A 144179-nucleotide genomic window follows, 5' to 3' on the forward strand; every position below is an offset into this window, starting at 1 on the left:
CAAATCATGACCTGGGTGACGGGAGCCTTTAATGATGGACACCTTCTTTTAGAAGCATCACTCCTTGTCCTGGATACTATGGAGGCTATTGTCCCTGATGGAGCTAAGTTTACAACACTCTGCAACTTACTTCAGTCCTGTGCAGAAGCCACTCCACCCCCACACCAGATGGTACGCAGCCAGTTCGACTGCTCTTCACGACGGCACATCTGTGGAAATTTTCGAGTGTTTTTGGAAACATACCAAAACTTCTCAAACTCCCATTGAAATATAGCTGCTGTCGTGCCTTCTTTATAGCTGCATTGATATGTTGGGCCCAGGTTAGATCCTCAGAGAAATTGACACCCATAAATTTGGAATTGCTCACTCTTTCCATTTCTGATCCCTCAATGACCATATTGCAGCCAGCATATGGATTCTTCTTTGGTATCAGTCTGTCCTGCCCATTATTGTCATGGCCAATCCACTAACCCCCAATACACAATCCATGAGCAATATTGTTCATTGTGCACCCACTTAAACATTTACATTCTCTATGTTGTTACTTTACTGCTCTCTGTGTGCCTCTTTTCCTTGTAGCTTCACCATTTTGTCATCCAATCTCTCTCATTTCTATCCAATCACAGAACCTATCTTTTACTCATTCCACTCCTCCTCATTTCTCCTTTATTGCTGCTTACAAGAAATTTTATCCATCAACTTTGTCTGCTTTTATCTGGCTCAGTGGCAGAAGTTTGGTAATACTTTGATAACGTTTCTTGGAATCTCTCAGTAATACTAAGAGCAAACTGCTACATAAATGCAGGCTGTTCAAACAGCAAAAAAGCAATGTTTGTTTATTTCCAGTAATGATTGTCCTGCTCCTGAACTGATCTCAGCTCGACTGACATCCTCGGGTTCAAATGATACCAGCCAGTTGCGTTATGAAAGTATTGATTATGTTAAGCCACTCTCACCCTTTTAGGCATTGAAGCCCCAGTTATCAGCGTAAGATCCTGTGCCAGAGACAGCTTTGATTCATTCTGAAGGATCTTTCAGGAGAATGTGACACTCTACAGATGCCGTGATTTCTTCTGAATTATCCACAGAGAACTCCTGCGTGCTTAAGTGCAAATTGATGAACAAGGCAGTGTTTAAAACTTATTTTTTCTTGATCCAATTTCCTGGTTAATTTAAAATCTTCTACTTCTTTCAGTGAGGTGCTCTTTGAATTATTAGCCTTCCTGGGCATGGCTGGACAGTATTTCTCAGCTGATGATTCAACAGCTGAAACCACTATATTAATTAACTTCATGGGATGTGAGAGATGAAAAAGCAAAGAATTTCAGTAACTCTTATCCCACCTACAGCTGAAAAACAGGAATCTGTTTGACCAATGTTTTAGCTTGAGAAGCATCCAATTATCATAGTGCAGGATATCACTGAATAGGGATGCCTCAGAAAGACAGCATCCATCATTAAGGATCCCCATTGTCCAGGACATGTCCTCTTCATTGCTACCATCAGGGAGGAGATGGTGGAGGCTGAAGACACACACTCAATGTTTTAGGAACAGCTTCTTCCCCACCTTCATCCAATTTCTAAACCGACAATGAACCAACTTGTGAACACTACCTCACTGCATTTTTGTTCTCTTTTTCCATTACTTTTTTAATTTATGTATATATACAATACTGTGCAAAAGTATTGGGCACACATATATAGCTCGGGTGCCTAAGACTTTTGCACAGTACTGTATTTGTCAACATGGAGCGGAGAGCGAGTTTGTAAATCTGGCGGGAGCAAAGGATGCTGGGAATTGCGAGGGTGGAGCACCATGGGAGAGGTGTGGCACAAGTGGCAGAGAAGGAGTGTCAGGGCAGGGGATGTGTCAGATGCAGACACATCCAGCCCTGAGACACCAGGCAGATCATTTGATTCCAAACAATTGGTTTATCGATCATTACAGAATGTCTCTCTGGTGCTTCCTGGTCCCTCCCTTTTCACAACCATGATTCCCCTCTCCCTACCTTCTTCCCACTCTCGGTGCACAGTGGAGACCCAATTCTGAATCAGGTTTATCCTCATTCAAATATGTCATGAAATTTGGCCTCAGAAGGACTAAAACAGATTAGGAGTATAGGCAAAGAAATGGCAGTTGGAATACAGTTTCGGGAAGTGGAAAGCCATGCACTTTGTTTGAAGAAATAAAATTGTAGACTATTTTCTAAATGGAGAGAAAATTCAAAAATCTGTAGCACAAAGGGCTCAGAAATCCTTGTGCAGGATTCCCTAAAGGTTAATTTACAGGTTGAGTCAGTGGTGAAGAGAGCGAGTGTTGGCATTCAATTCAAGAGGACTAGTATATAAAAGTGAATATATAATGTTAAGGTTTTATAAAGCACAGGTGAGGCCTCACTTGGAATACTGTGAGAAGGTTTGGGCCCCTTGTCTTAGAAAGGATGTACCATTGACACTGGAGATGGTTCAAAGGAGGTTCACAAAAATGATTCAAGGATTGAATAGCTTGTCAGGTGAAGAGAGTCTGATGGCTCCGGGCCTCTATTCACTGGAATTCAAAAGAATGAGGGGTCAGCCAATTTAAAGCCATTGAATGCGGAAAGGCATCAATAGAGTGGATGTGGAGAAGATGTTTCCAATGGTGGGAGAGTCTAGGACCAGAGGACATAGCCTCAGAATAGAGGGCCATCCTTTTAGAACAGAGATGGGGAGGAATTTCTTCAGCCAGAGCGTGGAGTATCTGTGGAATTCATTTGCACAGATGGCTATGGAGGCCAAGTCTTTACGCATATTTAAGGCAGAGGTTGATAAATTCCTGATTTTCCGTAATGTGAAGGGAAAAGGGGGAAGGCAGGAAATTGGGGCTGAGCGGAAAAATAGATCAGCCATGATGAAATGGCAGAGCAGATGTGATAGTCCAAATAGCCTACTTCTGCTCCGATATCTTAGAGTCTTCTGGAAATTTGGTGTTTTTCTGCAGCAGCAGTACAGCAGAATACGTAAAATTACTACAGTACTATGCTAATATCTGAGGCATCCTAGCTATATATATGCGCATAAGACTTTTGCGCAGTACTGGACGTATATATATACATTCTGATTCTGAAGTGAGTGTCACTTTATATGACCCTTTGTATTCTTGTAGCTTGGACAAGCTCACCTGCAGCGGCTGCAATAGTTTCCCTAATATGTTGGCCGTTTCTATAATGCAGTCCTTATGGAGAGAAGGAAAAAATGCTGCCTTTCACCCATGATACAAAATCCAGCTCAAACGCCATATAAGGATCGATTACAGGCTCCGAAACTATTTCTGTTGAATGCGTGGCGAGGTAAGATGTCCGCAGCCTCCGATCCTATTCAATGTCAACACCTCCTCAACAAAGACTGCGTGAACAGTTTCCCGGTGCAAATGTGCAGCAACAGCTCTGCAATGTTGCTGTCTTCAAATTGTCAATCACATTGAGTGAAGCAGCCATCTGAGACCAACAAAGAACAGGAAAATACAACTCAAAAGCTTTTTTTCTCTTTGAGGTGTAACATGGAATAAACGGTCTGCATATCTTTATTTTGACAATGACAACTGCTTCAGATATTTGGCTCTAATTTTTCACACTGGCTTGAAGACTACGTTTTTCCACACTGACTCATCCCACATTCACAATAAATTGGTGTGAAATTCAGCTGCAGTGGGCATACAATAGAGGACACAGGCAGGTAGGAACAGATTAGATAGATAGATAGATAGATACTTTATTCATCCCCATGGGGAAATTCAACTTTTTTTCCAATGTCCCATACACTTGTTGTAGCAAAACTAATTACATACAATACTTAACTCAGTAAAAAATATGATATGCATCTAAATCACTATCTCAAAAAGCATTAATAATAGCTTTTAAAGAGTTCTTAAGTCCTGGCGGTAGAATTGTAAAGCCTAATGGCATTGGGGAGTATTGACCTCTTCATCCTGTCTGAGGAGCATTGCATCGATAGTAACCTGTCGCTGAAACTGCTTCTCTGTCTCTGGATGGTGCTATGTAGAGGATGTTCAGAGTTATCCATAATTGACCGTAGCCTACTCAGCGCCCTTCGCTCAGCTACCGATGTTAAACTCTCCAGTACTTTGCCCACGACAGAGCCCGCCTTCCTTACCAGCTTATTAAGACGTGAGGCATCCCTCTTCTTAATGCTTCCTCCCCAACACGCCACCACAAAGAAGAGGGCGCTCTCCACAACTGACCTATAGAACATCTTCAGCATCTCACTACAGACATTGAATGACGCCAACCTTCTAAGGAAGTACAGTCGACTCTGTGCCTTCCTGCACAAGGCATCTGTGTTGGCAGTCCAGTCTAGCTTCTCGTCTAACTGTACTCCCAGATACTTGTAGGTCTTAACCTGCTCCACACATTCTCCATTAATGATCACTGGCTCCATATGAGGCCTAGATCTCCTAAAGTCCACCACCATCTCCTTGGTCTTGGTGATATTGAGACGCAGGTAGTTTGAGTTGCACCATATCACAAAGTCCTGTATCAGTTTCCTATACCCCTCCTCCTGCTGTCCATTCCTGACACACCCCACTATGGCCGTGTCATCAGCGAACTTCTGCACATGGCAGGACTCCGAGTTATATTGGAAGTCTGATGTGTACAGGGTGAACAGGACCGGAGAGAGTACGGTTACTGTTAAGGTTAATGAACAGATTACTGTTCATTATTCACTCCATGTGATCCATACTTGTCGACAGCACCTTTCCCAGGCACTACATCCCAGTATTTAATCCCCTGTTACTCATATCTCTGCACCTAATCCATAATCAAACATAATAGGCAATTCCAATCCACTATCGCCCATAACACTAGGCATCACTGCCCTGCATACGCCCACCTGAAATACCTGTTAGAAACCTGCCCCATTCACTAAATCCTCACAGTAGGCCTCACAAGGCTGAGGTGACAACAGCCAATATAATGTCTGATCCTAATCCTGTAGGTCGTGCTGCCAAAGGTGTCGGTTGCAAACTCTGACCAGTCTGTCCCAATACGGTGGCAGTAATCCAGAGCAACACACAAGATGCTGGAGGAACTCAGCTTGTCAGGCAGCACCTATCGAAAAGAATACCCAGTCAACATTGTGAGCCAAGACCCCTCTTCAGGACTGGAAAGGAAGGGGGAAGACGCCAGGATAAAAAAGGTGAGGGGAGGGGAAGGAGGATAGCTGGAAGGAGATAGGTGAAGCCAGGTGGGTGGGAAAGGTGATGGGCTTGAGAAAAAGGAATCTGACAGGAGAGGGGAGAAAGGAAAGAGGCTAGGGCACTAGGGGGAGGTGATAGGTAGGTGAGGAGAAGAGGTAAGAGCCCAGAGTGAATATAAGAAGTGGGGGGGGGGGGGGGGAATTACCAGAAGAAGAAATCGATATTCATTAGGTTGGAGGCTAATTTAACAGAATATGAGGTGTTAATCCTCTACCCTAAGAGTGGCCTCATCATGGTAAAAGAGGTGGCCATAGACCAGGATGTCAGAATGGGAATGGGGATAGAGGTTAAAATGGTTGGCCACCAGGAAAGTCTGCTTTTGGTGGATAGAGGTTAGCGTGACGCTATTACAGCTTGGGGCACTGCAGTACGAAATTCAATCCCACTGTCCTCTGTAAGGAGTGTCTCCAAGGAACGTGTGTGTTTTCTCCAGTTACCTCCCACAGTTCAAAGACATCCCAAGTAGGCTAACTGACCATTATAAATTGTCCTGTGTTTGGGTTAGGGTTAAATCAGGGGCTGCTGGGTAGTATAACTTAAAGGGCCAGAGGGACTATTCCACACTATACTTCTAAATCAGGGTTCCCAATCTGGGATCCATGGACCTCTAGCTTGACGGTGCTGGTTCATGGCATGAAAAAGGTTGGGAAGCCGTGCTCTATATAAAATAAATCAAACGTAGAGGAGGCTATATCAGAAGCACCAGATACAATAGACGACCCCAGTAGATTCACAGGTGAACTGTTGCCTCACCTGAAGGACTGTTTGTGGCCTTGAATGGATGTGAGGGAGGAGGTGAACGGGCAGTGTAGCATTTCTGTCACCTGCAGAGATATTTGGCCAGCTCTCTGAAACAAGCTGGTGTTAAGTTGATCCTTTGTAGGAGAGGCAGGAATTTTCACAAATGCCTTTAAAGGGCAGTAAATCTATTTTGAAGTACTTTTCTTTATCTTAATTGATTAAAATCAACCCCAACCTGTTGAAAATGTTTCTTAGCAACACAGTACAATTTTATTGTCCAATTTATTCTTTAGGATAATTGGGTTAACATAAAATTTCCAGGATTGAGTTATGAAATAACATAGAAACTGTCAGAGACACACAATGCTGGGTTAACTCAACAGGTCGTCCAACATCTAAGGAAAGGAATAAAGTGTTGATATTTCCATCCGGCCCAAAACATCAGTTCTTTACTCCTTTCTATAGATGCTGCCTGATCTGCTGAATTCCTCCATCATTTTATGTGTATTACTCTGCATTTCTAGCATTCTGCAGAATCAACTTGTCTTTACTACATTGAAAGAGTCTCCATGTTTCAATTCACAAACTGATTAAGCACCATTTTGAAACGTGGGAGAGATCTACAGTCTCCAGCCACCACACAGCTCACCTGCCAATTGCACACAAGGTCATCAAAAACCCTGCAAGGACCTCCTTCAGCTTCCCGACTGCTGATGTTGAGATGCAGCATTTATTTATATGTGCACCCAGGACAGCTGAGAAGCAGAAGGGAGATAAAATCCACTGCATAGAAATCCTCTGAATTATGGCATACTCAGTGAGAAATGAGGAAACGGGTGAAGACAGTGTATTTACCTCCTCTAGGGACTGGATGCCCATTCGTTTTCCATGATGCTGACCAGGGAGGAAAGATATTAGACCTTAAGATATAGGAGCATAATTAGGCCATTCGGCACTTTGTGACCACTCTACCATTTCATCATGGCTGGTTTATTATCCCTCACAACCCCATTCTCCTGCCATCTCCCCAGCCCTTGACTCCCTACTAATCAATATCTGCTCTAAATATATCCAATTACTTGGCCTCCACAGCCACCTGCAGCAAGGAATTCCACAGATTCACCACCGTCTGGCTAAAGAAATTCCTTCTCACCTCTGTTCTAAAGGGGGATCCTTGTATTCTGAAGCTGTGCCTTCTGGTCTACTATCCCCCACTATAGATACATCCTCTCCACATCCACTCTGTCTAGGCCTTTCAATATTCAATAGGTTTGAGGCCTCAGTGCCATTGACCTGAACACCAAATTCAGAATCAAGCTTCAGTATGGTCCTAGGAGATCGCTACACTAACTTTCAGATAAAGCATATGAACAAACATTGATCCCACGGATCAATTTTAGAGAATTTGAAGGTAATTATGTTCAGACTCCAAGTCAATATTAATCCTTCAACCAACAATAAAGGAATCTCTGTTAACAATCACACTAGGGGGTTGCTTGCACAAACTGGCAGATACATTTCTTACGGTATATCATACCAGAGTACATCATTGACTGCAAACTATGTTAGCTGATCTGACATCATGAAATATCCTATATAAATGCAAGTCTTGCATTTTTTTAAAACTTTTTCATAGTTGGCTGTTCTGCTGACATCCTGATGGAAAATCTTACTCACTCCATCAGCTCTCAATCTAAAAAAATCAAAATATACCAAAATACCAATAGAGAAAATGATCTCAACCTCACTGAACTTTTCATCTGACTCCACAACAATGTCACCTCAAGCTTATTCAACTCTCTCCCAATTCTACATGTGAAACAAAGAGATCCTCAAATATTTGAATATTCAGTGTGCAGCCTGGAGGAAATGAAGAGGAGGAGGAGGAAGAGGAGGAGGAGGAGGAGGAGGATGTGGAGGAAGAGCAGGAGGACGAGGAGAAGGAGAAAGAGGAAGAGGAGGATAAGGAGGAAAATGAGGATGAGGAGAAAGAGGAGGAGGAAGCAGGTTGCCTGGAGACAATACTTGTGAAGATCTTAAGATGTAAAAATTCTTCCCCAATATTACACCATTTATGTGTGAAATGGTAAGCAGCTTTAAGCTCCTGTTTGTCAACATCTCAGAGGATACAAATACAAATACTTTATTGTCACCAAACAATTGATAGTAGAGCGTACAATCATCACAGTGATATTTGTTTCTGCGCTTCGCGCTCCCTGAAGTACAAATCGAAGTAAATATAATAAAAATTTAAATTATAAATCATAATTAGAAAATAAGAAAAGGGAAAGTACGGTAGTGCAAGTCAGGTCCCGATATTTGGAAGGTATGTCCCAGATCCGGGTCAGGATCTATCTCAGGCTAACACATTGATACCGTCATGAAGAAGGCACACCAGCAGATGTACTGCGCTTCATTAGGAGCTTGAGGAAATTTGGTATATCACCAAATACAGATTTCTACAAATGTATGGTGAAGAGCGTTGCGACCGGTTACGTCACAGAACAGCACAGAGGCTCCCATGGACAGGATCACAAGAAGCTGTATGCTGACAGATGTAGACTCAGCCATTTCCATCACAAGCACAACACTCTCTGCTATTGAGAACATCTTCAAGAGGTGGAAACCCAAGAAAGCAGCATCCATCATTAAAGACCTTCACCATGTGGGTCACACCTTCTTCACATAACTACCATCAGGGAAGAGTTACAGAAGCCTAATGATGCAAGTCATAACTTTGAGAATGTCCACCATCATATTTCTTAACAGTCCATGCACCCATGAACATTACCTCATTATTTGTCTTTTGAATTTATTTTGTAACTTATAGTAATTTTTATGTCTCGCACTATACTGCTGACACAAAACAAATTTTACAACATATGTCAGTGTAAGTAAACTTGATTCTTATTCTGATAAGTAATTTTATTGTAACAAATACAGTTAAGAATTTTTTAATAAGAAATTCATTCCAACGAGGCATTATCAGACCAATGCCAATTAAAGAAATGGCTGGGAGGCTTAGTTATGTGGTTCTGCCAGAAAAGTATCTTTCAGTACATGATGCATATTTATAAAGCTAAAAAAAAGTCAAAACAATAAGCATGTCAGAAACATGTACTAAAAAGCAAAAGGAAAATTATATGATAAACTTTTGTTAGCCTAATATGGATTGTTGTGTGACTTAGAGATTGAATGATCATATTACAATAGGTCTGAAAGGATTTAAAATTCCTTCTTCCCCAGATTTGCTGTCTGTGCATTGCTAAATGATACAATGCACCTGTGACAACTTCAACATAGTAATGATGTCTATTTTTCAGTATAAGCAAGGACGTACACGATGTTGAGTTGGACATAAATTATATTTAATAGCCCTTCTAAATACATTTGAAAATTTGATTTGGCAGGCTTGCTAGACATAAATCTATCAGATATTTTCCTGCAGAAAAAATATTTGGACTTTTTTGGCTGAAGTCTTAAGAGCCTTGGTACTTATCCCTGGCATGCTGAGAATGTACAGAGTTAGTACAAACAGCTCCTACCCCCAGCAGTAATGGGTGCATTCTACACAGAAAAGGAGTCAAGACAAACCCACACACTGTATCTTTCTGGATCTGTTGAACGCATCTTCTTGACAATGATCTGTGAAATTGTTTGTGATATGTGCTGAAATATTCCAGAACCTCTTTTCTAACCTTAACATGCAATTTATTTGCTTCGCTGCCAGAGTCTTAAACCTTGGATTTAACTTGGACAAAATCTTTGCCAGGCAGCTTGCCGAATTGAGACGATCAAAAAAATCTTTGCTCTCTACCCCCACCTCTGCTCGAGGCAGTTATCCACTTATCCGCCCTGGATTATCATCTGGAGGATGATGCCGAGAAGACATTGACAAGTGATTAAGTTTTTTGAAGGGAATAATCAAAAGGAGAAGAGAAACCAAAATGAAAAAGCAAAACATGATGAGGATGAAGAGAAAAATGAGCTATAAAAGGACCAAAGATGAAACAAAAATTTTGATGTTTCTCAGCCTTGATTTCTTACAGACATTGAGTGGACCAACACACATCCAATCTCATTAGCCCACTAGGTCCAGACCAATCAAAAAGCATTGATTCAGACCAGGCGTTCCAAACCTTTTTTGATGCCATAGACCCCTACCATTAACCGAAGGGTCCATGGACTTGAGGTTGGGAACTCCTGATGTAGACAAATCCTACGCTAACCCCATTTATTCTTCCAGTGTACACATCTCCTCCCACTAGATTTTACCACCCACTTTCAGACCAGGCTAAATTACCCCATCAACCCACACATCTTTGGGATGTGGAAGGAAGCTGGAACAGCCAGAGGGGTCCTGTGGATGCATAGGAAGAATGTGGAAGTTCTGTAAAGACAACACCAAAGATCAGAATTGGTCCTGAGTCACTACAACTGTGAGGCACTACCTCTGCACTATGACCTCTTTGCATTAAAAGGAACTTTTTTGTTTGATTGAATTGTGTCCTTTCTTGCAGAGAATGTGCATGATTTATGTTCATTTATGTTTTTGTCTTGTGAATGTCACTTATCTGATACAATGTACCTGCGATGTTGCTGCAGGTAATGTTTTTCCTTGCACCTGTGCATACATGTACTCATGCATATGAAAATAAACTCAACTTTGAATTTCAATTTGCCACTGGGCCACCCTTATAAAAGTGATACAGTATCATCAGTTTGCCGTGAGCATCTAAGGTAGAAACAGACAGCATTGCTGGAAAGCAAAGCTAATATCTTAACTTAATTACCTTTAATTACCTTAATTATCTTAATAAGCTGGTAAGGAAGGCGGGCTCTGTCGTGGGCAAAGTACTGGAGAGTTTAACATCGATAGCTGAGCGAAGGGCACTGAGTAGGCTACGGTCAATTATGGAAAACTCTGAACATCCTCTACATAGCACCATCCAGAGACAGAGAAGCAGTTTCAGCGACAGGTTACTATCGATGCAATGCTCCTCAGACAGGATGAAGAGGTCAATACTCCCCAATGCCATTAGGCTTTACAATTCAACCGCCAGGACTTAAGAACTTTTTAAAAGCTATTATTAATGCTTTTTGAGATAGTGATTTAGATGCATATCATATTTTTTTACTGAGTTAAGTATTGTATGTAATTAGTTTTGCTACAACAAGTGTATGGGACATTGGAAAAAAAAGTTGAATTTCCCCATGGGGATGAATAAAGTATCTATCTATCTATCTATCTATCTAATCTGTTCACTGGCTTTATTTCTCTCTTCGTTGGATATTTCCATCCTTAGAGTCATAGAGTCACAGAGCATGGCTGCACTGAAACAATCCCTTTGGCCCAGCCAGTCTGCGCTATTGTTTGATTTTCACATCTGTTGTATTTTTTTAATTTAGATGTACAGCATGGAACAGACCCTTCCAATCCAGTGAGCTGCACTGCCCCCAACCTAACTCTTTAACACTAGCTTATTTACAATGACTAACTAACCTACTAACCGGTATATCTTTGGACTGTTGGAAAAAACCAGGACACCTGGGGAAACCCTCCCATTCATGGGAAGGATATGGACATCAATATGAAAGTTTTCCCCAAACATTTCATCTGCACAGATGAATGGTTGGTCAATCTCTCTGACTTCAGAAATCCTAAAAGAAATCAAACAATAGGGCATAAACTGAAGGAGGCTAATTGGCACCACTTCTTTAACCTGGCCCCACCTTCCCACACAAACTCCCTATTCCTTCTTTCAATAAAAATGCAAAAATCAACGGATGTTTGAAATAATGAGAGGCTCCATTACCATTAACTGTTGCTTCCAAGTATTCTTCTTTGTTCTCATGTTATTGAATCAAAATAAACATTTGAACAGTATAATTTTCATAATCTATATAAACCTAAGGGGCAAGATGTGTGCATACTGGAACAGGGAGCCAACCTGAGATTAATAGAACACAGAATATTACAAACATGAGAAACTCTGCAGAATGCTGCAGGAACTCAGCAGGCCGGGCAGCATCTATGGAAAAGGATAAACAATGGGCATTTTGGGCTGTGACCTGCGGAAGGGTCTCGGCCCGAAATGTAGAATATTACAACACAGTACAGGCCCTTTAGACGATGATGCTGTGCTAACCTTATAACCTACTCCAAGATCAATCTAACCCTTTCCCCCCCACTTATCCCTCCATTTTTCTATCATCCATGTACTCATAAAAGAGTTTCTAACTGCCCCTAATGTATCTGCCTCTACCACCACCCCTGGCAGGGTGTTCCACACACCCACTACTCTCTGTGTAAAGGATATACCTCTGACATGTCTGCTATACTTTCCTCCAGTCACCTTGAAGTTATGCCCCATTGCTCCATTCTGGGAAAAAGTCTCTTGTATCCACTCTAAAATATTGGAATATAGCAAAACCAAATGTGATGAAGTAATTTATATAGAACAGTTATTCTTACTTTAGTATACTGCAGCCAATTGATCTATATCAGATGCAGGCTTGTACTATAAATTATCCCGAGAAGCAATGATTTGATTTATGCACAGCCCATAATGTATTAAAACATACCAAGACATTCCAGGTTCTCTGAGAAAATGTTGTCACTGAGCCACGCAGGAAGATATTACAACAGATGGCCATGGAGGCAGGCTTCACAGAAGGAAACAGTCGTAATAAGCTGGACGGCTTTTGAGAGGGAATTTCAAAGATTGTGGTCTTGGTGGCTGCAGGTACCAGCAGTAATCAAGCGATTGTTAATGAAGAGGAATAGCAGACCAAAGTTGAGAAACATGGAATTCAGACAATTGGAGCGCTAAATGAAAGTGCAAATATTTTCTTTACAACATAGAAGGAGAATAATCGACCCATTGAATCTATACCATATACCAGAGCAATCCTGTCATTCTAATTAAATCCCTGTAATCTATCATTTTTCATAGGCTCTTGAACTTCATCCCAATTTTACTACCAATTTGCTGTAACCAATTAGCCCACCAGCTAGCACACCGCCGGGATGTGGGAGGAAACTCTGTAGTCACGGGAAGGACCTACTAACTCCACAACACGCAGCATCAGCAATCACCAGGATATTGGACCTTTCAGACAACAATGGCCTCTGGACAACGTAGATAAGGGAAATTAATGCACTAAATGAAGGAAGGCATAATGGTGCAGCTAATAGCCCTTGCTTCACCATGCCAGCAAGCGGGGTTCAAACTGGACATCCAGTGCTTTCTATGTGGAGTTTGCATGTTCTCCCTGTGACCACATGGATCTTTCTCTGTGTGCTCTGGTTTCCTCCACATCCCAAAGATGTGTAATTTGGTAGGATAATTTGTACCACAAATATTTTCTCTTGAATGTAAGTAAAACCTGAGGCAGTTCATAAAAAGTCTGGAAAGAATTAAGAAATGGGATTAATGGAGGACCGGTGTGAAAGAGATGCCTGATGGTCAGTGTGGGTGAGCAGAACCAAAGCTTAGTATCAGGATTTTTTCACAATCTTAAAGACTTCTATCAGATTTATTCTCACACAGTATAATCTTTTCAAAAGGGTTCTATTTTAGTGGTGTCTGGCTCTTCATAGCTCACATACCTTCATACTTATAAAGGAATGTACAGAGAATGGAAGAATATGGACTATGTGTTGTCAGAAAGGATTGGGCACCATTAGCTAAATTAGTTCAGCAAAACATTATGGACCAAATGACCTGTTCTTGTGCTGTCCTATTCTGTGAAGCAATCACTGATGTATTAATGCTTGGGTCTGTAGATCCTGTGTCCATGAGATCTAGCTGATCTGTCAGGAATAGGTGCCATTACTGTTCGGTTACAACACTGTCTGATATGGAGGGTCAGCTACACAGGATTGGAAAAAGCTGCAGAAGATTGTAAACTCATCCAGCTCCATCACAGGCACTAGCCTTCGACCTTCGAGGACACCTTCAAAAGACAATGGCTGGAAAAGGAGGAGTCCGTCTTTCAGGGCCCCAACCATCCAGCCCTCTTCTCATTACTATCGTCAGGGAGGAAATGGAGGAGCCTGAAAACACACTCTCAGCACCTCAGGAACAGCTTCTTCACCTCCATCAAATTTCTGAATGGTCCATGAACTCATTAACCATATTTGCCCTCGTTTGACACTACATATTTATTATTTTCAATATATTTATTGTAATTTATAATATATTTTGTGTATTGCAATGTTCTCCTGCAGCAAAACAACAAATTTCGCGACATATGTCAATGAGCAACATATCGACATCTATTAGAGAAGATTTAGTTAAGGGGAGAGGAATAGGATGGTTTGGATGGGTACTCGAGCACAATAATTCATAGCTTAGCTCTAATGTAAGCATTTGTGCATGAAATGCCAGTGGAGGTACTTAGGGGGAAGAAACACTGAGGTAATACAAAGTGCATTTTTGAAGTCTACATTGTGAGTGTCCTGGGGGAAGTACACTTACCATTAAGTCAGGTAAGCAAGGGCTAACCAAGAAATTAGTAAGTAGAAAACAGCGTGTGAAAAATATTCAGAAATATGATTTTGTGATATGATACACAATGAAACCAGAATAGTTATTTAGAAGTATACAAAAGGTAAGAGATTAGTGAAAGTGAAAGAGACAAAGAAAGAGGAAATCATAAAATAATTGTTAGAGAGAATAGTAAATGATTCTTTCTGTGCATTATGTTACTCAACTCCCTAGCATCTAAAGAAATCTATTCTGGGCTATAATAGGAAGCAAGGGAGGAGACTGCTGAGGCTCTGACAGTTTTATGCATCTGCATTTTATTATCTGTCTTCAAAGTAGAAGACACATACAAGAGGTGGAGACAAATAATAAATATAGCAGTGACATGGAAATTAATAAGATCAACACTGACAGGTCTACTAATGCTGATAGCATACACGGTTTGGGTTTAAAAACTAGATGGCTGTAGAGCTAGTGGATGCTTTGATTTGCTCTCTGAGAACACATTGAATGGCACAGGAGTAAAAATCAGTGTGGTCTTCTGATGCTGTCGCCCAGTCAATTCAAGGTTCAACATGTTGTGCATTCAGAGACGCTCTGGGCACCAGAGTAGCATAGCGGTTACCAGAGTGATATTAGAACTCAGGGCACTCTGGAGTTCAGAGTTCAATTCTAGCACCATTCTGTAAGGAGTCTCTATACACCCTCCCCATGGAATGTGTGGGTGTATTCTTGGGTGGTCTGGCTTCCTCACATAATCCAAGGATGGGAGGTCCTACGCTATGCTGTATTGCCAAATAAATAGAATTAAAATTCTGCATGCTCCTGCTGTAATGCATGGTTATTTGAGTTAATGTAGCCTTCCTATCATCTTGAACCAGTCTGGCCATTCTCCTCTGACCTGTCTCATTAACAAGACAGAACTGCCAATCACTAGATGTTTTTTGTGTCTCACACCATTCTCTGTAAACTAGAGGCTGTTGTGCGAGTATAGCAGTTTCTGAGATACTCAAACCACTCCATCTGGCACCAACAATCATTCCACAAAGTCATGTAGATCCCATTTCTTCCCCATTCTGATGTTTGATCTGAACAACAACTGAACCTCTTGACCATGCCTGGATGCTTTTATGCATTGAGTTGCTGCCACATCATTAGCTGAATAGATGTTTGCATTCATGAGTATGGGTGTACCTGATAAAGTGGCCACTGAGGGTACGTGAAATTGTAAAATACTTTTCACAGACTGAAAGGTAAAAATTGCAAACCTGCTACTGAAGAAGGGTGACACACACAAAATGCTGGAGGAACTCAACAGGTCAGACAGCATCTACGGAAATTAATAAACAGTCAACATTTTGGGCTGAGACCCCTCTTCAGGACTGGAAAGGAAGGGGGGTGATGGCAGAATAAAAATGTGGCGGGAGGGGAAGGAGTATAGTTAGAAGGTGATTGGTAAGGCCAGGTGGGTGGGAAAATGTGGTGAGCTACATATACCTGTCTGGACATGCCCCCTGCTGACTGCTCCAGTGGCTCCTCCCACAGACCTCTGTATAAAGGCGATTGAGGTCTGAGCCTGGCCTCTCTGTCTCCAGGATGTAGTATGGTGGTCAACCACTGCTTGTTCCTTCTTCTAGTCAATAAAAGCCGATAACTCGCCTTTACGTCTCAGAGTGAGTTATTGATGGTGCATCAATTTTGCCGATAACTCGCCATTACGTCTCAGAGTGAGTTATTGATGGTGCATCAATTTTGCCGATAACTCGCCATTACGTCTCAGAGTGAGTTATTGATGGTGCATCAGAAACGTAAAGGACTAGAGAGGAAAGAATCTGATAGGAGAGAGCAGAACATAAGAGAAAGAGAAGGAGGAAGGAACCTAGAGAGAGTTGATAGGCAGGTAAGAAGAGGCAAGAGGCCAGAGTGGGAAAAAAAGAGGGGAAGGAGAGGGATTTCTTTTATCAGAAGGAGAAATTGATGTTCATGTCACCAAGTTCGAGGCTACCCAGACAGAATATAAAGTGTTGCTCCTCCACCCTGAGGGTGGCTTCATTGTGGCACAAGAAGGGTGCTAGTTATCCTGAAGTTTGTCTGTAATAGAATTTGCCTTGAATAGAAGAAAATTAATTTGCATGAAAACCATATTCTTGCAGGGTTTGAATTGGTTAGTCCGATTCCTTGTTTTTATGTTTTTGTTTACAGATCCAAGTATATTTGGATTAAAATGTTATTATTGATCTACCTGCAGGAATTGCACAATAAAATATGGTCAATCCAATACTTCAACAATGGATTTTGATGAGACAAAAAGACAATGCTGCCTGACCGCTGAGTGCCTCCAACATTTTGTGTGCATTGCATTAGATTTCTAGCATCTGCAGATTTTCTCGTGTTTATTAAATGAAAAGACATGTTTTTTATTAGCTCAAATCAATCTGGAAAATTATCCCATCAATTATATAAAGTCTTCATTGCAATTCACCTGGCAGATTACATTCTTTCCACTGTAATGTTCAGTCATTATCAATTCAGAATTTGGAATTAAAAGCACAATTCTAAATTTAAGGATGATACTAAATTGGGCTGAAAGGGTACTAATAATGGCTGCAACAAGTTACAGGAGGGTATTAATAAATTTGCAGAATAGGCAAACAATTCTGAAGCCTGAAACTGATAAATGCCCTATAGCACATTTCAGCAGGAAGCTGGAAGTATTGCAAAGCAAATATTTTTCAAAGACTTTTCAAAATCTTTTCAAAGATTTTTCAAAGTCACTAAGACTTGGGCGTACGTAGAAGCACAAAACTATTACATCGTTAGCAATCCGGATTCAATTCCTGCCGCTGTCTGTAAGGAGATTGGCCATTCTCCCCATGACTGCATGGATTTCTTCCGGGTGCTCAGGTTTCTTCCCACATTCCAAAGCCGTACGGGTTGGCGGGTTAATTGGTCACATGGGTGGAATTGGGCAGCACAGGGTCGCTGGGCTGGAAGGACCTGTTATCATCTTGTGCCCGAAACGTCGACAGTACTTCTCCTATAGATGCTGCCCGACCTTCTGCGTTCCACCAGCAGTTTGTGTGTGTTGTTGTTTGAATTTCCAGCACCTGCAGATTTCCTCGTGTTTGCTCTTTAAAAGCAGAATGGGTTAGCAAGGCCATAAAAAAGCCATTAGAGTCTATTTCTAAATGGTTTGAATTAAAAATGTATGGAAGCTGCACTAACTCTTAATTTCACCTTGATTAGTCCATGCCAAGTATTGCATACAAGTTTACAAAGTGGATCCAGTGGAACTGTCTAGGATGCATTTACAGTTTACAAGGATGATGCCAGAAATTGAAAAGTGCATATGCCACGAACTGATGAACAGACTGAGACCATTTTCCCACGAGAAGAGGCTGAGAGATGAACTAAAAGTTCTTTAAAAGGATAAAATACTTTGTTTACCTCAAAGTCTGTGTCTACCTCACTCGATATTTCACATGCACTGGTATTCACTTTGTAAAGCCAACAGCAGATCTACAATCAGTGGCCACTTTATTAGGTACACCTCTGCATCTGCTTGTTAATACAATTCTCTAATCAGCCAGCTCAGCACTGTTAAAGCATGCAGACATTGTCAATAAATTCTGTTCAGTTGGACTGCCAATCGTCATTGAAAAGAAGAAAAAGAGGAAAAGGAAGAGGAAGGAGAGGAGCAGGAGGAAGAAGATATTGTTCAGACCAAACATTAGAATAGGTAAGAAATGTGATCTACATGACTTTGGCCATGGAATGATTGTTTATGACAGATGGGATAGTTTCAGTATTTTAGAAACTGCTGATCTCCTGATATTTTCACACACAACAGTCTCCAGAGCTTACAGATAATGGAGCGAAAATGAAAAGAAAGTTCCAGTGAGCGGCAGGTCTGTGGGCTTCGTTGATGAGAGAAGTTAGAAGAGAATGGCCAGACTGGTCCAAGCTCACAAGAATAACTCAAAGAGCCTCGCGTTACAACAGTGGCATGCGGAAGAGCATCTCTAAGTGCACAATACTTTGAAACTTGAAGTGGATGGACTACAGCGGCAAAAGACCAAGAATATACAGTACACTCAAGAGGCCACTTAGTTAGGTACAAGAGGTACCTAATAAAGAGGCTACTCAATGTACAAATACACACTTACACCTCTATTCAGCGGCTCCCTCTTCCGTTGTCACGGCGGAAACAGGCAATAATAAGACCATACGAGCACAATTGAGCATTTCGTCCCTTCGTGTCTGCTCTGCCACAAGACACGGATTCATAAACAATACCGCAGCTCGGACAAAAACTAGCAGCAACTTTGGCTCACAATAAGGTTTAGCAGCTCACTTGTGCTGTTCCCAGGCAACCTCACTTCGTGCCTCGTGCCCGTGTACGTTTGCTGCCCCTCTCCAGCTCTGTCCCGGAGATATTTTACCCCAGCCACTGGGTGGTGACTTGGTGAAGGACAAGATCACATGTGGATTCCACAGTTTTTAACGCATGCTGGTTTAAACACTGAATATATTTTAACAAAAATTTGGGCTGGGATTTACAACTCTCCGGGTAAACCTACATGGTTCGGCCGTGCCTGAGTCACGGGATGGCAACAAGAAATCCCATCCTTTCCCTAGAGCACCTCCCCAGCTCCCATCCGCCTCCCTCTCTCTATACAGACGTTGCAAAGGTCTACAGTTAACAGAAAGTGCGATGTTACCGGCTTCGACCGTGTCCCAGTGTGCGAATGAACAAAATAAATCACACATATTGAGGATAGCTTTGCAGCTATTATAAACAGGCTAAACTGTTAGTCTTGCGACCTGCTCCGTCATTTTGTATTGGTATTTTCTGTGCAGTGGCCGATGGGCTTTTAGCCTGAAAACTCTCCCTGGAGCCGCGGTCTATGCATTCACTCTACACCCGTCTCTACTCCCTCATCCACTCACACCCTCTTCCCCACTCTCCTCCCTGCGGAGGATGTGACAACGGGCAGCAGTCAGCTGATACATTTCCTCGAGTATTTCCCACTTCTGATTCAGCACGCCCTCTTCCTTTAATCGGGTGAAACGTCCCTTCCGAAACATTTCAGCAAAATTCTAAATTAAGCAAGAAATTAAATTTAACGGGAGATCAGATAAACTTTTCGCGACTTGTCGCATTAGTCTGCGAGCGTGTAATTGTGCGTAGTGCGTGTAATTGACACTCACTAACTCCCCCGGGCGAACCGGAAAGCCGGAGGTATGAAAACTATGAACGCAGAGAAATTATCTTTCGATCAAAACATTTAGAGTGTTTATGCTGTTGGTTTTGAGTAGACAAGGCGAAATTATTGGCGATACAAATTGCATGGAGTTCAGTTTCATGTCCCATTCTGGTCAGTCTGTCCCAAGCCACAACATTGGTAACAACCCTGCCTCAAACCGCATCACTAGTACCAGACCTGTCTCAAACCATGACACTAGTGCCAACCTTGTCCCAAACCTCAATTCAATATCAAATCTGACCTAAGCTACAACACAATGCCAGCCTTGACCCAAATCACAACACAGCACAAGCAGTTGCCAGTCCTATCTCACACTAGGACACAATACCAACCCTGCCCCAATCAACAACGCAATGCCAACTTTGTCCTAATCCATAACCAAACCAGTAAGCGCTTGCTTTCCCAGGCTAAAATTCCTAGCATTGAAATTCCAGTTATGCTGACTCAGCTCCAAATGGTATCTTTGATTTCATTTGGTATGTTTGATTCCTGTCCTAAAACACATCATCGTCACCTACTCTATATCTTCCATGATCCATGATCACTCACACCAGAGAAGGAACAGGCATTATCACAAGGTAACCTCAAATCACAGAATCCCGGTGTAATCTCAGTTTAGAAGGAGGGGGAGATCTCATTGAAACCTATTGAACATTGAAAGACCTAAATTGTTTCCTAAAGCGGGGGAGTCTAGGATCAGATCCTTTAGAACAGAGGTGAGCAGGAATTTATTTAGCTGGAGGATGTTGAATCTGCAGAATTCATTGCCACAGATGGCTGTGAAGGCTGTCATTGGGCATATTTAAAGCAGAGGCCAATATGTGATCAGCAAGGATGTCAAAGGATTTCAGGAGAAGGCAGGGGAACGGGGTTGAGCAGGATAATAAATCAGCCATGATGGAATGGCTGAGCAGACTTGATGGGCCAAATGCCAACAGACAAGTCCTGCATAACTCTGGGAGGAATCATAATGGGTTATATTTGCATGAACAACCAACATAGTCTGAGGATTTTGCTGGGGGCAGCCTTCAACAGTCACCATGCTTCCAGTGCCAACATAGAATGCCCACAACTCACTGACCCTAACCGTACGTCTTTGGAATGCGGGAGGAAACCAGAGCACCCAAAGGTAACCCTTGCAGTCACAAAGAGAATGTATAAACTCTTTAAAGACAGCAGCAGCAATTGAACCCTGATCGGTAATTGTAACTCTCGCAGTCACAAGGAGAATGTATAAACTCTTTAAAGACAGCAGCAGCAATTGAACCCTGATCGGTAATTGTTGGTGAGGTAACAGTGTTACACTAACCACTACACTAGCATGATACTTTTTTTTAACAGGATAAGAATAAACTTTGATAGTAACAGTGAAATGGCAGTTACCACTTCATTTTTTTTTAAACAAAGGAAACAAGAAAGCAGATTTTTACTAAGAATAAACTTATAACAAATGTTATACTAATGTAGACAGAATGATTGGGAAAAGAGTGTGAGTTAGCTAGAGAGATTGCAGAAAAGATTCACAAGCACTTTGCTGAGGCTGGAGGCACCAGGTTATGAGGAGAAACTCGATAAGCTACCGTTGTTTTCCCTGCAGCTGACGGGTAAACTTAGAGAGCTTTATAAATCATGAGGGGCATGCTGCAGATAAAGGTAGATTCTTGCAGACTTTTGCCCAGATTAGGAATGTCTAAAATGAGATTAGCACAGTTTTAAAATGAGAGGGGAACAATTTTAAAATGATGTGAGGAGCAGGTTTTTCCTCACAGAGGGTAGATGTATATTGAACAAGCTGCCCCGGGGAAGTGGTACAGTCAATTACAATGAAAACAGCCTGTCATCTAAAACTTTGACATACTTCTATAGAAGCACAGTGGAGGGTATCCTGACTGGTTGCACCATGGCCTGGTATTAAAACACTAATGACATTGAATGGGAAAGCCCATTAAAAGTTGTGGATTCAGCCCAGTCCATCATGGGTTAAGCCCTCCCCACCATTGCACACATCTTCAAGGAGTGCTGCCGTGGGGAAGTTGCATTCATTATCAAAGGTCCCCACTATCCAGGACATGCTCCCTTCTTGTCGCTGCCATCAGGAAGATGATATGTGATCTCCAGGTACCACACTACCAGTTTCAGATACAGTTATTACCCTCCAACCATCAACCTCCTGAACTATAGTGGTCAGCTTCACAGGCTCTACAACTTGTGTTCTCTATATGTCTTACCTTTTTTTCAGTTTTTTTACTTTTTTTGTATTTGCACAATTTGCCGTTGGCCTTTGTGCACAGTATTTCATTGCTTCTGTTGTGTTTCTTTGTACTTAACTGTGAATGCCACAAGAAAATGAATCTCAAGGTAGTATGCACTGACGTATATGTACTTTGATAATAAAATTTACTTTGAACTTTGAATATTTAGAAAACTTTAGGATGGCTGCTTGGAAAGGAAATGTTCAGAGGAATATTGGTGAAATATTGGCAAATTGGACACCCTGACTGGCAAGGATAATTTTGGCTGAAGGGCATGTTTCTATGCTTTATGATTCTGTGACACTAATTGACAAGCTAGCAAACTCTGGCAATGCTAGTAACTTGTCCATCACCGGAATGAAAAACACTTTTTATTAAATTGTGCCTTTATTCAAATGAAAATGGGCTACAGACAAAATATGGAACTGACCATTCTCAATTCCAATATCCATATCAGAGATAAGGTACTGGAATTGGTACCCAAGAAAATGAAAATCAGAAAATATATTAAAAAGAAAAGATAAAAATAATTGCAAAGTATTAGGTCATGCTTAGCTACAGCATTCAATCATTATCATGCTAATGATAAAACACGTTGAACAAATAATTGAAAAATTAGATGAAGTTAATGCTATGGGTAGAACATATTTGGGTGCTTAAAAGGTGTTTGGTAGGATCTTCTGAAACAGACCCTTTAAACATGGAACATGGAACATAGAACAGTACAGCACAAGAACAGGCCATTCAGCCCACAATGTTGTGCTGAACCACCTAAAAGCAAATCAAAAACACCCAAACACTAATCCCTCCTACCTACACCATGTTCATATCCCTCCACCTTCCTTACATCCATATGTGTATCCAAACATCTCTTAAAAACCTCTAATGTATTTCCCTTTACCACTATACCAGACAGCACATTGCAGGCATCCACAAATCTCTAAGTAAAAAACATACCCCTTATGTGCCCCTTGAACCTACCCCCTCTCACCTTCAATGCATGCTGTCTGGTATTAGACATTCCAACTCTGAGAAACACTCTCTGTATACTCTATCTATGTCTCTCATAATCTACCAAACCTCTATCAGGTCACCCCTCAGCCTCCAGCACTCCAGAGAAAACAACCCAAGTTTATCCAGTCTCTTGTGATAGCACATGCCCTCTAAACAAGGCAGCATTCTGTTCAACCTATTCTGCACCCTCTCCAAAGCCTCAACATCCTTCCTATAAAGGGGCAAACAGAACTGTATGCAATACTCTAGATGTGGCCCAACCAGAGTTTTAAAAAGTTACAACATAACCTCCTAACTTTTGAACTCAATGCCCCAACTAATAAAATCAAGCATTCCATAAGCCTTCTTAACCATCTTATTGACCTGTCTAGCCACTTTAAGGAGCTTTGAACCTGGATCCCCAGATCTCTCTGCTCAGAAACTCTGTTAAGGGCCTTGCCCTTGACAGTGTACTGCCTCCTTGTATTTGCTCTACTGAGGTGCAACACCTTACATTCATCTAGGATAAACTCCATCAGCCATTTCTCAGCCCATGTACACAACTGATCTATACTGTGCTCTGATTCTTTGCCAGTCTTCTGCACTATCCACAACTCCACCAATCTTGGTACCAGCCATCTACATTTTTATCCAGATCATATGTATTCATTATAAACAGCAGAGATCCCTGTGGAATTCCACTAATTACTGACCTCCATCTCAAATAAGGCCCTTTAACCACTACCCTTTGTCTTCAATGCACAACCCAGTTCTTAATACAAACAGCCAATTCGCTGTGGATCCCATGCATCTTAATGTTCTGGATTAGCCTCGTGGATGACTTGCCTTCACTCTTGTTCTGCATGGTTCTGAAGTAACTCACAAGTCTGATATACAGGCTGCATTTTCTTCCAAACCTGGGCCAACAAAAGTCTTGTCATGTGGGCAGGTTCATAATTTGTGAGGCGGTGCAATTCACACAGGGGTGCTGTGTGTTCCCAACGCACAGACTCAAAGAAGCCAGTGATATGCTTCTCCACTTTGAATGGTGATGGTTCCCAGGTGAATGTGGGATTGTTGAAGTTTTTCAAGGAGTGTTTAAGTGCATCCTCCAGACTGCTCTTCTGTCTCACTGTTTTCATCCCTGTGACTGAGTTTGGAATAAAGTACCTGTTCCAGGAGTCCAATGTTGGGCATTTAAATAATGACACCCACCTTCCCCTCGCCTGGTTTCACCAAATGCCTGCCAGCTTGTACTCCTTCCTCTCCCCCTCCTTCTTATTCTGGCTTCTTCCCCATTTCCAGCCTTGAAGAAGACACTCAGCCCAAAATATCAACTCTTTATTCGTCTTCATAGCTGCTGCCTGACCTGCTGAGTTCTTCCAGCATTTTTGTGTGTTCTGCTCAAATAATATGGCCTGGTCAGTGGAGCTGACTATTGTAATCAAAGCCTCAGTACGGGGAGAGGATACCAACTTTGATTTACTTATGCTATCAGGATTTTCCAGAGGGAGCAATGATGGCATTTTTCAAGTTCCTTGAGGAGCTTGCGGTACATTGTTAACATCTTAGAAGAACAAGGATCGCTCGTGCCCAGTAGACCATGAGATATTTTTTGTGCTAGCTCTGAGTTCTTGATCTTCAGACACCCTTTCCCTCAACTGGCAGGGGCCATACTGTTGTGTTGAAAACAAGGGTGAATTTCATCATCTATTTCTGCCTTAGCAGAAAGATTTATACCCACGTGCAAGAAATGATCTATGTTTTATTTGGTTTCAAAATGAACTGTTATTGCCAAATAAATGTTTTGCATTGGGGTAGAGGTCTTTATCATTGAATCATAAAACACTACAGTGCAGAAACAGGCCATTTGGCCCATCTAGTCTATGTAAAACTGTTTTTCTGCCTAGTATCATTCTGTCCTGGACCATAGCCCTCCAAACCTCTCCTATCCATGCACTGATCCAAAAATATTTGTCCAGCCAATATTGAGCCTATCCTTTCAAATGTTTCAGTAGATATGCATGGTAACAATTAAAGGAAGAGTAGAAACAAGGTTTTGAAATTGTAAAAAGATAAGAAAGTGGAATTGGAATTGTCACGTGTACCAAGATACAATGAAAAGCTTTTCTTTGCATGCCATCCAGCAGATCATTCCACAGTCAAATCAGTGAATTTGGTAGTAAAAATAAAAACAGAATGCAGAATGCTGTGTTACAGGTAAAGTGCAGTGCAGCTAAACAAAGAAAGTGCAAGGGCCACCATAAGGTCCATTGCGAGATCAAGCATTCATCTTTTAGTGTATGAGAAGTCAATCCTTGAATGTTATAACTTCAAGACAGAAGCTGTCTTTGAGCATTGTGGAGCATGTTCTCAACATTAGTACCATCTGCCCAACAGGAGAGGGGAGAAGAAACAATGACTTCAGTAGGAAGAATCCTTGCCAGTTTTCCCAAGGCAGCGAAAATTGGGGACAATCAGTGCAGGTTGAGTTTGCGTGTTGTACTACTCTCTGTTCAGAACTCTCTGCAATTTCATGTTGTCTTTATTTAAGAGTCAATATTGTTTATTGTAATTTTTTCAGTACACAGTGTAAAGGAGAAGAAAATAATTGCTAGTCCAGATTTGATGCAGGCTAAAAAAAAACACAAAAAGAATAAAGAAACAATAAAAAAACAAAAGAAATGCAATAATTACAAATATGGTTTCAGAAAAATAATTTCAGGATTGAATGACTTGTAATATGAAGAGCGTTTGATGGCTCTGGGCCTGTATTCACCGGAATTCCAAAGAATGAGAGGTGACCTCATTGAAACCTATTGAATGGATCCTTAAGCGAATATGTTTTTTTCTAATTATCCATTATCATCCATCAGCTTTTTTCTTTGGTAGTTGGTAGGGGGTTGACTTTTTTTTATATAAAAAATTTCTTTTATGATGTATGACATATCTTTAAATTTTTGATTACAGAGTGGTATACCTTTATGTGCTATGCTATAACATTTTGATCAATTTTATTACAATATATGAATGTACACAAGCTATGTTGAGATGTATCTATGCGTTGCACTCTGTAAATCTTGTTTTTTTTCTTCTGAATAAAAATATTGTAAAAAGAAAAGAAAGGAATGGTGATAGACCTTGATAGAGTGGATGTGGAGAGGATGTTTCTTATGGTGGGAGAGTCTAAAACCAGGGGATGCAGCCTCAGAATAGAAGGGCATCCTTTTAGAATAGAGATGAGGAGGAATTTCCTTAGCCAGAGAGTGGTAAATCTGTGGAATTCTTTACCACAGGCTGCTGTGGAGGCCAAGTCTTTATGTATATTTAAAACAGACGTTGATAGATTCTTGACTGGTCAGGGCATGAAAGGATCCAGGGAGAAGACAAGAAATTGGTGCTGAGGGGGAAATTGGATCAGCAATGATGAAATGGCAGAGCAGACTCGATGGGCCAAATGACCTAATTCTGCTGCTATATCTTATATCTTATAGTCTGAAAACAATCCTATAAAATACGATATGTAACTAACTGTTATGTACAGTATGTAGACCAACTGTATATACATAAAGCAATACTTAGTGATGTGTATGTACTGGTAGTGGGGGTGGTGGGGTGGGTTAATGGTGGAGATGTTGAATAACCTACTGGCTTGGGGGAATAATTTTTTTGAATCTACTTGTTCGGCATGGGTGCTGAGAAGCCTCTTTCCTGATGGAAGTGGGGCAAACAGTTCATAAGCAGGGTGGCTGGGACCCTTCATGATATTGCTGTCCATTTTCCAGCACTTGTCTATACATACACTCTTTCTACTTTGTTATGTACACCTGTATACCTGCTTGTAAATGCAAATATCTATTCAGCCAATCATGTGGCAGCAACTCAATGCATAAAAGCATGCAGCGATGGTCAAGAGATTCAGTTGTTGTTAAAATCAAACGTCAGAAAGGAGAAGAAATGTGATCTTAGTGACTTTGACCAGACACACAGGGCCACTGGGTGTGCATGTCCTTGATGGTGGGTAGACTGGTGCTGCTGATGAGTTACCAAGCCTACATTCTAGTTGGATCATTGTTGGAATCTATTGATATTAATGCTTTACACTTAGGCACAAATAACTCAGCATCAGAATTTACAATTCTTACCAAATGGTGATGAAGTTGGTGAGGATGAGGAGGAGGAGGAAGTAACGATGGGGAAGAGAATTATGAAGCCTGGTTTGGGTATCTCAGAAATCGCTGGCTTCTTGGGATTTCCATGCACAACATTCTCTAGTGTTTACAGAGACTGGTACGAAAAACAAAAAAAAAAGTCCAATGAGGGACAGCTCTCTGGACGAAAATGCCTTGTTAATGAGAGAAGTCAGAGGAGAATGGCTAGACTGGTTCATGCTGATAAGAAGACGACGGTGTCTCAAATAAAAACATGTTACAACAGTTGTGTGCAGAAGAGCATCTCCGAACACGCAACATATCAAATCTTGAAGTGGATAGGCTACAGCAGTAGAAGACGATAGACATACGCGTGTGGCCACTGTATTAGTTACAGGAGGTACCTAATAAAGGGACCACTGTGTGTGCATGTCCTTGATGGCGGGTAGACTGGTGCTGCTGATGAGTTACCAAGCCCGCATTCTAGTTGGATCATTGTTGGAATCTATTGATATTAATGTTTTACACTTAGGCACAAATAACTCAGCATCAGAATTTACAATTTTTACCAAATGGTGATGAAGTTGGTGAGGATGAGGAGGAGGAGGAAGTAACGATGGGGAAGAGAATTATGAAGCCTGGCTGAGGGGAACGTTGGGTGGGATGGTGAGGAAAAATTCAACATAATGAACGGTGAATCTTAGCAGGTTTGCAAATTAGAAAATTGGGGATTATCATGGATAAATCACAACAAAAACGCTAGGAGAGTTTTCTACACCCCAGAAAATAAGTCAGAATGTAGCAAAGAGCAAAGGAAAATTCTGGAAGTAGAAGAAGTCTAAAAAAAAGATTAAAAACAGCTTCACAAGTTAGCAAGACAATTGCAGGTGATAACAAAATAATATTTATAGATTTCTGGGGATGTAGGATTTGAAATAGGATTTAAAGTTCAATCAAAACTTCATGACGCTTTGTGCAGAGTTTGTGTTTAAAAAGGACACGGAAACAAAAAACAATACGCAGAGCTAAGTTACGTTGTTACCTAAAACGGGGCAAGACTGAGGATTCATACACAGTGATGAATGAAACAGTCGCTCTATGTGTATGTGGACATAAAGGGAAATTCAGAATGAGGAGCCATACATACCAGTTGGAAAATGGAAGGACAGTTATTTTCTCTGAGTGAAATCCTGGTCTTCTTCCCGGAAGAGGCAGGTGACGTGAATAGCTAGTTAGCAAATATTTGGTGAGCGAATATTCCGAAACGGGAATTATAAACACTGAGTTGAAGTAAAGGAGGTGGAGTGCGAGGGAACTCCAGCACAGACGAATTGGTCGAAATGGTCTGTTTCTAAGATAAACCTGCATTCCATATGCTTTTCAGTTCGGGAGAAGGGAACTCGGTTGAGGTATCCCCACAAAGGGCAAATAAATTAGGACAGCACTGCAGCCGCAGATGGATTTTCCACACACATTAATCGATCAGTTTCCAAAACGTGAAATTAACAAGTGTGCAGTGCTGGCAAAATTATACCAACCCACAGAAGGGGGGGGGGGGGGGGGTTATTTTGAAGGAAAACATAGAAAATTAGATGTTTTAGGTCCTTTGCGATAATCAGCTTATAGAGTCTATGGTCTTGCGATTGACGGGTGTTATGTTCATTAAGTCACTACCTGACCTTGGGCTATCTCAGAACGAAGTCTTTTTGGGGTCAGAATATGGCTCGACCTTTCTCCGCACTACATTGCTAGACGGCTGTTGATTAATGTCGATCCAACAGCTACACTTAATAAATAAAATTAATGATATGTCGGGACAGACCTGCCTGAGCTCTGTAGTAATCGATTAGACGTGCTGTTCTCAAGTGTGTGCACAATCAAATTTCGATTAGCCGCGCACAGCGTTCGTGGTTCACTCACTGTTCAGTCCTCAGTGTTTGGCGCTGTATGGTGAGCGCCTTCTTACTTCATAAGCTAAAATAGAAACGCGAACTACTCTTATTCCACTTGTTGCTTATTGATGGGGATCAAGAACCCCTGTAACATGTAGAAATTACATTCACTTTTCCGACATGATGCATCCTCTCTCTTTCTCTCTGTCTCTCCTTCTCACTCTCTCCTTCTCCCTCTCCCTCTCTCTCTCTTTTCTCTCTCTCTTTCCTCTCTCTCTCTCTCTCTCTTCCCCTCTCTTTCCCTCTCTTTCAACCCTCAACTACAAGAATAAATACCAGAGAGATGAATAGGAAGAGAGCGGAAATAGATCCAGGGGTGATGGAGTGAGAGTTAGAAAGTGAGGGATGAGAAGAAAGAATAGTAGGTTAGAAGGTAGAGTATAGGACAGACGAGACATTGGGGAAAAGGCCACAGATGACAGTATAGTTCCTGTGTTCTGTGGGTCAAAGTTAAAAACATAGTGAGACAGAACGAGAAAAGGGCAGGTAGCTATCGTTAGAAACTGAGAGGTTCAAAGACTGAAAGTCTCAGAGAAAGGCAAGGAAAGCAGGTACAACGAAAGCAGTCAGAGCACGGAGGGCTTGGGAAGGGAAAGAGAGGGGAGATAGAGAGAAATACGTAGAAAATTGCATATTGCAGGGTGGACCCCGGGACAGGTCAGAAACAAATAGAAAGCTGATAGAGAGAGAAAAAAAGATTGAGACAAAGTCAGACAGATATAAAGAAAAAAAATCTAATGACAAGATGATGATGGAAACAACGGGAAAAAAACTGGAGATAAAATAAAATCAGTGAAAAAAGTTTTTATCATCTATTTAATTACAAATTTACCATAGTCAATCATATGTTGTTGCGAGCTTAATACACGTTTAAAGGCAGATCTTATTGAAATTAGTGATGGTGCTTTGCATTTAGTTACATTCTGCATGTTATATGGTTATATGGCCAAATCACTTTTAACATTGCAATGTAACGTAATGTTTGATATGACTGGAGTATTTCGCGTGAGCATGGGTCACCATAGGAACTATCTTGTCAAAACTTCTTACTTTTAAAAGTCAATGAATTATTATACCCGCCCTTTTCTCGATAAGTTTAGGGTGGTTTCTGTAAACAAGATCCCCTACTTCCGAGATATTTAAACGATCAAACATTGAGGCGTTTGATCATTCGCTTCCGAACTGCGTATCGCGCCCCGTTGTTGCGAAGCTTTGGAACGTACTGTATTGGAGCCAGGAAGAATCAACGCGCTTCTCCTTCTATAACAGCATGAAGTAGTGAACTGGAAATCCATTTACATGCTATTGAAAGACAAGAGAAACAAATAATACATCAGAGCAGGGGAGAATAATGAAACTCAAAGTAAAATGTTTGGTATTCGCGGCAGAACTGGACAATGAAGGCGTTTATATTTCAGGATTCGGAGGTGAGCAGAGTGGTCAAACGAAACTCGGTATTTTCCAATGGCCCGTTAAGCACTGACAATGGGATAGGTTAGCTGCAGTTTATTTATACGACTCGATGTGATATATTTCTATAAATAAGAACACTTTCCATCTATAGTTGAGTGGCTGGTGGTTGTCCAATAGGTCTCTGCACAGTCGGATCTCTGGTGCCCCCTAACGCTGGCCGCCACAGGCGCACGGGATCCGTGACGTGAGGACCATCCCGAGGAGGCGAGGTTTTCAGGAGATTGAAAAGTGATATTGAAGCTTCAGCACCTAAGTGCTTCAACGGATTTTCAGTAGTGGTCAGCTTTTGGGGAATCTTCTTACTAGTTGTATGACTTTATGTGTGCCTGTGTGTGTGTGTGGGGTGTGTGTGCGTGTGCGCCTGTGTTTCTGTGGGTTTGTGTGTAAGAGAGACGGTAACAATATTATCCCAGGACTGTGCAGATGCTGGGCAGTGAGACTGTGCGGGAAAAGTTGCAGCCGCTTTTGAATGGGAGTCGGTAAAGGAAAAGGATGCCGCCTGGAACAGGGAGCCTAACGGCGGGGCTTCGGTCAAGCTCGAAATGCGATGGACAAGTGGACTTGCCCAGTTACCCTGCAGGACTCAGTCATGGAGCATGAACAACCCCGGGACGGGTTCCGGCAGGGACCGCGGCGCTACGTGGATATCCTTCTGCTTGGAGAGGCTGAAGTTGGCAGACTCACTCACATGGAGACGGCAGTTCTTCTAAAATGACTTTCTCTGAGTTTACCAATGAGAGCTTCCACGGGAACTGTTCGGATGCGTCCACGATTAACTATGGCCTGTCCCCGAATGAGTCCATCACCGCCAACAGGTCAGTCCGCCCCGAGGAGCTGGATGTCAACCAAGCGGTGGCCCTGGGGGTTATTCTAGGTGCTTTCATCCTGTTCGCCATCGTGGGCAACATCATGGTTATTCTGTCAGTGGCTTGCAACCGACACCTACAAACGGTGACTAATTATTTCATCATTAACTTGGCCATCGCCGACCTCCTCCTGAGTACCATCATCCTTCCCTTCTCGGCCAGTCTGGAGATCGTTGGTTACTGGGCTTTCGGGAGAATTTTCTGCGATGTCTGGGCTGCGGTTGACGTCCTGTGTTGCACGGCCTCGATAATGAGCCTCTGTGTCATATCCATTGACCGCTACATCGGCGTGCGCTACTCTCTACGCTATCCAACTATTATGACCGAGATGAAGGCGGTGTGGATCCTGATCATTCTTTGGGTCACCTCCATCGTCGTCTCGGTGGGTCCTCTACTGGGCTGGAAGGAGCCGGCCCCGGACGACGAGACGGTGTGCAGCATTACCGAGGAACCGGGTTACGCCTTGTTCTCCTCTCTCTTCTCCTTCTACCTTCCTCTCATGGTTATCCTGGTCATGTATTTCCGCATCTACATTGTGGCCAGGCGGACCACCAAGAGCCTGGAGGCCGGAGTGAAGAGGGAACGGAGTAAGACCATGGAGGTGGTCCTGAGAATTCACTGCAAGAGCGTGCTGGACGACTCCAACCCCAACTTCAAGAGCAAGGGGCATCACTTGCGCAGCTCGCTCTCCATGCGGCTCCTCAAGTTCTCCCGAGAGAAGAAGGCAGCTCAGACCCTGGGTATCGTGGTCGGAGTCTTCATCCTCTGCTGGCTGCCCTTTTTCACCATCTTGCCGCTAGGTAGGTAGATCGATAAGGTCTAGTTTATAGAATCACGCCGGTTTCACACCTCAGCAGTTTCGCTCTTGTCAGGAACTGGTTAATTGTCACTGTCAGACCAAGGCGCATCTAGCTGTGTGTGACCCCCATTGCCTTATTCTGAAACGAAGCTCTATCTGGGTACGCAGCCAAATAGCATAGAGTCTGCCGGCAGACCCTAGCAGCGATCACTTATTATCCCTTTATTTTCGATGTACGTTCAGTTTCCTATTGTGTCACAGTGAGGTGTTTAAACTTAGTTACGAATGGCAAGAAGCCAAAACCAAAGTACCCAAAATAAACCAGTAGTGAAACTCAATTCTCCAAACAAGGGGATCAATTATGTTCACCTCTCCCCTTCTGGTCACCCGTCACTACTCTCACCCCCAGACCACATCCCCAACCCGGTACTCGGTCTGGAGGGCCGATTGTAGTTAGGGACGCTGCTGTTTTCTGCATGGTTATTTAATTGGATGAACCTGACAGCATTGGCTTACGCTAAGGCAGTTCTCAAACTGCGATGATAATGCCACACGCATTCCAACTTTCAGCAATCCACCCTTTGTCTCCCGACTTTCCCACTTAAATCAACTGGTGTTTCTGTGCTGAGCTGTTGCTCCGCAGTCGGTGAATACGATTTCATTGCGGCTGTGATCCAACTTTAAGTTACCAAGTTAACAGGAAGTTTCACTACACAATTGGGGCAATCAAACTGTTAAACTCGGGAACAGACCTTCGTGTCTGCACAGACCATGATGCCAATCTAACCATAATCCCATCTGCCAGCACATGCTCCTTGTCCCTCTATTTCCTGCTTGCTCATGTGTCTCACATGAACCGGTGATACCTGCTTCCACCGCTCCCAGCCACGCATTCCATTCTCTGAGTAAAAGCGTGCATCATAAATCTTCGTATTTTCCCTTTGTTCTTAAATTTATGCTTAATTCCACCATGGGAAGAGACACCGAGCCCATCTATGCCTTTCATAATTTTATATATTATCAGCCTCCGTATTCCAGAAAAAAATTCTTGTACCTTCTTCCTGATGGCAGCAGCGAAGAGAGAGCATATCCTGGTGGCGTGGCTCTGCTGGTAAAGAATGGCATCAAATCATTAGAAAGATGTCACATAGGATTGGAAGATGTTGAATCCTTGTGGATTGAGTTAAGAAACTGCAAGGGTAAAATGACCTTGATGGCAGTTATATACAAACAGTAGCTGGGGTGTGGACTGCAGGACTCAACAGAAAATAGAGAAGTTGTGTCAAAAGGGAAATGTTATAATAGTCATGGGAGATTGTAACATACAGGTAGATTGGGAAAATTGGCATGGTAATAGATCTCAAGAGAGTGGAATTGTTGAAACCTACAAGATGGCTTTGTGGAGCAGCTGGTCATTGAGCCTACTAGGATCAGCTATACTGGATTGGGTGTTATGTAATGAACTGGTGGCGACTAGGGAGCCTAAGGTAAAGGGACACTTAGGAGACAATGATCACAATATGATTGAGTTCAATTTGAAATTTGATAGGGACAAAGTAAAGTCTGAGGTGGCAGTATCTCAGTGGAGTAAAGGAAATTACAATGGTACGAGAGCAGAGTTGGCCAAAGTATATTGGAAGGAGCTGCTGACAAGGATGTCAGCAGAGCAGCAATGACGTGCGTTTCTGGGGGGAATGAGGAAAGTGCAGCATAGATGTATTCCAAAAACAAAGAAATTCTCAAATGGCAATATAGTACAAGGGAAGTCAAAGCTAATGTAAAAACTAAAAAGAGGGCATACAACAAAGCAAATATTAGCTTTAGGAAGATAGAGGATTAGGAAACCTTGAAAAACCTACAGAGAGAAATGAAAAGAATCATTAGGAGGGAAAAGATGAAATATGAAAGCAATCTAGAAAACAATATCAAGAATAATAGAAAATGCTTTTTCAAGTACGTGAAAAATAAAAGAGAGATGAGAGTGGATATAGGACTACTAGAAAATGAGGCTGGAGAAATAACAACAGGGGAAAAGGAGATGGCAGATGAACAAAGTGAGTATTTTGCATCAGTCTTCACTGTGGAAGACTCTAGCAGTGTGCCAGTTGTTGAAGGGTGTGATGGAAGAGAAGTGAGTGCAGTTACTATTGCAAGGGAGAAGGTGCTCAAAATGCTGTGAGATCTAAAGGTACATAAGTCACCCAGACCAGACGAAGTGCTCCTTTAGGTTCTGAAAGAGGTTGCAGTAGAGATTGTGGAAGCATTACTAGAAATCTTTCAAGAATCATTGGACTCTAGCATGGATCCAAAGGACTGAAAAATTGTAGATGTCATTCCATTCTTTAAGAAAGGAGGGAGGCAGCAGAAAGGAAATTCTTGACCAGTTAGCCTGAAATCAGCGGTTAGGAAGATGCGGGAGTCAATTGTTAAGGATTACGTTATGGAGTACTTGCTGACACAGGACAAGATAGGACAAACGCAGTATGGTTTCCTTTAAGGAAAATCTTGCCTGATGAACCTGCTGGAATTCTTTGAGGAGATTACAAGTAGGATAGATAAAGGGGTGTGCAGTGGATGTTGTATATTTGGAGTTTCAGAAGGCCTTTGACTATGTGCCACACATGAGGCTGCTTACCAAGTTAAGAGCCCATGGTATTACAGGAAACTTCTAGCATGGTTAGAGCATTGGCTGATTGGTAGGAGGCAGCAAGTGGGAATAAAATGATCCTTTTCTGGTTGGCCGCCAGTAACCAGTGGTGTTCCGCAGGGATCAGTGTTGGGGCTGTTTCTTTTTGTGCTATATAACAATGTTTTAGATGATAGAATAGATAAGACCAATAGACCATAAACTATAAGAGCAGGAGTAGGCCATTTGGCCCATCAAATATTCTCCACCATTCAATCATGGCTGATCCAATTCTTTCAGTCATTCACACTCCCCTGCATTCTCCTCATACCCTTTGCTGCACTGGCTAATCGAGAACCTATCTATCTCTGCCTTAAATACACCCAATGACTTGGCCTCCATAGCGGCTAATGGCAACAAATTCCACAGATTTACCACCCTCTAACTAAAGTAATTTCTCCACATCTCTGTTCTAAATGGACATCCTTCAACCCTAAATTCATGTCCTCTTATCCTAGACTCCCTTTCCAATGTGAAGACTGATGCAAACTATGCGTTCAGTTCCTCTGCCATCTCTGCACCTCTCATTGCAATATCTCCAGCATCATTTTCTATTGGTGATATATCTACCCTCGACTCTCTTTTACCCTTAATGTACTTTAAAAAGCTTTTAGTATCTTTTTTGATAATTCATCTTTCCCTTCCTTATGATCTTCTTAGTTTCCTTGTGCAAGTTTTTAAAAGCTCCCCAATCCTCTATCATTCCACTAGCTCTGGCTTCCTTGTATGTCCTCTCTTTTGCTTTTACTTTGGCTCTGACTTCACTTGCCAGCCACGGTAGTGTCCTTCTTCCATTCAAAAATTTCTTCTTATTTGGAATATATCTTCCTTGCACTTCCCTCATTTTTGCAGAAACTCCAGCCATTGCTGCTCTGCTGTCCTTCCTGCTAGTGTCCCTTTCCAGTCAACTTTGACCAGTTTCCCTCTCATGCCATTGTAATTTCCTTTATTCCACTGAAATACTGACACATTGGATTTTAGTTTCTCCCACTCAGACTTCAAAATGAACTCAGTCATATTATGATCACTGTTTCCTAAGGGCTCCTTAACCTTAAGCTCTCTTATCACCTCTGGATCATTGCACAACACCCAATCACAAGCTGTTCTAAAAAGCCATCCCTTAGACATTCTACAAATTCTTTCTCTTGAGGTCACATACTGACCTGGTTTTCCCAATCCATTTTCATGTTAAAATCCCCAACGATTATCATGACATTGCCCTTCTGACACGCCTTTTCTATCTCCTGCTGTAATTTGTAATCTACATCCCGGCTGTTGTTTGGAGTCCTGAATACAACTGCCATTAGGGTCCTTTTACCCCTGCCATTTCTCAACTCAACCCATGGAGATTCTACACATTCCCAGTCCTATGTCATCCCTTTTTAATGAATTAATACTATTTCTTATACACAGGGCCACACCACCCCCTCTGCCTACTAACCTATCTTTCCAATATACTGTATACCCTTGGATGTTCAGCTCCCAATGGCAGCCATTCTTTAGCCAAGTTTCAGAGATGGCCATGACATCATACTTGCCAATCTGTAGCTGAATTTCAAGATCGTCCATTTTATTTCTTATGCTGCATGCATTCAAATATAACACTTTCAGTCTGTAGTTGTTGCTTACTGTTTTAACTGCACATGCCTCTATTGCCCTGTAAATCATCCCACTGGCTGTGATTATGCCTCATCTCCTGCCTGTCCTTTCTATCATCTCTGTTGCTTGCATCTTTGATTTATTTCTGTTTTCCCCTTCCTCAGCTCTTTCACTTCAGTTCCCATCCCCTGCTAAATTCTATTGAACTATCTTACAATAGGGGTTGTTCCTACTTTCCTAATCAGGTATGAATATGATGGACCTATATACAGTACAAAAATATGGGAGTATTACTTCAAAGCTCTCACGAAACTTGCATCAAGCTCCATTGAGTCTACACGGTAGGAATACAAGCAACTTAAATTTCCTGCTGGAACAGTAAACATGCTGTCTTTGCTGATTTAACCTATTTGTACCGATTGTGTTGGCATTACTTATAAGATAGATAACATTTTATTTATTCTGAAGGAAATTATCGTTGCAAGGTTGCTTAGTCAGAAAAAAATATACTTTAAAATAAAAAATGTAAGCATTGAGGTATGAAAAAATACAAAATGCGCATTAAAATGAAACCATATGCTTATGAACTTAAGGAGGAGGAGTTGTAGAGTCTTATAGCTACAGGGAGAAAGGATCTCCTGTGTCATTCAGTGGTGCTTCTCAGTGTGTTCCTAAAGGTGCTCCTCTGCTTGCCCAGTATGCTCTATGAATGCATACAGACTTACTTTCACTTTATTACACACACTGCCTGAGAGTTAACCTCTAAAAGAGGTTCACTTATTGCTCAGGATTCACAAACTGCAGTAAAAAACTCTACAGGAGGAATTCAGTTGATCAGGCAGCAACCACAGAGGCAGAGAGATTATCAAAATTTAGGGTGGAGATCCTGCGTCGGTTCTTACTCAGAATTATTATCACTTATATACAGTGGCGTGCAAAAGTCTGGACACCCCTGGTCAAAATTGCTGTTACTGTGAATAGTAAAGTGAATTTTGTGGTGAGGATGCAGAAAAGGTTTTCTTCTGATGACTCTTCTATGAAGGTCATATTTGTGCAGGTGTCACTGCACAGTAGAATGGTGCACCACCACTCTAGTCTGCTAAATCTTCCTGAAGGTCTTTTGCAGTCAAACAGGGGTTTTGATTTGCCTTTCTATCAATCCTATGAGCAGTTCCCTCAGAAAATTTTCATAGTCTTCCAGACCTCAACTTGACCTCCACCATTCCTGTTAACTGCCATTTCTTAATTACATTACGAACTGAGGTAACAGCTACCTGAAAACGCTTTGCTATCTTCTTATAGCCTTCTCCTGCTTTGTGGGCATCATTTATTTTAATTTGCAGAGTACTAGGCAGCTGCTTAGAGGAGCCCGTGGCTGCTGATTGTTGGGACAAGGTTTGAGCAGTCAGGGTATTTATAAAGCTTTGAAATTTGCATCACCTGGCCTTTCCTAATGATGACTGTGAACAAGCCACAGCCCTAACAAGCTAATTAAGGTCTGAAAACTTGGTAAAAATTATCTGAAAGCTTAAATCTCTTGGGGTCCCCAAACTTTTTCATGGTGCTCCTTTCCTTTTTTTCACTCTAAAATTGTACAGAACAAAAATAATACACTAATCTTGCTTAAAATGTTGAGAAGAATGTTTCATCTTTAACTTCACGACTTTTGGAGATCAGTTCATCTCCTGCTCACTAACTATTCACAGTAACAGACATTTTGACCGGGATACCCAAGTTTTTGGATGCCACTGTATCTTTATCTCGCTCTATATCTCTCTCTCTATCTATCTCTATATCTCTCTATCTGTCTCTCTGTCTCTATCTGTCAATCTATCTATCTCCCTCTACTCTCTCACTCCCCTTGTCACTCTCCCCTCCCCCTCTCTGCCCCTCCTCTCTCTCTCTGTCTCTATCTATCTATCTCTACCTCCACATTAACTATTTATGATGCCATTCATTACAATATTGTGGGGGTTGGGCACCATATCAAGGGAGTTTTGTGTATTTTATGACTCATGAACAAAATCAATTTATAGACGACTGTAAAAATGGATCCTGTTTGTTATCTAAAGTGGCCTGTAGTTAGTGTTTCAGGTGATTAAAGACTCTAATTAGTAGTTCCTAAAATTGTTTCTCTAACCATTACTGGATAGATATAAAGGCAGTAAATGCAATTCCACTCACCGGAACAATGGAATACCATAAGACTTGGGAACAGAATTAGACTATTTGACCCATTCAGTTTTCTTTGCCATTCTATCATGGCAGAGTTATTATCCCTCTTAACCCCATTTTCCTGTGTTTTCCCCATAGCATTTGGCACCCATAGTAATCAAGTACCTTTCAACCTCTGTCTTAAATACACCCAATAACTTTGCCTCCATAGTCATCTGTGGCAATGAATTCCACAGATTCACCACCCTCTGGCTAAAGAAATTCCTCCTCATCTCTACTCTGAAGCTCTGCCCTCTGGTCCTAGACTTTTACCCACTATAGATATTACCTTCTCTACATCCTTTCAATATTTGATAGCTTTCAATGAGATTCCCACTCATTCTTCTAAACTACAGGCACAGAGCCACCATATGCTCTTCATCCATTAACAGTTTCATTCTCAGGCTCATTCTTATGAACCTCCTCTGCCCCCTCTCCAATGCCTGCACTCCCTTTCTTAGATAAGGGACAGAAAATTACTCACAATACTCCAAGTGTGCCCTGACCTATGCCACCAAGAACATATATAGAGATAGGTGTTGATTAAGGGTCGGTGACATCATGAGCGATCCCACAGACCTTGCTGATGGACTGTTTGTCCCACTCCCATCAAAGAAGAGTCTACATCGCATCCACACCAGGACCACCAGACTCAAAAACAGTTACTTTCCCCAAGAAGAAATGGTGATCGAAGTCTCCATCCAGTAACTCCCCCACTACCTTATTATTTCCCATCATTCACCTTATGTAGAGCCTTGCATCACTTTGTGCGCATACAATCAATCTATGTATAGAAGCTACATTATGTATTTATTTTAACTGTGTTTTGTAATTATTATTGTGTTCTTTATCTTTTGAGGTTTTTTTACTGCATCAGATGCAGAGTAATGATTACTTTGTTCTCCTTTCATTTGTGTACAGGAAATGACATTAAACAATCTTGAATCTTATAAAGCATTACAACCTCACTTTTATATTCTAATCCTCTCGAAGGCATTTACCTTCCTTACTATCTATTCAACCTGCAAGTTAACCTTCAGGGAATCCTGCACAAGGGCTCCTGCGAACTCTGAAGAAATATTGGAGGAAGCAAGTGTAATCAACTGTCATAGAATTTGGCTGGACTCTGAAGGGCAAGAAGGAGGAGTTTATCTTCATCATTGTTTATGAGTTCTGTCAGGCTCACTTTGGTTCTGCAGGTACCCAGTGTGCTTCTGGGTAGGTTGGCATAATTTTGGAAGTTTACAGCCTATTCAAGAACTTTGGGGAGGCACAAGGGGTTGGAGTTGGGCTAGTAAGACAATGAAGGCAAGGGTATTGATTTGAGGAGATGATACTGGATTTGAACGAGTAGAGAATAATTCCTGCAGAGAGGGAACTGTTGACAATATCAGCCAAGAACTGAAGTCAATGGTCAGTAGCTTAATGGAAAGTGATTCTAAGGAACAGGAAAGGAGTTTCTTGGATTAGATGCATTCAAGGACGATATGAATGGAAATTGGAGGTGCATCATCACAACAGGGTATTGTAACATGGGCATTATGTTACTAAGAAAAACATTTAGAGTCCCAGACTAACAATTTGATGATTTGAGTTCAAAACAGTAGCAGCTGGCCACATTGATTAATGTATAAAATGATATGGCCTCAGAGAAAGTCCATAAATCTTAAGTCCATAAGTCTCCTCGTGCTCGAGTTTCCTCCCGCAGTCCAAAGATGTGCCTGTTAGTAGGCTGCCTGTAGGGAGATGAATCTTAAGGTTGTACAAAGTGTACATACTTTGATAATAAGTGTACTTTGACTTTGAATTGGGCAACGTAAGTTGTCCTGTGATTAGACTAGAGTTAAATAAGTTAAATAAGTTTAAATAAGAGCTGGGCAGTGCAGCTCGTTGGGCTGGAAAGGATCTGTTCCGTACTGTTTAGCTACATAAATAAATAAATAAGATGAAAGAAAGAAAGATAAAAATAAATAGAAGTTGCCCCTCAGGTCCCTTTCAAATCTTTCCCCTCTCATTATACACTTACCCCTCTCATTCTGATAGATAGATAGATAGATAGATACTTTATTCATCCCCATGGGGAAATTCAACATTTTTTCCAATGTCCCATACACTTATTGTAGCAAAATTAATTACATACAATACTTAACTCAGTAAAAATATGATATGCATCTAAAATCACCCTCTCACAAAGCATTAATACTAGCTTTTAAAAAGTTCTTAAGTAGTTTACTTAAATACATTGAGTCCTAACCCCAGCACTTTAACCTATCTTACTCCTGGCGGTTGAATTGTAAAGCCGAATGGCATTGGGGAGTATTGATCTCTTCATCCTGTCTGAGGAGCATTGCATCGATAGCAACCTGTCGCTGAAACTGCTTCTCTGTCTCTGGATGGTGCTATGTAGAGGATGTTCAGGATTTTCCATAATTGACCGTAGCCTACTCAGCGCCCTTCGCTCTGCTACCGATGTTATACTCTCCAGTACTTTGCCCACGACAGAGCCCGCCTTCCTTACCAGCTTATTAAGACATGAGGCGTCCCTCTTCTTAATGCTGCCTCCCCAACACGCTACCACAAAGAAGAGGGCGCTCTCCACAACTGACCTATAGAACATCTTCAGCATCTCACTACAAACATTGAATGACGCCAACCTTCTAAGGAAATACAGTCGACTCTGTGCCTTCCTGCACAAGGCATCTGTGTTGGCAGTCCAGTCTAGCTTCTCGTCTAACTGTACTCCCAGATACTTGTAGGTCTTAACCTGCTCCACACATTCTCCATTAATGATCACTGGCTCCATATGAGGCCTAGATCTCCTAAAGTCCACCACCATCTCCTTGGTCTTGGTGATATTGAGACGCAGGTAGTTTGAGTTGCACCATATCACAAAGTCCTGTATCAGTTTCCTATACTCTTCCTCCTGTCCATTCCTGACACACCCCACTATGGCCGTGTCGTCAGCGAACTTCTGCACATGGCAGGACTCCGAGTTATATTGGAAGTCTGATGTGTACAGGGTGAACAGGACCGGAGAGAGCACGGTCCCCTGCGGCGCTCCTGTGCTGCTGACCACCGTGTCACTAATGCCCCTTTCCTGGGTAAAAGACTGTATTTACTCTGCCTGTGCCTCTCAAGATTATAAGGTCTCCCCTCTGTGTGCTACACATGAAAGAATGAATTTCTAACCTGCTCATCTTTTGCCTTTATCTCAGGCCGTCGAGTACTGGCAATATTCTTGTAAGATTATATAGGATAACTTTATTTGTCACATGTACATAGAAATATATAGTGAAATCCATCATTTGCATCAAATTAAATCAGCGAGGATTGTGCTGGGCAGCCAGCAAGTGTCACCATGCTTCCTGCACCAACATAACATGCCCAAACTGGACATCTTTGCAAGGTAGGAGGAAACTGGAGTACCTGGAGGAAATCCATGCAGTAACAGGGAGAACATACGAACTCCTTACAGACAGTGACGGGAAGTGAACCCCAATCTTACTGCTGATGCCACCATAGTGTTCTGCTAAGTGCTACACTACCAAGCCATGTAAATCATCTTTTTGTTTCAAAACTAGACTTTTTCCGTGATCAAAATATACACAAAAGGAGAAAAATTATACCTGGTCACCTCATTACAGGAAGGAGAGAGTGCAGAGGAGATTTACAAGGATGTTGCCTGGATTGGAGGGTGTGCCTTATGAGAATAGGTTGAGTGAACTCAGCCTTTTCTCCTTGGAGTGACGGAGGATGAGAGGTGATCTGATAGAGGTGTATAAGGTTATGAGAGGCATTGATTGTGTGGATAGCCAGAGGCCTTTTCCCAGGAATGAAATGGCCAACACAAAGGGACATAGTTTTAAGGTGCTTGGACGTAGGTTCAAGGGGGATGTCAGAAGTAAGTTTTTCACACAGCGAGTTGGCTAAAGAAATTTCTCTTCATCTCCGTTCTAAAGTCACATCCATCAACTCTAGGCTATGCCTTCTGGTTCTACACTTGTCTGCTATTAAAAACATCCTCTCCACGTTTACTCTACCTAGTCCTTTCAATATTCAGTAGGTTTCTTTGAAACCCCCCCCCCCCCCCGCCCATTCTTTCAAATTCCAAGTACATGCCTAGAGCCATCAAACGCTCATCATATGCTAATCCTTTCATTCCAGAGGTCATTCTTACAAACATTGTCTAGACCCTCTCCAATGCCAGCACATCCTTTCTAAGACATTGGGCCCAAACCTGCTTGCAGTAATCCAGAAGCAGTGAAACCTCATTGTATTAGTTTCCATTTGCCATTGTTCTACTTAACTGCTTAATTCTACAGGGTAAATCATTCCCCCCTCACTGACAATTGTTATATCATCTTCCATGCATACATGTATTTCAGCAGGCCTGTGGAACACACTGGAACCTGCCTGTCAGTCACAGGAACAGCCATCAAACATTCCCTACTTCTGAGATAGCTTTGCATCCAGTTTGCTACTCTTCCCTGAATTAGGTGGGATTGTACTTTTTGATCAGGCCCTCATGTGGAACTTTGTCAAATTCTTTGCTAGACACATCCATGTTGACTCTGCCTGATTAATGCCCATCTACCTCAGTAGCAGCTTACACTATTCTTAGAACCAATTCCAATTAATGTTCCTATTAAAATTAACTGGCCTGTAATTTATACACCCAACCCTTTCTTAAACAATGGGTCAAATTTAGTAGTCCTTCAATTTTCTGGCAATTCTCTTTTAGGCCAAAAGGACTGAAAAAAATAGAAAGAACCTCTACAATTATCAGCATGACCTCTTGATGTTTTCCTCATTCAGACAGGACTAATTATCTACCCTCAAAGACACTGACTCCTTAATGCATACAACAGATTTTGCAGAGGTTGGAAATCTTGAGCAACACTCACAAAATGCTGGAGGAACTCTGCAAGTCAGGATGAGATGCCAATGCTGACTGTTTATTCACCTCCGTAGATGCTGCCTGACTTGCTAAACTACTTAATACTCGCTCTTCTACTACACTTCTCCCATGTGTATTCCACATGTGACCTTATTAACTGCAAGAAGCATCACTCCCCTATCACAGCTGCAAAATATTCCACAAAAAATGTTACCCACATCCTCCACCCCCCCCACACAGAGATTACTTTTGTGCTCCCTTGTGAACACTATTGCCTTAATTATCCTTGAGAGTTTTGTTTATGTACTTATAAAACATGCTTTGATTTTCTGTGATACCATGTGGCAGTTTTTCTCATGCTCTCTCTAATTTTCCATTTTTTTAATTTCCACTCCTCATTTTCTGTTTTCTATGGAGCATTTTGTAGAAATGCATTTTGTATTCAGCTCTTAATTCCAATACAAGATTTGACCTTATGTTCAATCTTGCACTCCATATGGCAATTCCATCCTTCTTTGTGGGAGCATATTTATTCTGAACCATTTGAATCTCCTTGACTTTCTCAAACTGCCTTAATGCTGATTTATCAGATTCTGATATGCGGTACCATCACGGCAGTGCAATAGTTAACACATTCACCGAGCATGCAAAAGTCCCCAGTTCAATCCTGGGCTGGAACACGTGATTCAGTTCAATTCTGCACACCTAATATGAAGCCAACTTGCCTCTCGTGGTTTCTCATGCCCCACAAACGACCAGGAGACGCAGAAGATTCTTCAAGAAGGGTTAAACTTTAATTTGCAAATCAAAGCTGAGACAGTCATTGAGCTAGTCGCTGATTGCCCACCGATCCCTTGTACATAGTATTTTTTATAGCAATCTCCTGGTTTAGTTGTATTAGCATATCCAATCGGTCTACAGTTGCGTATCACAAGTACATCAGCCACTATTGTTTCTACCCATTAACTTAATCATGTTCTAATCTACATCTCTTAGCTACCTCTCATTAACACACCATATCTTCTACATTCTTAAGATTTCATTCTCCTACTAAATTGGATACATACATAACAAATAGCAAACACGAAGCTGACTACATAATCTACATCTCTTAGCTAGCCTCTCATTAACACACCATTATCAATAGTTCAATAGTACAGAGACAATACAGAGATTTCATTCTCCTACTAAATTGGATACATGCATAGCAAATAGCAAACACAAAGCTGACTACATAGTTTTGGTTACACAGCAAACAATGCAACCTTTATACTACAATATATCCCCCCTTTGAGACACATAGGGTCTCACAGAGAGAAAGAAGACTAAGAGTCTGCGCACAAAAGCCCCAATAAACTCAAGCACTTATTCTCAAATCTCGGGTTAAACTATAATTTTCTGCGCCAAGACCTCAAAGTATTCTCTCCCTGTTACCCTGGGCCGCTGAGCCAAAAACCTGTCCCTTTGTACCTGAGACAGGGGAAAAAACTCAGAAGCCCTTACAATCTACTTCCACACTGTTGTTTTGCTCTTGTTCATCCTGCAGGTGTTGTAGGCTGTAACGATACATTTTCGGTGTTTCTTTCTCCACTAAGCTTCCTTCAGTAATTGCCTCGAGCATCGGAAATTGTTTGTTTGCAGCACGCACTACAAGAGACTTGAGACAAGGAAGAATACAGCACAGCACAAACGCACAGCTCAACAATACAATACTGACAGTTATTGCCATTTTAGTCAGCCATGCTCCCCATCCTCCGAGTCTACTTTCTAACCAGTCAAATAACTGATGTCCGAACCCTGCATTCTGTGCGCATACCTCGCACTGTGACAAGACAAAGTCCACTGAAGCCTGTAAATAAGGTGACCAAAAACCATCCTTCTTTATTTTCTTTATCACTTCCCCCCCTTGCACAATGGTCAATCCCATGCGCTTCTGAAATCAGAATCGTCAGTAGAGGGGTGGGCGCTACCAACAAACCGTCTTCCGTGCTCCACAAGCCTTCCGGGTTCTGCTTGGCCCCCCCTTCGTCTCCACATTGTCTGTTCTGCCAAAGTTGCCTTACCTTGTATTTCAATTAGGTTCTCTACCACAGGTTCTGGAGTTAGGCTTACCTGGGGGGCAATGACAGCTGATGTAAATCCAGACGCTTTTCTGGCTGCCTCGTCCGCAGCTTGATTTCCCTTTGTTATTACATCATTTCCCTTTTTATGTGCCTGGCATTTTACTATAGCCAATGCTTTAGGTTTTATCATGGCTTTTATTAAGTCTAGAATTTGCTGACAATGTTGTATGGGATCTCCACTACTTTTTTAAAAACCTCTCTGTTTCCACAGTGCCCCGAACAAATGGCATACTCCGTGAGCATATGCTGAATCAGTATAGATGTCTACTTTCTCACCTTCCATCATTTCACACGCAGCTGTCAGGGCTTTGATTTCCGCTAGTTGGGCGGAACAAAGTTGGGGACAGGATTCCATCCTAATAATCTTATAGCTCGACTGATCCTGCTGCACTACTGAGAACCCTGTATGATTTCCATCATAATCCCTATAACAAGAGCCATCTATGAACAGAACCTTTTTATCTGTATCCTCTAGTGGTTCTGACCGTAAATCTGCTCTCGATTTGGCAAATGCCATCGTCTTCCCTACACAATCATGGGGTTCTCCTTTATAGCCCAAAGGGACAAAATCGGCTATATTACTGGTAGTGCATCTCTGTATAGTTATGTCTGGAAATGTCACTAGCATCTGATATGCTGCTATCCTAGCTATTCTGCTACTTTGTGGTGTGTGTACAGAGTCACAGGATAGCCCAGGGTTACAGATGATGCCTTTTCATATGCATAGTACAGTGCCGCCAATCCCTGATAACAGGGTGGATACCCCTGAGCCACCTCATTTAGTCTCGTACTGTAGTATGCTATTGGCTGCTTTGCTTTTCCTGTGCCTGTCTCTTGTGTTAGAACCACTGTGACATTACCCTCCTGTCAGTTGGATACATACAAATGAAAAACCTTCTCGTAGTCAGGCAAAGCTAATGCTGGTGCTGACTGCAATTCCTGCTTAATAGTATTGAAAGCTATCTCCGCCTCTCCATTCCACTGTAAGCCGTTCTTCAAATTTGTATGTCCTGCTTCTTTCATTATCTTTCTCAAAGGTGCCACAATCTCAGCATATTCTCCTATCCAATCTGAGCTGTACCCTGCCATTCCCAAAAACATTATTATCTGCCCTACAGTCTGGGGTTTTGGGGCCTTAGTTATTGCCTCAATCTGATCTGGTGCTATCGCCTTCACTCTCTTGGATATTACCCTGCCTAAGTATTCCACTTGCTGCGTGCAAAATTGCAGTTTCTTTTTGGATACTTTATGTCCTCCGTGCGCCAGCTTCTCTAACAGAGTTATAGTGTCCTGCTCACACTGTTCCTCGCTGTGGGAGCAAATCAACAGGTCATCCACATACTGTAACAATGTACTTTCCAATGGTATGCCCTCTAGGTCTGCCTTCAACACCTGATTAAAAACATGTGGTGAATGTTTAAACCCTTGCGGCATTCTGGTATAGGTATACTGAGCACCTCTGTAAGTATATGCAAACAGATACTGACGCTGGTCGGCCAGAGGAATGCTGAAGAAAGCTGAACACAAATCAATCACTGAAAAGTAACTTGCTTCTGGTGGAACATTAGTCAAAAGCGTGTGTGGGTTGGGGACTACCGCTGGCCAGTCCTCTACCACATCATTTACCGCTCGCAACTCATGCACCAATCTCCACTTAGATTTATCTGCTTTTAAGACCGGCAGCAACGGGGTATTGCATGGACTGTTTGTTCTTTTAAGCACTCCTATTTCAAGCAACCCCTGCACTGTCAATGCTATTCCCTCTTCTGCTTCTGGTCTTAGAGGGTATTGTGGTCTCCTGGGTGGAATTGCTCCCCTTTTCAGCCTTATTACCATCGGACTAGCTGTTTTTATTTTCCCTATGTCCGTGTCATGCTGTGACCACAGAATGGATGGCAACTCATCTAACCTATCTTTCTGCTGGCCTCTTTCCTTTCCCAGCAATGGCATGTGTGTTTGGGGAGTTATTTTGACCTCTCTCACTGTCCCTACCATATCTACACTTACCATTATTTTAATGCAATTGTTGTCTTCTGATATCCACACCTCTGGCGTGATTTTCCTCCACACTGTTACGGTTTCAGCACTCTTAACTAAGGGTCCTACGTCTTTAGACTGATATCCCTTGTTTACCAACAACGTTACGTGGGGCGCAGCCTCCGGTATCCTGTACCATTTTTCTAAAAAGGTGTTCCACTTAACTTGTAAAGCTGCCCCTTGCTTTCCAATTATCACAGCCTCCCCCTTCCAGGTGCTGCTGGGTACATGCCTCCAGGTGCCATCTCTCCTCTAACTCCCTGTTCTGAGTCTCGTCAAAAATCACTGTACAATGTAGCTCAGATTTGGGCATCACAGCCCTGGGTAATATAGCCTGCACGCCCTTTTTCCATTTTTCCCAGGTTTCCTGAATCTGATCTGCGATGTCTCCTATCCAAAAGACATTAGCCTTCTTGTCTTCTTGCACTGTCAATTGAGCCCCTGCTTTTTCCACACTCAGCCCATTTCTGGTGCATTCTAATTTTAATTCCAGGTTCAATAAGGCATCTCTGCCTAACAAATTAATCGGAGTTCCTTTAAATACTAGCACCGGCAAAACAATTCCTTTATTTCCCATTCTCAACTGCACTGGAGCCGTGCACTGTGTCAACTGTGTTTTCCCTGAGAACCCTACCGTCTTAATAAACTTCCCTGACATGGGAAGGTGAAGGGCATACTGTGGCTGTACACAAGTGTACGTGGCTCCAGTATCTATCATCATTGGTGTCAGTTGCCCTTCTAACATAACCTGAACAATGGGTTCCTCGTTTGCCTCCCTTGTTATCATTGGGTAATGTCCCTTCCCACTCGAGTTCTCGGGGCACCCCTACTACCTCGCATAGGGGTTCACAGGTCCGCTTGGGCCTTTGGGGGCTGGTCCTTGGCTAAACTTTAGTTCCCTTCTTATCGGTTCCTGCTGGTGTGTGACAGGCCATGGTGTAAACGGACAATCTCTTCTCATGTGACCTGGCTGATTACATCCCCAGCACAATCTCTCTACCTCTCTTTCCCCCTGTTTCCTCACTGGTCCCCTCTGCCCATAGCTCCTCTGTCCCCCTCCTTGGGACTTCCAGTCCTGTCTGGGCTGTTTGAATTTAGTCTGTTCCTGATAGGGCATTTGTGGGAATGCTCCTCCAAAGACGTTGATTATTGGCATGGGGTTTTCCGGCCCTTGTCTTACAGTATGATCGGTTCCTCCATATAGCGGTGCTTCATCCAGTTCGATGGCTGTACTCGGACCGGTGGTTGCTGGCAGCATCTTTTTGCTTTTCTATTTTTCCTTCTTTATGAGTTCTTCGAGCTGCATTTGTATTAACTTTCTTTGCACCTCTTCCTGCTGCTCAGCCAACCTTTGTTTGTCTTTCCAGTGTTTCTCAACCGCATGGACTACGTGGTCTCTAAATTTTTGTGGGGTCATTGACGTCAGCCCAACCATTTCCTCCAGTTTGGATTTTACTTGCGGAGGCATTGCATCCAAAATGCTATGTCGGAACAGTGTGGTGATAAATAAGCTATTTTCCACCTCTTGCTCAGTCTCCAGTCTCCACCTTCACAACTGGTTTTCTACATAGGCTGCTGGGTTTTCAGTGTCTCCTAGTGGATCCCCCTTTAAGGCTTTGGGGTCCACTTTGGGTGGATAAAGCTTTCTGAGGGCCTGCCATACCCTCTGCCTCACTCTGTCAAACCCGTCTCCATCAGTTCTCGGGTTGTTCGAGTTTACTATGCCAGCCATTTCCATTAGTTCGTTAAATTTGGAGGTTCCCATCAACCTTATCGATAGTGCCTTCAAATCTCCCATAGCCAATAATCGTCCTGCCGTTTCTTCTTCAAAGGCTCTAATCAATTTCCCTGCTCCTTCATATAGATTGGGCAGAGTGTTTTTCAGCCCTTCTAGGTCCTGGGATCCCCAAGGGATGTACTGCACTTGTCCTGATCCTTTAACTAACAACAGCACCATTCTTCCTCCTTCTTCCCACCTGCCCTGGCTCTCCTCCTCGCCTGACTCCCCATCTGTCTCAGGGTATGTCTTTACTGCCTCCCACACAAATTTCTCCGGGGTCCTCTTCTTCCCTCGGTCTCCCTGTGGAGTCCTTCCTTTCTGTCCTGATTCAATACTTGGTTGGCCCCTGGAGTATTTTTCGCATCTCCTCTGGCAATCCCCTCTCAGTAACTTATCTAGCTCTCTCTCTACTTCCGCAAGTCGCTCCCCTACCACCTCCTTCTGCTCTTCTAGGCTTCTGCCTCCTACCTCTTCCCCACAAATTCTCGCCTCCTCTCTCTCTCTCTCCACTTAACTCTTGCTCCTCCAATGAGACACCTTCTCTTTCTTCCTGTCCGTGTCTGTACACCTGTGGCAGGGACTCCTCATGATCCTTACTCGTGCTTGATTCCCTTCTCTCTTGCGTTTCTCCAAGACTCTCATCTCCTATCTTTTTTCCACTTCCTCTTGAATGCCTCAGCTCTTCCTGCCCTGATGAGCCACTTTCTTTTCTAGTCTGTTGATTTCTATGGTATAACCGATAGTCCTCATACTCCTTTTCCTCTCTCAAGTATTTCATCCGTTCAATCTCTTCTTTCATTTCTCTCTTTGCCTGTTCCACCTTTATCCTTTCTGCCTGTATCTCCTTCCATATCGCCGCTTTTTCCTTCTCATATTGACTTTTTTCCTCCTCATTATCCCAAACTTGTACTTCTCCCTGCATGTTTACTGTTCCCGTCAGCAGGGGGCACTGCTTAGGGGTTCCTTCCTCATTATAGGGAGGGGGTTTTCTGTTTCTTTCGCATCCGGGTACGGAGCTGAAGCCAGCTTCTCACTGTACCTTCCTCTCTCTCTAACAGGCTGTTTCTCCAGCACCTTAGTGTCTTGCTCGCTTGTAATCAATATTCTACCTGTCCTCCTCAGCCTTTCTCCCTCCGTTCTGAAGAGTTTTAGCACTTCCATTTCTCGTTCTCTTTTTTGCCCTCTTAGATTTATCTTTTGGTTTGTAATTTTTAATTAGTGCCTCCATTTTTTCGCACAAGCTTACATCAAACGTTCCTTCTCTTGGCCATTTTGTGACCAGGTTTTTGGTTCTCTTTTCCCATTTTTCTGAAGTTTTTGTGATCTCATATTTATTTACCGGGATTTTTTTGCTCAGAATCTCTACTGCTGTTCCTTTACCTGTCATGTTGTTCTCTCTTTTTAAGGTATTTCAGAGATTCACAGTTCATTTACAGGATAATATTATTTACTCTAATTCTATGCCTAGTCTATTGTCTAACTACCAGCGCTTTAAACTATATATTGGACTGTCCTTGTTTCCTATTCTGTTCTGCCCGTACAGACCTCTACTCAGAGCGGTATCCACAGAACTTTCTCTTTGCACCTCGTCTATTCAGACCCTTATCTCTTAAGGCGGTATCCATGAGGATTTTCTCTATTTTCCTTTCCCTGCCCGTTCAGACCTTCATTTCATACGAAGTGGTATCCACAGGGACTTACCAACACCACGTGGAATTTTTCTTCACTTAACTTCTTATTAGCTTATTTGTACTTACCCTCACTGCAGTGTTCTTGATCAATCCTCTGAGCCTCCTGTTAACCCCCAATTCTGCCAGATTCTTTGGACCGGAGAAACCTTTCGGCAGTGGTTCCACACTTCTGAGACTCCAAGACCTCCCCAAAGCCAACAGAATTCTTAGTCCAAATTGTTGCAAAAAGCGCTTACCTTTTGTTTGGGTGCACCCTTAATTCTGTTAGCCTTGTGGGGTCCCTAGAGGACTGGGAAGCGTCCCCAATCTGCCGTTTCCTTTCCACGCGTCCTGCCGTGGTCGCCAATTTTGTCGTGGTTTCTCGTGCCCCACAAACGACCAAGAGACGCAGAAGATTCTTCAAGAAATGTTAAACGTTAATTTGCAAATCAAAGCTGAGACAGTCATTGAGCTAGTCGCTGATTGCCCACCGATCCTTGTACATAGCATTTTTTATAGCAATCTCCTGGTTTAGTTGTATTAGCATATCCAATCGGTCTACAGTTGCGTATCACAAGTACCGGTACATCAGCCACTATTGTTTCTACCCATTAACTTAATCATGTTCTAATCTACATGTCTTAGCTACCTCTCATTAACACACCATTATCTTCTACATTCTTAAGATTTCATTCTCCTACTAAATTGGATACATACGTAGCAAATAGCAAACACAAAGCTGACTACGTAGTTTTGGTTATACAGCAAACAATGCAGCCTTTATACTCCAATACCTCCTTCACAGAGGCACAAGAGACTGCAGATGCTGGAATCTGGAGCAAGCAGCACTAACTGCTCAACGAACAGTTTGAGCAGCATCTCCGGGGGGGAAAGGACTCTGTATCACATCAGGTGCACGGAATTGAACTGAATCAAGTGTTCCTACTTAGGATTGAACTGGGGACGTTTCACAAGTGAGGGAAGTGTGGTAACCTCTACACTACAGAAGCAATGCCCCCCCCCCCGAACTGAACTCTGGTACAGGGTTTCAACTTGAAACATTGACAACTCCATTCATCCTGCTCAACTCCCTGGATTCTTCTTGCAGATTTTTGTTACCTCTATCATGTTTGTGAACGCTGTATAAAGGGGAACTCTTGATCTCTCATCCAATCCTGATATGGCACTTCAACTTTATTTGTCTGGCTGTACTGCAGCTTCTCTGGAACTGTAACATATTCCACATTCTGTTTTTTTTCTCACTCCCTTTTGTACTATCTTGAGGTATTGAAGTATAGAAGGATCGGTCTAAATGATAGCCAAACAAAAACTTTCCGCTGTATTTTGGTGCATGGCAATAATAAATCAATTACAAATCACCAAGTAGACATTTCAAACTCGCTTTAGCAAAATCAATTTTCAGCCTAGAAAAGCTGTCCTGGAACCGTAGGTGGATCAAACTGAATTATTATCCACTGCCCAAGTGCTCTTCAACTGATACTCCTTATACCTGCCCAGAGTCATGCTCTGAAACTAAATCAGAAAGCTAATTTGCAGCCCTCACACCTAACCCTTGGTGACTAAAGAGAAGCCCTCCTAAATGCAATTGAAAAATTCAGTGTGCTCTGCACTTTTCACACTGATTGTCATTGCCCTTCATCCTACCATGTCCATTTTGTCCATATACAGTAATCCCTTTGACACTACGTCCATTTCCAGGCATGCCTTGCCTATTTAAGGGTCTGTCAAAGTGACTCTTTAACGTAATGATTGAATCTGACTACGTCACCTCTGGCTCCAAGTTGCCGATGTCAACCTTCTTTATGTAACCCTTTGTATCCTTTCAAAGCTCCTTCCTCACACTTTATGCCCTCTTGTTGTTGATACTCTTACCATAAGAAAAAGATTCTGACCATCTTCTTTCTCAATTATTTTTTTAAATCTCCCTCCGGTCTCTCCTCAGCCCCCTCTATTCCAGAAAACTAAACTCAGCCTATCCAATCTCTCTGCATAACTGCAATCCTGAAAATGTTCTTTCGAATCTCTTCTGCCTTCACTCCACAGCAACCATTTTCTCCTAGTGTTCCAGTTAATAGAAGGTAATTGAAAGCCCTCCTTTATTCCTGCCCTTTGCTTTTGTTAGGAATTTGCCTACAATACTGTTCTATTTCCATTTTGTTGTTCACTGGTCTATTTTACCGACCAGAGCGTGAATTCCCTATTTTGTTGTATTGGACCAAACCAGAGTGTGAATTCCCTATTTTGATTTATTTAATGTTTGCAGTTACACCTAAGGATCTATCTAATTGCTACACCTCTTCCTTTTTTGCATTCACATTCCATCTGTCTGAAAACATAGCCAAGTACACTAGGCAGATATTTGTACTCCTCTTTAAGGCATGTTTCAGTAATTGTTCAGTTACTGGACTAGTAACCAGAGTTCCTCATCGCAGTACAAACCTGACCCTGCCCAGAGTCACTGTGGGAAAAAAAATTACAGACAATTAACAAAGTCCGGAATTTTAAAAAAATCTCAGTTCCACCAGCCGTGGAGCTACCAGGTAGGTTATTGTAAAAGCCTGTTTGGTTCATTGTTGCTCTTCGAAAGTAAACCTTCCAATTCCTCCCCAAGCCTGCTTGTAGACAATTTCAGATCAACCATGTTTTAAAGTCTCAGCTGGATCCTTATTACAGGGCAATTGGGATGGATCCTTATTACAGGGGCAATTGGGATGGATCCTCAGTACAGGGGCAATTGGGAAAACATGTAATTGCTGGCATTGCCAGTGAAATCCCCATCTAATGAATTTTGGGGTATCTCTCCAAATCATGAGCTCAGCTACTTTATTCACTGTACTCCCTGCATTTAGGTTCATAAACATAGTCGTACAACATAGCACAAGAAAGGCCATTCTGCCCACAATATCTGTGCTGACCATGATACAAATTTACACTAATCCTATCTGCCTGCACATATTCTATATCCTTCACAAATACAAGAGATTCTGCTGATACTAGAAATCTTGAATAAAATATATAAAATTCTGGAGGAACTCAGCAGGTCAGCCAGCATCAGTGGAGGGGAATAAACAGTTGACCTTTTGGGCTGAGACCCTTCATCAGGAAAGGAAGAGGGAAGAAGGTGGGTGAGGGTAAGTAGTACAAGCTTGTAGGTGCTATGTGAAGCTCCTTGGGGGGGAAGGTGGGTAAATGAGGGGAGGAGGATGAAGTGAAAAACTGGGAGATGATAGATGGAAGCGGTAAAAGGCTGAAGAAGAGGGAATCTGACAGAACCATGGAGATAGAAGAGGGGCATCAGAGGGAGGTGATCAGCATGTGCAAAGAAGGGAAGTGGTAGCATGGGAGCCAGAATGAGGAATGGCAAAGAGAGAAGGGAAGAAATTACTGGAAGTTTGAGGGCTCAATGCTCATGCTGTCAGGTTGGAGGCTACCCAGTCAGAAGTTGAGGTGTTGCTTCTCCAACCTGAGAGTGACCTCCTTCTATTCCCTGCCTGCTCATGAGTCTGGTAAACTTCACAATTCTACCTGCTTCTCCCACCTCCTTTGACAGCATGTTCCAGGCATTTACCTACTCGCCTCGTAAATCTTCCTCCTCACACCTGAATGCTACATTTTCTAATATTTGACATTTCAACACTGGAGAAAAAACTCAATGCCTCTCATAGTGTAATTTTATATACTTTGATCAGATCACCCCACAGCCTCCTCTCTCCAGTGAAAACAATCCAAGGTTGTTCAACTGCTCCCTGTAAATAATATTCTAATCAAGGCAGGATCCTGGTGAACACTTTTTGAACCCTCTGCAGGCATTTCACATCCATCCTTTAAAGCGGTGAGCAGACCAGCACGGAGTACTTCAAAACGAGCTACTTTCTTGTTTGAAGAAAAGCAGAGAATGCTGGCTGCACTCAGCAGGTCAAGCAGCAGCCATGGAAAAGAGAAAGAAAGAAACGTTAGTCTTACTTGTCACGAGTGCACAGAAGCATACGGTGAAATGCATCGCATGTGTCCAAATCAAATCAGCGAGGATGGTGCTGGGCAGCCTGCAAGTATTGCCACACTTCCGGCACCAACATGGCATGTCCACAACTTGCTTTCCCTTACCTAAGCTTCTTTGAAATGTGGGTGAGAACTGGAGCATCTAGCGGAAACCTACACTGCCACAGGGAGAACATGCAAAGTCCTTACAGACAGTGGCAGGAATTGTAAAGCAGTTGTGCCAACCAACATACCACAAATGGAAATTTGACATTCCAGATTAACGGCCTTCAATTGGAGACGTGCTAGTGGGAAACATTCTAAAGTCAGAGTTACTGGAGACATTGCTGTTGCCGGGGTAGAGTTGTTGTTTGGATCTTTATTGACCTGTTCATCTTTGGAGGGAGGCAAAGTACAGGTGTGAATGGGTGGCACACTGGCACAGTTAGCAGTGCTGATCAGGAGATCTGGGTTCATTGCTGATTTGCAGTGCTGTCTGTATGTTCTCTCTGCAATCACATCTAAATGCTTTGGTTTTCCCCCATGCGAGGGTCAGTTGGTTAGTCGGCCACTGTAAATTGCCCTGGTGTACAGTGGAGTTGTAGAAACTAGGGGTGTCACTGGGAATGCGGGAAAACAAAATGAAATGAGTGTAAATGCACATTTGATGGTTAGCACAGACTTGATGGATGGAAAATGTGAGGGAGATGTTTGCTACAAAATCACTAACAATTATTTTAAAAATTGAAATCTAGAAAATCCAAGAAATATAGTTTGCTGTATAAACTGAAGCTGTGGGCAATAGAGATATACTATCCAATTGCAGGTGTCCTCCATATGAAACTTGTTTACTGCACTTTTGTTTGCTAATGGTGTAGTTAATGGAGGCATGTAAAGACAGAATGTACCGGGACTGTCTGTCACAAAAACAGTGAACAATTGTTAGCAATAAACATTATCCAGACACTTATGCAGAAACTATCCTTGTTGACCTTTGTGCAGGCTGCACGTTTTTCAGCAGAATTGGGACAGAGGGAAAAATGTAAAAGATAAAATATAATTTAAGAAAAATCCAATAGCAATTTGTGCAGTGTTCCATAGTAACACTAAGATATTGATATAAAACAGCAAACACAACCTATGGACTCGCTTTCAAGGACTCTACAACTCCTGTTCTTAGTTTTTTAAAATTTATTTATTATGTATTTGCCCATGATGTTGCTGCATGGAAGTTTCTCCGTTGCACCTGTGCTTACATGACATATGACAATAAACTTGAATTGACTGAACCAGTATTTAATTTGCATGCATGGCTATGGACGGAGTGCTGGAAAATTAGGTTACTTGATAGTTGGCATTGCCTTTATGGGTCAAAGGGATTGTTTATAATCTGTCTAACTTCTGACTCTTCATTCCTTCTCCATTGTCAGGATGTAGATCCGCAGAGTAATATAGCATGAATACTGGCCCTTCAGCCCAACTCGTACATACACACCAGGCTAGTCTCACATGCCCACATTTGGCCCATATCCCTCAAAACCCCTCCTATTCATGTACTTATCTGAATGTCATCCCAGTTCAAAGTTACAGCAACTTAATTTACTTTTGAAGTGTAACTCTCCATTATTATATAGAAAAAGGTGATGCTTTAGTTGGGCACAGCAAACTCCCAAAAATAGCAGGGAAGTAAATTGGTAAATGTTAATGTAAGGTAAGATGTTGTCTTGATGAAGTCACGATGTTGAATCTCGGACGTAAACGTCGACACTTTAAATTTGCCTGATTGGCTGAGTTCTTCCAGGATTTTCTGTATTATGGTCACATGTACAGTGAAAAACTTGTTTTGCATACCAATCAAATCTGGTTCATTACACAACACTTAGTCTAGAATTGCCTTTCACCTGGTAGGCTTAACCACAATCTGCTCTAAAAAGCCATCTGATAGGCATTCTACAAATTCCTTCCCTTGGGATCCACCAGCAACCTGATTTTCCCAGTCTACCTGCATATTGAAACTCCCCATGACTATCATATCATTGCCCTTATAACATGCCTTATCTATTTCCCGGTGAAATTTATACCCCACATTTGGCTACTGTTTGGGGGGGGGGGGGGGGGACTGCTTTGTATAACTCCCATCATGGGCTTTTTTACCCACACAGTTTATTGCCTCTACCCACAAGGTTTCTGCATCTTTTAGTTTTAAGTCACTTTTCTTAAGGATTTAATTTCATTCTTTTACCAACAAAGCTACACTGCTGCCTAACTTTCTATCCTTTTGATACAATGTGTATCCTTAGATGTTAAGCTCCCAACTATGATCTTCTTTCAGCCACGTCCCAGTGATGCCCACATCATCATACAAGCTAATCTCTAACTGTGCCAGATCATCTATCTTATTGCATATACAGTGTGTATTCAAATATAACACCTTCAGTCCTGTGGTCATCGTCTTTTCCAATTTTGCCCTATGCTACAATTCACCTCATCTCACTGACTGCAATTTTGCCCTGTCTTCGGCGTGCGCGCACACACACACACACACACACACACACACACACACACACACACACACACACACACACACACACACACACACACACACACACACAGTTGGAGGAATTTAGCATCATTGGAAAAGAGCACTGGTGGAGGGGAACTGTTTGGGCTTCTGTTCAGATAGGGGCAGAAGGTCTTCTGGCTCTTCTGATACAGGAAGAAAAATGAGTTTTCTCTCAGGCCCAATCCTGAAATGTTAACAGCTTCTCTTTTTTAATGCCTGATGTGTTGATTGTTAGGTGTTGATTGTTTCCAACATTTTCTGCTTTTATTTCAGCTTTATAGCACTTATAGTTTTATAAATTTTCATGAACGTCTGTCTGTATTTTTTGTTGAACATTAAAAAATGCCCTAGAGTATTGTTTTCAGAAATGACAAGAATTCACCTGGGTATCACAGTCAATTTCTATGCTTCAGTGAAAATCTGAAAGCAATACAACGGTCGATTTGGCCCTTATCTGCCTATGGGATCTTCCTATTGACTGTTGCATTTCCCACATTGTACAAGGGACCTCTCTTACAAAGTACTTTATTGACAACAAAATGCTTTGAGAGGTTGTGTCATGTGCCGTAGAATTGTAAGGTTTTCTTTCATAAACAACACTCACAAAATGGTGAAGGCACTCAGCAATGCAGGCAGAGGAATGAAGAGTCAACATTTTGGGCCGACAACCTTCATCAATGTACAATGGTGACTTAACAGCATTCTCCTGGGTGTATGCTCAGCAGAACAGATGGTAAATCAACTACTGAAATATAATTTATACACTGCAACATCAAACGCCTCAACCTGGGCCACCAAAATTCACCACCATCCTAGACTATTCATCTATACACTATATTCCACAAATCGATTGCAAGCCAAGAACTTAGGCAAGGCTTCTGCTGGCAGTGCAAATTTCTGTCTGGGCTGTCCATTTTTGTTGCTTCATTCACAATAAATCAATGCCAATGCCAAAGTTGGTGTTCACCCAGTCACAATCTCTATTTGATTGCTGGATATTCTACTTGTAAATTATAAGAGATGACAAAAGTGCTCACAGGCAGAATGATGGTCCAAGAGCCATAGATCTGTGTAGAATGTGACACAAAAGCAATCTGCCTTTAAAAACCTCATGCTTCTTTTCAAATCCTTCCATGTTGACATCTCTCCAAAGCTTTAAAATTGCTTCCAGATCTAAGAAAAAACTTCCACATTTTGCAATTTAATTTTGAAATTTGAAAATGAAGGATAAACACACATAAAATGCTGAAGGAACTCAGCAGATCAGACAGCATCTATGGAAATGAGTAAACAGTCAACGTTTCAGGCCAAGCCCCTTCATCAGTTCTGGAAAGGAAAAGGGAGGATGCTAGAATGAGTAAATGCTGGAAGGTGATAGATGAAGCCAGGTAGGTGTGATGGGTGTTGATGTAATAAATTGAGAAGGGATAAGTGGAAAAGGGAAAAACCCTGGAGAAGAAGGAATCTGTTAGGAGAGGAGAGTGGAACATGGGAGAAAGGGAAGAAGGAGAGGCACCAGGGAGAGGTCATAGGCAGTGAGGAGATGAGATAAGAGACAAGAATAAGGAAAAGAAGAAGAGGGAAGGGTGAGAGGAAAAAAATTCCCAGAAGGTGAAATCGGAGCTCATGTCATTAGGTTGGAAGCTACCTCGATGGAATATGAGGTGTTGCTCCTCAACCCTCATCATGGCAGGGGAGGAGGCCATGGAATTAAAATGGTTGGTCACTGAGAAATCCTGCATTTTATGAATAGAGCACTGTTCAACAAAGTGGTCCTCCAATCTTCATCAGGTCTCACCAATGTAGGGGAGGCCGCATCAGGGGCACCAGATACAGTAGGCAAACCCAATAGTTTCCACAGGTTAGGTGTTTCCCCACCTGAAAGGATATTTTTGGGGTCCTGAATGGAGGTGAGGGAGGAGGCGTATGGGTAGTTGTAGCACTTATTCCCTTGCAGGGATAAGTGCCAAGAGGGAGATTGATGGGGAGGAAAGTATGGACAAGTAAATCATAGAGAGAGCAAACCCAGTGAAAAGTGTATGGGGGGGGGGGGGGGAAGTAAAGATGTGTTTGGTGGCAGGGTCCCATTGAAGATTGTGCAAGTCACAGAGAATGATGTGTTGGATGCGGAGGCCTATAGAGTGGCAGGTGTGGACAAGAGGAACTAAATCCCTGTAAAGTTGGTGAGAAATGAGGTGAGTGTGGATGTCTGGGAAATGAAGAAGATAAAGAAGATTTTTGATGTCCTGGAAAGGAAAGCCCCATCCTGGGAGATATTTTGTCCTGTGGAGACAAAATAGCTGAGAAAAGGGAATAGCATTTTTACAGGAGACAGGGTAGAAAGAGTTATAGTCAAGATTGCTATGGGGATCAGTAAGCTTAAAAAAGATATGGGGAGACAGCTTGTCTCCAGTGATGGAGGCAGAGATACTGAGGAAGGGAAGAGAGGTATAATAAATGGATCAAGTGAATTTAAGGGGAGGGTGGAAGTTGGAGGCAAAGTTGATGAAATTAACGAGCTCAGTATGTATGCATGAAGTAACACCAATACAGTCATCAATGTAGCACAGAAAGAGCTTGGGAGCTTTATGAGTGAAGGCTTGGAACATGGAATGTTCCATGTAGCCAATGAAAAGGCAAGCATAGCTGGGCACCCATGTCTACTCCTCGGGTTTGGAGAAAGTGGGAGGAGCTGAAAGAGAAACTGTTGAGGGTGACAACTGATTCCACCAGACAGAGGAGGATGGTGGTGGAGGGGAACTGGTTGCGTCTGTTGTCAAGAAAGGAGAAGAGGGCTCTAAGGCCTCCTTGATGTGGGATAGAGGTCCATAGTGAAAATGAGGCAATCAAGGCCAAATAATTGAAATTCATTGAGGAGTTTGGCAGCATGTGAAATGTCACAGTAGTAAGTGGGAAGGGATTAAACCAGGGGGATAAAATGGAGTTGAGCTATGCAGATACAAGTTCAGAAGGGTACAGGCAGGCAAAAACAATGGACCTACCTGGACAGTCAGATTTGAGGATCTTGAGTAGGAGGTCAATAACGAGTATGAGAACTATGATGTTGGTGGCAGTGGATGGGAGATCTCCAGAATTGATGTGGTTTGAGATGGTGCAGGCTGTTGTGTGTAAACAAAGCATGTTGCTTTTATCAATAAAAGTGTCATACTGTGAATGAACAATTTCTTCATCATTTAAACCTTGGTTTGTGAAACTATGTGCGGACAGATAGAATTAGATTGGCACTGTGTTTGACGTAGACATGGAGGGCCGAAGAGCCTGTGCCCGTGCAATTCCACATTCTGGTTTATGACTGTATGTTTACATTATTTTGAGTGTGTATCTCAAATAGGCATACCTCTTTTGATAAAAGTCAGCATGAATTATTTGGAGTGGTCAAGTCAGCTATTTCTCTGGCCATGGCGGTATCTTGGTTGGTAATCTTCTATATTCCTGGCAGACTACATATCAACACAGCCTGACGTTTGGCAAGTACTCAAAACCACGGCAATGGTTCTCATACTGACACTTGCTATGTGTATACCATCCAAACCACCCACAATCCTTTATCTGAGAAATCTTGAAATAATTTCTCATTGTTGCTATCTCAATCATCCTCAGATAATTGATAATTGATAGTCGTTACAACTATAAGCTTAATTTGGACATTTGCTCAGGTTAAGACCATAAGATATAGGAGCAGAAGTAGGCCATTTATCATCATGTCTGCTCCACCATGAGCTGATCCAATTCTTCCAGTCACCCAACTCCCCTGCTTTCTCCCCATACCCTTTTATGCCCTGGCTAATCAAGAACCTATCTATCTCTGCCTTAAATACACCCAGTGACTTGGCCTCCACAGCTGCTCACGGAAATAAATTCCACAGATTTACCACCCTCAGACTAAAGTAATTTCTCCGCATCTCTGTTCCAAATGGATATCTTTCCATCCTGAAGTCATGCCCTCTAGTCCTGGACTCCTCTACTATGGGAAATAACTTTTCCATATCGAATCTGTTCAGGCCTTTAACATTCTAAAAGTTCATCCTCTGAACTCCGTGGAATACAGCCCAAGAGCTGCCAGACATCCCTCATATGGTAACCCTTTCATTCCTGGAATCATTCTTCTGAAACTTCTCTGAACCCTCTTCAATGTCAGTATATCCTTTCTAAAATAAGGAGCCCAAAACTGCACACAATATTGTGGTCTCACGAATGCCTTATAGAGCCTCAACATCACATCCCTGCTCTTATATTCTATATCCCTAGCACAAGGACTCCCAAGTCCCTTTGCATCTCTGTATTTTGAATTCTCTCCCCACCTAAATAATAGTCTGCCTTGTTATTTCCACCATACACTTTCCAACATTGTTTTTCATTTGCCAATTCTTCACCCATTCACCTAAACTATCTAAGTCTCTGTGCAGGCTCTCTGTTTCCTTAACACCACATGCTCTTCTACCTTTCTTTATATCATCAGCAAATTTAGCCACAAATCCATTAATCCCATAGTCCAAGTCCTTGACATATATCGTAAAAAGCAGCGATCCCAACCCCAACCCCAGTGGAACTCCATTAGTAACCAGCAGCCAACCAGAATAGGATCCCTTTATTGCCACTCTCTGTTTTCTGCCGATCAGCTAATGCTCCACCCATACTAGTAACTCCCCTGTAATTCCATGAGATCATATCTTGCTAAGCTGCACACACTTCACTTCCCTGACACTCTTGAATGTCCGGTATACTGCAAATGTCTTCCACTGTGAAGACTGATGGAAAATACGCGTTCAGTTCCTAAGCCATCTCTGCATCTCTCAACACAATATCTCCACAGTCATTTTCTATTGGTCTGACATCTACTCTCAAATCTCTTTTACCCTTCATATACTTAAAAAAGCTTTTAGTAACTCCTTTGATATTAGTTTTAAAGCTAGCGGCTAATATCAAAGGATAATAATTATTATCTAATTAGTTATTAGTTTTAGAATATAATTCATAATTCATCTTTTCCTTCCTAATGACCGTTTTAGTTTCCTCCTGTAAGTTTTAAAAGCTCCTGTATCCTCTATCTTCCCACTAGCTTTGGCTTTCTTGTATGCTAAGAAGGTTGGCGTCATTCAATGTCTGTAGTGAGATGCTGAAGATGTTCTATAGGTCAGTTGTGGAGAGCGCCCTCTTCTTTGTGGTGGCGTGTTGGGGAGGAAGCATTAAGAAGAGGGACGCCTCACGTCTTAATAAGCTGGTAAGGAAGGCGGGCTCTGTCGTGGACAAAGTACTGGAGAGTTTAACATCGGTAGCTGAGCGAAGGGCGCTGAGTAGGCTACGGTCAATTATGGATAACTCTGAACATCCTCTACATAGCACCATCCAGAGACAGAGAAGCAGTTTCAGCGACAGGTTACTATCGATGCAATGCTCCTCAGACAGGATGAAGAGGTCAATACTCCCCAATGCCATTAGGCTTTACAATTCTACCGCCAGGACTTAAGAACTTTTTAAAAGCTATTATTAATGCTTTTTGAGATAGTGATTTAGATGCATATCATATTTTTTTACTGAGTTAAGTATTGTATGTAATTAGTTTTGCTACAACAAGTGTATGGGACATTGGAAAAAAAAGTTGAATTTCCCCATGGGGATGAATAAAGTATCCATCTATCTATCTATCTATCTATCTATCTATCTATCTATCTTTTGCTTTTACTTTGGCTCTGACTCCACTTGTCACACGTCCTTCTTCCATTTGAAAGTTTCTTCTTATTTGGAATATATCTGTCTTGAACTTCCTTCAGTTTTAGCAGAAACTCCACCATTGCTGCTCTGCTGTCCTTCCTGCTAGTGTCCCTTTCCAGTCAACCTTGGCCAGTTCCCCTCTCATGCCATTGTAATTTCCTTTATTCCACTGAAATACTGACACATTGGAATTAAGTTTCTCCCTCTCAAATTTCAAAGTGAACTTGATCATATTTTGATCACTGTTCTCTAAGGGTTCCTTGACCTTAAGCTCTCTTATCACCTCCAGATCATTGCACAACACCCAATCCAGCACAGCCAATCCCCTAGTGGGCTCAACAACAAGCTGTTCTAAAAAGCCATCCCTTAGACATTCTACATATTCTCTCTCAAGGTCCAGTACTGGCCTGATTTTCCCAATCCACGCTAATGTTAAAATCCCCCAACAATTATCGTGACATTGCCTTTCTGACATGTCTTTTCTATCTCCTGCTGTGATTTGTAATCCACATCCTGGCTGCTGTTTTGAGGCCTGTATACAACTGCCATTAGGGTCCTTTTACCCTTGCCATTTCTTAACCCAACCCATTGAGACTCTACACCTTCCGATCCTATGTCACCCCTTTCTAATGACTTAATATTATTTCTTATACACAGGGCCATACCACCCCCTCTGCCTGCTAACCTATCTTTCCGACGCACGCTCAGCTCCCAATGGCAGTCACCTTTTAGCCAAGTTTCAGAGATGGCCACAACATCATACTTGCCAATCTGTTGCTGAATTTCAAGATCGTCCATTTTATTTCTTATGCTGCATGCATTCAAATATAACATTTTGAGTCCAGTAGTTGTTGCTTTCTGTTTTAACTGCACCATGCCTCTATTGCCCTGTAACTCATCCCACAGACTGTGACTATGCCTCATCTCCTGCCTATCATTTTTATCACCTCTGTTGCATGCTATCTTTGATTTATTTCTGTTTTCCCCTTCTTCAGCCCTATCACTGCGGTTCCCATCCCCTTGCCAAATTAGTTTACCCTCCCGAACAGCTCTATTAAACCTTTCCTGCTAGGACAGTGGGCCTTTTTGGGTTCAGGTGTAACCTGTCCTCTTTGTACAGGTCGTACTTCCCCCAGAAGAAGCCCCAATGATCCAGGAACCTGAAGCCCTGCCCCCTACACCAGTCTCTCAGCCACGCATTAATAGGCCAGATCACGCTATTCTTGTGCTTGTTAGCATGTGGCACAGGCAGCGACCCTGAGATTACTACCCTAGACATCCTGCTTTTCAGCTTTGTGGTGAACTAGATATACCTGTCTGACTGCTCCTGTGGCTCCTCCCACAGACCCTGCTGACTGCTCCTGTGGCTCCTCCCACAGACCCCTGTATAAAGGCGACTGTGGTCTGCTGCTCTCCCTCATTTTCCCAGGATGTAGTGTTGTTCTTCAGTCAATAAAAGCCGATATCTCACTTCCTAAGTCTCGGCGTGAGTTATTGATGGTGCATCAAGCTTCCTACCGAACTCCCTAAATTCTCTCTTCAGGGCCTCCTCCCTTTCTCTACCGGTGTCATTGATACCAACATGTACCAAGACTTCTGGCTGTTCACCCTCTCCCTTTAGAACCTCTCTCTCTCTGGCTATCCATCCCATAGGATGATGATGGTTCCTTTCAGTCAGTTAGTGAGGTTACCCCACTCCTCAGAAAGGAACAGCATGTGCGTGAATAGATTTTAGGTGAGTAGGGGGGTTGCACAGGTCCAGACCCACCCTCTCAACATGCGCCCCCCCCCCCCGGATCCAGCGGCATGGTGGGGTCTAAGGGTCTAAGACGGCTGGGGGAAGTTCTGTTACAGTGAATGGCCAGACCAAGCTTCAATGAAAGGGGTGCCCTTTCCACGCTTCATGGCACGTGTTTGCTATATGGCCGTTGACCCTACGAGAGGGTTCATCTGCCCTTTGACAGGATTTGTTTCTCGTCCTGCAGGGTGTCTAGCCCCCCTTCGTACCAGGCAAGCCTGGGGTGGGGGGGGGGGGGGAGCAGGTTTAGTCGCTGACCACCTGACCATGCGACAGGTAGTACTGGGTTACACAGTACCAGAAGCACTCAAACAAGTGACCTGACAGATACTCTGCACCCGATCCGAGACATCCTGTTTCCTGGCAGCTGGGTGGCAACACACCATGCGGGTATCTCTATCAGGCTGACAGAACCTCCTGTCTGGTTCCCTCACTATTGAATCCCCTATGACTACCACATTCCTCATCTTATTCTAGTGCTAGAGATCCAATCGTCGTGGTTGTCCTCTGTCAGGTCATCCCTCCCCCCACCCCACCCCCTACAGCATCCAAAATGAGATAACGATAACTGACAGGGATGGCCAGAGGGGTGCACTGTACTGTCAGAGCTCTTCCCATCCCCTCCCTGACAGTCACCCACTTGTCTAACTCCTGCAGCCTTGGGGTGACTAACTCCTCATAGCTCCTGTCTATCTCCTGTTCACTTTCCCTAATAAGCTGTAGGTCACCAAGCCACAGCTCCAGATACCTAACACGGTCTCTCAGGAGCTGCATCTCGGTGCACCTGGCACAGATGAGGCCATCTGGGAGACTGGACAATTCCCAGGATTCCCACATCTGACACCCAGAGCAAAGTACTAACCCTAAAGATGCTCTCTATTCCTCCAAAAAAAACTGCAAGGGGGAAAAAAAAATGAAGTCCACCTCCCCACGTACCTTGCCAAAGCCCTACCGCTCTGCCTCAGACCACTCCGTCGATGACCGCGCCTTTGATGACCGCTCCACTCAGCAGTGTCTCCCTTTTATGCCTGAACCTTCCCAGCTCTCCAACTCATGACTGGTGCATTGGTTATAGCCGAGTTCCAGTGAAGCTTTTCCCTTTTAAACTTCGCTCCCGGACCTGTGTGCCGCCTCCTCTCTTGGAGTTCTCCAACTCATGATTGGTGGGTCGGTTATACACGTTCATCAGCGTATTTTCACAAAATGCCTCAGCACAGCATCTTGCTGAGTCACCTGACAAATATCAGTGTGGTGTAGAAATCAACGCTCTTCTACTAGTACTGGGCATGGTTATGTGAACAGAACATTGGCTCCAGCTGGAAACACTTATACTCAATAGATTATTTTCATTTTATTAACCAATTGTTGTCTATTGCAGCTGGCCAATCCGCGTACAACTCGCGGTACTTAAAAACAAGGCCCTTTAACACTCTGTATGTTGCTTCAGTCCTGAGACATTCAAAACCTGTCCTGAACAAGTATCAAGATTAATCATCCTTCTTACAAGGGAAGATAACTGAGCTAGAGACAGGAGAGTTTGGGGATGATGCAGTCTGGAGCAGAAATGCTGCTGAAAGATCTCTGCGGGTCAAGAGGCATCTGTGAAGGTAAAGTAATGGTTAATATTTTGGGTCTGGACCCTGAATCAGGATGGACACAGGGTTCCAGCCTGTAACGTCAACCATGACTTTGCCTCCACATGATAACTGAAGAGCTTGCCTTGTGTGTCCTCCCTATCAGCCGTGTCAATCTGCACCTTTGCTGGTTTTCTGTCAATCGGAGCTCATTGATCAGCCGTGAAAATGGTGAAACAGATTCGATGGGCTGAATGGCCTAATTCTACTCCTGTGTCTTACGGTCTTATAGACTGTGAGCTCAAAGTCTCTTAGTTCCACCAATAGTTACTTGCAGAAATGATAATTACACAAACTAAGGTCCATTTCATCTGCAAAGGTTGTAATATTGTGCAACTTCATTTCTTCTGTTTCCTGGGAGAAAGTTCCAATGTTGACTCTGCGTTCTGTATTTACAAATTCTCTTAAAATATATAAAAGACGTTTGGCCAATCAGGTACTGCTATCTGACAAAATAATCCCATTCTTCACTAAAGTCCCCTTCAGACAACCCTCCCTACCTTGCCATCAACTTTCCCCAGATTTAACCATTCACCCATACACCAGGAACAATTGTTAATTAACTTGCCTGTGCCTCCATGCACAACACAGCACCTCTACACTCCTGGAAATTTGCATATATTCGGCATGTCACCTCAAACTTTGACAAACTTCAGTAGATGTAGAGTGAAGAGTATCATGACAGGTAGCATTATGGTCTGGTCTGGAAACGGCAATGCCCAAGAAAGAAAAAGTTCACAGAAAACGGTGGATGCAGCTGGTTCATCACAAGCAATACACACCCCACCATCGAGCACATTTATGTGGAGCGCTGCTACAAGAAAGCAACATCTAACATCCATCATTCCAAGCCAGGCTCTCTTCTTGTGACTACTATTGAGAAGGAGCTACAGGAGTTTTACATCCCATACAACTAAGTTCAGGGAGCATAATTCCCCTCCAACCATCAGGCTCCTGAAACAGCATGGATAACTTTACTCACCAAAACTCTCAACTGATTCCATAATCTACAGGCTCAATTTCAAGGACTATTATGCATGTTCTCAGTATTTTTTATTTTTTTAAACTTTTTATTTGCCCAATTTATCTTCTTTTGCACATTGGTTATTTGTCCACCATTGCTGCTGCCCTTACCCACATCTCCATTTCCAGGAGATCCACATTCACCCCATCTTCCCACTGCCTTGACCTCACCTACCACACCATGAGCTTCCACATCCAACACGTCATTCTCTGCACCTTCCATCATCTTCAACCATCTTTTCCTATCGCAAAACACATCTTCCACCCCCTCCCCATTCTCCGCTCTCCACAAGGGTTGCTCCCTTTCTGACTCTCTTGTCCATTTGTCCCTCCTGGCATATATCCCTGTAAGTGATAGAATGCTACAGCTGCCCATTTACCTCCTCCCTCACATCCTTTCAGGGCCCCAAACAATTCTTTCAGGTGAGACAGTACTTCACCTGTGAATCTATCAGGATCACCTACAGTGTCCAGTGCTCCTGATTCAGCCTCCAGCTTCATTAGATGCGACATAAATTGGGGAACTACTATGTCGAGCACCTCCACTCCATCCGCCAAAAGCGAAATTTCCTGGTGGCCAACCTTTTTAATTTCAATCCCCAATCCCATTCCAACATGTCAATCCATGGCCTCCTCGTCTACCATGCTGAGGCCACTCTCCGGGTGGAGGAGCAACACCTCTTATTCCATCCAGATAACTTCCAACCTGATGGCATGACCATTCATTTCTCCTTCTGGGTTCTTTTCCTGTCATACTTCCCTCTACTATTCCCCACTCTGACCTCTCATCTCCTCTCCTCACCTGCATATCACCTCCCCCTGGTGACCCTCCTTCTTCCCTTTCTCCCATGGTCCACTCTTCTCTCCTGTCAATTCCTTCTTTTTCAGCAATTTACTTTTCCCAGCCACCTGGTTTCACCTATCACCTTCCAACTTGTCCTTCTTCCCCTCCCCTAACCTTTTAATTCTGGCATCTTCTCCCTTCCTTTCCAGTCTTGATGAAGATCTTGGCCCAAAATTTGAAATGTTTCTTCATTTCCACAGATGCTGTCTGACCTTCATGTGTTGCTCTGGATTTGCAGCATCTACAGAATCTCTTGTGGTTATTTGTCAGTCTTGGTTATGTTGCTTTCCCTGGCTTTTTGCCAGGGCTGAAATGGTTGCCACAAGAGGACACAGGTTTAAGGTGCTGGGGAGTAGGCACAGAGAAGATGTCAGGGGTAAGTTTTTTACTCAGAGAGTGGTGAGTGCATGAAATGGCCTGCTGGCAATGGTGGTGGAGGCGGATACATAGGGTCTTTTAAGAGGCTTTTGGATAGGTTACTGGAGCTTAGTAAAATAGAGGGCTATAGGTAAGCCTAGCAATTTCTGAGGTAGGGACATGTTCGGCACAACTTTGTGGGCTGAAGGGCCTGTATTGAGCCGTAGGTTTTCTATGTTTCTATAAATTCTATTGTATTTCTTTGTTTTCTTGTAAATGCCTGCAATCAGAATCAGAATAAGTTAATAACACTGACATATGTAATGAAATATGTTGTTATGCAGCAGCAGTACTCTGCAATACATAATGCAACCCTCGGTTCAGCTAGCGGCTTAATCTAGCGGAAGACAGCCCCTGGCCCAGCCAAATTTAGGAAATCTTGTGGTGGCTGCTGCATGATGTGTTCCCTGTTACAAATAACAAACAGTACACAATATACAATTACACGATCAAACTTTATAATTCTTAATTTGACTATATGGTTAGTAAAGAAACAAAATGCACAACGTTGGAGCTCACAGTTCCGTCCATTTGTTCCCTGTCCACCTCCTCCGAGCATAGCCGACCCTCTGGCCCTCACTCCAAGTCCACTCCGTCTGGCGGTCTACCAACTCTCTCCATTCGAGTCTTCTCTCTTCATCTCTCCCTGACAAAAGACCGCGAAATCCCTGCTCCCAGACCCAGGAGAAAGAACAACATGCCTCTCATTGGATAGTGCACATTCCAATGCCTCTGATATCTCCAGTCATAACTCAAACATTGCTGCTTCAGAGAAACCACTACCTTAGCAGTGAAACATTACAGAGAGGCCATTACTTTAGCAGTGAAACCTTACAGCATGTTACAATAATAATAAAAACTTTAAATACAGTAAGAAGTCTATATATACAAAAGTTAAATTCAATAAGTAATGCAAAAAGAGAAGAAAAAAATGTAGTGAGGTAGAGTTCATGGGTTCAACATCTATTCAGAAATCTGATGGCAGAGGGGAAGAAGCTGTTCCTGAATCATTGAATGTATGTCATCAGGATCCTGCATATCCTGGCTGATGGTGACAATGATGGTTCTGGGTGATGGGAGTCCTTAATGATGGATGCATCCTTTTTGAGGCATCACTCCTTGAAGAGGTCCTGGATTTTGGGGAGGCTAGTGCCCATGAAGAGACTGACTGAGTTTACAACTTTCTGCAGCTTATTTCAGTCATAAGCAAAAGCCCTCCCCTCATACTAGGCGATTATGCAACCAGTTAGAATGATCTCCATGGCACATCTGTAGAAATTTGTGAGTGTTTTTGCTGACACACCAAATCGCCTCGAATTTCTAATGAAATATAACTGCTGCCGTGCCTTCTTTGTAATTGCATTGATGTGTTGGGCCCAGGATGGATGCTCAGAGTTGTTGACACCCAGGAACTTGAAATTGCTCATCCACTCTTCTTCTGATCCTTTTATGAGGACTGGTGTGTGTTCCCTCGTCTTACCCTTTCTGAAGTCCACAATCAATTCTTTGGTCTTCTGACGCTGAGTGCCAGGTTGTTGCTGTGACACCACACAACTAACTGATATATCTCAATCCTGCGTGCTTTCTTATCACCATCTGAAATTCTGCCAACAGTAGTTGTGCCATTATACTTTGATAATAAATTTACTTTGACTTTGACGTGGATTGTCCAAGGAAATAGAAGCACTCAGAGGAAACATTTGCAAATTCCACAACGACTGCAGTAGAGGCTGGAACTGAAGCTGGATTGCTGGCACTGAGAAACACAGGTCCTCCGAGTTGCATCATTGTGCCTCCCAGTAACTAACACTTCTGCCGGTTGTTATGACTTGCGTTTCACAAGCTCCTGCTATGTGACCTTTCTTCTGACATGAGTGGACTCTCTAACCAGTTGCATCAGCAGCTCCTGGCAGTACATCCTCCAGCAGTGACTTGTACCACGTAGACATGTGATGCTCTCATTCTTTCTGAAATGTTTTCTTGCAAAGGATGACTCATCCGAAAGTAAGAACACTTTTTCCTTCTCCCATCTTTCCCCATTGATTAAACATGCATTAGTAAACAGAGAAATCTTTGCTGTCCATTGTATCATATCTTGAAGAGGACCTTGAGTACTGCTATAATAAATATTAATCAAACAAGAGGGAGCACTTGCATGCAGAGCTTATGTCAGAATACACATATGCACAGGCGATGATTCGGTTTCATGGATCAAAGGGGGCTGACAGCTATTCCTGAAAGAAGTGTATCAAATATTAAGGGGCATATCACAACACAAAAAAGCTGGAGGAGATCAGCAGGTTAGGCAGCACCTGGAGAGGGAAACGTGTGTGCCAAGATGCTTCATCGGCCCAGATAAAGGGTTTTATCCCAAAATGTCAGCTGTCCATTTCCTTCCACTGATACTGCCTGACCATCCCCCAGCTTTTTGTATGTTGCTCCAGACTTCATCAATTGCAGTCTCTTGTGTCTCTCTGGCAGTTAGAGAGTGGACAGATAGTCAGCATCTCTGGATAGATAGTGCAAGGAAAGAGCTTTAAAGGGCCTTGAGGGGAAAGCTTTTCACAGAGAGAGAGTGACTGAAACGTTAAGCTCACTGCCAGAGGAGGTGGTACATTTTAGACACATTTAGACAGGTACTGAAATAGGCAGAGTGTAGAATGATGTAGACCTGGAGGAGGCAAATAAGATTAGTGTAGACAGGGAAAGGTCACCATGGATGTAGTGGGCCGAAAAGCCTATTTCTGTGCTGTATCATTCTATGACTCTGACTCTACAATATCACTGCATCCTCTGACCGCATGGTGTAGACCATAAAACCATAAGATGTGAGAGAAGAATTGGGCCATTCAGCCCATCAAGTCTGCTCCATCATTCCATTGTGGCTGATTTATTATCCCTCTTGCCTTCTTGCTCTGCATACAAATATTCCACAATAACATTGATATCACCTTATTTCAAGCACAGTATTTTCCATTACTGACCCCTGACCTGGCTGTGGCGACAGCTGGTTGTCCATACTTAAAAGCTCTTAAACGGATGCTGTGTGTGAAAGGCTTGTGTCAGCTTTAGGATTCATTTGAAAATTCAGAACGGGGTTTAACTTTCATTAAGTCAATTGAATCAAAAGTATTACTGAAGCCAATTATTGAAGTACCTCCAACTAAATAACTGTAGACAGTTGGCCATTCTGAATTATTGCACACTCTCCTCTGCTGCCATTTTGGGTTGAATGGTGCATGATCCAGTTAAAGTGAATATCACATCAAGCCAAATTAAAAAGCTTATTGCTGTGACTCAAACCAATTACTTATAGACTTACTATTCACTGTGATTGTCTAATTAATGCAACTAAATCATTGTGTAGTAATACTAATTTCTTGGGCAGAAGAGATACAGCAGATACTGAAAATCTGGAATAACACACACACAAAGTGCTGGAGGAACTCAGCAGGTCAGGCAGCGTCTATGGAGGGAAATGAATCCTGATAAAAGACCTCGGCCCAAAATATTGACTGTTCACTTCCCTCCATGGATGCTGCCTAGCCCACTAAGTTCATCCAGCATTTTGCGTGTGTTGCTCCCGGTGTCTATCTGCAGATTAGAAATTAATGAAAGTGACAATTAATTTAATTACAGAAGCTGGGAGTTTAAAATTAAAGCTGAAAATGCTGGAAATACATGGCAGGTCAGGTTGCATCTATCAAAAGAGCAAGATCAGACATTTCAGGTCAAATATCTGTTGTCAGAATTAACATTAGCTACCAAGGTGCTTTTGATCTCTAATTTAGTAGTTATTAATATGCACATTTTAACCCACAAACTTTTCTGGATTTTTTGTTTCCATCTTGTGGAAGTAGTTGGAGTCAGACAGAAAGTGTATAGAAAGGGTGCTCTGAACATCTTGATGTGTGGAGCAGGGTTGGTGAAGCTTCTCCTGGCCTATCCCCACCCTGAATGTTGACCAACAAAAGCACTACAAAGCTTTAGATAAATGTCAATCGGCAGTTCTGCCACAGAGTCACAGACCCAAAAGATTGACCCTTTTTCTTTCTACAGATGTTGCCTGTTCTGCTTATTGTTTCCTGAATTTTCTGTTTTATTTTAAATAAGTGAGCTTGTGAGTGCTTGAGCACCTTATGAAAATAAAGCACCCAGAACTGGAAAATCTCACCGATAAAGTAATGAGAGCAGAAAGAACAAAAAGCAAAACGAGCTGCTGGAGGAACTCAGCATGTCAGGCAGAATCTGTGGAGGGAAATGGACAGCCAATGGTTTGCTTCAAGTTCCTTAATCTGGACAGAATTGCAGACCCAAAATTTTAACATGTCCATTTTCTGCCACAGATGCTGCCTTGCCCTTTGTGTTCTTCCAGAAGCTCAGCGTTTTTTTGTTCCAGACTCCAACATCTCTTGTGTCTCCTGGGAGAGAAATCATAGAGTCATAGAAAAGTACAGCACAGTGACAGGCCCTTCAGCCCATCTAGTGCATGCACCAGTCTGTTTATCTAATGTATGCCCCGGACCAAGAGATTTGTTTTTTGATAACATTAATTAGAAATTGTTAAAATATTTTGGATAGAAATATTGTTGGAATAAAGAGGTACTGGAAATCTAGAATAATGGACACACACAAAGTGCTGGAGGAGCTCAGCAGGTCAATCAGCGTCTGCAGAGGGAAATGAATCCTGATAAAGGGTCTTGGCCCAGAAAGCTGACTCTTTATACATAGATAGTGCCAAACCTGCTGAGTTCCTCCAGCATTTTATGTGTGTTTCAAGGGATATCAGTTCAGCGCATGCAGGTGGCATTGAAGTAAATTATTTGTAAAGATCTATTTGAATGGCAGGGCAGGCATGGGGGACTGACTACCCTCCTCCTGCTTCAGTGGCTTAGATCCAACCATCCTCCATTCCTTTCCTGACTGTTGTAAATAAAACATAGACAGTAGAAATGTGAGAATCATAACCGAGGACCAATGGGAAAGATTCACAGCAGAAGCTCTTAAAAAGTGTTGACTGAATTGTTTACACCAAAAATTCGGGATATTAAATACAAAGCCAGCTTCTTGCATTACTCGTTGCAAACCACTAGATGAGTAAAGCAAATAGCCCCTTTTTTTGCTGGGAAGCTGGCACATGCAAAGGGTCAGCAAGGAGTTGGGTTGCTCTGATCACAGAGTTGTCGACATTTCACAGTGAAGCAGGTTTTCCACAAGACTCCCATCTCTAACAGGATCATAACTCAAACAAATGCAGGAACAGAGAAAGCCACATGGCTTACACTTAAACACATTATTACATAACTAGTTGGTTTTCATCTGTGCTAAGTGGACCTTTGGCAGGAATTTAAAAACAAATCTTTCCTGTGTAGGAAGTAACTGAACTGAATTGTACACTGCAGAAGCCACAAGATAAAACAAAGGCAAGCCAGAGCCCTTTCCTTTTCTCTGATGCTTGGGTGCAGACATTTGAGGTGCACATTGAACTGCCACCTTACAACTCCAGGGGTCTGGGTTCAATCCTAACCTCGGGTGCTGTCAGTGTGAAGTCCGTGCATTCTCCCTTTGTGTGGGTTGGTCTCTGTAAGTTGCACTTGGAATTGACAGGGACATGGAAAGAAAAAAAAAAGATGGGATAATAGGATTGCTATGAGTCAACCTACACTTGATGGCTTCTTTCCATCTCAGAAGGTGACCACAATGACCTACAGGTTTCGAAGGATGGATAGGGGCAGTGGTTGCAAAGGAATTTTCAATGTGTATCTACTACTGTACCTCTATGGTCAGTTCAGGGAAAAAAACATTACACTAACAAATGGACTGAACCACACTGTTTATTAAATGATTTCTTCTTAAAGAAGTCATTGGGTATAGCTGAAGCAGGTGTTGATAGATGTTTGATTAGCATGGGTGTTGACGGTTGCTGGGAGAAGGCAGGAGAATAGGTTTGGGAGGAATAATAAATCATCCATGATGGAATGGCAGAGCGCTCAATGGGCTGAATTCTGCTCCAATGTCTTATGGTCTTATGGTCTTATAAAGAAAGAAATCTGCATTTCTCCTTTCATAAAACAATAATCCAAAGTACTTCACAATCTATAAATGAATTTTGTAATTTAGTCATTTGCTGTTAATTAGACAATTCTGAGAACAGCAGTCCAAGCCAGTCAGGGAATGATGAAATGCAGCATAATTTCTTGCTGATAGCAGAGAGAGGAGTGCTGACCAAGCCAACAAAAGTAAGTTTCAACTTTATTCAAAATGACTTCTTTTAAAATGCGGCACTCTCTCAGCAGTCAACTAAGCTTTCAACCTTGGATCTTGGAGTAACGTCTGGATATGCTAGTGGCTCCTAGGTGCTGTCATATCAGCCTTATTTTGCAATCCCCTCCTACCGTTCACCTTCTTCCATTGGGCAGCCTAACCAGTCCATGCTGACAGTTTGACTCTGCTACTCCCAATGCAAAGTTCAAACTTTAAACTGAATTTATTTTCAAAGTACGTATATGTCGCCATACACTTACTACCTTGAGATTTATTATCTTGCAGACATTCACAGAAGGTCACGCAAATACTTCTGTTAATACTGGGTTAGTAAATTTGCTGATGACACAAAGGTTGGGGGTGTTGTGGATAGTGTCCGGGGCTGTCAGAGGTTACAGCGGGACATTGATAGGATGCAAAACTGGGCTGAGAAGTGGCAGATGGAGTTCAACCCAGATAAGTGTGAGGTGATTCATTTTGATAGGTCAAATATGATGACAGAGTATAGTATTAATGGTAAGGCTCTTGGCAGTGTGGAGGATCAGAGGTTAAGAAAACATACAGTGCATTGCCTTCATCAATCGTGGGATTGAGTTTAGGAGCCAAGAGGTAATGTTGCAGTTATATAGGATCATGATCAGACCCCACTTGGAGTACTGTTCTCAGTTCTGGTCACCTCACTACAGGAAGGATGTGGAAACCACAGAAAGGGTGCAGAGGAGATTTACAGGGGGTGTTGCCTGGATTGGAGAGCATGCCTTATGAGAATAGGTTGAGTGAACTCGGCCTTTTCTCCTTGGAGCGACGGAGGATGAGAGGTGACCTGATAGAGGTGTACAAGATGATGAGAGGCATTGATCGTGTAGATAGTCAATGCAGAAGACAAACTCTGAAAACAAAAATAAACAAACAAATAAATAATAAGTAAATAAATAGTACTGAGAACATGAGTTGTAAAGATACTGAAAACGAGTCCATAAGTTGTGGAATCAGTTCAGAGTTGAAAGTCACCAATTTCCTGTGAAAATACAAAAGCTTGCAAACATTCTCCCCACCCGCCAACCCATGATGCAAGCACTGTTCCTGTTCCATTGTTATAAGATTCTTGAATGAATCTCTTGTATGATAAATATGAACTCTAATCTTTTAATTTACTTCATTACACCTTGCAGCTTAATCACTTATTTACACTTTATTTCTCTGCAACGGTAACATTATCCAGCACATTCTATTATTGCTTTTCACTTTGCACAGCTTTGTACGTTTTGGGTATGTTAATTTAGCACTAGAATATGTGATGACACCCGTAGGCTGCCCCCAGCCTATCCATTGGTTGTGTTGGTTGTTAATGCAAATAACGCGTGTATGTTTCGATGCGCATGTGATAAATAAACCTAATGGACTTATGTTTGAAATTATCTGTTTGGATGGCATTTCACTGTATCTTGGACCTTGTGACAATAATAAATCAATTACCAATTTGCCTCAGAAACTGAGTACAACAGCTAATCAATAGAGGCCAACAATGAATTTCTGCTCCAATGCTGATATCAGTGGTAACTCTTATTCTAAAACATCGTGTGCCTTGCTTTGCATCAAATGCCTATTCTGTGAGTACCTGCACTCTGGCAGGAGTTTCAACCACACAATGCATGGAACAGGATTTTGGATACCAAGGTCACAGAATGAAACTCAGCTGGGTCTGTTGACCTCTGCGCCAGATGTCCACTGCACACACCAAGCAGATGGGGACTGGTTGTTAAGCTCTGTAAGTTCTGCCTGTGGGATTCTGGTGCTGAGTCCAAGTGAGAACTTCTGGGGGATGCATTACCCAGAGGCAGCATAGTAGTGTAGCGATTATTCCCCTTGGTGCTCCAGTGACTTCCTACGTTCCATAGATGTATGGATTAGGGTAAGTGAATTGTGGGCGTGTTACGGTACGTTAGCACTGGAATCATGGTGACACATGCAGGCTGTCCCGGCATATCCTTGGACAGTGTGGGTCATTGATGCAAATGACATATGTCACTGTATGTTTTGATGTATAAGTGATAAATAATGATATTCTTTCATCTTTAATTCCTACACATGAATTCCCAATAGAAGGGATGTCACTCTGTGCTCAGTTTCCTTTCTGCTTTGGCCTTTGATGGCCAACTGCAGTACCTTTAAGCTGGTATAAAAGGCATAGAAGGCTTTGAATACCCAAGGCATAGAAAGCCTCAGATCTAATGCAGGTAAATGGGATTCATGGAGATAAATACAAGAGGCCACATGACAGTCTCTAACAAAGTAGGTGTAAGGTGCTCCTTCCCTCTGCTAGCCCGCAACTCACCCTTGGGCAAGGTGTAGCACCTGCTTAGCCCCCCCGATCAGGGTCATGTGCAGCCATGGAAGCAGGTGGTCGATGGTTCGTATGATCAGCTGGTGCACATCACAAGTCCTGGTTATGTGACCTGTGACGCCAGGCAGAAAATCTCTGAAGAGTATTAATAATAGCTGGGGGTCACCAATCTTGTAAAGACACTGCCCAGGAGATGGCAATGGCAAACCACTTCTGTAGAAAAATTTGCCAAGAACAATCGTGGTCATGAGACACGATACATAATGATGATGATGAGCATGATCATGATGGGTCGAAGAGCTTTTTTCTGTGCTGTACGATTCTATGGTTCATGTTAAAAGGAAGGAATCCAACTCAGCTTGTTTCAGTTTAGTAGTTTATGATACCAGCCACAGCATTCGACCTTGCTGGATCTCATTTAGTAAGGGTGTCAAATGTTATGGGGAGAAAGCAGGAGAACGAGGTTGAGACTCCACACCTGGAGTATTGTGTGCAGTTTTGGTCCCCTAATCTGAGGAAAGACATTCTTGCCATAGAGGGAGTACAAAGAAGGTTCACCAGATTGATTCCTGGGATGGCAGGACTTTCATATGAAGAAAGACTGGATCGACTAGGCTTATACTCACTGGAATTTAGAAGACTGAGGGGGGATCTTATTGAAATGTATAAAATTCTAAAGGGATTGGACTGGCTAGATGCAGGAAGATCGTTCCCGATGTTGGGGAAGTCCAGAACGAGGGGTCACAGTTTAAGGATAAAGGGGAAGCCTTTTAGGACCAAGATGAGGAAAAACTTCTTCACACAGAGAGTGGTGAATCTGTGGAATTCTCTGCCACAGGAAACAGTTGAGGCCAGTTCATTGGCTATATTTAAGAAGGAGTTAGATATGGCCCTTGTGGCCAAAGGGATCAGGGGGTATGGAGAGAAAGCAGGTACAGGGTTCTGAGTTGGATGATCAGCCATGATCATACTGAATGGCGGTGCAGGCTCGAAGGGCCGAATGTCCTACTCCTGCACCTATTTTCCATGTTTCTATGAGAGAAAATAAATCATGATTGAATGGCGGAGCAGACTTAATTGATGAAATGACCTAATTCTGTTCCTACGTCTTACTGTCTGATACAATTCCACCTCCAGAGGTTTCACTTCATTACAGAGTACTGAATATGAGAGATTTCTCACACACAGAATCCACGAGCTTTGTACAGTGGAGGTTCTTGTTCTCATGGCTTCCAAAAGCAAGTGCCCTGACCATGATAATTTATTGCAGCTTAACAGCATTGTGCCTCCATAATAAGAAACAATTAAGTTAATTAATCCTTAGATAAAGCATCAATTAGTTCCTTAATTGAGAAACTGGTGAAGGTCCAAAGACCAAAGTGTTGCCTATAACTGAAAAGAGAAGTGTGCTGAAGCAGTTGCCATCGCCTCATGCTGAGCTGAAGTTTTAGATGCCGGCAGTGAATCAAATGGCTTTCATTGCTGGAGATCAGTCTCCAGTCAGCAGAATGTTTACCGATTCGGCACTCTGCATCGCTTCCCAGTGACAAAGCGCAAATATTGGCAAAGTTCTCCAACTGATGTGAATAATTAACTAACCTTATTATCAGAATAACAACTGCTGCTCTCACACATGCTTTGATGTAGGAATTTATTCTGTGCTTCTGAAACAAATGGTAAATAATTGGTTCATTATGGTCACATTTACACTCAGTGGCCACTGTATTAGGTGACAGCTGTACATCTGCTCGTTAATGCAAGTGTATAATCAGCCAATCATGTGGCAGCAAGTCAATGCATAAAAGCATGCTGACGTGGACAAGCGGTTCAGGTGTTGTTCAGACCAAACACCAGAATGAGGAAGTAATGTAATCTAAGTGATTTTAGTAGTATGGTTGGGATCACAAATTAAGATCAAATGACTCTGCTACACCACAGACCTGCGGGAATAAAACCCAATACAATCTTGATGAAGGGTGTCAGCCGAAACATAAATTATTTATTCCTCTCCAACGATACTGCCTGACCAGTCCAGTTACTCCAGTGTTTTTTATGCATTGCTTTGGATTTTCAACATATGCAGAATCTCTTGCTGCAGTAAGTATTTGATAACCATTTGTGTTACCTCCCTTGTCACATCCCTCTTGCCATTTTGTCATCAGTTGGTTGGGGAATCTGGTTGATTTATTCGGGTAGTAGATTCAGACTGCCACACCTTTCAGGCTAGTCTCTCCCATTGGGAGGACCGGAGACACACTCAGAGACACAGCAGAAGATGAATTTAAGGAAATACTTCCTAGTCCAAGAGAAACAAGAGGATGCCACCTTACCTGGAAATCCCTGCTTCTCTCCAATGTTTTTGAACTCTGGTAGTTGACTTTTGTGCTGTCTGTTTTTTTAGTTGGTTGAGGTAATGCTATTACCGTGCCAGTGCCAGCTAAGATCGGAATTCATTTCCCAACACTGTTTGCAAACAGTTTGTACATTCTCCCTGTGACTGCATGTAAACTGCCCTGTGTACTCCCACATCACAAAGGCATACGGATTAGGGTCAGTGAATTGTGAGTATGCTATGTTGGTGGCGGGAGCATGGTAACACTGGCAGGCTGCCCAGCACAAACCTCGCTGATTTAATTTGATGGAAACCATGCATTCCACTGCATGTTTCAGTAGATGTATGACAAATAAAGGTTTTTAAAAATCTTAATTTGGTTTATTGTAGTCTCGTATCAATGTACAGTGAACAACTTTATTTCATACAGATCATTTCATCATTTCAGTACATCAAGTTGATTCTTTCAGTCACAGAGAAAGGGCAGTACGGGCAAACAATAAAGTGCAAGGCCATGACGAGGTGGATTCTGAGTTCAAACATTCATTTTATCTTACAAGTGGTCCTTAAATTGTATTGTAACAGGCGTCCTTGAACTTGGTATCTGTTGCCTGAGGTAGGGAGGGGGTGAAAAACAAAGAATGGTTACAGTGAATGGAGTCTTTGATTATGTTAGCTACTTTACTTGGGCAGCAGGAAGTGTAGACAGAGTACGTGGAGGGGAGGCTGGTATCTGTGATGTGCTGAGCTGTGTCCACTGATCTCTGCAGTTTCTTGTGGGCACATGCAGATCAGTTGCCGTACTGAACCATTATGCACCCAGGCAGGATGCTTTCTATGGTGCATCTATAAAAATTATAGGGGATAAGATAGATTTCTTTAGTACTCCGAGAGAGTAGAAGCACCTTTTTTGACAATGGCTTCTATATGGTTGGATTAGGACAGGTGAATGGTGAACTTGCAGGTGTCAACTATCTCCACCTCAGTCTCCAAGATTCCTGGTGTTCAAACAGAATTGAACCTCCCTACTATCATGCAGGCCCCCCACCTTATTCTTCAAAGTTCAATGTAAACTTATTGTTGAAGTACTGTACATAGGTAATCACACACACCTGAAGTTCATTTTATTGCTGGCATTCACAGTAAATATAAAAAAACAATGAAAGACTGCAGCCAATAGGACAGACAAACAACCGATGTGCAGAAGACAATAAACTCTGCAAATACAGAAAGAAAGAAATGAAGAATAAAAGTAATAATAATAATTAATAAATAAACAATAAATATTGAGAACATGAGATGAAGAGTGAAAGTGAGTCCACAGGCAGTTCAGTAATGGGACGAGCGAAACTGAGTGAAGTTATCCTCTCTGGTTCAAGAGCCCAATGGTTGAGGGGTAATAACTGATTCTGAACCTGATGGTATGGGTCCCAAATCTCCTGTACCTTCCTCCTGATGGCAACAATGAGAAGAGAGCATGTCCTAGGTGGTGAGGGTCCCTGATGATGGACGCTGCTTTTCTGTGACAGCGCTCGCTGTAGATGTGCTCAATGGTGCAGAGGGCTTCATCCATGATCCGCACCTTGGCTAAGCCTGCCACCTCCTATCTCAAGGATTTGTTTCAGGTCCAACATTTCAGCACTCCTTCTTATCAAATCACGGGCCGAGCTGCTTTTGATCTCGGAAGTGCTTTGCCCTGTGCAAACTACAGTGAGAGGTATTACTCAGAATACAGAAGTATTACTTTTCCATCAGTTTTATTTTATATAAAAAGAATGAATGAATATTTGTTTATAATCTAATTTTACTCGTCCATTTTCTGTCCTTTAGAGCAGTTCCTGCTACTGAACTCAGCTGTGTGGATGTCGAGGGGATGTTTCCACTTGTGAAGCTGCCTAATTCTAGGCTCTATAAACTAATCAATCCATGATAGTTACCAACAAATCCAAGTAGGAACATGCCAAGAGAGCAGTGATATTGTAGAACCCTTGGCCATCAAAAGCAAGAGTTGCATTTGTGTAACAACTTCCCAAACATCCCAAGCAATTCACAGACGCCGGGGTACTTTCAAGAAGTAGGCAGTGCTGTAATATGGTAAACTGCATCCTTTTAAATCTCAGCTAAGCAGTGGAGTAATCATGAGAAGATACCCTTTTAGCAGATGTCCTTAGCCAGATGACAGGAGAAATTTCTTTGCTTTTCTCCAGAATCAAGATAAAATTAAAGATTAGCTTTATTTGTCACATGTTTATTAAAACATCAGAATGTATTGCTCGTGTCAATGACCAGCACAGTCCAAAGAAATGCTGGAGTGAGCCAGCAAGTGTCATCATGCCAGAAACATGCAGTGAAATGCATCATTTGCATCAACAACCTACAGACTCCAAAGATTTAAAGATCTTTCAAAAGGTACTAGATTCTGGAATGGTTCTGGAAGACTGGAAAATTGCAAATGTAACTTCACACTTCAAGAAGGGAGAGAGTCAGAAGAAAGAAATTATAGGCCAGTTAGTCTGACCTCAGCGGTTGGGAAGATGTTGGAGTCGATTGTTAAGGATGTGCTTTCAGAGTACTTGGAAGCACAGGATAAAATCGGCTCTAGTCAGCATTCTTTCCTCAATCGAAAATCTTGTTTGACAAATTTGTTGGAATTCTTTGAAGAAATAACAAGCATGATAGACAAAGGAGTTTTGGTTGATGCTGTGTACTTGGATTTTCAGAAGCCTTGGACAAGGTGCCACACATGAGGCTGCTTAACAAACTATGAACCCATGGAATTACAGGAAAGATTCTAGCATGGATAAAGCAGTGACTGATTGGTAACAGGCAAACAGTGGGAATAAAGGGAGCTTTTGCTGGTTGGCTGTCAGTGACTAGTGGTGTTCCACAGGGGTCTGTGTTGGGACTGATTCTTTTTACGTTATATGTCACTAATTTGGATTGATGGTTTTGTTGCTATGTTTGCAGATGATATGAAGGGGCAGGTAGTTTGCAGGAAATAGAGAGGCTAAAGAAGGACTTTGACAGATTAGGAGAACAGGAACAAAGAAGTGACAAATGGAATATGGTGTCAGAAAGTGTATGGTCATACACTTTTGTAGAAGAAATGAAAGGGTTGACTATTATTTAAATGGAGAGAAAATACAAAAATCTGAGGCACAAAGGGGTTTGGGGGTTCTTGTACAGGATTCCCTAAAGGCTAATTTGCAGTTTGAGTCTGTGGTGAAGAAGGCAAATGAGATGTTAGCATTCATTTCATGAGGACTAGAATATAAAAGCAAGGATGTAACGTTGAAAATTTATAAAGCACTGGTGAGGCCTTGCTTGAAGTTTTGTGAGCATTTCTGGGCCCCTTATCTTAGAAGGGATGTGTTGAAACTGGAAAGGGTTCAAAGGAGGTTCACAAAAATGATTCCAGGATTAAATGGCTTGTCATATGAAGACCATTTGATGGCTCTGGGCCTGTATTCACTGGAATGCAGAAGAATGAAGGTTTACCTAATTGAAACCTATCAAATGGTGAAAGGCCTTGATAGAGTGGGTGTGGAGAGGATGCTTCCTAAGATGGTAGTGTCTAAGACCAGGGGGCACAGCCTCAGAATAGAGGGGCATCCTTTTAGAATGGAGATGAGGAGAAATTTCTTTAGCCAGAGAGTGGTGAATTTGTGGAAAGCATTGCCGAAGGCAGCTGTGGAGGCCAAGTCTTTATGAATACTTAAGGAAGAAATTGAGAGATTTTTGATTGGTCAGGGCATGAAGGGATACGTGAGGATTGGGGTGGTGCAGGTAGGAGACGGGCTGAGATCAACCTTGACGAAATGGTGGAGTACACTCGATGGGCCAAATGGCCTAAATCTGCTCTTGTATCTTATGCTCTTATGGACTTTAGCTTCCAGCACAAACATAGCATGCCCACAATGGAATAAACTTAATCTGCATGTCTTTTGAATGAGAGGGGAAACTGAAGTAGCTGGAGGCAACCCGTGCGGTCATGGGGAGAATGTACAAAGTACAGAGAGTGGCATTGGACCCAGAACTTCCAATTGCCGGTGCTGTAAAGCCCTACGCTAACTGGTATACCACCATACCACCTAGCAAATAACATAGAAATTTATAGCACTGAAGCCATTCTGGACTTCCTGACAGATCGCCGGCAGTGGTAAGAGTGGGCTCCCTCACCTCTGCCCCTCTGACCCTCAACACAGGAGCCCCTCAGGGCTGTGTACTAAGCCTCCTCCTTTACTCTCTGTATAACCATGACTGCGTCACCACCCACAGCTCCAATCTGCTAATTAAATTTGCTGACGACACTACACTGGTCTAATCTCAAATAATAAATAGGCAGCCTACAGGGAAGAAGTCATCTTTCTGACACAGTGGTATCAAGAAAACAACCTCTCCCTCAATGTCACAAAAACAAAGGAGCTGGTTGTGGACTAGAGGAATTGAGACAGGCTAACCCCTCTTGACATCAATGGATCTAGGGTTGAGAGAGTGAACAAGTTCACTCGGCATAACATCACCGAGGATCTCACATGGGCTGTACATACCGGCTGTGTGGTGAAAAAGGCACAACAGCACCCCTTTCACCTCAGAGGGCTGAAGTAGTTTGGTATGGGTCTCCAAATCCTAAGAGCTTTCTACAGGGGCACAACTGAGAGCATCCTGACTGGCTGCATCACTGCCTGGTATGGGGAACTGTACCTCCCTCTATCACAGGACACTGCAGAGGGTGGTGTGGACTGGCCAGTGCATCTGTAGTTGTGAACTTCCCATGATTCAGGACATTTACATGTGTGTGAAAAGGGCCTGAATGATCAGTCGGGACCTGAGTCACCCCAACCATAAACTGTTCTACAAATGGTACTGCAGCATAAAAGGCAGGACCAACAGGTTCCAGGACAACTTCTTCCACCAGGCCATCAGACTGATTAATTCATGCTCATACAACTGTATTTATATTGACTGTCCTGTTGCACATGCTATTTATTATAAATGACTATAAATTGCACATTGCACGTTTAGCCGGAGACGTAACATAAAGATTTTTACTCCTCCTGTATATGAAGGATATAAGTAATAGTCATTTCAATTCAATTTATTTGATCTATCACAACCACAATGGCCAAAAGATTAGACTAAAGTGCCCTGCACAATTTTACACTCACCTGAATTTAACAGATCACTTGAAACCCCCAACAAAGCAGCCTCTCGTCAACATTGTAATGGAGTGCTGGATCAAGCTTTTAAGTGATTTAAAAGGCTGCAGTTTTCCATATTACAATCCTGCCCAGAGCCAAGTTTCTCTCCACAGATGCTGCCTGATCTAAGAGTCTGAATCACAATCAGAAGCAGCATCAGAAATCAGGTTTATTATCACTGCCTTGAATTTTGTCACTATAAATACTATAAATTACGATAAGAAATGTATTTTAAAAATAAGTTAAATAAGTGGTACTAAAGAGAGCAAGCATGCTGAGGTGGCGTTCATGGGTTGGTTCATTGTACGTTCTGAAATATGATGGCGGAGGGGTAGAAGCTGTTCCTAAAACTTCGAGAGTGTATCTTCAGTTTCCTGTATCTCCTCCCTGATGATAGCAATAAGAGAGCACGTCCTGGGTGACAGGAGTCCTTAATGATGGATGGCCCCTTTTTTTGAGGCATTGCCTTTTGAAGATGTTCTCAGTGTTAGTGCCCAGGATGGAGATGGCAGAGTTTGCAACCCTCTGCAGCTTTTTCCGATCCTGTACAGTGGCCCCTTCTTACAAGGTAGTGACACATCCAATTAGAATGCTCTCCACTATACATCTGCAGAAATTTGCTAGAACCCTTGGTGACATAGCAAATCTCCTCAAACTCCAAATGAAATATAGCTGCTGGCATGCCTTCATAATCTCATCAATATGTTGGGTCCATAACAGAGTTTCAGAGATGTTGACACCCAGGAACTGCTCACCCTTCCCACTACTGACCCCTTAATGAGGACTTTACAACATTTTCTGTTCTTATTCCAGATGAAACGGAAGGAAGTTCATTGGAGGATAAAGGCCATAAGATCGTAAGACATTGGAGCAGAATTAGGCCATTTTTCTCCACCATTCCATCATGGGTGATCCACTCAACCCCATACACACGTCTTCTCCCCATATCTTTTGACGCCCTGACCGATCAGGAAATTATCAACTTCTGCTTTCAATATACCCATGGACTTGGCCTCCACCAGAGCCTGCGGCAGAGCATTCCATAGACCCACCACTCTCTGGCTTTAAGAAAAATCCTGCTAACCTCTGTTCTAAAAAGTCACCCCTCAATTTTGAGGCTGTGCCCTCTAGTTCGGGATATCCCCACCATAGGGAACATCCTCTCCACATCCACCCTATCTAGTCCTTCCATCATTCGGCAGATTTCAATGAGATCCCCCCACCCCCCCCCCACCCCCGCATTCTCCTAAATTCCAGTGAACACAGGCCCAAAGCTGCCAAATGGTCCTCAAATGTTAACCCCTTCATTCCCAGAACCATCCTAGAAACACTGGTATGGACATGCTGGGTAGATAAGTATTGTAACTTCAAAGAGATGATGAGATATCCACTCACGCTTTTATCGTCCTTTGGATATATTTCAGGTGCATTCTTCCCGTCCATCAAGCCCTCCGACGTGGTTTTCAAAGTGATCTTCTGGCTGGGATACTTCAACAGCTGCATCAACCCTATCATCTACCCCTGCTCCAGCAAGGAGTTCAAGCGAGCCTTCATCAGGCTTCTGAAGTGCCAGTGCCGCAGGAGGCGCCAACCCCCCTGGCGCGTGCACAGCCACCGAGACTGGCAAGTCTCCATGAATAGCTCAGTGCGTGGCATCAACGGGGACACGATGGCCAGGTCTGTCATGAACCAAGAGACGGTGTCAATCAACAGCTCCTCCACACTGAGCCGCGAGCAGTGGGGGAGCAGCGAGGGGGCCGGTGGGGGCATGGGGGCCAGCCGAGTGCTCAGCCGCCATAGCTGGAGACTCTTTCCCTCCTTGTCCAGATCGCCTTTCCAACTCAGAGAGAAAATGAACAACCTCTCCAACAAGATCAGGATGGGACAGCGCCAGCCTTGTGCATCAGCTATCACTAAGGTAGAGAGCATTCCAGTGGAGTCCATTTCCATTGGCGTGTGTCAGGAGTTCAAAGAGCAAGACACCTATCAAATATACGAGGTTAACGATTCCTGTGGACTGAAAGAGACCGATATTTAAGGGGAAGGCAGTGGGATTGTTGGTGTGAGATGCATGCTCTCTAAATGTGCTTGTTCAAGGATTGTTGTTGTTTTAGCGTTTCCAATTTTGACTTGAGAATGGGTAAAAGCTTTAATAAGTACTCATGCTGGGAAGTTTCTCAGGATCTCTTGTGACTGTGTTCCCTGTGGATTCCTTGAGAATTCTCTGGCTTGTGTTTTCTTTCATGTTCCATTAGAAAACACCCGGTCCATATTGCCCACATTCCTCTTGGGAAGCCCAGTCAGCTCCAATTGTGTTTGCCTGTGAACTTCTGTGTTCCTCTGGGGATACCCCATTCATCCCAAACAATTTCTTCTAGGGATGTCCCAACACACCATTATGCTCCTCCATATATCCCTAGTAGTCCCCATTCTCCAGGGATTTCTTCAACCGAATCTAAGCATCTTCCTCTAGGAATTTCCCTGTTGCTCCCCTTGAGAGTTGGAGTCTTTTTCTCTTTCCCAGAGCGGAGGTATCAAATACCAGAGGGCGCAGCTTTAAGGTGAGGGGGGAGCAAATTTAAAAGAGATCTGTGAGGTATGACTTTTACCCAGAGAGTGGCACGCCCCACCAGGGGTGATGATGGAAGCAGATACAACATTGGAATTTAAGAGACACATGAACCAGCAGGAAATGGAGGGATATAGATCCCATTCAGACAAATGGGATCAGTTTAGTTTGATATCGTGGTCTGCACAGACATAGCAGACCGGGATCTATGTTGCTCCAGATTCCATCATCTCTGATACCTTGTGGAACTACGTTCTGTGTTTCACTTTCTATGTTCTATGCTTCTATTCATGTTCCCCTAGAGATTGCTCAAGCAACTAAAGGGGGAAGAATGATTGGAAGCTCCCTTGTCTAGCCTTACCTAATCATACCCAACCATGCTCTTTGTGGTTGGTTATTATTTTCCCCTGTGTTCTGTGTTCCCCTTTTTTCCTGCTCCATGACATGCCTTTTGAGGCTTTCACCCTGCAATCTTCTCGCATTCCATGCCCCTCAGAAATTCCACTGCAAATCACCCCATATTGTACTGCCTGAGGTACCTCCCAGTCATTTCCTACCTCCCGCCACCATTACATTTCTTTCTCTCTCTCCCTCTCTCTCTCTCACACACACACACACTCACACACACACACACACACACACACACACACACACACACACACACACACACACACACACACACACACACACACACACACTCTTTTCCTCCCCCATGATCCTGCAGTGTCTTCCCATGCCATTCCTGGTCCCCACCAATTTCTATCCACTCAATCTTTGAGTTTCCTTCCATTTTCCCCGAGCAACCCCATGATCATGCCTTCTTCCAATGTTCACTCAAAGTTCTCTCCCCACTCAGCCACCATGGGTACAGCAGCAGCTCAGCGAGCCCCTGGACAGGTCCGGATAATTGAGTCATGCTGAGGTTGCGGTAGCTGCTTGGCAGAATCCCTGTGGAAGTTCCTGGCAACACTGTCCTGGACATAAGCGCAGATCAGAAAGTTGCACAGGTTGCCTTGTTTCCGTTTCTGCAATTTGAATAGCTTAGAACTATCCTTTTATTTTTCATGCATGGGATCAAATCTAGCTCAGGAACAAAGGAGTGAAAATTTCTCCTCTGCTGATTGTGAAAGTTGAACCAAAAAATAATGAGCTCTGGTCCACGTCAGTCTGGGAACATGGTAAGTTGCCCATACTGCCCTATAGAGGGGTGCACACCAGCCTGAAAACACGGTACATTGTCAGTTCTGCCCCATTCCTCCCACCGGGGCAGTGGAGTAATGGTGGTAAATACCAGACTCCTGGAGGAATTCAGAGTCAGCCAGAATCTGTAGAGGGGAATGTTGCTGCAGATTCCATCACTTGTGGCACCTTGCTTCTCTAGCACTGTACTGTGTTCCCAGAGGCAAGAAGGCAGGTCACAGAGAATATGGGTTTATTCTGCACTTGACCATCTGGCCACTGAGTCCTAGATGCATAAAAAGGGCCAGTCCCCCACTGCACGCACAGCCCTCACCCTAACAGTCATTCAAGGAACCAAGCAAATATCTGCCTATTGGAGCAGTCCTGGGGACCCACAGGCATACACAGTAAAGAAAATAAACGTGGTTCTTTGGAAAAAAGGACCTTCAGTGTTGGATTGAAACTGTTCTCATTGCTGACTGCAGGTTTATTGACTTTCAGAGTTCTGTTGAATGTCCTGCCAGCTTTAACAAATGGCCGTCCAGCTCAATAACAGGAACTCCACATGTATTTTCGCTCTTCAATGCGTAGCAGGACATTGTAGGGCTGTGAAAGTGGAGCAAGTGCCAGAGACCATCAGTCAATCTCTCCTGACAGCAACACTTCATCCCTGTAAATGATTAACTCCCCTGGTTTAACCTCACATCTGAAGCTCCTGATAGAGGAGAAGCTTTGAGTCTCATGGTGAGATGTCCCTCAGGAACCTGCAGGGAGTATACCATGTTGATTTCTTTGATACCTTACATTGAGAATAGTTTAGAAATATTTGCTTGGTGGGTGAAACTACAACAGTGCACAACAGCCATTTCCCCCATCACTATTCTGTCCACAACGTGGACTGAAGTATTTTGATGAGACTTCATCAAATCCCTGACCTTCTACATCCTGATAATCCCCACTCAAGTAACGCTCTGCTCTGATTCCTTAAAGACAGTTGGGGATTGTCAATAAACACAGGTCTTGCCGATGATGCCCCCTTTCGGTACTCCCTGGATAAAACACCGAAGGAGACCTGATGACGTTGCCCCCCCCCCCCACCTCCCTTTGCCTGGGAAGATGAAAGGTCAAGCGTGCTTTCTCCAATGTGGCCTCAACAAAAGTTATCACAGACAGTGACACTGTACAGTGGGACTCCACTGGCCCTTTGGAAAGTTTCCTTCTCTCTGTGCTCGGGGTTCAATTCTGCAGCAGAGACAATTCCTTTCCAGAATGGGCTCCTACTGAACACTAAGCATCTTTGGAACTTTACATCACGGAGAGTAGTAAGTGTGGGGACTTACTGTACAAATGTACAAGTTCAGAGCTGTCCATCTCACTCACCTCTCTAAAAGGTCTGATGGGAGTGGTTTTTATTGCAGTTAAATCCCTGGTGATCAACAATCTGAAACTTGTGATTCTTGTAGAGTGTTTATCAGTGGTATTCTTTCACCATCAAAGTACAGGGAATAAATTGGTTTACACAAGTGAATGGCTCTGTACTGTTGGTTAATGTCTGCTTCTTCTTAATCTTCAGTACTTACTCTCAAGCAGAAGCGGCTACTGAAGTGAAATGGGGAAATTGTAAGTATGGCAATGGCAAATGATTCTTCAGCCCAGACCTTAACATGGTATTAATGTGGTATTAACAGCCAAAGAGTAGGGTCTGAAATTTCATTTTCTACTGGGTGTTTGATCTGCACAGCTCCCAACATATTGAGCAGGAGCTCGGACTGACTCTTTCCTTTCCAGTCCCAATGAAGGGACTCGGCCCAAAATGTCGACTGTTCACTCTTCTTCACTGATGCTGCCCCACCTGCTGAGTTCCACCAGCTTTATTTCCAGCATCCACAGAATTTCTTTTGTTATGTCGAGGAGGAGTAAGGTTGCTATGGAGATGGGGTTATAAGGACAGGGTGAAACCAGCCTCTTCTGTAGAGCAGGAACTGGAGGGGAGGATTTATTTTCCACGCAGTCTTAGCCGTCTCCATCAACACACGTAAAATGCTGGAATTTGCATGTTCTCCTTGCCACTGTGTATGTCTCCTCCAGGAGATAAAGTTTCCTTCCACATCACAAGGACATCTAGTTAATTGACCGCTGTAAATTACCCTTAATGTGGGTGGGCAGGTGAGAGAGCACTAGCACAGATTGGATGGACCAAATGTCCTCTATCTCATTAAAATTTAGAAATATTCTGTAAATGTTATCCTTAAGAGGCTACTTATCCAACAAGTATTATTAGGCATAAGTTAAGGAACACCTGAATAATATTGGGAGCACTCAGAATTACAAAAGCAGTTTCATCTGCTTGGGCAGTACCAAAATTTCTTGAGAAAAGTTTAAATTGAATCAGCATCACATAACTCCTGTCCAAGCACTCCTCTCTCTTTCATTAGTCACTACTGAAAACAAATGGAGGCACTAACAATTTTCTAAAGCTCAGACCTTGCTTTCTTTTTGAAGGTGCAGAGAAAGGAAACAATAAATGCAAAGTGACCAAGTAACTCAGTTTACTGCACGAGTTGGACATTGCTTTGTTTTTGGTCTGATTGTATATGGGAATATTGAAAGCATACAATTTAAAACCAAAACAGGTATGAGAATTCACCTTATGAGATGCTGGTGAAGAAGCTCTCACCTCTAGTTCTATAAACTCAATGAAGCCAGATGTGATATTCCACATTGGATTGGTTTGAGGATTATGAATGTGTACTTTCTGGTTTGACGTGTTACTGGGGGAAAAGCACATACCAATGTGTTGAGTTACTATCCCGTTTCCATGCTTGTCAAACCTCTCCAGCAGAGGTCCTGGGCAGAGGAGATATATCTTTCTTTAGTCACTGTCATATGGGTGCCATTTTATCGCAGAGGTTAGCGGGACACTATTACAGCCCGGGCATCAGAGTTCAGAGTTCAGCACTGGCACCATCTGTAGGGAGTTGGTACTGTATATCCTTCTCAAGAGTATGTGAGTTTCCTCCAGATGGTCCGTTTCTTCCCAAAGTCCAAAGATGTACCAGTTAGTAGATTAATAGGACATTGTAAATTATCCTGTGACTAGGCTAGTGTTAAATAGGTGAGTGGTGCAGGCTCATTGGGCTGGAGGAGCCTGTTCTGCACAGTATTTCTAAATCAAACCAAATCATAAGCATGTTGGCCAAGGTTCCTTTGCTGTAATCTTCCAGCAGAAAGGAGGGAGTTTTAATTGCACCTGAAAATATAAACTCAATGTAGACAGACAAAAGTACTGTCTGTAGACAGGCTCCTTACATTATATTGTTATTCTGTGTCTGCAGTTTTGGGAAGTCACCAAGCACCACATTTGATGTTAAATTATGTTTTGGTTATTTTCCAAATGTCTTCAGAATAAACCACACAATGATTAATTTGCACGAGTTTCTCCTCTGGGGATAAGAGGGTATTTTTATCCTTTTACCGATGAAACAGAGTAAGTTGTTTAATAGGACTCATGATGTTGAAATTGCATTAAGTCACGACCAATATGTAATGGGGAGTGTTGGGGGATTAAAAGACGACTTGATTTTGTATCTGCAGTGCACATTATTGCCGTTGTCTTGGTGTCTAAGCAACTTCTCAAATCCATGCTTTTTTTTCCTGATAGAATGAGATATGTAGAAGTATTGTAAAATCCCTGCTCCCAAATAGAAATGTCAAAACATCAACCAATCAGAATGGGTAATAAAACAATTTTGAGCCGCTCATTTTCTTCCAGCTGGGTAACCATGGATCCAGTTCCTGCCTCTGTTCTCCGGTTGGGCCTCTCCCTTGGTGCTCTGTGGTACCCTTGGCCAGAGCTAAACCATCCAGACCTGACAATAGCCCTGTGCCTCAGCCTGTATTCATTTGGAAACACAAAATTCAATCCAGCTGTATTTATTAGCATGTTTATTTCCATATGCACCACTGAATTAAATAAACAGAGATCAATGAACTGGCTTTTTTGGTTATTTGATCAATAATCTGTTTGGGGGCATGCTGGTGAAGATGATTAACCTTCTCCTAATTCTGACCATGTGGTTCCTCTCCTCTTACGCTTTCTTCCATGGCCCACTGTCCCCTCCTTTCATATTCCTTCCTCTTCGGCCCTTTAGTCTTCCACCTATCCTCATCCGGCTTCTTCCTCCATCCCCCCCCCCCCATCCCCTACCCACCTTCTCCCTCACCTTGTTTCAGCTATCGGCAGCCAGCTTGTACTCGTCCCCTCCCCCCTTCTCCTTATTCTGGCTTCTAACCCTTTCCTTTCCAGTCCTGATGAGCCTTAGCCCAAAAAGTTGACTGCTTATATCCTTCCACTGGTGCTGCCTGACTTACTGGACTCCTCCAGCACTGTGTGTGTTGCTCAGAAGAAAACCAGAATCAGAATCAGGTTAATTGTCTCTGGCCCATGTCATAAAATGTATTATTTCATCAAAACAGACACGGACTGTATGGTGCTTGGCTCCTGCAACAATGTAAGATGCCTCAGTGGTTTCAATGCAATGGATTTCAGAGCTGGGATATAACATGCAATTACCACTAAAAGTTGAATTTATAACCTCTCTTGATCTGTAATTCACAGTATTAACACCATAGGCACCACCCAATGTATTCTTTAAATACATACATGCACAAAGTGTTGAAATACACATGCATTCATATACACATGTGTGCACACACTCACGTACACACAAACACACACCCTGCAGACACACTCATACACAAGAACAAACACTTGCTGGGAGGGATGTTCTTAAGTATGTACAGTAGCTGAATAGTCTAAGGGTAGATAAATCTCCCGGACCAGATGGAATGCACCCTTGTGTTCTGAAGGAAGTAGCAGTGGAGATTGCGGAGGCATTAGCAATGATCTTACAAAAGTCGATAGATCCTGGCCTGGTTCCGGAGGACTGGAAGATTGCAAATGTCACTTCGCTATTTAAGAAGGGGGCAAGGAAGCAAAAAGGAAATTATAGACCTGTTAGCTTGAGATTGGTGGTTGGGAAGTTGTTGGAGTCAATTGTCAAGGATGAGGTTACAGAGTACCTGGAGGCATATGACAAGATAGGCAGAACTCAGCATGGTTTCCTTAAAGGAAAATCCTGCCTGACAAACCTATTGCAATTTTTTGAGGAAATTACAAGTAGGCTAGACAAGGGAGATGCAGTGGATGTTGTGTATTTGGATTTTCAGAAGGCCTTTGACAAGGTGCCGCACATGAGGCTGCTAAACAAGATAAGAACCCATGGAATTGTGGGAAAGTTACATACGTGGATAGAGCATTGGTTGATTGGCAGGAAACAGAGAATGGGAATAAAGGGATCCCATTCTGGTTGGCTGCCGGTTACCAGTGGTGTTCCACAGGGGTCCGTGTTGGGGCTGCTTCTTTTTACATTGTATATCAACGATTTGGATTATGGAATAGATGGCTTTGTGGCTAAGTTTGTTGATGATGACAAAGATATGTGGAGGGGCCGGTAGTGCTGAGGAAACAGAGTCTGCAGAGAGACTTGGATAGATTGGGGGAATGGGCAAAGAAGTGGCAAATGAAATACAATGTTGGAAAGTGTGTGGTCATGCACTTCAGTAGAAGAAATAAACAGGCAGACTATTATTTAAATGGTGAGAGAATTCAACGTTCTGAGATGCAATGGGTGTTGGGAGTTCTTGTGCAGGATACCCTTAAGGTTAACCTCCAGGTTGAGTTGGTGGTGAAGAAGGCAAATGCAATGTTGGCATTCATTTCTAGAGGAATAGAGTATAGGAGCAGGAATGTGATGTTGAGGCTCTATAAGGCACTGGTAAGACCTCACTTGGAGTACTGTGTTCAGTTTTGGGCTTATTTAGGAAAGGATGTGCTGACATTGGAGAGGGTTCAGAGAAGATTCACTAGAATGATTCCGGGAATGAGAGGGTTAACATAAGAGGAACATTTGACCGCTCTTGGACTGTACTCCTTGGAGTTTAGAAGAATGAGGGGGGACCTCATAGAAACATTTCGAATGTTGAAAGACATGGACAGAGTGGATGTGGCAAAGTTGTTTCCCATGCTGGGGGAGTCTAGTATGAGAGGGCATGACTTAAGGATTGAAGGGCACCCATTCAGAACAGAGATGCGAAGAAATTTTTTTAACCAGAGGGTGGTGAATCTGTGGAATTTATTGCCACGGGCGGCAGTGGAGGCCAAGTCATTGGGTGTATTTAAGGCAGAGATTGATAGGTATCAGAGTAGCCAGGACATCAAAAATTATGGTGAGAAGGCAGGGGAATGGGACTAAATGGGAGATTGGATCAGCACATGATAAAATGGCAGAGCAGACTCAATGGGCAGAATGGCCAACTTCTGCTCCTTTGTCTTATGGTCTTATATACTGTTTGTAAGTAGACATCAGTAGCCGCACAAGCATATACTGTACATATGCATGAAAACTGCACACGTTGAAGAGATATGGCGGAGATGGGTGGACATGCTGGGCGGCTCTACAAATCATTCTCTCCATGATTTTTATCCACACCCTGAACCTGGTCACATCCCTATGACCAGCTCCAGTGTACACATATAAACACTCGCATACTTCGAACACAGTCAGAATACTTTATCTGCAAATAATTAACAAATTAAATGTTTTAGAGTTTAGATGAAACACCAACTGTCCATTTCCTTCAATAGATGATGCCTCACCTGCTGAGTTCCTCCAGCGTTTTTTGTGCCGTTCCTGATTTCCCTTTATTGTATTTCCTTTTACTTACTGCAATCTCCATGTAATTACAATTTTCAATTTCCTTTCCGCACACAGCTACCATGATTTATGCTGCAGCGCACACTTCATCCTCAGGAGCCCTGGTTTCCAGTGGAAACAATGAATCAGAATAGGTTTAATATCACCAGCCTACGTCATGAAATCTGTTAACTTTGTGCAGCAGTGCAATGCAATACATAACATTAAAGGAAAAAAACTGTGAATGACAGTATCTGTATTAAATAGTTAAATGAAAAAAAGTAGTACAAAAATAGAAATAAAAAAATAGTGAGGAGGTGTTCATGGGTTCAATGTCCATTCAGAAATCGGACAGCAGAGGGGAAGAAGCTGAATCGTTGAGTGTGAGCCTTCAGGCTTCTGTCCCTCCTTCCTGATTGTAGCAACAAGAATAGGGCTTGTCCTAGATGATGAGGCTCCATAATGATGGATGCCGCTTTTTTTAGATGTCCTGGGTACTACGGAGGCTCATGCCCATGATGGAGCTGTCTAATTTTACATCTCTCTGCCACTTACTGCCCAGATACTGTGCAGTTGCCCCCCTCCCATGGTGATGCAGGCAGTTAGAATGCCCTCCATGGTACATCTGTAAAAGTTTGCGAGTGTCTTTGGTGACGTACCAAATCTCCTCAATCTCCTATTGAAATATAGCACCTGTCTTGTCATGTTAGGTCTCAGAAATATTGACACCCAAGAGCTTGAAATTGCTCACTCTCTTTGATCCCTCTGTGAGGAGTGGTGTGTGTTTCCCCATTGAAACACAAAGCATGAATGGAATATTAGGAAGAGGAATAAACAATATGCTGGCATTTATAGCAACAATAAAGTTATCAAGTTCAAATTGTATGGACCACATCTAGAATATTGTGACTATATCTGGTTTCCCTAAGTAAGGACACACTTACAATAGAGGGGTGTAGCACACATTCTCTAATATAATTCATGGAATGGTGGTTTTGTGATATGAGGAACGATTAAGTAGATAGGTTTATATTCTTTCTTAGGTTTAGAGGAATGAGAGGGCATCAAATTAAAACAAAATTCCTACAGGGCTTGACAGGGTAGAAACAGAGTTAATGTTTCTCCTGCCTTGGTGGGTATCTAGACCAAGGCCAACGACTTAAAATAAGAAGTTGACCATTCAAGAACAAGATGAGATGAAATTTCTTTGCTCAGGGCAGAGTGAAGCTTTGGAAATTTGTACTCAAGAAGGCTCTGATGAGTTGTTCATTCAGAAATTCAAGACAAATTGATAGACTTTTAGATATCCAGGGATACATGGGCAGATTATTGGTGTTGACATAAAAGGTCAACCATGATCTTATTGAATAGCAGGGCAGCCATGAGAGCATTACAGCACCATCTGTAAGGACTTTGTATGTGAATGACTGAGTTTTCTCCAGGAGCTCTGATTTCCTTGCAGATTCCAAAGACGTAGTTTTAGTAGGTTAGTAGGTTAATAGGTCATTGTAAATTGCCCTGTGATTCAGAAGAGTCAGGTGTTTAAAAAGCCCTTAAGCAAATACTTGAAGAAGCGATGATAGATATGGACCGAATATGTTTACACAGTGAATGGTAGGGCACTGAGGAGTGTGGTATCTGGGAATACAGGTACATGGTCCATTGAAAGTGGCATCACAGGTTGATAGGGTTGTAAAGAATTATTTTGGCACATTGGCCTTCGTGAATCAATGTATTGAGTACAGGAGATGAGATGTTATGTTTAAGTTATATAAGACATTGGTGAGGCATAATTTGTAGTTTTGGTCACCTAGCTACAGAAAAGACGTGAACAAGGTTGAAAGAGTGCAGAGAAAATCTACAAGGATGTTGCTGGGTCTGGAGGACCTGGGTAATAAGGAAAGATTGAATAGGACTTTATTCCTTAGTGTAGAGGATTGAGGGAGATTTGATAGAGGTATACAAAATTATGTGAGTGTAGATAAGGTAAATGCAAGCACTGAGCTTGGGTGGGACTACATCTAGAGGTAATGGGTTAAGGGTGAAAGATAAGAAGTTTAAGGGGAACATGAAGGGAAACTTCTTCATTCAGAGGGCCGTGAAAGTGTGGAATCAGCTGCCAGCACAAGTGGCGCATGCAAGCTCAATTTCAACATGACAGAGGAATTTGAATAGGTACATGGATGGTAGCGGTATGGAGGGCTATGGTCCCAGTGCAGGTCAATGGAAGTAGACAGTTTAAGTGGTTTTATCATGGACTAGATGGGCCAACGATCCTGTTTCAGTGCTGTACTTCTGTATGGCTCTACGACTCTATGGACAAATAGGATTAGTGTCGGTGAACGAACGTTGAGCATGGACACAGTGGGCTGAAGGACCCATTTGCTGTTTGTGGGTCTTTGGGGTTTCCTCACTCCTCTCCTTATGCCAGTTGCACCAAGGATACCGTTAAGTGTGTACCTCTAAAATACTGAGACACATGAGAATTAATAAGTAAATAAGCTTGTGACATCTAAGAGGAGCCCAACCTTAGCGTGGTTTGGAAGTTTGTGTGCCTCAATGACCTGGAGAGCTGTGTTGGTTGGAGTCAGGGCTTTACGCTTTGGCTGCTGGTTGGGTCACCCATGACAAACAGGTCAAGGGGTAGAGGCCAGACTAAGAGTGGTCCACTGGGTCCTCCAGGTTTGGTGGTTCAGCTCAGGGCTAACAACCCTGACTGGTGAAACAACATTGTTATGGAAACTGCAATGAAGAATCCCTCTACATCTGAGCGCGACAGTATCCCTGAGTCTCCACCTGGGACTCGCATGACTGACAGTAGTGACAACCAAGAGGAAGCTACTGTCATGATGAAGGAAGCCCTGAAATTTGCCAGAGCTGGAGCACATTCATTGCTGCCCTGAACACTAGTGGCGTAAAGAGCAGTAAGTAAGTAAATTGGTGAGCTTTCTGCATGATTGACTTGAACTGTTGGGCTCAAAGCTCTGGAACTCTGTCCTGGACCCTCTCTATCTCTCATTCTGATGAAGGGGCCCAGCATGAAGCATCGACTGTTCACTCATTTCCATAGATGCTGCCTGACCTGCTGAGTACCACCAGTATTTTGTGTGTGTTGCCCTGGATTTCCGGCACCTGCAGAATCTCTTATTCTTCTCCTTTATGACAGTTCTTACTTTATGCCCCAATTTTTAATCACTTTCCAATAAATCATTATAAAATTCCATGAGATTTCTTCATGAGAAAACTCTCGCTGGGTGGCTCGGAATGTTTTATTATATTTAACCATTGTGTAAGAGCGGGTGTTTTTTATTGATTCAGTTCAGAATTCCCACAAGTATTTATATAAAAACCCACTTCACTAAATTGCTCCTTTTATGACTCCACACCAATTTTACGATCTGTCCCGTTTGAGATCCCCAAACAGAGAAAATACTTTCTCCAAATCCATTTAACACTTGTACAGCCCTCGGTCTTTTGCTAAAAGGCAAATCCTATGTTCTCTGTTTGGAGTTCCTTTGAAACCTTTACTTCCTCAGCAGCATTTTAGTTGATTTTGCCCTTTTCTCTGTTTCTTTAAAGGTATATATTTCAGTGCACTTTGCCCACTCTGAACTATTTTGCAATTATTTACTTATTTCATCTCAAGCTTCTCAGTATTATTTGGAGTTCTTAAAGGTAACACGTGTTTGGTGCAAAAGGCAAGGAGAGATATTTGAGGAGAGCTGGATAATAGTATTGAGATAAACGATCAGCAATGATTCTATTAGTTGGCAAGTCAGGACTGAAGGCCAAATAGTCTGTCGCTCCAATTCTTCCCTGTTTCAACCAGTATATCAACTGGTTTTTCTTTATCTGGAGGGTAGCAGAAATCTCACAGCCAGTCACTCGTAAACAGTGCACTTCGTCTCATTGCAAGAGGGACACTCAGAAATTTAGAAGTTTGGAAATAGTAACAGAGATGTACTGGGTGGAAGGCATCTGGAATTCTTCAAGTGTATGGGTCTTTTGTTAAGTTATCAATGTTAGGGGGTATACAGAGAAGGCAGGAAAACGTGATGAGAAAAGGTTGTCCGTGAACAGGTTAAAGGTTAAAGATTAGTTTTATTGAAACGTACAGTGAAGTGCAGCATTTGTGCCAACAACAAACACAGTGTAAAGATGTGCTGGGGGCAGCCCACAGGTGTCATCCTCCTTCTGGTGCCAACATAACATCAACAAATCACTAACCCTAACCTGCAGGTCTTTCAGAATGTTGGAGGAAACTGGAGCAGCCAGAGGAAACCCCCGCGGTCATGGGGAGAACATACAACCTTCTCCAGTACTCCTATATGAAATATACGGCAAGACAATCAGCATCTGCAGTCAGTAAATAATTTGATATTCCACATAGATTTGTTCCATGCAAAGATTTTTTGTTCTTATGCGGTTTTATGAACATCTCATGCAAAGCCAACATTTATTGCCCATTTTTCACCACACTTAAGAAAGGGGGAATGAGTCATCTTCTTGAACCACTGCCATAATTCTAGTGAAGCCGCTCTCATAGTATAGTATAGTCTTTACGAGTGTGTGTTCATGTTTGTCTTTAGAACCACTTGAACCATGTAATATGACTTCTGACACATTGTTGTACCAACTATATTTGCTAGTTGTGTGTTGCCCACATTCATTAAAAGATGTTATATTGACAGCCCTCTCCTTGTTACTTGAAACACAGAAGAGCCTACAGACACTACAGGTGGAAATTTCCATATTTTCAACCCACCAGTGATGGAGGAAAGGTGATATATTTTCAGGTCAAGCTGGTGCACGATTTGGAAGGCAATCTGCAGATGGTGGTGATGCTGTGCACCTTGTCACAGCCACGGATTTGGCGGCGCAGCGGTTTCAGCAATTGCGCTCGTGAATATGCACGCATCGGCTAATTATTATTTCATTGTGATGGTATTTAATTCCACTGTTTTCGTCATAATGCTTGTCGAGACTTGAAGACAGCACTGCAACGTTTCACTGCCCGCTTGCATTCGGCCTTGCCTGAGAAATTGGACTGTCGAGTCAACTGACTCTGAAGACTAGCGATATTCGTTTTATATTTAGTTATTCCTTTCAGCCACAAGGTTGGCTTCGTTTTCAATTTGAGAGTTTGAGTTTGCGGCCCTGTTTGGCCTAGTGTTTGTTTTCTTTTCTCTCTAACTCTGTTTGCATTAAAGTCTGTGAACTATCGACCTGCCTCAGTGTCTTTCACTCCGCATTTGGGCCATATCTGAACTATCAACCCGTTTCAGTATCTCTTGTTCTGTACTTGGGCCATATCCAGTGACATACCTGCTCCCTCATTATTCTTGGTCATAAAGGTTGTGGATTTAGGAGCTGCCATCAGCACAGTTTTGCTGCAATGTGGGTCAACTGAAGCTACACCAAAATGTTAATACTAAAAGCATTACAGAGTCATAGAGTCATAAAAAAGTACAACACAGGAACAGGACGTTTGGCCCATCCAGTCCATACTGAAACCATCTAAATTGCCTATTCCCTTCAACTAGCACCAGAGCCGTACCTATCCTAACGTCAGCTAAATATCGAAATTGAGCTCACATGGGCCACTTGCTGACAGCTCATTCCACACTCTCACAACCCTCTAAGTGAATAAGTTTCCCCTCATGTTCCCCTTAAACTTCTCACTGTTCACCCTTAACCCATGATATCTGGTTGTAGCATTTTATTTATACTACCATGTTAAAAACACTTCTGAAATAGCAGTAATTAAATCTTCCAGAAGAAGTGATGTTTGCTATTCCACAACCCCGCCTTGTAAAACAAAATATCACTCTTCTGCCAGCGTTCATCTTCAGGCAAAAGCTACTGCAACTGGCACGTCTATGTGTTTGAACAGGTTTAACGCAGACTGTATTCTATCAGTGGCCAATATCCATATTGTCGTATTTTCATTACAAAGCGGTTTACTGTAGGTCTGGAGTCACATATAGGCTGGAGATTTCTAAATGGTAAATGAACACTACCTCACTGTTATATAAATTGTTTATGTGCTGTGTCATAAGGGCAATCAGGGTCTTTCCACGACCTTGATTGTTCTTGGCAAATCTTCCTACAGAAGTACAAAAAAGCTGGATGAACTCAGCAGGTCGGGCAGCATCCATTGACTGCTTCTTTCAACCGATGCTGCCTGACTTGCTGAGTTCATCCAGCTTTTTTGGACGTCTTGATTTGACCACAGCATCTGCAGTGTACTTTGTGTTTTCTACAGAAGCAGTTTGCTCTTGCCTTGTTCTGGGCAGTGTCTTTACAAGACGGGTGACCCCAACCATTATCAATACTCTTCAGAGATTGTCTGCCTGGTGTCAGTGATCACATAGCCAGGACTTGTGATCTGCACCGGCTGTTCATACGACCATCCACCACCTGCTCCCATGGCTTCACATGATCCTGATCAGGGGCTAAGCAGATGCTACACCTCGCCCAAGGGTGACCTGCAGGCTAGTGGAGGGAAGGAGTGACTTACACCTCCTTTGGAAGAGATCTATCTCCACCTCATCACACAATATTATATATATTTTTTACTTTATATATATAAACATTGTATCTTATATATTTATGTATCTTATTGTTATTTTTAATACTTTTACTCACTGCACTGTACTGCTGCTGCAAAACAACAAATTTCTCAACATACAATATGTCAGCAATGCTAAAACTGTTAAACCTGTGTCTGAGTCAGAGAAAGTAGGACAGAGCAGATATGGCAGTGGATTCCTCCTGTAAGAAATGCAAGTGAACCGGACAGGCTTTTGTGACAAACATAGAATGCCCCCTTGATTCCTTCTTGGGAAGATCAGAGAGCTCTTCTCCATTATAAATTCTTTTGCTGATAGTTTGCATTCCTGTAGAGCTGCCTGACTAAAGCAAAGCCACAAACTGCAGTAGGCTCCCAGAGTTGGTCCAGATCCTCTCATCCTGTCCACTGGAGTTGACTGTGTCGCACAGTCGGCCCAGTTCCAAGCTGCTGTTGATGTCTTGAGGTTCACTGTGACTTTGCATCCCTGGATGCACTCCAACCATTTGCATTGGCTTACAGCCAGGGAAGGATAATTGACTGCAGGAAGATGACCTTTCCCATGCAAGTTGTTCAGAAATTCCAGGGATATTGGATTAACCGGAAATTAAAAATCAAGCCCTGCAATTATGCGACATGATTTATAAAACCATTCGGGCTAATTACTATCTTGTCATTGCACTTCAACCCCTCAACCATCAGGCTCCTGAACCAAAGGGGATAACTTCATTCACCTCAGATCTGAACTGATTCCACAACCCATGGAGTCTCTTTTAAGGACTCTACAACTCATGTTCTCGGTATTATTTATTACTATAATTAGCAGTTTTTTTTGTATCTGTGCCATTTGTCTTTTTTTGCACATTGGTTGCTTGTCCATATTGCTTGTATGTAGTTTTTCATTGATTCAATTGTGTTTCTTGCTAGCTGCTGTGCATGCCCACAAGAAAATGAATCTCAGGGTAGATCTGAAGCACATCTACATGAAACACTGTCACAGGAAAGCAGCATCCATTATCAGAGATCCTCACCACCTAGGCCTTGCCTTTTTCTCACTGCTGCCATCAGATAGAAGGTACAAGGGCCTTAGGACTCGGATCACCAGCTTCCAGTACAGTTACTACCCCTCAACCATCAGACTCTTAAACAAAAATGATAGCTACACTCATCTGTTGAGATGTTCCCACAACCAATGATCTCACTTTAAGGGCTCTTTATCTTGTTATTTCATGCTCATTATTTATTGCTATTTATTTATATTTGATATTTGCACTGTTTGTTGTTCATTGATCCTGTTCACAGTTACTGCTCTGTAGACTTGCTGAGTATGCTCACAAGAAAAGAATCTCAGGATTGTATGTGGTGGCATGTATGTATTCTGATAATAAATTTTACTTTCAACATAGAATTACATTGAGCTTTGAATTTCACAGATTCCCCACCGCCAGCTAAATTAATTCATCCTTACCTCGGTTCTAAAGGGCCATCCTTCTATTCCGAAGCTGTGCTCTCTGGTCCTAGACTCCCGACTGTAGAAAATATACTCTCCATGTCCACCCTCTCTGGACCTTTCAATATTCGATAGGTTTCAATACGATTCCCCCTCATTCTTCTAAACTCCAACAAGAACAGATCCAGAGCCATCAAACACTCCTCAATTTTTCAAGCTTGAACTCTGTACATACCCTATAGTATATACTATATGCTACAGTTTAGTATATACTCTAAAGCTATAGTCTGATGACATCACTAGGATCTCTATCTCCTTTCTATACTCTTGACTCACCATTATTTGAGACGTGGTTCATGAGTGATATCATCTGCGACTTTGTAGATGGTGTTACTGCGGAATCAGACACGAGTGTAGTGAACAGAGTGAGGTGCTGAGGATGCAGCTCTGAGAATAATGGTGGCAGAGATATTGGTTTATTGTTGCCACATGTACCAAGATCCAGTGAAAAGCTTGTCTTGCAAATGCTTATCCTCATACAGATCAAATCATTACACAGAGCATTAAGGAAAAAGAGTAACAATGGAGAATAAAGTGGAAAAGCTGCTGAAGAAGTGCAGTGTAGATAAACGACAAAGTGAAAGATCATAATGAGGTATTTCATCAGGAGTTTGAGGGGAGTTGGTATGTCACAAAACACACTCGCAAGTTTCTACAGATGTACCATTCTAACAGGCTGCATCACCTTCTGGTATGTGGGGGCTACTGCACAGGATCGAAATAAGCTGCAGAAAGTTGTGAACGCAGTCATCTCCATCATGGGTACTAGCTTCCACAGCATTCAGGATATCTTCAAGGACTGACGCCTCAAAACAGCAGCATCCATCATGAAGGACCCCTCCCCCAACTCAGGACATGCCCTCATCTCATTGTTCTCAGCAAGGAGGAGGTACAGGGGCCTGAAGGAACACAATGATTCAGGAAAAGCTTCTTCCCTTCTGCAATCTGATTTCTGAATGAACATTGAACCCATGAACGCCACCTCACTACTCTTATTTCTCTTTTTGCACTAATTTAATTTATAGACTTGTTACTGCGATTTACAGTTTTATATTATTTATTGAAATGTACTGCTGCCACAATACAATAAATTTCACAAGATATGCCAGTGATATTAAGCCTGGTTCTGATTCTGAGATTGTAAGGCTAAGAGTCTGTTGGTCAGGAAGTCAGGGATCCAGTTGCAAAGGGAGGTGTTGAGTCTCAGGTCTCAGAGTTTGCTTGGAATTATAGTGTTGAAGTTGGAGCTGTAGTTGTTACATGACCACAGGTTTCGTTTACTCTAGGCATCACTTTAAATGCCTGGATGAGGCGGGAGTACGACGTCAGTATAACAAAACGTGGACAGTCTGCTGGGACATTCAGTAGAGCGAGAGGTAGGTCCAGACTGTGAGTAGGAGCTCGCTACAGTAATGGGTGAAGTTTGATACTCTACGATACCCGAAGGATTGGGTGAATGAGCGGCACACAGTGCATATTGGATATGTGACTGTCACTGCGTATGATCCATATGTGGATTCCTGGAATACACTGTGGCAACCACTTTCATTAACCCTTACATGGATTCGGGTGTGTCATGTGGTGAGCACTTGTGCTAAGGAATATTCCGTGACTGTCACCTTATGATATCTCTATGTGGATTTCGGAATACTACTCGTTGATCTTCTGTGACTGTTACTTCATTTTCCCAGCATGGAAGCTGTGGAATCCTTCTTGATTACCTCCTCATTGCAATTTAGGGGTATGATCCTTCTTGGGGTGCATGAGGTACTAGGTCAGATCCCAGATGAGCCCCCAATTTATGTTACACACTGCAACAATAGACCACAACTGGAGTCACGTTTTAATGTTAAACCACTATATTTATTAGTATCTACTCAAAATATAGAAAATTAAACAAACCACTGTCCTAACAGAAGTTAACAGTGTTACGCATTTGTGGCTGCCAAACCATCAGGCTTAGGGACAATTCTTAAAGGTTTAAGATGGCAAGCTAGAAAGTTCCAGTAATCCATGCAATAGGTGCTAGGAGAAACTTGTAAGAACATGAAAAAGCAAAAAATAATATCCATTAAGTGGCAGTTCCTCAGGCGAAAATGCCTTGTTAATGAAAGAGATAAGAAAAAAATGGCCAAACTGGCTCAAGCTGACCAGAAAGTGACAGAAGCTCAGATAACCACGTGTTACAACAGTGGTGTGCAGAAGAGCATCTCTGAACGCAGAACATGTCGAACCTTGAAGTGGATGGGCTACAGCGGCAGAAGACCATGGAACATAGTAAGTGGCACACACACTCAGAACAGTCTGGAGTCCCACACACACTCAGAACAGTCTGGAGTCCCACACACACTCAGGACAGGCTGGAGTCCCACACACACTCAGGACAGGCTGGAGTCCCACACACACTCAGAACAGGCTGGAGTCCCACACACACTCAGGAGAATAGTGCAGAACAGGCCCAACAGCTGCACTGCTCAGTGACCTACTTAATACTAACCTAATCACGGGCAACTTACATTGACCAATCGACTTGATAACCAGGAGGTATTTAGACTGTGGGAGGAAACCGGAGAGCTCCTTATGTACGCCGCTAGAATTGAACTCCGAACTCCAAAAGCCCTGAGTCGCATCACAATTGGCCACTGCAAATTGCCCCAAGAGTGTCAGTGAGTGGTAGAACCTCAGAAATGTAAAGAGTAAAGTAGAGTAGGATAGGATTAAATGGTCGGCAGCTGAAGAGCCTGTTTCCATGGTGAATCTCTACATTATGCTGTGTATACTTTCAAAGGACAGAGAAAATGGGGGAATGAAATGAGGAAGGATGTCTCAATGCAACTTCCAAAACTTTGGATTTGTGTCGAGGGAGCTTTGTCAACCCCCTGTGGGACCATGAAAGATCTTGCTTTAATGTTGAATTGGAAAGATGCCATCTCCAAGTGTGGGGCATTCCCTCAGCACAGTGCAGAAGGTTCTGCAAGGGGTGTGTGTGTGTGTGTGTGTGTGTGTGTGTGTGTGTGTGTGTGTGTGTGTGTGTGTGTGTGTGTGTGTGTGTGTGTGTGTGTGTGTGTGTGTGTGACTGTGAACCCACACCTTCTCACTGAAATGGTGAGTGGCATCCAGCAATCGATCAGCAAGGGGCTGCAGCTGAGGGAAGGTTTGAGATAACCTCATGATCAGAGTGGATTCTGGCACTCAGCTCCCACATTCCCATGTGGAGGAGATGGAAAGACGTTAAAGTTTAGCTTTATTCGTCACAGGTACTATACATCGAAATGTCAGAGCATACAGGGAAATGCGTTGTTTGCATCAACAAACAACACAGTCCAAGGATGTGCTGGGGGCAACCCACAAGTATTGTCGTACTTCTGGCACCAACATAGCATGCCTACAATTTCCTTTTTTTTATTATTAAACTTTTTTATTGTGTTTTCAAGTAATTACAGAATAAAAGTATATGAAAAAATGTATATTACCCATCCCCCCTCCCCTTAACCCCTCCCCCCTAACACCCCTATAGAAAAAAAAGAAAGAAAAAAAAAGAAAGAGTGCCTGGATACCTACAATTTCCTAACACGAACGTCTTCGGGATGTGGATAGAAACCAGAGCACCCGGAAGAAACCCATACAGTCATGGGGAGACATGCAAACTCACAGTGGGAAATGAAGCCTGATTGCTGATCACTGCCATTGCAAAATGTTGTACTAACCACCAGACGACTGTGCCACCCCCTTTGGATCCTTTGGAGAATTCACTTTCTGGAAACGCAAGGAAATACAATTTATATGGTGCAGATTTATCAACACAAAAACATGTGTGAAGGAGGTCCTATGATTAACACAGAAGTGGGTCAGTGAATCACTTCTGCTTAATGTATAAATTGGAAGTATCAATGTACTTGCAAAAGCCTGTCTCCCTCTACTGGTGCATCCTGGAAGTGCGATTTATTTGAACCACCCTTGTCGTGATTCATGATCAACCAGTGGCCTCAGCTGATAAAGCCGTTAGCTGCACAGAGTCAGTCCAAGCTGCCTGGAAAAGATAGTTAGTGGACAAACCCTTCCCCTTCATCACTATTTCACACCCTGATATCCTGAACGTTAAGCTTGTAAAAGTGCAACACTTACACTACTGAAGTTCCTTTCATAACCTCAGAATTTTTCAGCCAATGAAGTACTCAGGGAGCATTGTAGGAAGCACAGGAACCAGACTGAATGCAATTCCCCATTGTGGAGCATCAAGTGCCAGATTTGGGACATCGTGTTACAGCAGCATAGCATGCTGGTGTGATTGCACCTGGACATTTCTGTGCTGTCCAGGCCACCGCACTAAAGCAATGTTGTGCTAGCTGGAGAGGGTGCAGAAACAATTCACGAGGATGTTATCAGGACTAGAGGGCTTGAGTTCAAAGCAGAGGCTGCGTAGGTGGAGGCTGTATTCCCTGAAGTGAAGGAGTGGGAAAGATAACCTGAAAGAGATTTATACAATCATGGGGAGGATAGATAAGGTCACAGCCTTTTTCCCATGGTAGGAGAGTCTAAAACTAGAGGGCATAGGTTTAGAGTGAGAGGGGAAAGATTTAAATTGGACTTGAGAAGCCAGTTTTTCACATAGAGAATGACGGGTATATGAAACAACTTGCCAGAGGAAGTGGTAGACAATAACAATGTTTAAAAGACTTTGGGACGGGGTCAGATGGATATGGGCCACATGCAGGCAAATGGGACTACCTCAAGAGGGCAGACTGGTTGTCAAGGATGAGTTGGGCTGAAGGGCCTGTTTCTATGCTGTATAATTCTTTGACACTAATTGACCAACTAGTAAGAAGATAACAATATAAGAAATAGGAGGAGGAGTCGGCCATCTGGCCTGTCGAGCCTGCTCCGCCATTCAATAAGATCATGTCTGATCTGGCCATGGACTCATCTCCATCTACCTGCCTTTTTCATATTACCCAAAATTCCCTACTATGCAAAAATCTATCCAACCTTATCTTAAATATATTTACTGAGGTAGCCTCCACTGCTTCATGGGGCAGAGAATTCTGCAGATTCACCACCTCTGGGAAAAACAGTTCCTCCTCATCTCCGTCCTAAATCTATTTGTCTGAATCTTGAGGTTATGTCCCCTAGTTCTAGTCTCACCTACCAGTGGAAACAACTTTCCTGCCTCTGTCTTACCTATCCTTTTCATAATTTTCTAAGTTTCTATAAGATCTGCTCTGGCAATGCTAACATTGTCCATCTCAGGAAGGAATTTTTTTTTAAATTGTTTCTTTACTGAAATGAAAAAGGTGTTGTTCCTCGAGCTCACTTTGAACCTCACTGACTGATCTGCCAAGCTCTTCCATCATTTTGCGTGCGTTGCTCAAGATTTCCAACATCTGCAGAATCTCTGGTGTCTCTGTTAGAGAAAGTATAAGGGGAATTTATTTTTCCCTACACAGAGTGTGGATAAAATCGAAAACCTGAAGAGACAGTGAATGCAGACACTCTGACAACGTTTAAGAAGCTTGATTGAATTGCCTGCTATAGAACTGAAGTGTGTGAACCATTGCCTATTGATCGCAGGTGAACTGATTGGGCCTCCTACACTCGCTTTAGGTGCAGGTTTTCGAATCCGTACTTTTTCCATCTCAGCGGGCTCGGTTTGCTGCTCTCACACTGTTAAGTTGCACATCATGACTCAGTAAATATTTAATCTTCCTACTCCATTGTAGTTCTTGCTCCATGGATATGTAACGTTTGAGGACGAGAATCAGAAAAAGAATGTCCTCTCGGTTCCTAGCACCCAATATATTTTGAGCTGCAGCAATGGCAAAATCAGCCACTAGAACTGGGCTGCAATGGAAGAAAACGTTCCTGGAACACTTTGGAATTTTATCAATATTAACACCAGCAGCAAAGCTGGAGAAAGTGATGAAACTCAACTGCGGTGCACTTAGAAATTCACTGCCATTCCTTCCTTGCTGCTGGATCCAAGTCGAATACACTGTGGGAGTACCTACACCACACAGGCTCACCATCACCCTCTCAAGGATGTTCAGACTGACCGTCACCTACATCTCGGCTTGGCAGAGTGGCTTAGCGGTTAGCGTAAAGCTTTACGGTGCCAGTGCCCCAGGTTCTGTTTGTGCCTCTGTCCGTAAGAAGCATATACACTCTACCTGTCACCTCATGTGTTTCCTCCAACTGCTCAGTGGAAAAGTCTGTCCTATTCACCTTTTCTATGCCATGCACGGTTTTATAATCCTCACCCTTCAGCCTCTTATGCTCCAGGAAAGAAAATTCCTATTCTCTCTAGTTCCATTTGCTCAAGCCCTCCGGTCCCGGTGATATCCTTTTACATTCTTTTGCAGTTTAATTACATCACTCCTATAGCAGAACTACAGTATATTCCAAAAGTGCCCTTACCAATGTCTGATCCAGCTGCAACCTGATGTCCCAGCTCTTGTACTCAATATCATGATAGATGAAAGCAACACCCTCTTCAGCAGCCTGCCTACCTGTGGTAGGGAATGCCTTAGAAACAAACATTCTGGACAGAAGTCGCAGTCCCTTGGAATATTGGACGTACAGAGGAACAGGCACTCCAGCCCACAGTGTTGAGCCAAACTAATTAAACTAGTAATTAAGCAAGGTAATGCAGTGGTTAGCATGTTGCTTTACAGCAACGGCGATCACAGACTGGGATACAGTTCCCACCACTCCCTGGAAGGAGTCGATATGTTCTCGCCCTGACTGCGCGGGTTTCTTCCGGGTGCTCAGGTGTCCTCCCACACTCCAAAGACATCCAGGTAAGCGTCACTGAGTTGTGAGCATGTTATGTTGGGGCCAGAAGCATGGCGACGCTTGTGGGCTGCCCCCAGCGCATCCTCGGATTGGGTTTGTCAGTGACGCAGACAAGGCATTTCACTGTAGGTTTCAATGTTTTGATGTCCATGTGACAAATAAAGCTGATCTTCACCTTGTGAACAGGTCTCTCCACCCTTGCAGTCCACCACGGGTAAAGGCCTCCCCGCCATTCAGCATATACACGTGGAGAGCTATCGCAGGATCCATCTTCAAGGACCCCCACCACCCAGGCCGTGTTCACCTCGCTGCAGCCATCGGAGAGAAGGACCCACATCACCGGGTTCAGGAACAGTTATTACCTCTCAGCCATCACACTCCTGATCCAGTGGGGGTAACTTCATTCAACCCATCGCTGAACAGATCCCACAACCTATGGGCTCGCTGTCAAGGACTCTTCATCTCATGTTATCAATATTTATTCCTTATTTATTTATTATCATTGTTTGTTTTTTCCTTTGTATTTGCAGAGTTTGTTATCCTTCACACATTTGTTGTTGGGTACGGTCTTTCACTGATGCCATTATGTTTCTTGAATTTTCTGTGTATGCCTGCAAGAAAACAAATCTCAGGGTTGTATATACGTACTTCGATAACAAATTTACTTTGAATTTTGAACGTACTGTATGTTCCAGAGTTTAAGCTCATTAACCGTATAAATAGCCTTTCCCATCCATTCCTTATGATATGGATATCAACACCAGTAAGGCCAGTATTCATTGTCCATCTTGTTCAGTCTACTTTAATTTCAGAAATAAACCTTATTCATAATAATAATTACAAACATTAAATAATAATAAATTACAGAAGAATTAACACAGTGTACAACATTTTACATCTGTAGCCAATGCTTTTAATAGTGTTGACTTTTTAAAAACCATAGCACCATTACCACTCATGTGGCCCACTGGAACAATGCATCATTTCAATGTCTGAGGGGCTTCTCCACCAGACTCTGCCTCTTCATGAGCCAGTAGTGGATGAAAGCTAGGTTGTATTCCTTCCGCATACAGCCTTTGCGTTGGATGAACGAAGCTTCAATGCGCTCGGCACATACTCCTGCAGCCTGGAAAGTGGCCGTTGACAGCATTCCCTTTACGGACATCTCTCTGCGCTGGCTGACCAACAAGTTTCGGGCAGACCAAAAAGTATCTGTCATCCAGTTGATGATCTACCAGCAGCAGTTAATTGTTTTTGTTAAATCAAAATAAAGTTATTCATAATTTTTAAAAAATATTTACAAAAATAAACCATGCAGGCTCTTAATGTCTGTCTCTTTCACTCTCTATTGTTAGGCATTTTGGAGAGTAATTGGGACTCACTCACATTGTAGGTCTGGACTCACTCCAGGTCATTGAAGCACACAAGCCTCCAAACCAGGACAAGGTTGTAGTCCTCTTGGAGGATCTCCAGGGAAAGAAATCCATTATTCCTATCTGGTCTGACCCGTAAGAGTTACGTTGGCAGGAGTCAGCGCCTTGTACTTTGACTCTTGGTAGGGTCACCCATGCCAAACAGGTCAAGAGGGAGAGGCCAGACAAAGAGTAGCCCACTGGTCACAGGTTTGGTGGTTCAGCTCAGGGCTAGCAACCCTGACTGGTAAAACAAATATTGTTACAGAAACAGCAATGAAGAATCCTTCTTTATCTGTGTCCTTCATTACTGACATAAACACCAGCAGCGTAACAGGCAGTGATTGTCTGAAAATAATGAATAAAGCTCATGTTTGTTTACTGTGGTTTCATGGTCATTGTTGAAGAGTCTCAGCTGTTAATTCCAGGAATTATTTAATTATCGAAGCGCGAATATCTCAGAACAATTCCATGTCCTGTAATTTAACCACCACGGTTCTTTACCCGCAGTGTGTCACCATGTCACTGTGACAGTAATCACTGCCAGTAAATCGAGGTATCATAATATCAGCAGTCTTTGCGTCACTAAGCCATTGAATTAGCGGGCAGTATCATTGTATCAAAACACTACGGTATCATGTTGCCAATGAATAGATGTAACACTGTATCAGCTCACAGAATCTCGCAACAGTTACGGTACTGAAGGGAAACATTCTGCACATCAATGTACGAGCAATCCAGCTGGTCTACCCCCCTCCCTCTCCCCACAGCCCTGCTTTTCTCCTTCCTTTCAGGTACTCAGCTCACTCCTTACTGAGCGCTACGATTGAATCGCTTCCTCTGGCAGCGCATTCCAGACACTAAACTGTGCAAATACAAATTTTAAATAATAATAATAATAATAATAAATAATCAAGTACACGAGTTGTAGAGTGCCAAAGAGTGAGTCTATAGATTGTGGATTCAGTTCCATGTTGGGCAGTGAAGTTCAAGAGCATGATGGTTGAGGAGTAATAATTGTTCTTGAACCTGGTGATGTGGGACTTGAGGCTCCTGTATCTCCATCCTGATGGCAGCAGTGAGAAGCGAGCATGGCCTGGGACTGTGGGCGTCCTTGATGATGGATTCTACCTTCCTGGAACAGTGTAGATGTGCTCAGTGGTGGGGAGGGATTTACTTGTGAAGGACACTTCCATCACGTTTCCAGAGGCAGTCCCAGTTCCTCCAGTCCATCCCTCATTTGGCAGATCTTTTCCTCTCCCTTGCTAAAACCCTTACATCTTTCCTGAATTCTTCCGGGCACAACTGGGCACCACATACTAAGGAGACCAGTGACCCCAGTACCAACCCCTGGCATACTCAACCACTGTCCTCTCATTTCACTGCTTTCTCTCTATGCTGTTATGACCTTCGAGGTTAATGATACCAATTATGTAGAACATTGACAAAAGCCCATCAGTCACATTCACTTCATTAAGAAAAACTCCCTCTTGTTAGTTAGACATGATTTGATTTTAATAAATCTATTCTGGCTTCCTCGGGTCATGTTAGAGAGAAGGGGTTGGTTTTAAAGAAGATGAGCTTTATTCGTCACACCTACATCGAAGCATCGAAACATGCAGTGAAGTAAGTGCATCATTTACATCAATGACAAACACAGTCCGAGGGTTTGCTGGGGGCAGCTCACCAGTTTCACTATGCGTCTGGCTCCAACATAGCGCACCAACTACTCATTAAACCCAACCTGTATACCAGAGGAAACCCATGCAGTCACAGAGAGAACATATAAAGTTCTTCCAGGGAGTGGTGAGGATTGAATCCCAGTTTGTGACCTCTGGTGCTATAAAGCATTATGATAGCCACCCTGTACTCATGATCATCATTATGTGCCATGTCGTATGACGGGTCTTCCATCTGCCTTTAATCTGAGAGGTTCTAATAAGCTCTTCAAAACTCATGCCTGTCCATCCCGTGATCTAACTCATGAATGTCACGAACACAGGAAAATCTGCAGCTGCTGCAAAGCCGAGCACACACAAAATGCTGGAGGAGCTCAGCAGGCCAGGCAGCATCTGTGGAAAAAAGTAAGCAGTTGACGTTTTGGACCGCAACCCTTCATCGGGATTTGAAAGGAAGGAGAGAAGTCAAAGTAAGAAGGTGGAGGGAGGGGAGGAAGAAGTACAAGGTGGCAGGTGATTGATGAAACCAGGAAAGGAGTGAAGTAAAGAGCTAGGAAGTCAACTGAAGAAAGAGATAAAGGGTGGGAGAAGGGAGAATCTGATAAGAGAGGACAGAAGTCCATGGAAGAAAGGGAAGGGGGAGGAGCACCAGAGGGAGGTGATGGGCAGGTAAGGAGATAAGGGAAGTGAGGGAAAAGAGAATAGGGAATGGTGAAAATCATGAAGGGGGAAGCATTATCAGAAGTCCCGGAAACTGATGTTCATGCCAGCAGGTTGGAAGCTAGCCAGACAGAATTTAAAGAGTTGTTCTTCCAACCTGAGAGTGGCCTCATCACAACCTTAGAGGAGGCCACGGACTGACTTGTCAGAATGGGAATGGGATGCATAGTCGACTGCGACTTTTTTCTTCCACCAAATTTTCCCTTCACTGCAACATGTTCCTGCTTCTCTTCCCTCACTACCTGCCCCAGAAATTCCAGCTGGTGTTTCCTGATTGACGATATCAGCTCTCTTCTTATTCTGGCTTTTTGTAACACTTCCTCATTTGATACCCGGTCCGCTGTGCTACCTTGTTTGATTACTAGTTTAATTAGTTTGGCTCAACACTGTGGGCTGGAGTGCCTGTTCCTCTGCAGATGTGCGGTACGTCCTATGTTCCAAGTGACTGTGAATTCTGTCCAGAATGCTTGGTTCTAAGGCATTCCCTACCACAGGTAGGCAGGCTGCTGAAGAGGGTGTTGCTTTCATCTATCATGATATTGAGTACAAGAGCTGGGACATCAAGAGCTGTACCAGACATTGGTAAGGGCACTTTTGGAATATAGTTCTGTTTGTGATTTTTTTTCCTGGGGCATAGGAGGCTGAAGGCTGGCTTTATCGAGGATTATAAAATCATGGGGAGGCATCAATAAGGTGAAGACCACAGACTTTTCCCCAGAGTAGGCGATGGATTCCAAAGCTCAAGGACGTACAGTACAGTAGATTTAAAGTGAGAGAGGAAAGATTTAAAAGGGACTTGACAGGTCAAGATTTTCATACTGAAGGTGGTTGGTACATGGGATGAGCTGCCAGAAGAAAGAATCATGACGGATACATGGATAGGAAATGTGTGGAAGAATGTGTACCAAATGCAGACAAATGAGACTAACTCAGTTAGGCTACTGGATGAATTGGGGTGAAGAATTGTTTCTGTGCTGTAGAGCTCTTTGACTCTACAACACAGATGTTAAGCTGACTGCTCTTCTGTTACTTGCCGGCTCTATCTCTGAAGGGTATATTTGAAATATAAAATATAAAAATATAAAATATAAAATATAAAAAAATCATAGTCTATCTAGTTTGTTATTCTCAAGCCCTCCAATCCTTGCAATATCCTCATAATCTTTCTTGCATCCTTTCCAGTTCAATGACATTTTTTCCATAGCAGGACAAACAGAACTATATTCCAAAAGTGCCCTTACCAATGTCTGGTACAGCTCTTGATGTTCCAGCTGTTGTACTCAATATCATGAAATATTTGTAGTTTTCCAGTCCACAGCTACCATCCCTAATCTGTAGATGTTTAGAACCTAGGGTTGCTTCAATTTCTCTCCAACTGGCCTCATTTCACAACTTTGACATCCTTCAGCTATTTTCTCACTAGCTTTCCTTGTGAACCCATCAGTCAGATAACTTCATCAACAGCTTTCTCCCGTGGCAAATAAAAATCATAAAAACTGCAGTTTCTGGAAATCAGAAATTTCTGCTTTACACTTTCAGATCTGAAACAAGAACTTCCCACAGGTGCTGCCTGACTTGCGGAGTGATTCCGCCACTTTTGGTTTGTCTTGGTGCTGTGTACAGCTATAGCAATACTTCCTCCTCTCCCTCCCCCCCCCCCCCCATTTATATATGCCAATCACCTTGTTATGAAGTCCTGCCGAAGGGTCTCGGCCCGAAACATTGACTGTACTCCTTTCCATAGATGTTGCCTGGCCTGCTGAATTCCTCCAGCATTTTTGTGTGTGGCGTGGGCTTCCAGCATCTGCACATTTTCTCTTGTTTGTTATGAAGGTTAAGTTTCCATTAGGTTTTTTAACATAATTTTACCTGACACCAGCCAAAAGATTATTAACTTGAAACTCTCCTCTCCTATCAGGTTCCTTTTTTTCAGCCCTTTACTTTTTCCACCTATCACTTCCCAGCTTCTCACTACCTTCCCCCTCACCTGGTTTTACCTATCACCCTCCAGCTTGTACTCCTTCTTCCCCCCCCCCGACTTTTTCTTACCCCTTCCTTTCCAGTCCTGATGAAGGGTCTTGCCCTGAAGCATCAACTCCATAGATGCTACCTAACCTCCCTCCTGGGCAGCCCCCAGCCTTTTGTGTGTATTACTTTGGATTTTCAGCATCTGCAGAATCTATTGTGTTTATGAACTGAAACATTGTCCTGAATCTTGCTAGTAAATGTTCCCAATGCATCCACCAATGAAGACACACCTGGGTCATTTGCACATCTCTTGCCAAATATAAACTAATTGGCAGATTGGGCAGATGAGAAACTGAAATCCTATTCATTTCAATGGGATTCGTATGGGCTGTAGTGAGAATCTGAAACCCTATTCATTTCAATGGGATTCGCATGGCTGTGGTTAAACAGCAAAAAAGAAAGTTAACTCTTTCTTTATTAACCTCAATTCCATTCAAATATTAATCTGTTTTAGATATTTTTCAATCAATTATTTCACTTTAAAAGTTTTGATTTGTCTTTGAACGTCTGAACCCTCTAACCCAGGATCTGTGCTTCCAGCCCCCAGATGCTCCATCTCGATTATGACTGATCAACCAGATCATCTCCAGTTTTCTCTCTACTTGCTCAACATTTGGCACTATTCCTCAAATTTCCTGTTGGGCTGTGTCTGCTCCGAGTTCAGCTGCCCCTGTGAGGGGGGCCTTCCTGACATTCTTCCTACGGTCCCACAGGCTGAAGGTGATGGCAGCTCCACCAGCCGTCAGGGGAGCAGCAACAGTGCCGAGAGTTTGCAGTGGTTCGTCAGGCTGTTCCAAAGGAATATAGTTAGAATTCCAAACAATACCGAGGAGGAAAACTGAAAAGATACTGCCCGCTTCAGCAGGGAGCAGCGCATATCTTGGACTTTGTCGGTGAACAGCTCCTGTCCTGCAGTTATCAGAATATTTAACAGTCCCCATGATTGAGTTTAGGAGCTGAGAGGTAATGTTACAGCTATATAGGACCCTGGTCAGACCCCACTTGGGGTACTGTGCTCAGTTCTGGTCACCTCACTACAGGAAGGATGTGGAAACCATAGAAAGGGTTACAAGGATGTCTGGATTCCAGACCCAGCCAGTCACCTTCTACCACCACTCTTCTCCGCCTCGCGGAATTAGTCCTCACCCTTAACAATTTCACCTTTGGCTCCTCCCACTTCCTCCAAACTAAAGGTGTAGCCATGGGCACCCGCATGGGTCCTAGCTATGCCTGCCTTTTTGTCAGCCACGTGGAGCAGTCTATGTTCCAAGCCTACACCGGTATCTGTCCTCCGCTTTTCTTGCGTTATATCGACAACTGCATCGGTGCTGCTTCCTGCACGCATGCTGAGCTCGTCGACTTCATTAACTTCGCCTCCAACTTTCACCCCACCCTCAAATTCACCTGGTCTATTTCCGACACCTCCCTCCCCTTTCTAGATCTTTCTGCTTCTATCTCTGGAGACAGCCTATCCACCATCGTCTACTACAAACCTACTAACATCCACAGCTACCTAGACTATTCCTCCTCCCACCCTGTCTGCTGCAAAAATGCTATCCCTTTCTCTCAATTCCTCCGCCTCCGCCGCATCTGCTCTCAGGATGAGGCCTTTCATTCTAGGACAAAGGAGATGTCTTCCTTTTTTAAAGAAAGGGGCTTCCCTTCGTCCACTATCAACTCTGCCCTCCATCGCGTCTCCCGTATTTCACGCACCTCTGCCCTCACCCCATCCCCCCGCCAGCCCACCAGGGATAGAGTCCCCCTGGTCCTCACCTATCACCCTATCAGCCTACAGATCCAACGCATAATCCTCCGTAACTTCCACCACCTCCTACGTGATCCCACCACCATCCACATCTTCCCCTCCCCCCCCACTCTCGGCTTTCCTCAGGGATCGCTCCCTACGCGACTCCCTTGTCCATTCATTCCCCCATCCCTCCCCACGGACCTCCCTCCAGGCATTCATCCCTGCAAACGGAAGAAGTGCTACACCTGCCCCCACATTTCTTCCCTCACCACCATCCCAGGCCCCAGACAGTCCTTTCAGGTGAGGCACCACTTCACCTGCGAGTCAACTGGGGTGATATACTGTATCCGGTGCTCCCGATGTGGCCATTTATACATTGGGGAGACCCGCTGCAGACTAGGAGACCGTTTCGCCGAACACCGGCGCTTGGTCCTCCAGCAGTGGTGGGGTCTCCCACACTTCAATTCCACAGACCACTCCCACTCCAACATGTCTGTCCATGGCCTCCTCTACCGTCAAGATGAGGCCACACGCAGGTCGATGGAGCAATACGTTATCTCCCGCCTAGGTAGCCTCCTACCTACTGGCATGAACATTCAACTCACTGACCTCCATTGATACCCCTGCCCCCCACCCTTACCCCCATCCCTGTTTTAGTCTGGTTCTCTTTCTCTCTCTTTTTTCCCCCTTCACTATAATCTCTCCCCCCAGCCCTACCTTTCCTTCTCTTTTATTTCCCATAATTCTCCACCTTCCCCCTAGCCCATTTCCCTCCAGTCTATCACTTCCCAGCTCTCTACTTTATCCCTCCCCCCACTTCTTATCTCCCCTCGACCATCCCATGTTACTTCACTCCTGATGAAGGGTTTCAGCCCGAAATGTCGTTATTACCTCCTCCCATAGATGCTGTCTGGCCTGCTGAGTTCTGCCAGCATTTTGTGTTTTTTGTTTTTTACTTACAAGGATGTTGCCTGGATTGGAGAGCATGCCTTATGAGAATAGATTGTGAACTCAGCCTTTTCTCCTTGGAGCGACAGAGGATGAGTGGTGACCTGATAGAGGTGTACAAGATGATGAGAGGCATTACTAACTGGGATGTACTGCAAGGGGGGCTCTGTGGGGGCGTTGAGGAGGTCACTGAATGCACAACGGACTATATTAACTTTTGTGTGGATGCAGTTGTCCCTGTTAGAACTGTTCGCTGCTATCCCAATAATAAGCCCTGGATCACTAGTCACATCAAAGGCCTCCTAAACCAGAAGAAGAGGGCCTTTAAAGATGGTGATCGGTTGGAGCTTAAAAGAGTTCAGAAGGAACTCAGAGTACAGATAAGGGGGGCAAAGGAGCAGTATAGGAGGAAGCTAGAACAAAAGCTGCAGAAAAAAAGCATGAAGGAGGTGTGGGATGGGATGAAGATCATCACCGGATGCGGTGCAAAGCGGGGGGCGAACATAAGTGGAGATGTGGAGAAAGCGAACCAGCTGAACAACTTCTTCAACAGTTTCGACAGCTCAATCTCATCCTCACCGCAGAAATCCACACCAGGCTTACTTCCCTCACAGGAAAATAGCCACTCACAGGAGACCTTGCCCACGCCCAGGATTACGGCTGCACAGGTGGAAGGTCAACTGAGGAAGATCTGTACCAGCAAGGCGGCTGGACCGGATGGAGTTTCCCCACGATTACTGAGGGCCTGTGCGACTGAGCTGGGAGAACCACTACAGCGCATCTTCAACATGAGCCTGGAGCAGAGAAGAGTACCCGAACAGTGGAAAACATCCTGTATTGTCCCGGTACCGAAGAAACCACAACCAAAGGAGTTGAATGACTTCAGACCTGTTGCCTTGACGTCGCACGTTATGAAGACCATGGAGCGGCTGATAATACAGAATCTGAGGCCACAAACCAGGCACGCCCAGGATCCTCTTCAGTTTGCGTATAAGGAGAAGGTGGGAGTGGAGGATGCTATCACGTATTTGCTGCATAAATCACTCTCTCATCTAGAGGGGGTCAGTTGTGCTGTGAGGATTACATTCCTTGACTTCTCTAGTGCCTTTAACACCATCCAGCCCAAGATCTTAAGGCACAAACTAACGGAGATGGGAGTAGACTCTCACATGGTGGATTGGATAGTGGACTATTTGACTGATAGACCTCAGTATGTGCGGTTGGGAGACTGTAGGTCTGACACGGTGGTCAGCAGCACAGGGGCGCCGCAGGGAACCGTACTCTCTCCGGTCCTGTTCACCCTGTACACATCAGACTTCCAATATAACTCGGAGTCCTGCCATGTGCAGAAGTTCGCTGATGACACGGCCATAGTGGGGTGTGTCAGGAATGGACAGGAGGAGGAGTATAGGAAACTGATACAGGACTTTGTGATATGGTGCAACTCAAACTACCTGCGTCTCAATATCACCAAGACCAAGGAGATGGTGGTGGACTTTAGGAGATCTAGGCCTCATATGGAGCCAGTGATCATTAATGGAGAATGTGTGGAGCAGGTTAAGACCTACAAGTATCTGGGAGTACAGTTAGATGAGAAGCTAGACTGGACTGCCAACACAGATGCCTTGTGCAGGAAGGCACAGAGTCGACTGTACTTCCTAAGAAGGTTGGCGTCATTCAATGTCTGTAGTGAGATGCTGAAGATGTTCTATAGGTCAGTTGTGGAGAGCGCCCTCTTCTTTGTGGTGGCGTGTTGGGGAGGAAGCATTAAGAAGAGAGACGCCTCACGTCTTAATAAGCTGGTAAGGAAGGCGGGCTCTGTCGTGGGCAAAGTACTGGAGAGTTTAACATCGGTAGCTGAGCGAAGGGCGCTGAGTAGGCTACGGTCAATTATGGATAACTCTGAACATCCTCTACATAGCACCATCCAGAGACAGAGAAGCAGTTTCAGCGACAGGTTACTATCGATGCAATGCTCCTCAGACAGGATGAAGAGGTCAATACTCCCCAATGCCATTAGGCTTTACAATTCTACCGCCAGGACTTAAGAACTTTTTAAAAGCTATTATTAATGCTTTTTGAGATAGTGATTTAGATGCATATCATATTTTTTACTGAGTTAAGTATTGTATGTAATTAGTTTTGCTACAACAAGTGTATGGGACATTGGAAAAAAAAAGTTGAATTTCCCCATGGGGATGAATAAAGTATCTATCTATCTATCTATCTATCTATCAATCTATAGTCAGAGGCATTTTATTATTATTAGAGGCTATTTGTGACATATTTAAGAGCATTTAATAGGTAGTGGGAGCTTATCCCCACTACCACCCCTAGCTTTAACAATCTTAAGGAACCATGTTCTATGAGACTATGAAATAAAATTGAAGCCGTTGACTTGGAGAGAAGTCCCATCTGGACAATGTTCTCTTCTCGTTTCTGTTGGAAGACAGGATATATAGGAGCCTGAAGTCCCACACATCTAGATTCAACAGCAGCTTCTTCCCTATTGCTATCAGGTTCTTGAACTGACATGTAAAACCCTATCACTACATAGGACTACATTTCACTCAACTTGCACTAATGTCATTATGTTTATATTTGTTTACTTTGTTGTGTAAATTATGTATAATTTATGTTAATTTAAGGCTATGTAATCAATGTTTGTAAAGTACAATGACATTACTGAAAAAAGCAGATTTTCATGGCATTTTTACCTTCCATCTGTGTAGAGTGCACAAAAGTGTCTTCGTCATTCATTAATGGTTTCAAGAACTACAGCACTGTGCAAAAGTTGTAGGCACATGTAAAACATTTCCGTAAAGTGAAGATGCTTTTAATGAAAGGAAAAGTTTCTAAATATCAGAAAATTTACTATAAAGAGCAATAAACAGTTAAAAATTAAATCGATCAATGTTTGGTGCAACCATCCTTTGCCTTTAAAACCATCAATTCTCTGTCAGGCAGTTTTATAAGAAATTCGGCTGGTAGGTTGTTCCAAGCATCTTGGAGAACTTGCCACAGTTCTTCTGCAGACTTTGGCTGTCTGGCGTGTTTCTGTCTCTCCAGACGGCCTCGATGATGTTAGGATCAGGGTTCTCCGGAGGACACACCATCTGAAACCATCTAACAAATCTAACGTGCCCAAGACTTTTACACAGTGCTGTATATATCTAAGTCAGCAAAAGCACAGAGAACTGTAAATTCCAATGAAGAATTGAAAAGTTACACAAAAAAGCAGGAAAAACAACAATTTAGATTAAGAGAGTGGTTGACATCCTTGCAACTTGACTTTTATGCAAGAAAATGTGTTTCAGTTTTGGCCACGAATTGACAGAGCTGAGACGTGTTTGAATTGAGATGAGCATAGAGGTTAGAGGTCCAGCAGGATAGATGGTGTCTCTGGGTTGGGAAACATAATTAATAGGCTGAATCTGCCGGGCCAGGCCCACCATCCACAATCACCACTCAACTTGTCCCCACACTTGCACCGGCTTGGATGGACACATAGATACAATCACAAAATAGGCACGCCGGCACCTCTAGAGCCATAGAATCATAGCGTATTACAGCGCAGAAACCTCAGTGCTGTGCTGTTCTATGACTCTACTTTCTTAGCGGGTTATGGAGATTTGGCACATCAGCAAGTGTTGTAACAAATTCTACAGATGCTCTGTTGAAAGCCAGAGACCTTTTTCCAGGGCAGAAATGGCTAATATGATGGGGCATAATTTTAAAGTGTTTGGAGGGAAGTATAGAGGAGGGGATGCCAGAGTAAAGTTTTTCTGCACAGAGAATGGAGGGATGATGGTAGAGGCAGATGCTCTAAGGTTTCTGACTCCTTAAAACCTGTCGCTTCAGGCAGATTAGGAAAAGGAAGAGTCTGATCTCAAACATTTGCCGCTGCATTGTGGCTGTCCCCACTCATAGGGAAGGCTTCAGGAGTAAACCTCGAGGAAAAGTTAAGAGCTGGAATTCCTAAGGCAGTCCTACATTGAGTTCAATGCTAACTGGCAACATCAACCACAAAGGAAAATTTGGCAGGAAGATAGAGGATTGGGAAGCATTTAAAAACCTACAGAGAGCAACTAGAAGAATCATTAGGAGGGAAAGATAAAGTATGAAAGCAAGATAGCAAACAATATCAAAGTGGATAGTAAAAATTTTTTGAAGTATGTAAAAAAATAAAAGAGAGATGAGAGTGGATATAGATCAGCTAGAAAATGAGGTTGGGGAAATACTAACAGGGGCCAAGGAGATGGCAGATGAACTAAATGAATATTTTGCATCATTCTTCACTGTGGGAGACTCTAGTAGTGTGGCTGATGTTGTAGTATGTGAAGGAAGAGAAGTGGTTGCAGTTACTATTACAAGGGAGAAGGTACTCAAAAAGCTGAAAGACCTAAGGGGAAATAAGTCTCCTGGGCCAGATAAACCGCATCCGAGGGTTGTGAAAGTGGCAGCAGTAGAGATTGTAGTGGCATTAGAAATGATCTTTCAAAAATCATTGGACTCTGGCATGGAGCCAGAGGGAGGAAGGCAGCAGAAATAAAATTATAGACCTGTTAGCCTGACCTCAGTGGTTGAGAAGATGTTGGAGTCAATTGTTAAGGATGAGGTGATGGAGTACTTGGTGACCCAGGACAAGGTAGGACAAAGTCAGCATGGTTTTTATGAAGGAAAATCCTGCTTGACAAGACTGTCAGAATTCCTTGAGGAGATTACAAGTAGGACAGAGAAAGAGGATGGAGTGGATGTTGTCTATTTGGACTTTTAGAAACCCTTGACAAGATGTCATACATGAGGCTACTTACCAAGTTAAGAGCCCATGCTATTCCAGGAGTGTTACTGGCATGGTTAGAGCATTGCCTGATTGGTAGGATGCAGCAAGTGGGAATAAAATGATCCTTTTCTGGTTGGCTGCCAGTGACTAGCGGTGCTCTGCAGGGATCGGTGTTGGGACCACTTCTTTTTATGCTGTATATAAATGATTTAGTTGATGGAATAGATGGCCCTGATGCCAAGTTTGCAGATGATACGAAGATTGGTGGAGGGCCTGGTAGTGCTGAGGAAACAGATAGGACTTAGACAGATTAAGAGAATGGGCAAGAAAGTGGCAAATGAAACATTGGAAAATGCATAGCCATGCACTTTGGTAGAAGAAATAAATGTGCAGCCTATTTTCTAAGCAATGTTAGCATTCATTTCAAGTGGCACTGGTGAGGCCTCACCTTGAGTATTGTGAACAGTTTTGGGCTCCTTATTTAAGAAAAGATGTGCTGCCATTGAAGACGGTCCAGAGGAGGTTTTCAAGGATGATTCCCGGAAAGAAAGGGTTATCATACGAGGGACATTTGCTAGCTCTGGGTCTATACTTGCTGGAATTTAGAAGGACGAGGGGGGGATCACAACAGGTGATCCCATGGCATGAGGGCCTGGCTCACACAACAACCGAGGCAGCGTAGCTCCCCCGCCATCGCTCTCGCCAATGATCTGGTGAACCGGACTTGCAGTATTCTACAATACTGATATCCACCAGGTTCTTGCGAACACAAGAAAAATGTCCAAGACAATCATTGGTACCGTTTGTGGAACGCGGCACTTCTGTGCACCGCCTTTGATGTGGTGTAGCAGATCAGCTTCTTCACTATCAAACAACCCACTGATGGGGTAAGCCTGCAATACTTGATGATCTTAATAACAAGCACTGTCATGTAGTTTTATAAAAGAGGTAAAGGGTGAACAATTGGACCTTAGTTTGGACACAGAAAGGCCGCTGTGAACAAGCTTACCACCACCTTTCTCTGTGTAAAACACTTACTTTCATCATCCCCCCCCATACGTTCCTCCAATCACCCTAAAATTATGTACCCTGGTATTAACCATCTCTACCCTGGGAGAAAGTCTCTGGCTATACACTTTTTCTATGCCTCTTACCATCTTGTACAACTCTTTCTCATTGCATCTCATCCTCCTTCACTCCAAAGAGAAATTCTCTCACTCGCTCAACCTACCTTCATAAGATATGTTCTCCAATCCAGGCAACATCCCGGTAAATCTCAAGTAAGTTCAGATAAATTATACATTTTGCTATTTCAGTTACTTCCTAAAAAAACAGCAACTTCCATTATATAAATCCTCACTTGTAAAAATTCATGCTGAATCTGTCTTCTCAGCTCACATTTTCTAAGTGTTCTGTCATTGTCCTAATCTGTAAATTCCAAAACCTTCACCACACAAAAATTTAAAGCAACAGGCCGATAATATCTTGTGCCTCTCAAATTCCTTTCTTAAATAATACAAGTTACGCATGCAGTCTTTTAATCCAAAAAAGAGACCTAGATCCTTAATCGGTATCGAAGTGGCAGGGTCTCGGTCCAAGAGCGAGGAATGTCCCGAAATCTGACCAAATTCAAACGGTCAGGGTGTCGGAGTTGGAGGCACGGGACAAGCCAGTGTTCAGCTCACGGCTTGCGAGGTTTGCTCTACGCTGAGCTGGGGCGGTGGTCTGCAACTAATAGTCTCTTGGATTGGCAGCAGTGATGTGTGGCTTATGGCGGTGTACTCCCTTTCGTGAACTTCAGTTACAAATGTCATTTGCTTGCTTTTGTTTTTTTAGGTATTTGACAGTCTTTTTTTAATGGTTTCCGTTTAGTTTCCTTGCTTTGTTGGCTGCCTGAAAGGAGACAAATCTCAAAGTTGTGTATCGCATACATACTCAGATAAAGTATGTACTTCAAAACTCTGCAGTTTTGAACTTTGAACTTGTTCAACCAAAAGTTCCTTGAAAAGTCATTTCAGCTTGGAAACCCTGGGATGAAAACCAACGGTCTTTAGGAAAATTTCTAAATTTCCATGTTTACTTTATCTTTTTGTGAATTCCTTTTGTGGTTTACAGCTGGAACGGACACAAACGGATCAATATACATAGGCATCTGCAAGACTGAATTATCACAAGTCAGGTGAAGTTTATTGTCATTTAACTACATATAGGTATAAACATATATAATATATAGAAACAAGACAACGGTTCCTTGAATCAGAATGTAAAGCACAGTATTACACATAACATAATAATTTATGAAAGTACGGATAAAATCTACAGAAGAATCACACATAAATAACAGACTAAAGTGCATTAATATAAAATACTTTAAGGTACAGAACAGATGAACCAGTGACACTTCAAATACGATATGGCACAGAGTTCAAAAGCCAAATGGCCCGAGGGAAGAAACTGTTTCCCCTCCTGATCATTCTTGCTTTTATGCATCGTAGTCTCCTGCCCGATGGTAGAAAGTCAGAGAGGATGCTGGATGGATGGTGGGATCCTTCATAATACTAAGGGCCCTCCGTATGCAGCGCTGCTCATAAATGTCCCCGATGGACGGTAGGGAGACCCTATGATCCTTCCAGCTGTTCTCACAGTCCTTTGTAAGGACTTCAGGCCTGATTGTCGACTGCTCCTGTAGATGTAACCTGTCAGGATAGTGCTCCTGTAGAACACAGTTAAGATGGGGAGGGGGATGTGAGCCTTGCTAGCTTCTTAGGAAGTGGAGGTGCTGCCGTGCCTTGTTGTTCGGGGAAGTGTGATATTAAGGGATCAGGTGAGGTCATCCGTGATGTGAACTCCCAGGAACTTGGTGCACTTAACTCTCTCTATGGAGGAGCCATTTATTCGCAGAGGGGGTGATGCACCATCAATAACTCACTCTGAGACGTAAGAAGCGAGATATCGGCTTTTATTGACTGGAAGAATGAACAACACTACATCCTGGAGAATGAGGCCGGGCTCAGACCTCAATCGCCTTTATACAGGGGTCTGTGGGAGGAGCCACAGGAGCAGTCAGCGGGGGTCTGTGGGAGGAGCCACAGGAGCAGTCCAGACAGGTATATGTAGTTCACCACAGGGGGATGGTTTGTCTGTGTCTTCCTGAAGTCCACAATGATTTCCTTTGTCTTCTTCACACTCAGGCTTAGGTAGTTCTTCTCACATCAGTCCATCAATCACTCCACTTGCTCTCTGTACTCCATTTTGTCATCATTCTTGATGAGGCCAACCACTGTTGTGTCAACCGTAAACTTGATAACACGGTTTGAGCTGGGTGCTGCTGTACAGCCAAACAATGGCAACGTGAACAGCAGTGGGTGGAGCACACGGCCTTGGCAAGTGCTAGTGCTCAGCGTAATGGGATGGGAGATGTTGCTGCTCACACAGACTGACTGTGGTCTTACTGTTTGGAAGTCCAGCGTCCATTTGCAGAGGAAGGTGTTGAGACCCAGCGAGGACAGTTTCCCCACCAGTTTCTGGGGTATGATGGTGTTGAATGCCAAAGTGAAGTCTATGAACTGCAGTCTGGTGTGTGAGACCCCATTTTCCAGGTGGGACAGGACAGAGTGGAGGGCAGAGGTCATGGCATCGTCAGTGGTTTGATTTGAGTGATTAACAATCTGGAAAGGATCAGGAGAAAGGCTTTAATGTGCTCCATGACCAGACGCAAAAGCATTTCATAATGGTTGATATTAGTGCCCCTGAATGATAGTCACTTCAGTAGATCACTGTCACCATCTTTGGTACTGGAATGATGGTGAAAAGCGAGGGGACAATGGACTATTCTAGAGCAATGTTGAATATATCCGTCAGCACCTCCATCAGTTGGGCTGCGCAGTCTCTCAAAACCCAACCTGGCATATAATCGGGCCCCGCAGCTTTGTGTGGGTTGACTCTGGCCAGGGACTGCCTCACCTCAGCTTCAGCCAGATGGAGTGTCTGTTCCCCTGGGAGGAGGAGTGCCTTCCTCACCAGCGCATTGTTCCATGCATCCAACTGGGCGTAGTCTCAAACACACACACTTGAATGCCCACGTTTCAACCTCCCTTCGGGCTAAAGAAACAGTGACATCATAGCTCATACCAGCAGGTTCAAGGGCACAGAGTTTCTGTCCCGGTGTTCTCTGAGTCTGGAACGGACCTTTCATACGCCAAAGGTGAATACGTGATCTCTCAATCTGCCTTGCCGAGTCCCTTGCTGACCTGCTCCGCACTTACTCTGAAGCCCTAACATTACGTTCTGCAGACACAAGAGGCTGCAGGTGCTGGATTCTGAAGCACCAGACAATCTACTGGAGGGAACTCAGTGGCATGTGTTCTGATGTGGGGCTTTGAGCCAAAACGTTGACAATTCATCTCTTTCCACAGACGCTGAACAGCCCACTGAGGCCCTCCAACGGATTGCCGATGATATGCCGCACAAGTTTTTAATGCTGTGAGTGGTGGGTGCCTGGAATGCGCTGCCGGGGGTAGTGGTGGTCAAATATTACAGGGGCATTTAAGGGGTTTTAAGATAGGCACATGAATATGCAGAGATTAGAAGGGTACGGGCAGTGAGCAGGCAGGAGGGATTAGGTGTCATTTATGAACTAGTTCAGCGCAACATTGTGGGCTGAATAGCCTGTTCCTGTGCTGTTGCATGCTTTTGGTGACTAATTGCTTGCTGTAATATATTCTGTGCTCTCTTTCCTCTTTATTGCCTCTATGTATGGCATGATCTGGCCGGGTGGTAGGCTGGAAATGCATCTCTACGAAAGGAGGTGTAAGGCGCTCCTTCCCACCGCAGGCCTGCAGTCTCCCCTGGGCAAGGTATGGCACCGGCTTAGCCCCCCACCCACTTCCTCCCCCAATCAGGGTCACGTGAAGCCATGGGAGCAGCTGGTGCGGAACACAATTCCCGGCTATGGGACCACTGATGCCAGGCAGACAATCTCTGAAGAGTGTTGATAATGGCTGGGGTCACGCGCCATGTAAAGACTCTGCCCTGAAGACAATGGCAAACTACTTCTGTAGAAAAATTTGCCAAGAACAATCATGGCAACGGAAAGACCATGATCAGCCACATCATACGACACGGCACATAACAAGCTGATCTTCCTGGATGGGTCACAGGCAAAGCTTCTCTCTGTCTCTTGGTACCCATGACAATAATAATCCAATAAAAAGAAAAGTACAAAACTGGGGGTATGGGCAAGGATACACTTAACCTCAATTCTCCATACCCCTGTGGAGTGGGATGATGAGGGGTTAGGTGTATCAAATTGACAAACCGGGTGGGGTGAGGGGTGTGGAATTAAGAGCCTGTGAAGATTCTCTCGTCTCCAACAGGGATACACGATGGATTTTATGTCCTGTGTAGTTTTCCTTTTTCATTCAGATACTTTAATCCATCTGAATGAGGAACCCGTTAGATTAGAGCAATCCAGCACACCCTCACTTTGCATCCGTGTCACCGAGCACTTGGGCTGTGAGAGATTTCACATCAAAGGCACTTTTCGGAAAGTGAGTAATAGGGCCGGAGATTAACAGTAACTGCATGACTGCATGTGTTTTGTCAACCACTCATCAGTGTCAGTTACCATCAAGTCAGTGTGAAACAGGCAGCCGTTTCACTGTGCAGATGTAGGTGGCATAGCAGGGGATCGCACAAATCATCCGCTACTATTTGCAGGAAAACTACAAGCTCTGGGAACTTGAGCTCAAAACAGGAAATGCTGGAAATTCCAAACAGGTCATCTGGTGACGGGAAGAGGAGGGGCAAGTGAAAAGCCTCTTCACAGCTTCACAGTGATGGTTGTGTCCTCAGCTCCGAGTCAGTTTGGGATGGGGTGAAGCCCCATTCTGCTACAAGGTCAGGCTCCCTATGCTCTACCGTTGCCTTTTGTTGATCTTGGTTCAATATAGGGGAACTGATGACTTTATCTCAAAGATCATGTAAGTTATGCCTGTGATCTGGTCAACATGATCTCTTTACCAATATCATTTATTCACTCATTTATTGATTGGTTGATTGATTGAGATACAGCACGGATCGGCCCTTTGAGCTGCACCCAATTTAACCTTGGCCTCATCACGGGACAACTTACAATGATTAACCTACCATCTAGTACGTCTTTGGAATGGGGGAGGAAACCGGAGCACCAGGAGGGATCCCGCACGATCACAGGGAGAACATATAAAGTCCTCACAGAGAGCAGCGGGAATCGAACCGGGGTTGCTGGTGCTGTAAAGTGTTGTGCTAACCACTAGGCCGCCTTAGTCTGAATGAGTAGGACGTATCTGGGTGGCGGAGCGACCCAACCAGTACGACTGCTGCCTTGTGGCGTCAGAGCGCCTGGTTCGATCCTGACCTCTGATATCTGCTGTGTGGAGTCTGTGTGCTCTCCAAGCAGTGAGCCTGGTTCGATCCTGACCTCCGATATCTGCTGTGTGGAGTCTGTGTGCTCTCCAAGCAGTGAGCCTGGTTCGATCCTGACCTCCGATATCTGCTGTGTGGAGTCTGTGTGCTCTCCAAGCAGTGAGCCTGGTTCGATCCTGACCTCCGATATCTGCTGTGTGGAGTCTGTGTGCTCTCCAAGCAGTGAGCCTGGTTCGATCCTGACCTCCGATATCTGCTGTGTGGAGTCTGTGTGCTCTCCAAGCAGTGAGCCTGGTTCAATCCTGACCTCCGATATCTGCTGCGTGGAGTCTGCATCTTATCCACATCTTTCTGTGTATCCAGAGCACTCAGTGATTTCCTCCGACATCCCAAAGATGTACATGTAAAGATTAAAGGTTAAAGACAAGTTTTCTTTGTCACATGTACATGCAGACTTGGAAAGATGCAGAGAAATGCATTGTGTCAACCACCAACAAAGTTCAAGGATGTGCTGGGGGCAGCTGTAAACAAATTAATTGGATCCTGTAAATTGCCCCTAGAGTGTAGGTAGGTGGTAAATCTGGGGGAAGATACTGCTTATGTGAGGGAGTTTAAATGCATGGTCACAATCAGCATGGACTGGATGGGCCAATTTCTCTGCTCGACTACATCAGTGATAAAAGCAGAACTATTTTCCATTGCAGCCACCTGGAACAGCGACCTGCAGGATTTAAATACAAGAACGAAGTCAAAATATCCTTTTTTTTTAATCATTCCAACTCATCCTGAACTTACTGTAGCTATAACTTGTACTGAGTGTCACCTGTCTGATGTCTGACTCAGTGCGATTGTATCCATGCTGCAGAGACACAAAATACAAGAGATTCTACAGACGCTGGAAATCTTGAGAAATACACAAAAAATGCTAGAGGAACTCAGCAAGTCAGGCAGCATCAATGGAGGGGAGTAAACAGTGGATGTTTCAGGCTGAGACCTAACTTCAGAGTTCCTTTAGCATTTTGAGTGTGCTGCAGAAATACAATATTGCCATAAGGGGGCGGTAATGCCATACTAAAATCTCCTGAAACAGCCCAGCGGTGGGAGCAAAGAAAGACATTAATTTTGAGGATTTTATCTTATATAAATAAATCACAATAGATCAAAACTGAGGATAGGTACCAATGTCCTGAGCTCCCTGCATTTCAATGCAAGGAATGTTGTAGGGAAGGCAGATAATATTGCTGAAGATGAGGTAGCTGGTTTACAAACAAAGGCAATGTGTAGTGAAGAGAGGCTGTTGATAGGGCAAAATTGCAGTCAGCAGGATGAGTTGCAATGTAAAAGGCAGAAAAAATTGAAAAGGGTGAATACAGGACTGAAGGTGTTATATTTGACTGCGCACAGTATAAGGAATAGGGTCGATGAACTTGCAGCACTGTTGCAAATTGGCATGTATGACATTGTAGGCATCACTGAATCATGGCTGAAAGAAAATTATAGCTGGGAGCTTAACATCCAAGGATACACATTGTATCGAAAGGACAGGCAAGAAGGCAGAGGGGACAGTATTGCTCTGTTGGTAAAAAAATGAAGTCAATTCAATAGAAAGATGTGACATAGATGTGACATTGAATTATAGTGCATAGAGCAAAGGAATTGCAAGGGTAAAATGACCCTGGTGGGAGTTGTATACAGACCCCCAAACAGTAGTAAGGATGCGGTCTACAAATTACAATGGGAGATAGAATTGCATGTCAAATGGGCAATGGGGGATTTCAATATGCAGGTAGATTGCGGAAATCAGGTTGGTGCTGGATTCGAGGATGAGGAATTTTTAGAGTGCCTACGAGCTGGCTGTTTAGAACAGCTCATGGTTGAGCCCACTCTTCTGCATTGAGTGTTGTGCAATGAACCGAAATTGATCAGAGAGCTTAAGGTAAAAGAAACCTTAGGGGAAACTGATCATAATATGATTGAATTCACCCTGAAATTTGAGAAGGAGAAGCTAAAGTCAGATGTATCAGTATTACAGTGGAGTAAAGGGAATTACAGAGGCTTGAGAGAGGAGTTGGCCAGAATCGATTGGTAAAGAACACTGATAGGAATGACAGCAGAGCAGCAATGGCTGGAATTTCTGGAAGCAATTTGGAAGGCACAGGATATATATGTACAAAAAAGGAGGAAGTATTCTAAAGGCAAGATGACACAACCGTGGCTAACAAGAGAAGTCAAAGCCAACATGAAAGCTAAAGAGAGGGCATATAATAGAGCAAAAACTACTGGGAAGTAAAAGGATTGGGAAGCTTTTAAAAACCAACATAGGGAACTAAAGAAGGCACTAAGAAGATAAAGCCGGAACAGGAGTGTAAGCTAGCCAATAATATTAAAGAAGATACCAAAAGTTTCTTCAGATACATAAAGTGTAAAAGAAATTGAGAGTGGATTTCAGATCACTGGAAAACATTGCTGGAGAGGTAGCATGAAGGGCAAGGAAATTGCAGATTAACTGAATAAGTATTTTGCATCAGTCTTCACTTGGAAGATACAGCAGTATGATGGAAGTTCTAGGTGTTGGGAGCATGAAGTGTGTGAAGTTAGCATTACTAGGGTGAAGGTTCTTGGGAAACGGAAAGGTCTGAAGGTAGATAAGTCACTGGACTGGCTGGTGTACATCCCAGAGTTCTGAAAGAGGAGACTAAAGCAAGCGTGGAGGCATTCATAATGATCTTTCAGGAATTACTAGATTCTGGAATGATTTCAGAAGAATGGAAAATTGCAAATGTCGCTCCACTCTTCAAACAGGGAAAGGAACAAAAGAAACTATGGGCTGAATTTTCTCTCAAGCTTCTCTGTTCCACAATGAATCCTTGTTTCTCCAGCTGAAGTCCCTCATCCTATCATATGCTGGAAACATATAGCAGTAAGGCAACATCTGTGGAAAAAGAAACAGTTTTTTAAACATTTTAAACATTTTAAAATTTCAGGTGAAAGACCCTTCTTCAAAACAGCTCTGTGCTTCTAGCATTTCTGATTTTATTTCGGGATTTTGGCATCTGCGGGTTTTTTTTAAATTTTGTTCTCCAGTCTCTCAGGTCACTCTGTTTCTTCACAACCATTAAAACTTCTCCAATTGATTTGTGTTTCCTCCATTCTTTTCTGATCTAAACATATCACTTCACTCCACATTATGATGTTATCTGCCACCTGCCTGCCCTTCTCAACAACCTGGGTCCTACTAAACTCTATTTGTCTCCTCCTTAGCTTTCAACCCTCACCCTGGTTTGTAGCTTGGCTCTGGTCCCATCTGATGGCCAATCTGAATCTGATGCCCAGCTGAATTTCAGACTCCAGTCTGATTTGTAGATCATTCATGGGTTATAGCAGAATTCCGCTACTATGAACAGTTGCTGAGCCAAGTTCCCACACAGTTCAAGATGCCTGTAGCTCCACACCAACTAGCAAATCCAACCAGCTGCTCTTCCAAATTCTCATTTGTATGTAAGGGCTTTGTGTAAATCCATGATCTGGGGAGGACCTTAATCACTGAGATGGGCTGATTTGTTTCTCCTCTAGACTTCTGGCATCCTCCATCCATATATTTCCCTGTGCCCTCAAATCCCTCACTGACACCTTTGCCCCAGACATTGGTTCCACCAGCTTTCCCAGCTCAAAGTTATGTTTTCCTCAACTCTGCTCCCAAACGCTGCGTTTTATTTAAAGGCCTAGAAAGAGTGAACATGAAGAGGATGCTTCCTGTAGGGGGGACAGTCTAGGACCAGAGGGCATAGCCTCAGAATAGAAGGTTGTCCCTTTGGAACAACGGTGATGAGGAATTTCTTTAGCCAGAGGGCAATAAATATGTGGGCAAGTCGCTGGATGTACTTAAAGCAGAGGTAGGTAGGCTTTTGATTGGTAAGGGCATTATGGGGTACGATGAGAAAGCAGGAGAGTGATTCTGAGAGGGATAGTAAATCAGCCTTGATGGACTGGTGAACAGATTCGATGGGCTGAATGGCCTGATTCTATCCCTATGTCTTATGGTCTTTTAAGGAAAAAATGAAATGACTGGCATCTTCCAGTCTGTGAATCTGTGACTGATTACCGTGTATATTTACAGCAAGGGATGAGTGTGTAACGGTGCCAAGGACACAATTGTTTGTGTGTGCATGTTTATGTGTGTGGTTGTATCAGACTACAAACTGTGCAAAACAAGTGAAAACATGCATTAATGATACCCCTCTAATTTCAGAATACCTGTAATCAGTCAGCGTGCTGATATAGTAATTACCTCCTCTTCAGTGCACTGAGAATAATTATGGAGTCCCTGCCATTAATTATAGGGCTAGCCCCATGAGAGGGCTTGTGCAACCATTATAGGTGCTCTCTGGCATAGATAAATCTTATTAACTGGAATCAGAGCAACACACACATACAAAATGTAGGAGGAAATCAGCAGGTCAGGCAGTATCTGTGCACAGGGGCTCCCAGTCTGGGGTCCACAGACCCCTCAGTTAGCTCCATAGACACCTGATCTATGGTGAGGAATGAAGAGTTGAAGTTTCGAGCTGAAACCCTTCATCAGGACTGGAAAGGAAGGAGGAAGAATATGGAGGGGAGGGGAAGGAGTACAAAGCTGGCAGGTGATAGGTGAAGCCAGGTGAGGGTTCAAGGTAGGAATCAAAGATGTTGAGCATTTGGATCTGAGTTTGCAGACTTGTTAATTAACACAGCCCCAAGTTTTGCTGTTGACAGCTGGTCTGGCACCTTCATTTCACCCCTTACCTCAAGGTGGCCAAACATGGAGACGTCCACCCTGCTCTAGCTCCCTGCAAAGTTGGGCATTTTCAGCCAGAGTTCCGGTCCTACAGGGAATGCTGGAAGCTGTAAAGCAGGCTGCAGAAATGTATTTCTGTGCTCGCGGATCCAGAGTTCTCTCACCTGTGGTGCAACGTGGAACCTCACACCCCCTGTCTCCCACAACCCACCATCTCACCAACACCCACCCCCTCAGAAATCGGTGCCCCAGGATCCCAGCAAGTCCCCAGCCAGTAAAGTAAATGAAGCCAACAAAAAGGTATGTTTGCCTTTATTAGTTCAAAGGGGACGTGCGTGGCAAGTTTATTTTTACACACAGAGAGCGGTTGGAGCATGGAATGTGCACCAGGGCTGGTGACAGAAGCAAATACAATAGAGGCATTTAAGAGGCTCATACAGAGGCTCATGGATGTGCAGATAATGCAGGGATGTGGACTGTGTAGACAGATGAGATTGCTTTAGTTAGGCATTCATTACCAGCTTAATTAGTTAAAGGGCCTGGTCCTTTATAGTTTTATGTTGTATTTAAACAAGGCCAGTTTTGTGTAACATTTTTATTGGTTACTGAGGTCCTCTACAAGCAATCACAGTGGTCCGGAGAAAAGATGAGATTTTTATGTAAAGGCCATGGGATAATGAGAGGAATAAACATTTCTGATGTGTTGTCACTGTGCCTGTAATGAACATGAACACCGAGCCAGTTTTCACGCAGCGGGCGTGAACGTAATGACGAGGAGTCAGTCTGTCCACTCTGAAGCACCTAATTTAGCCAAAGTTTGTCTCCGGAGGGCAGACCAAAGCGCAGCTGCGTGCCGCAGTTGCCAGCCCATGCACCCTGCACTACGATGGTGGACCTTTCAAAGTGAAAACCCAGACCTCTGCTGGACTCAAGTGGCTGTTGAAATTCAGTCCTTCCTAGCACAGAGCTCCACTGAAGCTGGCATGGCCTTAAGGTTTCCGGTTTAGTAATAAAAACATTTCCAGTCCACCACTCCCTCAAGGTCTGAGAGCACTAATTTCTGGCCAAATGTAGAACGATAATTTGCTGTCATCAGTTCAGTCACCACATGGTTCAGAGGTTCTAAACATCGGCTTCTCTTTAATCTGAAGCCAACCGTTTTCTCGAAATACTTGAAGGAAGAGGTTGCAACCTCTAATTATAGAAACACCATTCAGCTTATTTCAGGTTACTGTCTGCAAACAAAGTGCAGCTGATATGTTAGGCAGTCCATCAATGGCAGAAGAGCAGTGGCTCTGCCAAATATTGTAAATAAAAGGGAACATACAGACAGTTCATTCATGCAGTCCATCCCACAGTGTACATTAGCTCCAGCTCAGCCAAATGCTCAACATAGGCAGATACCAGTCCTTAGTATTAATGTAATACAGTAATACACTCAGTAGCCACTATATTAGGTTCCTTTCTGTGGCCACTGAGCACTTGATCATAGTTTTCTGCTGTTGTAGCCATTCCACTTCATGTCGTGCTTTCAGAGATGTTCTACCCACTCACCACTGTCGCAACATGTGGTTATTTGAGTTACTGTCGCCCTCCTGTCAGCTCGATCTAGTCTGGCCAATCTCCTTTGACCTCTCATTAATAAGATGTCTTTGCCCACAGGACTGCTATTCGCTGGAATTATTTGTGTTCTTCACACCATTCTGCGACAAGTGTAAAGAATGTTGTGCGAGAATTTCCCAGCGGTTTCTGAGATACGAAAACCCACCCAGTCTGGCACCAACAATCATTCCACAGTCAAAGTCAATTAGATCATGTCTCTTCCCCATTCTGATGTTCAGTCTGAACAACAACAGAACCTCTTCCTGATGAAGGGTCTCTGCCCAAAACATCGAGTGTTTGCTCTGTAACAGCCTGGGAGAGGTTTCACTGCTCACATAATGGTCTTTCAGTGTTTGGGTTATGGTTAGAGATAACAGGTGCGTTGGAATGTCAGCTGGGCCTTTGGTTCAGGGTGAGATGAAGAGAGGAGAGGCTGGAGAGGACCGGTTGTAGGATAAAGCCTGGTGGGGAGACCGTGATTTGATAGAGCTGGGCGGCGAGATTGACTGAGGATTGATGAATTGAGCTCCAACTGGTACACATTAGACTGTTTAATTATAATGGCCCCTTTTGGTTTTTCTTTCTTTTCTTTACTAACCCTTTAGTTAAGATTTATAAATATGATTCCTTTAGTCACATGCAGTGTACTGTCTGTTATTTCGTGCACTGAGTTGTAACAGGGTAGCAAATTACACAGCATCCACACAAACTGGGGTTTGGGGCTGGAGAACTGTCACAATCTCATGAGTTTAGAAACACAGAAAACCTGCAGCACAATACAGGCCCTTCAGCCCACAAAGCTGTGCCGAACAGTCCCTACGTTAGAAATTACATAGAGTTGACCATAGCCCTCTTTTTTTCTGAGCTCCATGTACCTGACCAGGTGTCTCTTAAAAGGCCCTATTGTATCTGCCTCCACCACCATCGCAGGCAGCTCATTCCATGCACTCACCACTCTCTGTGTAAAAGACTTACCCCCGACATCTCCTTGTACCTACTTCAAAGCACCTTAAAAATGCCCTCTCATGCTAGCCATTCCAGCTCTGGGAAAAAGCCTCTGACTATCCACACGATCAAAGCCTCTCATCACCTTATACAACTCTATCAGGTCACCTCTCATCCTCCGTCGCTCCAAGGAGAAAAGGCTGAGTTATCTCAACCTATTCTCATAAGGCATGCTCCCCAATCCAGGCAACATCCTTGCACCCTTTCTATGGTTTCCACATTCTTCATTTAGTGAGGCGACCAGAACTCAGCACAGTATTCCAAGTGGGGTCTGACCAGGGCCCTATATAGCTGCAACATTAACTCTCGGCTCCTAACCTCATTCCCATGAGATTCTTAACCACAGAGTCAACCAGCACAGCAGCTTTGAGCATCTTATGGACTCAGACCCCAAGATCCCTCTGATCCTCCACACTGCCAAGAGTCTTACCATTAACACTATATTCTGCCATCATATTTGACCTACCAAAATGAACCACCTCACACTTATTTGGGTTGAACTCCAACTGCCATTTCTCAGCCCAGTTTTGCATCTGATCAATGTCCCACCGCAACCTCTGACAACCCTCCACACTATCCACAACACCCCCAACCTTTGTGTCATCAGCAAACTTACTAATCCATCCCTCCACTTCTTCATCCAGGTCATTTATAAAAATCACGAAGAACAGGGGTCCCAGAACAAATCCTTGAGGCACACCACTGGTCACCAACCTCCATACAGAATATGACCCATCTACAAAGCAATGTCCCCTTGGATCCCATGCCCCCTTACTTTCTCAATAAGCCTTGCATGGGATACCTTGTCAAATGCCTTGCTGAAATCCATATACATTACATCTACTGCTCTATCTTCATCAATGTGTTTAGTCACATCCTCAAAAAATTCAATCAGGCTCGTAAGGCATGACCTGCCTTTGATAAAGCCATGCTGACTATTCCTAATCATATAAAACTATTCCTAATTATGCCTCTCCAAATGTTCATAAGTAAATCCTGCCTCTCAGGATCTTCTCCATCAACTTACCAACCACTGAAGTAAGATTCACTGGTCTATAATTTGCTGTGCTATCTCTACTCCCTTTCTTGAATAAGGGAACAACATCCGCAACCCTCCAATCTTCCAGAACATCTCCAGTCCCCACTGATGATGCAAAGATCATCACCAGAGGCTCAGCAATCTCCTCCCTCTCCTCCTACAGTAGCCTGGGGTACACCTCATATGGTGCTGGTGACTTATCCAACTTGATGCTTTCCAAAAGCTCCAGCACATCCTCTTTCTTGATATCTACATGCTCCAACTTTTTAGTCCACTGTAAGTCATTCCCAGAATCACCAAGATCCTTTTCCGTAGTGAATACTGAAGCAAAGTACTCATTAAGTACCTCTGCTATCTCCACCGATTCCATACACACTATTTCACTGTCACACTTGGTAAGTCCTATTCTCTCACATCCTATCCTCTTGCTCTTCACATACTTGTAGAATGCCTTGGGGTTTTCCTTAATCCTGTCCACCAAGGTCTTCTCATGGCCCCTTCTGGCTCTCCTAATTTCATTCTTAAGCTCCTTCCTGCTAGCCTTATATTCTTCTAGATCTCTATCATTACCTAGTTTTTTGAACATTTCGTAAGCTCTTCTTTTCTTCTTGACTAGATTTACAACAGCCTTTGTACACCATAGTTCCTGTACCCTAGCATCCTTTCCCTGTCTCATTGGAACATCTATGCAGAATTTCGTGCAAGTATCCCCCAAACACTTGCCACATTTCTTCCATACATTTCCCTGAGAATGTATGTTCCCAATTTATGCTTCCAAGTTCCTGGCTGATAGCTTCATATTTCCCCTTACTCCAATTAAACGCTTTCCTAACTTGCCTGTTCCTATCCCTTTCCAATACACTGGTAAAGGAGATAGAACTGTGATCACTATCTCCAAAATGCTCTCCCACTGAGAGACCTGACATGTGACCAGGTTCATTTCCCAATACCAGATCAAGTACAGCCTCTCCTCTTGTAGGCTTATCTACATATTGTGTCAAGAAACCTTCTTGAACACACCTAACAAACTCCACCCCATCTAAACCCCTCGCTCTAGGGAGATGTCAGTCAATATTTGGGAAATTAAAATCTTCCACCATGACAACCTTGTTATTATTGCACCGTTCCAGAATCTATCTCCCTATCTGCTCCTCGATGTCCCTGTTACTATTGGGAAGTCTATAAAAAACACCCAGTTGAGTTATTGACCCCTTTCTGTTCCTAACTTTCACCCACAGAGACTCGGTAGACAATCCCTCCATGTCTTCCTCCTTTTCTGCAGCTGTGACACTATCATTGATTGACAGTGCAACGCCCCCACCTCTTTTGCCTCCCTCCCTGTCCTTTCTGAAACATCTAAAGCTTGGCATTCAAAGTAACCATTCCTGCCCCCGAGCCATCCAAGTCTCTGAAATGGCCACAACATCATAGCTCCAAGTACTGATCCACACTCTAAGCTCATCCGCTTTGTTCATAATACTCCTTGCATTAAAATAGAAACATCTCAAACCATAGGTCTGAGCGTGTCCCTTCTCCATCACCTGCCTGTCCTCCCTCTCGCACTGTCTCCAAGCTTTCTCTATTTGTGAGCCAACCGCCTCTTCCTCCATCTCTTCAGTTTGGTTCCCACCCCCCAGCAATTCTAGCTTAAACTCTCCCCAATAGCCTTAGTAAACCTCCCTGCCAGGATATTGGGCCCCCTGGGATTCACCCTGGGTTTGGCAGGAACTGAAGTGTGTTTTCACTAGACTTACACAGCCAAGGAAACCAACTCTTTTCCATAAATGCTGCCTGACCTGCTATATTCCTCCAGCATTTTCTTTGTCTTGCTTTGGATTTCCAGCATCTGCTGATTTCCTCTTCTTCTGTTCAGGTTTTATGGCAGTTGGCAAACAATTTTAAGGTGCATTATTGCCACCTTCTGAATGGGAGTGTGGGTCGGGATATCTAAATCCTAGGTATTTATATTTGTATCAAATTCTATTAAAAAAAGACCTGTATTCTTATGGAACTGCGATATATCCACATGGAATCTCATGTAGATAGGATGGTGAAGAAAGCTTTTGGTACGCTGGCCTTTATCAATCAGAGCATTGAGTATAGGAGTTGGGATGTAATGTTAAAATTGTACAAGGCATTGGTAAGGCCGAATTTGGAGTATTGTGTACAGTTCTGGTCACCGAATTATAGGAAAGATGTCAACAAAATAGAGAGAGTACAGAGAAGATTTACTAGAATGTTTCCTGGGTTTCAGCACCTAAGTTACAGAGAAAGGTTGAACAAGTTAGGTCTTTATTCTTTGGAGCATAGAAGGTTGAGGGGGGACTTGATAGAGGTATTTAAAATTATGAGGGGGATAGATAGAGTTGACGTGGATAGGCTTTTTCCATTGAGAGTAGGGGAGATCCAAACAAGAGGACATGAGTTGAGAGTTAGGGGGCAAAAGTTTAAGGGTAACACTAAGGGGAATTTCTTTACTCAGAGAGCGGTAGCTGTGTGGAATGAGCTTCCAGTAGAAGTGGCAGAGGCAGGTTCGGTATAGTCATTTAAAGTAAAATTGGATTGGTATATGGACAGGAAAGGAATGGAGGGTTAGGGGCTGAGTGCAGGTCAGTGGGACTAGGTGAGAGTAAGCGCTCGGCACGGACTAGAAGGGCCGAGATGGCCTCCTTCCATGCTGTAATTGTTATATGGTTATATATTTAAATCAATAATTCTCTGATCCTTTCTACAAAATATTATTAATGTTCAATTGTATTTTATTCCGTAATGGTTGGGGGATTCATAGAGATAACAATATTCCAGTATTGACTGATAAGGGTAAAATGATTGTTACTGGAATAGGGAAGGTTCAATTACGGGCTAGGTCATTTGCTGCAATTCATAATAAAGATACTATCAGTGAAGAAGTTAAACAATGTGGGGATAAGGTTTTAAGTGAATACCTGGTGTGTAGAGATTTCTTTTTGTGTATTTTAGAAGGCTATTATTAATGCAGCCTAGACATCTACAGGAAAGGATGATATATGTTATGTATGTTTAGACAAATGACTGACTCTTGAGATAATATTAACATTTTTGAATTGTACTTGGAGGTTAGAGCATCTTCCTTCCTCGTGGAAAATGGCAGGCGAAGTGCCTATTCTAAAATGTGGGAAACCCCTGTCAGATCTTTCCAGTTATAGACCAATATCATTAACGTCCTGTTTGTGTAAACTTATGGAATGCATGGTACCTAGTAGAGCAGTTGAATTGTATTTTGGAAAAAAGATGTGATGTAGCATTTTATCAGAGTGGATTTCGGAAAGGTAGAATGACATTGGATTCAGTTTTATGTTTGGAAGATGATGTTAGGAAAGCACAGGGAAATAATGAATTTGTAATAGCAGTATTTTTTGATATTGAAAAGGCATTTGATATGTTATGGAAAGAAGGACTTTTGATTAAACTATGAAAATTAAGAGTGAGGGGGAGATTGTATAATTTTTCTGAGATTTTTACTTGGATGGTCTATGCAGGTAAGGGTGGGCAAGGTACGTTCAGGTTTCTATAACACAGAGAATGGGACCCCACCAGATAGTATTTGTAGCCCTTTACTATTTAATATTATGATTAATGATATTTTCTCTGAGATAGGTACTGGGGTGGGTAAATCACCATATGCAGATGCTGCAGCTTTATGGATAAGAGATAGAACTTTCAAATTTACTGTATATAGGATGCAATTAGCAATTAATAAGGTCGAGCAGTAGACAAATAGATGGGGCTTTAAGCTTTCAATAGCTAAAGCTCAAGTTAAGTGTTTTACAAAGAGGATTAGAAGATCTGAACTTGATTTGAAATTATACAGTCAAACTCTTGAAGAGGTATCAGTAGTAAGATTTCTCAGCAGGTGGCTGGATAATAAGCTGACATGGAAACACCATCTCAGTATAGTAATTGATAAATGCAAAAGAACATTAAATATTCTCAGGGTTCTTTGTGGGTATTCTTGAGCTGCAACTTTGTTGACCATTTATATTTGTTATATTAGATCTGTACTTGATTTTGTCTGTGTGGTTTATGGATCAGCTTCATCTTCAAATTTAAAAATGTTCAGATGTAATACAAGCTCAGGCTTTCAGATTGTGTTGTGGTGTCGTAAGGTCATCTCCTGTTGCGCCTTTGCTGGTTGAAATGGGACAATTACCCTTACGGTTGCAGAGGATGAAGTTGATGCTAATATTTTGGATTAAGTTGAAGAGACTAAGAAATGATCATCTTGTTCAAGGTGTGTTGGAGGACTGTTGGGAACATCACAAGAAGAGTGTTTGTAGTTTTAAGTGACTAGATTCTTATCACACTAAAAATACGGGTTTGTTGGATTAGGCAATATATCCCACTGTAGGTTTCTCAGTAACCCCACCTTGTTTTTTTTCCAATGACTTTACTTGATTTTAGTTTATACGATTTAATGAAATCTAAAGATTATGCTATGCCTGAGACTCTGTTGGTTCATCAACATATTAAGGAAAATTATTATGGTACATTAACCATTTTTACAGACAGATCAAAAATAATTTAACTGGGAATGTTGGTGTGGCTGTTTTTGTGCTTGAATTACAGATAATGATAAAGGAATGACTTACTAACCATTTATCAGTATATACAGCAGAATTGGATGCCATCATTTTAGGCTTATAATGGGTGGAGGGAATTTTGTCCATGTAAAGTTGTAATTTGTTCAGAGTCTTTTTCAGTTTTGATGAGTCTTAAAACAGTTCATTCCAGCAGTAGGTCAGATTTACTGTTGGAAGCAGTTGTAACATTATTTCAACTACAAAGATGAGAAAACCTGCAGATGCTGGGGTGTGCAAAGGAACAGGCAAAATGCTGGAGGAACTCAGCAGGTCAGACAGCATCTATTGAAAAGAGTGAACAGTCGACATTCTGAGCTGAGACACTTCTTCAGTCCTGTTGATGGTCCATTGATGTAAGTACTCCATGTCCTGTAGGATACCAGAGCAAAGGTGTCTAAAACTGGAGCAATTAGATTTAGGACATAAAGCATAGAGCAGTACAGCACAATACAGACCATTCAGCCCACAATGTTGTGCTGACCTTTTAACCTAGTCAATATTCTAACCCTTCTCTCCTAGATAGCTCATATCCGTCCATTTTTTTTCGATCCAGGTGCCTATCTAAGAGTCTCTTAAGTTCAAGCTAATTGTCATTCAACCAGATTCATGTATACAGCTAAATGAAACACTGTTCCTGTCTGGCC

At 43.1% G+C, this 144179-nt stretch overlaps 1 protein-coding gene across 4 annotated transcripts; it reads left to right on the forward strand.

Moving 5' to 3' along the window:
• The first annotated feature begins 30728 nt into the window (after nt 1-30728).
• Nucleotides 30729-100677, forward strand: LOC140726164 (alpha-1A adrenergic receptor-like). Of its 4 annotated transcripts, none has more exons than XM_073042159.1 (4): nt 30729-32244; nt 86826-87319; nt 90723-90769; nt 100622-100677. In XM_073042159.1, exons 1-3 carry the CDS (start codon nt 31290-31292, stop codon nt 90750-90752), a joined length of 1479 nt encoding a protein of 492 aa, XP_072898260.1. In that variant the 5' UTR covers nt 30729-31289; the 3' UTR covers nt 90753-90769; nt 100622-100677. The 4 variants fall into 4 exon arrangements, with proteins under 4 accessions (XP_072898260.1, XP_072898261.1, XP_072898259.1 ...); XM_073042160.1 differs by lacking the exon at nt 100622-100677 and adding an exon at nt 92922-93121; XM_073042158.1 differs by lacking the exon at nt 100622-100677 and having other exon boundaries at nt 90723-93121.
• The last annotated feature ends 43502 nt before the right edge of the window (nt 100678-144179 follow it).

The sequence above is a fragment of the Hemitrygon akajei genome, chromosome 4, assembly GCF_048418815.1.
Source record: "Hemitrygon akajei chromosome 4, sHemAka1.3, whole genome shotgun sequence".
Classification (NCBI taxonomy): Eukaryota; Metazoa; Chordata; class Chondrichthyes; order Myliobatiformes; family Dasyatidae; genus Hemitrygon; species Hemitrygon akajei.

Bases quoted from the DNA above. Each gene is read 5' to 3' on its own strand.
- LOC140726164 (XM_073042156.1), top strand. From the start codon at position 31,290: ATGACTTTCTCTGAGTTTACCAATGAGAGCTTCCACGGGAACTGTTCG. The intron at 32,245-86,825 runs GTAGGTAGATCG...GATATATTTCAG, and splicing joins TTTCACCATCTTGCCGCTAG to GTGCATTCTTCCCGTCCATC.